We start from the raw sequence: 144,179 nt of genomic DNA, 5'->3' as shown, positions 1-144,179 counted from the left end.
ATCACCACAAACTGAAAAGAAGGTTGATTCTTAGTGATGTTGATCATTTTTTCATATGTTTCTTGGCCATTTGTATGTTTTCTTTTGAGAAATGTCTGTTCAGATCATTGGCATATTTTTAATTGGATTTATTTATTTAGTTATTTATTTATTTTTGCTGTTGAGACTATTGAGCACTTTGTATATTCTGGAAATTAATCCCTTGTTGGATGAATAGTTCGCAAATATTTTCTTCCATTCTATAGGTTGTCTTTTTACTCTATTATTTCCTTTGCTATGCATAAGATTTTTAGTTTGTATATAATCCCTTTGCCCTTATTTTTGCTTTTGTTTTCTAGGCTCTTAAGGTCCTATTCATAACATTTTTTTCCCAGACCAATGTCCTGAAGCATTTCCCCTGTTTTCTTCTGGTAGTGTTATAGCTTCAGGTTCAAAGACAATTAGGTCTTTGATCCAGTCTGAGTTGATTTTCATATGGGGGGGGGGGGGGCTCTAGTTTCATTCTTCTGCATATGGATATTCAAGTCTCCCAGCACCATTTACTGAAGAGACTGTCTGTCCCCCAATGAGTGTTCTTGGCACCTTTGTCAAAAATCAGTTGGTTGCTGATGTGTGGATTAATTTCTGCGTTCTCCTTTCTTTTCCATTGGTCTATGTGTCTGTTTTTATGCCAGTATCATGCTGTTTTAGTTACTACAACTTTACAGTATATTTTGGAATCTGGTAGTGTGATTCCTTCAGTTTTATTTATTTATTTATTTTTTTCTTGCTCAGTGTGACTTTGGCTATTCAGGTCTTTAGTGTTTTCATATAAATTTTAGGATTTTTTTTCTATTTTTGTGAAGAATGTCATTAGTATTTTGATAGGGATTATATTGAATCTGTAGTTCACTTTGGGTAGTAGCAAGAGATTTTTATGTTCACTTTTTAGGTATAGCATGTGAGGAAAATATGTGATAGAAAACATTGTCTTTTATATTAACATTGATACAATCGCATCTCAAAAAGAGTTGTGTCTCTATTTGCAGATTTATATTAACATTCACATAAACAATTTTGTTTGTTGCTAAATCTCTTGCCACTTGAAGATATGAATAAATGTGTGCCTGTTGGTTCCTTGTAAACACTAAGCAGCACTAAATAATGTTTGTTAAATCCAATAGATTACAAATCTACTGATAGGAATTACACATATATGTTTGGAAAGCAAAACTAAATTTTATATATCTGTGTTTTCTGACACAAAACCAATTTTTTCTAAAGAATAGTATCTTTGAAACCATTTTTCTTCTACATAAACTCCATTAATAGAGTTCTACTTAGATTTAAATTACTTTCTAACTTCATTACTTGTCCTGCATACACTCTCAAAAAAATCTGCTAATTCAAAGGAAGCACTCAAGCATCACTTTGTGTCTCAAGGATCAGGAAATCTTATGAGAAACAATAAGTGGCTTTGTCAGGTAGTGAATGAGGAAGAAATTTCTGCAGTAAGGAATAAACTATGTTTAATTTTAACATTTAAAAGAACATTTCTTTAACTTGCACATGATTCAAAGTCCAATCACAAGAATGAAGATCTTTAAAATTGAGATGTCTTTTTTAGAAAACAATCAGTATCCCAGAAGGTAGCGACACTGGTAGCATTTGATCTTTCAACCCCAAAAAATTCAAATTAAAACAAACAAGACAAAAAGAATCCACTACTTCTTTTTGTGTAGGTTCCACATAAAGCCTTTAACCCAGTTTTAAAAATTCAACACTATCAACATTTTGGGTTGGATAATTCTTTGTTGTGGCCATCTGTCCTGCACATTTCAGGATGTTTAGCAGTATCCCTGGGCTCTACCCACTAGATGCCACGAGCACCTCTCCCACCCCCACACTCATTTTGACGGTCAATGTTTCCATTGTCAAATGTCCCCTGGAAGGCAACCTTCCCAACCTTCTCCTGAGAACCACAGCTTTAACCTCATTCCCTTTCTAGCTAGCTTCTCAATGGCATTTGTTTCATACAGTCATTTATTGAGCAAGAAAGGATTTGACTTTTAACATTTTTAAAAATAAAAAAGTGCAAAGGCTGAACAATGTGTTTATATTGGTATTTGTAACTCAGGAATGTGTCAAATCCAGCGTCATGAATGTTATTTGTATTTCTTCCCATCTAGACAGAGTGCAATTTAGTGATGAAAGGAATGCCTGTGCTTTCAGGTCAGGCAACCAGAATTCAAATTTCATTTTTAACATTTAGAAGCTGTCTAATTGTGATTCGAGTTACTTAAATCCCTGACACTTCTAATCTTCATATTAAAAAGGCAGATAATAATAATATATCCACTTTACATTATTGTAGGAATTAAATGGGATAACATCCCTAAAGGGCATGCCATATATTAGATAACCAATCTATTATCTTATGCTTATAATCATAAAAGTATGAAAATATCATCCATTATACGTGTTCTGTTTTTTCTTTAAAATAGCATATTTATTCTTCCAGTGTTTCAATAATTAAACTAGGACTATATCATTTGGAATATCCTCCATTTCCCTAAAAAGTGAAATTTAAATTAATTTCAGCTTGCCTTTATGATAGAACAAGGCAGTAGGGTAAATATAATTTTATCAGTTATTTCATCTTTCATCTGTAAGAATCTGGCTGTAGTTTTTTTAAGGGAGAAAACACACTTTATTTCTTTTTCTGTTGATGAACTTCTTTAACCTTACTAAAGAATTAATTGGGCTACCATTTGTTATAAAACCATCCTGAAAGCCATTCCTCCTAAGCAGCTGTATGATACCCAGCAACTCATGAACCCCATCAATCATACCACATTTCCACGTGACTAACCTAGGAAAAAGCAAATGAGGGTATGGTCCATTCCTCAGCCAGACTGAGATACTGCTAAATAATATCCCCAATAAGAGATCTCAAATGTTACCTCTGCAGGAAACTCTTCCCTGACCTTGCCAACCAGACTAAGTTAGTTCCTTTTGCAGTAATCTCCATTTCACTTTACAGTTTTCTGGCATGCACTTCTCACAAATGAAATATAATACTTGATGTTTAGAAAAATTAGCTATGGCCAATTTATGGGTAAGCATTCCCAGGTGTAGGATTATAAACTCTTCATTTATTCTGCAGTTTAGCCAGGCTACTGACCACATTTAGACTGCTCTCCGCTGTTCTGGTTTAAGGAGCTACACTTGCCAATTGCATGTAACTAACAGATTACTGAGACATCAGATCACTTATGAATAAACCTAAACTCTAGCAAGTAGGAAAAATGAAAGAGTAGTCTTTTATGTACTAGATCTATTGAATTTGGAAACCTTCCTATTGTATAATCAAAAGATGAAATTTACATTTATTTCAGCTCACGTTTAAGTTAAATTCCATGAAAAGAACAAAAGATAATTCTACTGAATTTTCCTGTGTTTCCCTTAATCTTCAAGACTTCTATAATCTCAAGTTTAATTAATTATCAGTAGCAAACCAAAACATGGTTTCTTATTTAGTAAGTCGTGTCAAGAACTTCATCTACTTTCCTAAATCATTCTCAGTTAATAAACCTTTTTGGAGAATCTAAATATGAGGAAGAACCTGCACTAGGTGCTGGGGATAAAGAGTATAGTGAAAAAAACAAACACATCACAAATAATTTTAATAATATAAACACAGTGTAGAGAAAAGAGGTATCTGTAGCCCAATCTGGAGTTCAGTGAAGGATTCCTTGGAAAGATGAACATGGAGTAAGCCTTAAAAGATGAGTAAGAATTTTTTTTCAGCATATTATGAGGGTACTAATGTTTTGATTACATATATTGCCTTTGCCCTGCCCGAGTCAGAGCTTCAAGTGTGTCCATCCCCCAGATGGTGCCCACTGCACCCATTAGGTGTGAATTTATCCATCTCCTCCTCCCTCCTCCCACCTGCCCAACACTCAATGAATGCTACCACTATATGTTCACATAAGTGTTGGTCAGTTAATACCAATTTGTTGGTGAGTATATGTGGTACTTGTTTTTTAGAAGAAAGAGGTAAGACGAATTTTTAGACATAACATGGGCAGCACAATGTTTGACTACAACTGAAAACAATTTAGGAATTAGGAGAGCCTAAGTATGAGGAGTAAGAATCCCAGAACAGAGAGGTTTGTAGGACACTCACAGACCCGATCATTAAAACATCAAAGCACTGGGTAGATGCCCAGTAGTGGGATTGCTGGATCAACTCTGACTTGGGTGGTGCAAAGGCAATATATGTAACCAAAATGTTTGTACCCCCATAATAATATTCTGAAATTAAAAAATAAATAAATGCAATTAAACACCAAAAAAAAAATCAAAGCATTGTGGCTTTCAGATATACATGTATCACTTCGAGAAATAACTTTTTCAATTAAGCCATGAAATGGCCAGACAGATTTCAGCAAGAAAGAGAATGAAATGGCTATTCTTTGTTAATTCCATTTGGTTCATAATGTTAGTCCTGTGTAATATTTTGGGAAATATCACATTACACAAAATACAATGAAAATCCTGTAGTTATAATATTTCATATCAGTTCTTACAGAACAGCAAGTAGATGCTGCAATTATTTACTCATGTGAAAACTATTATTCACTTCATTAGATCAATGCTTCTTGTTCCAGTATTTTCCTATGGTTTTGCTTTCCAGTCTTTGCTTCTTGTTTACAGAGGAATAATTTGCCTGATTTTCCTAGATTAATAAAATATTTTCCCAAATTACTCAAAGCAAAGAGATCTCTGGGCCCAGAGACATACATATATATACTATCATATGCGTGCACAGATACAAAGCCATTGCAACTTTAGATTCTGATTTTTCAACCATTAGCCCAGCTGTAAGAGCTGTATTTTTAACAGTACCCAGGGGAATAGGTAGGCTTGATGTTTAATGCAAACCAGCTTGTGGAAAAATATGTTCACTTCCTATTATATTACAAAGCAATGAAATAAAAAAAAAGAGTCCTCTGGGAGATACTTAATGTATATTGATAGAGTTGATCTCATCGGAGATTATATACTTAGTAAGTGGAATATAGTATGAGAAAATTCGAGGCCTGGTATTTCCATCAAAATTATATAGAAAATAAAATATACATTTGAGTATAACTTGAATACATATCATTAAAATTAGGCTGCAAAGAAGAACAAAATCCATAGCCTGCTTAAATTTTTCTATGTACACTTTTGAAAAGTTTTATATCTAGGTCCTTATGATAATATAACTGTATTGACATTTAATTAATAATAAACATATGTAAGTGATGTACAAAATTTTAAGTGAGAGTAGTAAGCTTTTTGTAGATTCAGAATGCATCACAAGATTTTATAGGCCTTGGGCTCAGCTGTGACCTGCACAGATCTTTTTTGCAAATGTAAGCTTGAAATAAGGAAGACATCAAGTATTTGTGAAATTAGAGCAAATGAATTAAATACATCAGTTTGTACCTGATCTAACCAGGTTGAAAAGTTCAAAATAATCTAACCAAAAAATTTTGTTTACTTTTCCAAGTGACTCAGTTTTTCATGGAACTGTCAGTTGATATGATATCATATATAGGTCAGCAGTTATTCAACCATGCTGATCACCAGAGACTGTTTTTGAAGAAGAATCTCTAAATCCTTCACCACACTTTTACAATCATCCTATTAAGTAGGTTTTTAATGTCTCAATTTTATAGAGAAATAAACTGAAATACAAGGAATTCAAGAACCCTGTTCTTAGTTATACAGATAGTGACTGGAGATAAGTCTAGAACTCAATTCTAGCTACATATAACAAAAGGTAAATCTCTAGCTTTAATACAGATCTTTTGTATCAAGACTGGAGATTTATGTTTTGTTATAAGATATGGGTCATAATTTTATAATAGTTATGGAAGGATTATCAGGTAATAGAGAAATAAGCCACTCCTCCAGCGAAGAATGGAAGAGGATATACGAATTTGAACAAGGTCTGCTTTGTGCTAGAAATTGAGCTTTTAACTGTCTCACTGTGTAAATAACAATGTTAACATATACTGGTTTGGTGGACATGGGAATCCTTTGAATCATGGCACTTGAAATACTGAAGGGGAGAAGAATGAAAAACATGAGACGTTAACTATGTGATTGGAAACTAGCTCTAGGGGTTTCTGCCCAATTCGAGCTGAAATTCTAATAAAACTCTCGAACCTGATCTGTGATCTTCTTTACCCTCCATACCACATTTTAGTCTTCATAAAGAACAAAGAAAAGCACCTAACATGTAGATTCCTATAGATTTTTATGTCTTAATTGCCTTAGGAACCAATGCAAATACATAAATTCTGAGGAGTAAGAAACATCTAAGACATAATTACTACGTCAATTTTTTTCCATCAAATATTAACTAAAACATATTCCAAAATTGGGGTAAGGAATATGAAAGGCTTTAAAGAGATATAAAATTAGTATCTGACACTCAAATAATTTTTATTTATCTATTTGTTTTAATTTTTAAATTTTAAATTATGGGTATATAATTGTATATCTTTATAGGATACATGTAATGTTTTGATATAGGCATACAATGTGAATTAATCAAATCAGGGTAATTGGGGTATCCATTAGCTCAATATTTAACATTTCTTTGTGTCAAATAATTTTTAATTTTAATGTATATGAGGAAATCAGTCTTAAATATATGGAACAACTAGAGCATAAATCTCCAGTTCTCTGATAAAAGTGTTAAGCTAGAAGTCACTAGTAAAGATAAAATGGTGCTGCAAATATTCACAAGAGGAGAAGATAACTATTTCTTAAAGCTGCATTTTTATTGGGCGCCTCATGGCAGACCTATATCACTGTTTTCCGCAGTGGGCTAAGAGCATCTATAGTTCTGTCCAGAGTGAAGCGCAAGGGAGATAAAAACCCTAGTTCTGTACATCAAATGCCTAAATGCCTTGCTTGTTAGTTAAAATCAGGTCCTTTAAAATCACATAAATACAGATTTCTGTATTTCAGTTCCTTAAGAAAATGGATGACGCTAACAACAATCGTTTTGTCCTAATGGTTTTCTTCTTGATGTGTTCCTCGAGACACCGTGCACAGTTCAGTAGGAATGAGGCTGCAGGTGTTCTCATCTTAATTGTTATAGTGGCTGCTTTTATATAGTTTTGCATGTCTCATTCTTATGGTGCTTATAGACTAAGGAAAATAATACAATCAATATCTGTGCTATAAATTTTCCAAGAACCATGGGTATTGTGTGAAACTTCATTTTTTTTTAAACTCATATATTAGGCTGGTATACCAAACTATACATAATTCTGAATCTTGGTGAAATAATAATGCAATTTCCCCCTACTGTCTGCTTATAGGATTACTCTGAAAACTTCTTTGAACATGTTTATAAGGATAATAATTAACATTTGTTGAAAGCGAGGGTATACTAGATGCTGTTTTAGATGCTTTTTATATATATATAAACACACACATATATATATGCACATATATATACTACTTTATTTAACACTTTTAATAATCCTATGAGTTAAAGGTTAAACATCTTACTCAGGGTCACACAGCTAAAAAGTAGCAGATCTTGGATGTGAAACTAGGTAATGTGGCTTTAGCACTCATACTGCACTATTATGTTTACCCAAATTATCTTGGCAGCATAATTACAACAATAATCTTATCATCTATAATTGCATAGCAGTCAAATTTCTCTTGATCTGGGACTGTGAATGTATTTTTCTACTCTTATAGCTATCCATGGGTGCCTTTCCCATAGTATATACCAAATCAAACTTCCAATTTGTAGATTTGTGGGGAAGGGTTCAATATTTTTAAGTAAGCTTTAAAAAATGCCCAGAGGGAATGATGTAGCTAAGATCTGTACAACATTTATAACATTTAAGCAGATGAGAATTAAGAACTATAAGACTTTAAAATTCATACTGGCAGGAAGCCTCAAGCAGTGATGATAAAAGAAAACAAAAGGATGCAAATTTAAGTGGATTAAATAGAGACAAAAATCAGTGGGGGGCGGGGAATCTTTAATCAAGTCAAAGTGCTGAAGACAATAGAGGTTGATGATGTGGAAATGGTTAATAGTTTTATATCTATTGAGATCAGCCCTGTTCAGGTGATTCTTTTCAGTTCTTCTAGTTCTTGATAACTTACTCTGGTAAGCCAAGAATATGTAGAGAGAGGTATAGGACTGAAATGAACTCCGCAAGCAGAAAGAATTTTATTTAAATAGGCTAAAAATTTGAGAGCTAAAAAGAAGCTTAGATATCATCCTGCCCCAGCAGGAAAAAAGTGAGACTGAAAGAGGTTAATTAAGCTTACTGGAGGTCACCCTAAAGTTGATTAACAAAAGCTTGAGTAAGGTAGTTATGTAGTGGCAGAGTTTAGAGTGAAATACAAAAATCTAACATATAGTGTTCCACAAGAGAAAGAACTGCAGAAAAAGAAATGTTTTTAAAAAATATTTCCCTTAAATTCTTTTTAAAACCAACAAGAGATTATAAAAGACAGCAAATTATAACAATCACTAAAATACTTTTACATAAAAGCGGTCCTTATATATTTTATAAACCTCTGATGATCTCTGCACATTCTCATTAGATGTGGAGATAAAACCAAGTACAAAGATTCTCTTTTCAGTTCCTCACACCCTGGGTAAAACATCAAATATAAAACATGGACAATTAGAATTTTAAGTTTTTAAATACTACTTTGACTCCTAACAAAAAATACTGAAATATTTTCTCAGGCTTTTACTGAAGGCAAACAGGATGTACTTGGTACTGTGTATTATGGGAAAATGAAATAGAAAGCAATTCTTTTTATCTTGAGGAAACCTATAACTTACTTGAGTAAAAGGGCATGTGACATACAAACATGATGAAGATGAAACTATGTAAAAAGCAAAAGATATTAAATTTAAGATTAGCAAAGTCCTTAAGTGCTAGAAAAATTAAAATGCAAAGATATGAACAGTGTTAGATGAAAGGAAATAAGACACCCTGAATGAGTTTGCAGGTCAGATTGTTGACCGAAGCTGAAAGTCTAAGGTGAGAAGGAATGGAAAATCTGGTTGTGACGTAGGAAAGAAACAGTCAGGCAATGAATGTGCACAAGGTCTTGCAGATCAGGTAGAAAAGATGGATTCAATACACATGATAAAGGGAACCGCTGAATGTAAGTGACATGATGTAAACATTATTTGTGAAATGCAGCAACCTGACCTTAAATAGATTACTGAAGTTAGGCTAAAGTATGGGAGATTACGTAGTGGGGCAAAAAACAGTGCTTCAACCAGGTGTTCCTCAGTTACAGAGAAGGTGACTGGTTTGCAGTAAATGATTCAGAATTTGATAAAAGTATTCTATTCCAACCATTCAGCCAATTTGTAGGAAAAAAATATTTTCAGATTTTCTGTCTTTGATGGAAAAATCAATGTTTAGAGATTATATCTGTATGCAACTCAGTTTCCCTATTATCATATAGACAGTTCTACAATAATTTTTATTTTTCTCACATATAATTTCTTTTACTTAAACATTCATATGATTTGATATAAACATATATCAAATAATTATATAAACATATATCAAAGAATTTATATATCATATAAATATATGAATAAACTAGAATCTATCACTAAAGGAAGAGCCTTGTTGTCATATCTTAATTTTTGCAGGTATGACATCAAGTGGTTTCATGTGCCTGTTTTAATAATCTTCCTAATTTATAGCCTTGGGTTACTCCTTTGGTCTGGTGGATTATAAGGTGGTCTCAATACTTTAGCATATAAAATTTTTAGACCTTGCAATGCTTTACTTAGGCCTGACTTAAAATAAATTTAATGTCTATTTCACATTCAATTTGTTAGCCTTTCTATTTTGAGTTTTAGTCAATCATAGTAATGCGCTATACTAATGTCCAATTTAAAAACATTTAAAATATAATGGGCTATTAAGATGTTATGACTTACATTTAAAAATGTGTGCACTTAGAAGAAATTATAAATGTTTACCTGATAATATAGATGGTTTATGGGCATAGTGTTTTGTATCTCATTTAATTCTTTAAATCCCTCCACTGGGTAGATAGTGTATGTTTTTTATATTCCTTAGGTAAATGCACTGAATAACTGCAACAGTTCAGCGTATAGTATGTGCAGGCAATATGCTGAGCACTTTATCAGTGTCCTGTGACGTGATTGTCACAAAAACCCCGAGTAGGCTATATCTTTGTCCTGGTTTCACTGAGGTGAAGAGAAGTTAAGTAATGTGCATAGTCAATAAGTGACAGGTCCTGACTCAGAGAAGTGTCTTTCTAAATATACAACAAAGCTTAGATTTTGAAAGATGTCTGCTGATTTAGAGGCTTTGCTCTTAACCACTATAGCAATTATCACCTAATCTGACTCCTGACTCTAGATGGACAATTTTCTCACTGCCCAGAACAGAGTAAAGCTTCGTTATTAATTTTGACAAGAGGTGGTATAAGTTGCTATGACTATTTTCCAATTATATCAAAATGACTGCAGTCAGAGTTTATACCCCACCACAAACACACAGGCTGGTTTTTTTCCAGTTACAATTTAATATTCCAAAGCAGTTTTCTTTCATTATTAGAGACCCGTAACTTCTTTCTCTCTGTTACCAAAACTTTTACTTCAGTTAAAGAATCTAAAATAGATAATGTTTAGAAGAGCTGAAGGCAATAGCAATATTTTAATAAATTTCTCAAAACAAGATTACTAGCATACTTTTCTAAGACATGGTGTCCTTATTAATTTGTCCAGTCTGCAAACATTCTGTGAGAGTTTACAAAGTATATTTTAAATGCCGGTTAGTATGCTGAATATCAAAGATATAAATATGGCCTCTGAACTTAAGAAAATCAGTATTACAATGGAGGAAGACAGGTATACTAATGTATACACACACAAGTATACATAATACAGTATGTGGATGTACATAGCATGCTGGTTAAGCATCAAGACTCTGAAAGCAAATCCTTGGATTTGAATGATTGCTCTGCTACTTTATTAGCTGGAAAAACTGGGCACTTACATAAAATCTGTGTACTTCAGATTTCTCATGCATAAAATGAGGATAATAGTATTTACTGCATAAGGTGATCTTGAGAATTAACCAAGATAATGCTAGTGCTTGACAATCAGTAACTAGATAATATGTCTTTTTTATTTTCATTAATGTGCTAATGAATAAAGACTTATGTGAATCCAGACAAATGGCCAATATCCATTCTTTCTAGGGGAGAGAGGCAGGCAGCTTGTGGCAGGGAACTCTTTGCAGTGCTCCGAAACAGTCATGTGCCTTGATTTGGCTATACGGAGAAGGAAGAAGAAATGTATTCTAGGGAGAGGGAATCATGTAATAAGGACATGGTGACTGGAAATGTATGATTTATTGGTGAAGTAGTAGTGTTCCAATGTGGTAAAACACACGGTTGTGGATGACAATGGCAGGGTTTAAAAAAAGTGAGTCAAAGTAGTGGTAAGAGATAGATTATAGAAACACTGAACAAACAGAAGAAAGAAGATAACAATGTCTGCCAGCAGGGATTCTCACATGTCAAATGCATAACTAAATTCTAAACTACTTCTAGAGAGACTACAACTTTCAGGTCCACTCACAGTACCCATACTACTTTGCTCAGTAGAATTGTGTCTTGCTCAAATTAAATGTTCAGTAAATGCCTACTGAGTAGAATTATAAAATAAAGCAAAATAAGACAAACACCAAACAATATAACTTGTTATGTAGCTCCTGCTGAATCTAGTCTGCAAGCAGTAATGGAATTATATAATATCCTGCCTTTATCTGATTAATTTTGACACTGACTCCACAATTCTACATTAAGTACATGAAATAACACTTCCATTAGAACAACATAGAGAATATCATGGACATTTTTCCAAATAAAAGCAATCTACATTCCTGCTAAAATTCAAAATAAAAAGCACATCATTTATTTCAAAATAAAAACAATATATGCTGTCCTAAATCAACTCTTCCCTCAGTGTTAGCAATCAATAGCAACAAAAGTAATTTATATACATATGTATGGCCCATTTTGAAGAAGTAGGCTACAATTATGCACCACAATTAATTTAATCAATCATGGTGCACATTATCATTTAAGTTAAAAGTAACCCGAGTGTTCAATTTCAAAAGAAATTAGTCCTGAAATAAATTATCATATAATTTATATAATAAATTATTATATAATTATGATATATATGTATATACATAAACTATACATATATCTGTGGACATATATATGTTTGTGAAATGTCTGAACTCTCTCCCACCTCAAATGGATAATATTTGGAAAAATATCCATGACATACTCTATGTTAATCTAATGGACAGGATCAAATAAAGATAGAATACTATCACCCAACTGTTGCTTAGGAGTGTATTTAGAAGGAGCTATGTGACAAGTTAGATGGCTGGTGCTTGTCTTATTTGCTTTATTTTATAATTCTATTCAATAAGCATTTACAGAGCATTTAATTTGAACAAGCCACAATTCTACCAAGCAAATTAATGTGAGTACTGTGAGTGGGCCTGGGATTCTTGGTGTTTCCTCACTAGTTGTCAATGGTGATTGACTTTGTTTTATTCTCAGTCAAAATCATTATATATAGTTAAAATCAACCATTTTCACCATGTTTTATACAGCATTTCTTGAGAAAGTAGAGTATATTATTTGAAAGATTAAAGTATTTGCAAAAGGTATCTACAGCAACACTTACCATTATTATGCTAAGATAAAGTCATGTGAAAATAAAGTTTTCTATGCTAATATATAAAACAGACAAATAGTATATTCAGGTACTTAAGCATAAATTTTATAAACTCAAGAATATAATACATGAGAGTCCAGAATTTATTTCAGCATATAAATCCTAATAGATGCTTCTTTAAAACAAACCAATGGTGATAAATAATATATTGTGTGCAAATAAACTCAACATTTTGTATAGTCAATCAATACATCAATATTGTTTTCTTCCTATGGATTCTGGTTAATTCATTAAACCCACTAAGTATTTGAGGGATTTATGTTTTGGCCAGCTTCCATTACTTGCTACATAAAGCAGTGGTACTAGAGATGACTGTATTGAGCAGGTGAGGGCTAAATGATTTTTTTAGGAACAATGAAAAAACTTTCTGAGTAAGTAAACCAGTAAGTGTGTGAATTAACAAGTGACTTATAAAGATACTTCTAAAATCTATGTCAATTTTCCATTTCCTCACATTGAGCTATTTGCCAATGTTTTAAATTGTTATTTTTATAGCAGAGACATCTGAAAACTGTCTTCTGCAAACATTTTTGTGTCATACAGACCTTTGGCAATTTTATGTTACTTAACTGCTATATTAAAACTGCTTTTAAGGTTGTGTGACTCTAATATACACTGCTTATTCTGAAGGAAATCCCAAAAGTAAAAATGAGAAAGCCTGTAGTCTACTCTCTAATAATTGTGATAAATACTTAAGGTATACAGTTTTGGATTCTAGTGAGATATGACAGTTAAATGTATTTCTTTGCAATAAAATCTTCAGAGTGTTAACTAACACTGTCAGCTGTGTATGCTGTCAGAATATAGCTAAAACATTTTCCCTCAAAGGAAGTATGCTAACTTGTTTAAGATAGTCAAAGTAAATATGGTATACAGGATGTTTATGTGCAACTCTTTCCCTACTATTACATAAGCAATTATATTTTCTTTTTTTTCCCTCTCTTTTTTTTTTAATAGACTTTATTTTTGAAAGCAGGTTTAGGTTCACAGCAGAATTGAACAAAAAGTACAGAATTCCCACATAGCCACTGACGCACCCCCTCCCGCCCCCCGGGCACATGTATCTACCATTATAAGATCATACAGAATAGTTTCACTGCCTTAAAAATCCTGTGTCCCACCCATCCACTCTCCCTCCCCTCACCTCTTGGAAACCACTGACCTTTTTCTGTCTCCATGATTTTTCCTTTTCTCAAAATTCATATATTTGAAATCATACAGTATGTAGCCCTTTTAGATTGGCTTTGTTCACTTAGTAATATGTATTTAAGTTTTTTCCATGTTGTTTCATGGTTGGCCAGCTCATTTCTTAGAACTGGTTCTAGCTTGAATTTGGGATTAGAATAGGAAGGACTGAGTCAAAGACTTTGATAAACATTAAAAGACTGATTTGAAATCTATGTATATGAATGTTAATTAAAATTTTTTATAAAGGAGTATTTAAAAAGGGAATGTATTGATGAAAGAACCATTGCTAAATATAAATTTTATACAATGAAAATTTAGGGAAATTTGGAACTTAGAGAAAAGTAAAACCACCATTATCATCCTCTACCAATAATATTTCCATTTATAGTATTTACTGATACTATTTTAATATTTTAAAAAAATGATGACAATAATAACAATGACAAATGTGGGGAGTTAGCTACACTCCCCACAAAGTGGTTTTTTTTTTTTCTCTTTGTTCCTATTAGATCTCCAAGTTGACTATGCCAGTTTGCAGGGAGTTAGCTATGCTCCCTGCAAAGAGGTTTTTTCTCTTCCGGATCAGGTCTCTCAGGCAGGGTTCATCGCAAAAGATGAAAAATATAGTAGGAGACAGAAATAAAAAATAAAGTAATGGCAATAATAATAATACACAGAGCCAAAGATATAGTTTATAAAGTAAAGGTTTATAAAAATAGATAAAGGAGGGTATCCGGATGGATATATTTCTACCCGCATAAAATATATCCCCGACTGAAACTCCACACAAGTATTATATAGGTAGATAATGGCTCCAGGGTAGATACAGGCTCCAGTTGCCAAGAGCAATGGGATTTTCATACTAACAGGCAGTTTGCTTTAGGGTCAAAGTCTCCTAAAAGGCTACTACAGATCCTTTAACTAACTCTAACTAGGGGAACAATGAGTTATAAAATCGTCTTGGGGCAAACTTCTAAGTTTTATGATAAGGCTATTACTTTAGCAACAAACAGAGACATCTTGGCTCCGGTGATTGTGTTCTTGGAGACAGAGATGATCCCAGAAGTCAACATGGACTGTGCTTTGTTTTAATTACTTTAACCGCATGGTTCCCTCTGGGCCCGGCTTGGGCATTAGCATATCTATAACATCAGCTCTCATCTCCAGGGGTCCTTGCCTGTCAGCTCCTTTGGTTCTAAGGGAAAGGCCTGCCTTGTCTTTCAAAACAGGTGAGAACCAAAAACCCAGTTTACAGCTGTCTCTTTGAAGTGCAGCTTCTACTGACCAGGGACGCCCTCCTGAGACGAGGCAGCTTTTGAACTAACACATTTATTTTTTTCTTTAAGGCAAAGCCTTATTTGACTTCTGAAATCAAATCTTGTCTCCAGAAATACAGGGGGCATTTCTATAACTCAGTATTCTTAGGCTCAACAGACAAAGACAAGCTAACATTAATTAAACATTATTCTGCACCAAGCACTCTACTAGAAGTTTTGCATAGATTAGTCAAAATTTGAAACAGCCCTATAAATAAGTTCTGTAAATATCCTATTTTATGTATATACTAATATTCAGTGATATTAAGTAATTTGCCCAAAGTTGCAAAAACTAGTAATTTAAAAAGGAAAATTAAATTTGAATTATAATTCAAAATCACTCAAATGTATAAATATATATATACACACACTTCTTTTTGGATATAAGGTCTCATAAAAAGGTATATTAATAGTCTAGGGTGATTTTATGAGGAATAAAAATAGTAACCAGTCTAATTTTTCCCAAATATATTTTTTCACATTTAAAAGACTTTAGGTGGGAATCTAAAGTTGATATATATGAAAGGCATAATAACGATTTATTAAAATAACACATGCTAAATATAAATCCTGTGTAATGTTACTTGCATAAATACCCATTGTACTGCTTATTAATGTGGACTGTATATTTGGGGTCTTTTTGTGTGTGTGTGCGTGTGTGTGCGTGTGTGTGTGTGTAAATTTCTCAGTGTCTAGGTCAATTGGATTGATGTCCATTTGTAAAATCCTGTTTAGACACAAAGATCATACAGAAAATCTAATTAAGAGGCTGGCTTACAGAAAGATTTCATTTGAAATTTAGGTTCCAAAGACTTGTGACAATGGTGCCTTAAACTTGGAAGAATACTAATAAAGTTCTTATTTTTTATATCTGCCATCTGCTGAAACCAAGTATTTTGAGCAGGTGTATAACTATTTTATTTTTCTAAATGTTTTAAGTCCTAATAAAAGAAATTTTTATTCCAAATTTATATTTCTCAATGAATGAATAATAAAAGGAGTCTACAGGAAAAAAATGAAACAAACAAAAGTCCTAGGATTCATCAATTTCAATTGCATACAAGTATATATTAGGAAACAATTATCACATCCTTTGTGTGTGCAAAATTTATGTAAAAGGGCCTGTCTACATTTAAATGAGTCTGAAATTAAAGAAAACTGTCCACTTATGATAATACCTTGTAATGTTAAGTACCTGGAAAAAAGGATCTAGTAAATAACTCATATGATAATAGCACTTTGATTTTTATTGATGTTTAGAATAAGAATACAGCAGAAAGACCACTAATGTCAGAGTTGGGGACTAATCCTTCAGATCCAGACCATGCTGTTAATTTATAGTCCAAAATTCACTATTTGGGTGATGGGCACACTTATAGCTGTGACTCAAGCACTACAAAAGTGATCCATGTAACCAAAAATATTGTACCCCCTTAATATTTTGAAATTAAAAAAAAGGCCGGGCGCGGTGGCTCACGCCTGTAATCCTAGCACTCTGGGAGGCCGAGGTGGGCGGATCGTTTGAGCTCAGGAGTTCGAGACCAGCCTGAGCAAGAGCGAGACCCCACCTCTACTAAAAATAGAAAGAAATTATATGGACAGCTAAAAATATATATAGAAAAAAAAAATTAGCCGGGCATGGTGGCGCATGCCTGTAGTCCCAGCTACTCGGGAGGCTGAGACAGGAGGATCGCTTGAGCTCAGGAGTTTGAGGTTGCTGTGAGCTAGGCTGACGCCACGGCACTCACTCTAGCCTGGGCAACAGAGTGAGACTCTGTCTCAAAAAAAAAAAAAAAAAAAAAAAAAGAAATTAAAAAAAAGATTTGAAATTATTCCTCACACACACACACACACACACACACACACGCAAATTCAGCTCAGGTTTCCCTTCCCATCTCTTACTACTCATGGCCATGGTTTCTGCTGTGCCACCCTTGTGTCAAGTGTCAAACCACAGCTTATTTGCCTTTTTCTTTAATTTTCTAAAGCATCTTTTCCATATCTTTATCCATGCTTCATGTTTGTTTTATTTCTCTCTCTCCGTTAAGGCTAGGGGCTGAACTGAATTTGCCTCTGTGCTCTAATTGCCTAGCTGCAATCCTAACACAGCTAACCAAGACATTGAAGAGGTCAGAGTTTTAATTTAATGATCATTGTTAAGGATATTTAACATAATAAATAATCCACATGTGATCCAACCAGTAAGTCATTCAACATTTTTTGGTCTCCTTTTCCTCATCTTATAAAAGGACATGTTTTAACTGGATTGTCTATTCTGGCCCTAAAAAGAATATTTCCTTAGCTATGCAGGATCTTATTAATTTAATCAAGTTCCATTTATTAATATTTTTGTTATTACTGTGACTGCCATTAGGGTTTTCTTAACAAATTCTTTGCCTAGGCTGATATCTAGAAGAGTTTTTCCAGCATTTTCTTCTAGCATTCTTATGGTTTTATGTCTTGCATTTAAGTCTTTTATCCATCTTGAATTAATTTTTGTGGGTGGTGAGAGATATGGATCATGTTTCATTCTTCTGTATGTGGCTATCCAATTCTCCCAGAACCATTTATTGAATAAGTTTTCTTTTCCCCATATTATATTGTTGTCTGCTTTGTCAAACATCAGTTGGCTGTATGTCAGTAGTTTCATATCTGGATTCTATGTTCTATTCCATTTGTCTATGTCTCTATTTTTGTGCTCAAACCAGGCTGTTTCGGTTACTAGAGCAAATAGACAACCCACTGAAAGGGAGAAAATATAAGCAAGCTACACATCTGATAAAGGCCTAATAACCAGAGTCTACAAAGAACTCAAGCAAATCAGCAAGAAAAGAAACAAATAACCCCATTAAAAAGTGGGTAAAAGACATGAACAGAGCATTTTCAAAAGAAGAAATGTCTAAATGGCCAATAAACATATGAAAAAATGTTCAATCAGGGAAATGCAAGTTAAAACTACAATGAGATATCACCTTACCCCAGTTAGAATGGCTTTTATTAAAAAGTGCAAAATCAGTAAATGCTGATATGGATGCAGAGAGAAAGGAATGCTTGTACACTGTTGGTGGGACTGAAAATTACTGCAATCTCTATGGAAAACAGTATGGAGAATCCTCAAAGAACTCAAAGTAGACCTACCATTCAATCCAGCAATCCCATTACTGGGTATTTATCCAAAGGGAAAGAGATCATTTATCAAAAATACACCTGCACTCAAATGTTTATTTCAGCACAATTCACAATTGCAAAGATGTGGAATCAACCCAAGTGCCCATCAATTCATGAATGGATTAACAAAATGGAGTAAATGTATATTATGGAATACTGGTCAGTTATGAAGAAGGATGAATTAAGGCCTTTTGCAATAATTTTGATGTAACTGAAGACCATTCTCCTAAGTGAAGTATCTAAAGAATGGAAAAACAAACAACACATGTACTTGCTATTAAATTGGAATTAACTGATGGACTCACATGTACACAGAGGAAGTAAAACTCAGTGGAAATCAAGCATCGGGTATAGGAGAGAAAAGGATGGGCGAAAACCTATCTAACAGGTAGAATGAACATTATCTGGGTAACAGGCATACTGATAGCCCTGACTCAGGCATAACAAAAGGGATCCATGTAACCAAAAACATTTGTATACCTGTAATATTTTGAAATTAAAAAACAGTCTATGGTGTCACATTGCAAGTTAGCCTTGAAAATTCAGAATTTTAATTTTTAGTATATTCAAAAACCATCATAGTATATTTAACAATTTATATTATGACTCTCATAAAATTCAACTCAATTTTAATATGTTTTACTGAAAGTAATAAGCAAGTGTTTTTCTTCTTTCCATAAGTTCTGTTTCAAAATGTATTTGAGAAAGAAAATAGCATTTGTGACTAATTACCAAGTTCTATACATAAGGACTATATTTAGATACTCTAAAGAGAACACCATTCAATTTTAGTAAAGAGGAGAAACAAAACATGTTATGTAAAAATGAATGCACATTTTATGTAAAACTTGAATGAAATATGAAAGTTTTCATAAACTAGTAACATAACCTTATTTCAAAATGTCTTGGTTGATTCCACCAATTACACATAAAGGAGACTGATCTCATTACCAAACAGAAACACTGTATCTTATATTTTCTGCAGTTATTTTGGTAACTAAAGTAAGTTCCTTAGTCATGAAGGGTTCCTTGTGTCAGATAAAAATCTTTGAAACAGAAATGCCAAGTAAAAACTACATATAGGGAAGTCAATATACAATATAAATCTTTTAATATCAGGCTAAATGGTTCTTTTATCAGACTAAGACATTTATTTTTATGTTACTTATAGCTTCATATAGCAATGAATAAATAAATCTTTGAAACCAACTGCCCTGAAATTCAGTTTTATTACTATGGTGGTATTTATACCAATGTAGGCAAGTTGGCTTATCATCAGAAACTTTGTCTGCAAGGCCTCCTGATTTCTCTGAAGTTTCTGATAACATGATATGGTATTAGATACAATGCTAAAAATTTAACATACCGTGATGATTGTTTGAAAACTTTTTTTATCATTTATAGACATACAGGAAGAAGGGACAGGATATAAAAAGTCTCCTATAAGGACCTAGAAAATATGTTTTTGCTAGTAGCTGTGTGTGTTTGTGTGCCAGTTAGATTCAATCAAGGAAGGCCATTAAGTTAAAATGCTAATTATCCTGAGTTTATTTTCTTCCTTTTGGTTTCTTTCTTTTTTAATTGAGGAATTTAGTTGTTATAATGTTTTCTGGTCTACTATAAACTCAAGGGAAGTGATTTTATAGTTATTGGGAGATTATTGCAAGCATCAGTCTGTCTGTACATTATAAATGGGAAATTGATAAAAATAAATATCTAAGACACACAAAGAAGATTTAGTCAAATGAAAGATTGAATGAACTTGTGGCATTCACATTTTTAAAAATATCACTGATCATCAGAACTATTTAAGTAAGAAAACAATGAAAAATGTAACTCAAGTATATTTAGACTGAAAGATCTAGAAGAAATTATAAGAGAATAACCCAATTGCAACCTTATAGGAACAAGATAGCTTTTCATGTAAGATCTTGAGGAACTAAGCAAATACCTCTGGCAAATCTTGCAGTATCTTCCACTTGCAGGAGTTGAACCCCAAGGAGAGATGGGAAAATGTATCATTCTAGGTTGACTCAGATAAAATGATCAGTGTAGGATGCCACCCCGGAAGTCTGACTCTCAGAAGACTGCCAGACTAGACCTCCTATCCCAGCTTTCCTATCAGATGGATTCCCATGGGCAATTAATCTATATTTCACATTTCCTTAATCCTTTGATGCCCAACCTTCCTTTTTGCTCTAGGTCTATAATCCAGTTCCTCCCACCATTTCTGAGGACAAAGTTTTCCCATTTTGTTCATCTAAATATAATTTTTCCACTACCTTTAATTTTGCTTTGAGTATTTTCCTTTCCTTTCAGAGACACAAAAAAGGCCAGGTTTCCTGTGTCTCGGGAGACTGTTACTGTAGGGTAAATTATGCTTTTGCTAATACTCCCTAGTACTACACGCTTAGCAAAGTAAATGGCATGCCCAGAAGAAGGAGTTTTAAACTGACACAGCCTGTTATCTGTTTACATGCCAACTTAGTGGAATTGCTAAAGAGAAAGAGGAAAAAAACGAGGATAGTTACAAGTCAGTAAACCTTATTTTGCTTCAGCTAAATGAAAAACTAGAATATTATTAATTCTTCAAGTGATCACCTTATCATTGAAACCTATAAATACTTTCAGAGTTAGAATTTATCCTTCTTTCTCTGACACACACACACGAACACACAGACACATGCACAGAAGAGGTATAAAAGAAACTGTAATTTATACTTTAATATGAAGGACAGAAGAGAATTCAAAATAAAAAACAAACAAACATTTTTGTTAGTGATTTCAACCCCACACTGAAGAATCTTTCACCAATACCACTAAGTTTCTGAGTTAAGAGTAGCTAGAGGCAGTAAATTAGGAGAAAAATGAGAAGATGGATATAAAAACATTGACAAAAGTAAAATGCATGTATGAAAAATAGAATAATCATTGAAATGATTTAAAGATTCAAAAAGCTACTGGCTGTGTAGGTGTGTGTGGATATGCATGCTTACACACAAGTTGTCCTAATACATTCTGGCAATACAGGAGGCTCCTGTTCTACAGCACAAAACAGTAACTGATGCTCAGAATGATGGCCTTGAACTATTAAGAAAAAGTTCAAGATGTCTCTTGTCTCTTCTATGTTTCATTTAACAAGGCAGATGATAATCACTGTTATTTGGAACTTATCGAGTACCTCTTGTGGCAAGTGCTTCATACACATTCATTTAATAAATAATTATGTTTTCCTACTAAACACTTATTTTATGTAATCTTTGCATGTTATAACTAAGATAAAGTTTATAATCTTTCATTTATGATGAAGAAAACCAGAAGTAAGGGAGTGTAAAACTTACATGAAGTCACAAAGCTGGTAGGCAGGACAGCCAGATGTGACAATAGATTTGTGCTCTTACAGGGATTTTCAAGGGTTAAGCCTAAAAGCCGAAGGCTCAGTTTTCTTGACCACTAACTCATGTGAACTATCTCGCATACAAAACAAGTCCACATAAGTAAGGTTTTAATGCATTTAAAAAAATTTTATAAAGGAAGAATTCTGCTATTTCTGTGTTATAAATGTCAGCTCGAGTCAGTGATCCATTTTTCCCCTTGAGATGTTCCATCTGAAGCAGATGGTTGGATAGGGTAGATTACTTTCCTCCTCTTGACTTCCTCTTGTCTTTTGTTTAGTAATCTGCTCATAAACAGCCTAGCAAGACAGAGAACTTCAATCCAGTAATTATCTATGCCTTTGAAACAAACAAATGAAGAGGGCCCTTGGGGAATGTCAATCACCTCAACTCTCTCTTCTCTTCCTCTCAAGCCAATCATCTTATCACTTCTCTTAATTGCAACACTATTTCCAGCTCAGATAGTTGACATCCTGCCTCAACTTTAACACTTTTTCTCCTGGGAATCTTTCTCACTATTACTACTGAATCTTCCTTCTCTTCCTATCTCCTCAGTTATAAATTCTTTCAGAATGGATTATTTCTAACCAACACTATGAGCAATAGATTCAAGAAATATATTTTCCTTTCTAATGTTTGCGGATAGCCAGTGCTGGTAGTTACAGAGACTGCCCCTCTGTAACTTCACCAGGCAGCTTAAATGTTAATCTCACATAAATTCTATCTCTGTTTCATATAAAATAGATTGCCTCTCTTTCTGCTTTTATTTTTTACCTATATGAATGAACATAGAAACACAAAAGAGTGCATATGCATTCCATATGCCAAGAGTATAAGTTTTAAAGTGCCATACTTAGCAAAGTATTATAGAAGCAATGAATGACACATCATTGAGCCACAGAATTCTCAGTAGGATGGCTTGAATGATAGCAAATCTTAAAATGTATCTTAAAATTACAACAAAAAATAATAACGCCTATTTCAATAACAGGTTTCAGAGCTTTCTGAAAATTTAATAAAATCAATTTAACTCATTAATGTAAATTAACTTATCATGTTTATATGGACAGACTTAAAAATAATACTAATAAATGTTACAAAAAAAGAAATAACAAGTAGTTGCCTTTTTATGGCATATATAGTTGCATGAAAATCTACCCAAGTTTTCAACAGCAAGTCTATATGGGTCATATAATTCTCCTGTGACTTTGGTTTTATTTATTTTTTAAATTAATTATTTGCTGCTGAGAGAGATTATCTAGAGGTTTTCTAGTAGATTTATATCCTTGAGGACAATAACAGTAGGTTTTCTCTGACATCGCTACATTATTAACACTGACAATTAACACACGTTTCAATTTAACCCAAGATATTAATATTTAAAATAATATCCATTGAGAACTAATTGCTGTGCTCTAGTTACATCATCAATACTAGCAAGTACCTTCCATTCTTCATCATTCAACAAATATATATATATACATATATATATACACACATATATATATGTATGTTATATACCAGGCATAGTGCAAGGCATAGGAACAAAAACGTTAAGAATAAATAGGCTTTCTTCTCAAGCGGTTCAAATTTCATGGGGCATGGAGGAAAGTGATGAAGTAGTTACCATACACTATGCAAAGAGCTATAATAAGGAATATTTGTTCAGTGTGGGTTCACAGTAAAAGGCAAAATAAATCAGAAATGCCAGGTCCATGGACTACCAAGAGGATGTGACTTCTAAGCTGAAAGCTAAACAAAAAGGAATAAGAGTTTGGTGAAGTAAGGAGAAAGAATGTTTCAGGACAAAAAAAAAAAAAAAAAATGAGCATATGCAAAGGCAAGAACTTAGTGTATTTAGGTGCTAAAAGTGTCTCAGTATGCCTGGATCAAGAGAAGCACACTTGGCACTGAAGTTGATAAAAGTTCAGCTTCTGGGCCCCTCACTTGCATAGCACTTCCAAGGCCCTGGTAGAAATTCTAGCAATGGGTTCAACTGTTTATATGTATATAGAAAAGAGTTAACCTAGTAAACCTGAAATCTATCCTCGTAAGGCCCGATTGCAAGGTTGGCCTATGGTAAGCATCCAGCAACTTGAATTTCATGAGGTACTTCACCATTCCCAAAATGATAAAACTGGCTCACTGGCCTAAGCTGTTTGTACAATCAAAATAATTTATGCTGAACCCCTGCTTTCCTCCTGGGAGTTTGAAATTTTGGTATACTCTAGGCAGAGGGTGCTTAGGTGACCAGCTCCTAATAAAATACCTGGACACTGAGTCTCTAACGATCTTTCCTGATGGGCAACATTTCATACCTGCCACAGTATGTTGCATGAAGAATTAAGCACATCCTGTGCGACTCCACTGCAAGAAGATTCTTGAAAGCTGGTGCTTGGTTTCATCTGGACTTCAGCTCATGAACCATTTACTTTTGCTGATTTTGCCATATATAATTTTATTATAATATATCATAGCCGTGAAATACAACCTAATGCTGAATGGTATGTCCTCCTAGCATATTCTCAAGCCTGAGGTTCTTGGAGACCAACAATGCAATATGCTTCACCAAATGTTCAAGAGGAAGACAGTTTTGGACTCCTTTTCTTTAAGAAAGGACCCCAAATTATTTAATTTTTTAGCCCCACAAATTCTGGAGAGCAAAGAAGACCATGATACTACTGGTGTGTATCATCAGACATTAAGTTGGGGAGACAAATAACAGGATGGCTATTGTAAAGATCAAAGCATAAAAAATTGTATTTTTTTTTTAAATATGTCTGCAGATTCATGATTTTGATCATAGGTTAGAAATTAAAGGACAGTTGTTATTATACGGTAAATGTTATTTTGATAACACAATGAAGTGACTGTAATCAACGATAAGTTAGAGTATACTTTAAAATAAGTAAAACAGTGGAATTGGAATGTTCCTAAGAAAAAGAAATTATAAATGCCTGAAGTTATAGCATTTATCCCCCATTAGCCTGATTTGATTAATATGCATTATATGCCTGTATCAAAACAACATATGTACTCTATAAAGACATACTACTATTATGTACCCATAGTAATTAAAAAATATTTTTAAAAAATTTTAAATGATAAGGACTGGGGCAAGATAGCTGACTATCTTGGTTATCAGATCAACTCAGAATGAAGGAAAAGTTTAGATTAAAAAAACATAGTCTAAGTATGATTTTGAGGGAAATGTGCCAGAACTTACTGGAGATTTCATAGGAAGAAGTTGCAGAGCAAAATAAGATAGAACAAAATTTCAGCAGAGATTGACCCCCAAGGAATTTAGAGCCCCCATGGAAAGGATAGGTGGGGGTGTTTGTTTTTCCTCCCATTACAACTCTGGCAGACTACAGGCTCCTGAACTGTTGAAGAGCTTCTCTACCCTCTCAAGCCTAAACACTGCTGCCACCAAAGAACTGGGAGGTTCTTGAGAATAGAGCACTGGACTGCCAGCAACCTCAGGGTTGCTCTTCTTCACCACGGACCTCATTTGAGACAGCAGATATCATGCTTCTTTTCCACCCATTGTGTGCCTTTGTCCTCTCCAGGGAGCTACAGCCCTTCAGTTTTCTTATCTTTGGACCCCGCACAAATATTTCTTAACCCCTGCCTAGACAGCAGTGGCCCCAGGAAGCCACTGAATCATGGGGGAACTGTGTGATCTAAGAGTTTGGCCATTCAAAGTAGGCTGCCTTCAGGGAAGAGAGTGCAGCAAGTTGGGAGAACCCCTCTGGACAAAGAGGACTAGAGTGCCAGCTCTCTGTCATTCAGACTCTTCTCTCCTCCTGCCCTCCCCTACCAACAGCTGTTGACATAGCCATGGAAGCTCCCACATGGGTCAGGTAGGGCTCTCAGGAGCACCTGTTTCCTTCTGTCAGCAATCCCACCACACTCAAGCTTCCACAGAGAGGGATTCTTATGCCCTTCCTCTTACAGACTTGCAGTGGACCAAGGGGTGCCCAGACTGCGAGCTCCCTGCCCGTGGGCCCTCCCTGGTAACTGCCAGCCAAGAATTTTGTATCTTGCAAAACTAAATTTCATAAATGAAGGAGAAATAAACCTTTTCTCAGAGAAGCAAACGCTAAAGGAATTTGTCACCACTCTACCTGCCCTACAAGAAATGCTTAAAAGTGGAACAGAACAATCAATACCCACCAGGGTAAAAAGAGCCAAAATATAAAACTCATAGCTCTTATAAAACAGTAACACAGTCCAGGTGTGGTGGCTCACTCCTGTAATCCTAGCACTTTGGGAGGCCAAGGCAGGGGAATCACTTGAGGTCAGGAGTTCAAAAGCACCCTGAGCAAGAGCAAGACTCCATCTCCACAAAAATTAGAAAAATTAGCTGAGTGCAGTGGGTTGTTCCTATAGTCCCAGCTACTTGGGAAGCTGAGACAGAAGTATTGTTGAAGCCCAGGAGTATGAAGTTGCAGTGACGCCATTCCACTCTATCCCGGGCTACAGAGTGAGACCCTGTCACCAACAAACAAACAAACAACAACAACAGTAATGCAAAGGAAAGAACAAAGCAACAAAACAACTAAGTAACAATCAAAATAATAACCAGAACATAATGACCAAATATCAATACTAACATTGAAAGTGAAGGCTCTTAGTGCCCCTTTAAAAGATGTAGATTTGCTGAATGGATTAAAAAATATACAACCCAAACTCAAATATACGCTATCTTCAAGAAACTCATTTAACTTGTGAAGATTCCCATGGACTCAAGGTAGAGGGGTGGAAAAAAAAATATCCCATGCAAATGGAAACCAACAGCAATCAGCAGTAGCTATTCTCATATCAGATAAAATAGACATTAAACCAATAATGGTAAAAAAAAGACACTAATGATCATTATATAATGATAAAGGGATAAATTCAACAAGAAGATATAACAATCCTCCATATATATATGCAGCTAATATAGGAGCTCCTAGATTCATCAAACAAATTCTATCAGATCAAAGGAAAGAAAAAAAAATAACAACATCATAATAGCCAGGGATTTCAACACTCCACTGACAGAACTAAACAAGTGAAGGCAGAAGATCAACAAAGACACCCTGTACTTAAACATGACTCTAGAACAGTTGGACCTAACAGACATTTACAGAACATTCTACTCCCAAACTGCATAATATGCATTCTTCTCATCAGCACATAGGACATTTTTCAAGACAGATCATATGTTAGGCCACAAAACAAGTCATAGAAATTTGGAAAAATCAAATTCATACTATGTATCTTCTCAGACCACAGTGGAATAAAACTAGAAATCAATTCCAAGAACTCTCAAAACTACACAAATACATGGAAATTAAACAACCTGCTGCTGAATGATCCTTGGGTTAATGATGAAATCAAAATTGAAATCAGAAACTTTTGAATTGAGCAATGAAGGCAACAGAAGCTTCCAAAATCTATGAGATACAGTGAAAGAAGTGGTAAGGGGGGAGTCCATAGCCTTAACTGCTTACAACAAAAAGAAAGATCACAAATTAACAACTTAAAGTCACACCTCAAGAAACTAGACAAAGAAGAATAAACCAAACCCAAAACCAGTAGGAGAAAAGAAATAACAAATCTCAGATCAAAACTAAACCAAATGGAAACAAACAAACAAAAAACAATACAAAGGATTAATGAAACAAAAGATTGGTTCTTTGAAAAGATAAAAAAAATCAACAACCACTACCTGGATTAACCAGAAATAGAAGACAAAGGACTCAAATAAGCTCAATCACAAATGAAAAAGGAGACATTACAAATGACACCACAGAAATACAAAATATCTGTGACTACCATGAAAACCTCTATGTACACAAACTAGAAAACCTAGAGGGAAATGGATAAATATTTGGAAACATACAACCTCCCAAGCCTGATTCAGGAAGAAATAGAAATCCTGAATAACAAGTAGTGAGATTAAAACAGTAATTAAAAATCTCCTGACAGGAGTCTAAACAAGATGGATTTACAGCCAAATTCTACCAGCCCTACAAAGAAGAACTGCCACCTATTCTAATGAAACTGTTCCATCACATCAAGAAGCAGGTAAACCTCCTTAACTTCTTCTAAGAAGTCAGTATTGCCTTGATACCAAAGCCAGGTAAAGACACAAGAAAAAAAGAAAAACAGTCCATTATTCCTTATGAATACAGATACAAAATTTTTCAACAATATATTAGCAAACTAAATTTAAAAGCAAATCAAAAAGATGATCTACCATAATCAAGTGGGTCTCATCCCAGAGCTGCAAGGATGGTTCAACATATGCAAATCAATAAATGTGATTCACCACATAAACAGAAGTGAAAACAAAGATCTTATGATAATCTCAACAGATGGAGAAAAAGTATTTGATAAAATTCAACATCCCTTCATGATAAAAACATTCATCAAACTGAGCATAGGAGGAATATACCCCAAGATAATAAAAGCCATATATGACAAACCCATACCCAACATCATACTGAATGAGGAAAAGTTGAAAGTATCCCCCCTAAGAACTGGAAAAGACAAGGGTGCCCACTGTCACCACTTCTATTCAACATATTACTGGAAGTCCTAGCCAGAGCAATCAGGTAAGAGAAAGAAATACAGGGAATCCAAATCAGTAAGAGGAGGCCAAACTATCCCTGTATGCTGACTATATGATCTTGTTTCTAGAAAACTCTAGAGAATCTACCAAAAGACTCCTGGAATTAATAAATAAATTCAACAAAGTCTGTTACAAGGTCAATGCACACAAATCAGTAGCATTTCCATATACTAATAGGAGTCAAAACATCTAGAAATATACTTAAGCAAGAGACAAAAGATCTCTACAAGGAGAACTACAAAACACTGATGAAAGATATCACAGATGAGACAAACAAATGGAAAAACATCCCCAGCTCATGGATTGGCAGAATCAACATTGTTAAAATGTCCATACTGCCCAAAGTGAATTACAGATTCAATACAATCCCCACCAAAATAACAGTGTCATATTTCAAAGATCTAGAAAAAAATTATCCTGAACTTCAAGGAACCAAAAAAGAGCTTGAATAACCAAAGTGATCTTAAGAAAAATGAACAAATCTGGAGGTACCACATTAACCGATCTTAAATTATACTAAAAAGATATAGTAACAAAAACAGCATGGTACTGGTATAAAGGTAAAGACATAGATCAATAGAACAGAATATAGAATCCAGAAATGAAACCACATAGCCATGACCAGCTGATTTTTGACAAAGCAGACAAAAACATACGCTGGGGCATGGACATCCTATTCAATATATGGTGCTGGGAAAATTGGATAGCCACGTGTAGAAGAATGAAATAGGATCCCTATATATCACTATATGTAAAAATTCACTGAGGATGGATTAAATACTTAAATGTAAGACCAGAAACTATAAAAATTATAGAAGAAAATGTTGGAAAAACTCTTCTAGACATTACCCCAGGCAAAGAATTTATTATTAAGACTCCAAAGGCAAATACAGCAACAACACATATTAATAAATGGGCTTAATTAAGCTAAAAGGTTTCTGCACAGCAAAGGAAATAATCAACAGAATAAATAGACGACCTACAGAATAGGAGAAAATATTTGCCAATACATCCAACAAAGGATCCAGAATCTACAATGAACTCAAACAAATAAGCAAGAAAAAAACAAATAACCCCATTAAAAAGTGGGCAAAAGACATTAATATAATTTTTTCAAAAGAAGACAGACCAATGGTCACAAACAAATGAAAAAAAATGCTCAACATCACTAATCATCAGGGAAATGCAAATTAAAACCACAATGAGGACAGGAGTGGTGGCTCATGCCTATAATTGTAGCACTTTGGGAGGCTGAGGTGGGAAGATCACTTGAGGCCAGGAGTTCGAGACCAGCCTGAACAAGAGTGCTACCCCATCTGTACAAAATATAGAAAAATTATCTGGGTGTGGTGACACACGTCTGTGGTCCCAGCTACTTGGGAGGCAGAGGTAAGAGGATCGTTTGAGCCCAGAAGTTTAAGATTGTAGTGAGCTGGGATGATGCCACTGCATTCTAGCCCAGGTAACAGAGTGAGATCCTGTCTCAAAAATTTAAAAAATTTCAAAAAATCAAAACACATTGATATATTGACTTACCCCTGTCAGAATGGCCATTATTAAAAACTAAAAAACAACAGATACCAGGGTGGATGCAGTGAAAAAGGAACACTTATACACTGTTGGTGGGACTGTAAATTATTAAAACCTCTATGGAAAACAATATGGAGATTTCTCATACAACTAAAAGTAGACCTACCATTTGATCTGGCAGTCTCACTACTGGGCATCTACCCCAAGGAAAAGAAGTCATTATATCAAAAAGACACCTGTATCCAAATGTTTATCACAGCATATTGTGAAGATATGGAGTCAACCTAAGTACCCATCGATTGATGAGTGGATAAAGAAAATGTGGGCTGTACCCCCTTAATGTTTTTTTTTTTTTTTTTTTTTTTTTTTGAGACAGAGTCTCACTCTGTTGCCCAGGCTAGAGTGAGTGCCGTGGCGTCAGCCTAGCTCACAGCAACCTCAAACTCCTGAGCTCAAGCGATCCTCCTGTCTCAGCCTCCCGAGTAGCTGGGACTACAGGCATGCACCACCATGCCCGGCTAATTTTTTCTATATATATTTTGTCCATATAATTTCTTTCTATTTTTAGTAGAGATGGGGTCTCGCTCTTGCTCAGGCTAGTCTCGAACTCCTGAGCTCAAACGATCCGCCCACCTCGGCCTCCCAGAGTGCTAGGATTACAGGCGTGAGCCACCGCAGCCGGCCCCCCTTAATGTTTTGAAATAAAAATAAAAAAAAAGAAATGTAAAGAAATGTGTGACTATAAAGGAGATACATATGCAAGATAATAGATATACTTTGGATTTGCAACTGAAAAGATGGGGATAAATTTATTTTTATTTTTTATTATAGGTTACATTTATATATTTATATATATAAAACATTACATTTACCATTTTAACTGAAAAAAAAAAAAACAATGATAGAGTGCTTCCCATAGGAAAATAAGTGTTGGAGAGATGCAAAGGCAGAACACGAGGTCTTGTGTGGCCTCTATAGGTTATGGCCAAACTTGTGTTCATGAAGTTTATTTCAAAAGTGTTAGAACTCCTAGAGCCATAAAGTTCCAGGGCATTTGTCTTTTTAATCCACATTATATCAGCAACCTTAAGAATAACTGATAATGGCAGAAACTTATGAATATAAAGTGTTGTAGGTAATATTAATGATTGTAATTTATAAATGCAGGTGTTGAAATACTTATCGTGGAAAAGTTAAAGTCTAAAAGTTTTCTGACCACAGCACTCAGTGGGGAGGGAAGTCTGGTGCTCTTCATAGAACCCAAACCTAGTGTCACTCTAAGAAATATAATTATAGCTCAGGAAATTGTGCCTAGCCCTAATTAGGTACATTAATAAATTGTACAATATTTTAGATATCCAAGTTCTAAGACATTTATGAATCACTTTATATATAGTTTAGCAAAACTTTACTGAGCTTTGACCATGTATAATGCTCTGTGTTAGTACAGCAAATGCAACTCTGGGCTGTGCCAGCCTCCTTTCAGGACTGAGACACACATTCCTCCAGATACCGTGAGCGTTGGCTACTGACAGGTAACAGCTGAGTCCTTCTTGAGTATCAGGCCAAAGAGAGCTGTTTTCCTTACAACTCCGTCCTGGGTGCCTGCTATATCCAACGACTAGTTAAGATAGGAGTAGAAAAGCACAGCTCTCTTTGCCTTGGTTTGGGGAACAAGAAGCATCATCCAAGCTCCAGAGCTCCATGTGGGATTGGCTTCAAAGTTCATTACTGTTTTACTTCTCCTTCTGTCAGTCCTGCTTCCCTCACTTCTTTATAACAGTTGTTTCCAACAGGACTAGTCAATAATCTACCTGCAGGCAAATCTCTTTTTCAGAGCCTATTTCCTGAGGAAAATGACTTACGAGAGTCAGTAAAAATGGACCAAAAATGAATACACAGTGTCACTTCTTGAGGAACCTATAATTCAACTGGGGATCAAAGTAAGGCAAGGACATATGTTACATGAAAGCAGAGATCAATGAAAATATGAAAATATAAGGTATACTACGGTGAGGGTAACAACAGGAGTACACAGGTCAAAGGAAGAGGACATAAAACTTGAGTGAATAAAAAGATGTTTCACAGAGAAGGTAAATTTTAAAATATTTCTTAGAAATCTAGAAATTTTGGGCATTTGGCATTTTTATAGAGCAAATCTCTGTCATTCAGGCAGGAACTTATGAATTTAAGTGTTGCGGGGAACAAAGTGAGTGGCCTAGAGGTCAGGTATATGGGGCAGATAAAGAAAAGAAGTGGTATGTGTGGCTGGGAAGAAAGTTAATTGCCAAATGTAGAGCCTAGTGAATGCTAAGGGAAAATGAATTTTCTTACGGGCAATAGGAGTCATTCAAAGGTGTTTGAACATAGGTGTGATAGGTTCAGATTAGTCTAGAGAAATGTACAAAGCTAGAAACCAAACCCCAGCCATATAGCTGCAGAACCTTCTCTATTTCCAATCCATGCCAGGACAGCCTTTCAGGATAGGAAGCCAAGAGCTAAATGCCAACGGTTCTTAGTATTGCCAATGCCAGGCTAGGTGGCAATGTCACTGTCAAAGTACACCCAGATCCAGAATGAAGAAGCATATTTAGGTATGAGAAGTATAAAGCAGAAGTAAAAACAAGTTCAAGGAGCTTAAGGTAGGTTGGAAGTCAATACGTTATATAAAGGATTTATACACAGCCTGTGCCTCGTGGTCAGAGGTTGAGTACAGCCAGAATAGAGGTGATAGGCTGGGAGAATTCGAAAGGAATGAGGGCCTGGAAGTCATGCTCTGGACAAAAACAGGTTCATTAGTTGTCTAAAATGTGTACAAAATCAATAGAACAAAAGCTCACATACGGCCTAGCTGAAGACAAGCAGGGAATATAGTGGCTGCTACAGGTGAGACGGGTAAAGGAGAATGGCTTTCAGCTGCAAAGGAAAGACATGCACTGACAATGGTATGGCTGAAGGTAAGTAGAGACTGATTTATTAGATTAAAATAATAAATTGATAATAGTGCTCCTGTTTTCTAAACCAGGGCTCGATGCCTGTCTATACCCTGGAATCGACAACCTTCAGTTCATACAAAACATCATAAATGGCAGGCATAATCATGACTGGTCACAGGTTACCCTGGCATGGGAACTGAGGTCAGCATTCATAAGAGACCATCTGGAATTTGGTATGAGTTCCAGAAGGAGAAGGATGCCTCTGGGCTGGCTGCTAAACTCCAGCTGTCATCAGAGATGCCATTGGTTGAGGCAGGTGGCACCTGCTAGCAAGGACTCAGAGAGTAAAAATAGCAACATCACCTCTACACATGGCCCTCATTCCTTCATCCACACTTGAGCCATATCTCCACAGGAATGATGGGCCTGAGCAAGCCACAAACCCAGTCTGGAAGTGCTGTAGGTCATCTGTCTAATTAGACACCAGAGCTGCTTTTCTGTGCCACAACCTGTCTTCCCCAGTGTTCCTCTGCACTACACGATTGAAAATTCACACCCAATTTTAAAAACAGAATGGGGTTGCTTTCCCAAATGACTTGTATCCAGGTTTATTTTGCATACTCTCACTTGGAGTGACTGCAGCAGCCAGACTAACTGGCCAGCTGCCCCAAGCAGATGAACCTCAGAACTGAGGCAGCCAACAGCCAGCCTCTTACTCAGAATTCTCCAGGACTCAGAGATTTTTAACTGACAATTCTAATGAAGATATGTTCACATTAGAACTTCTGATAGGCCACTGCTCCATAGAATTGAGTTGACTGTGAACAATTTCTAAGAAACAAATGTCAAAAAGGTACGAAAATTTAGTAGAACCCCAGTGATAAAGATGAAATGCCATTTGCAGTAAAACACAGACACATGATGTGGTGGTCAACTGTGTTTGCAGAATGTTTACTTATAGTTACTGAAATGAAAGAAACAGATAACCCAGGATACTTTGCAAATGTAGTGTTCCCTGTACCTAACAGAATTTAGAATGGAAAAAAAAAAGTGTGATATCAGTTCATTAGGAGCTAAAAGGATTTTGAGTAGTCATTGCAAGAGCAAGATATGATCAACCAACTAATGATTTTACACTAAGGTATTCCAAGGCCAATGGGAACAGATGACCTGAATTTGAGAGTCCACCATCTATCCCTCATTTTTTAGAAGGCCCCTTCCTTGAAAAAGATTCTTCTTTTCTTTCCCCCGGACTACCAAACATGTTGCCCCTCAGAAGACAACAAATGGCTTGGTTATCATCTTCCCCCATTTTAAAATTAAATTTAATTATCCTTCAAAATAAATTCAAAAGCTCAGCAGGCAATATTTTTCTCAGGCTGAAAAATGTTCTGTAACACTGCCCACATCTGCCAACTAATTGCCTTGCTAGCCACAGCTAGGCTCTCCTGTAGCTCCCTAGAATACAACGAAAGATAGAACATGCATGTACCTGGAGTACATTAATGAAATATGTAATTTAACCACTAATACAATGAAAAGTAGGAAAGTCAAGCTCATCAAAAAGTCTTTTATAATCATTGGCTGAAATAGAGTTGCCTAAATTATTTTAGGTCTTTCACTGACATATAAAATGTTGTATGTAATCTCAACCTTAAGCTACCAAAACAGTAAAAGAGATGGACACCTATGGAATGACTACTGTGTACCCTGTACATTTTATCATCTTCCCTAACTCAATGCTGCCATAACAAATTTCTTCTCTTTTATCTTCTCATTCATTTTGTTCTAGTATAATTAGAATTAATAGAGTGGTTAAGAGGTTGGATGGTAGAGCCAGGCTGCGTAGGTTTTTATCCTAGATCTTCCATTTACTAATGATATAACCTTAAGTCACTAAAACTCTATATGCCTCAGTTTCATACATAAATTAAGAATAATAGTGCTTATTTCATAAAGTTGTATTGTGGATTACATGAGTTGATACCTGTGAAGCTTTTAGAACAGTGCCAGGTCACACTACTGTCATTCTCTCTTTCTATGCCCATTTCCTGAACTAGATTTTGGTTTTTATCTCATTGTTACCTCTAGCACTTATATGCTTGCCACAAAAATAGGTGCCCAATAAATATTTGCTAAATGGATGGATTTAATTTAATCCCCAAACTAGCTCTGTGAGGTTATTTCTCCTTGGATTAAAACTGGGCAATTTATATCTTCAAGACAAAATCCAGCTAGTCAGTAGCATAATGGAGATTTAAAACTAACAGTAGTGAACCATCACATTGATGCTTTCCCACCGCACCGCACAGAGAAATTGAGTACAACATAGGGACTTGCTATTTAAAAACAATGAAATGAAAGCTTCACTGGGGGAGGGAAATGCACAACAAACACAGTTCAGTACAAAGTGTTTTTATGTTCTGTTTCATTCGAAAGATTCCTATTGTAATTTTGTAATAAGGTATTTTATCTTCAGACTTCTATTTCTAGCATTTGTTCTGTTGCCATAATAAGTACATCCAAGTGAAGTGCAATGAGCATCGGGGTTTCTCATAATGGAATGTGGTCATAAAAAGGAAAGATTGTGGAGTGAAAAGGAAGGGAAGACACAAAAGAAGAAATTAATATGGACAGACACAGGGAAAATGGTCTCCATAAAGTGATGAAATATCACGCTGCCCACAGTAATGTTTTTCTTAGAGAGGGCAGAGTACAAGAGAAATATGCGATCAAAAATAATGTTATCTGTGCTGGGTCTGTTCTAGGAAGAATGCCCAGCTGTCACACTAATGTCCCACCTGCTCTGTAGGCTTGCCTCAGACTCCAGAGAGAAGAACTTGGAAGAGGCTGAAAGGAGCTGAGTAGCTGACAAGAAAACAGATTAAAAATATAGGGAGAAACCCGCCATGTGATGCTCTTGGAAAATGCCCATTATAAGATGCCTCTGTCACATTTCACACATCAGCTGAAGAGAGGATATTCTCTCCTGGCCTAAGAAAGCTGCCTTAGATTGACAAATAAAGGCTGCATTTAAGACAGTCTCAGGCAGGGTATTCGAGTATTTGCTGCTTTTAACACACACACACACACACACACAAACACACACACAGTGCAATTGAAATATACTTTCAAGTTCCATCAATGTGTTTTGAGATAGCATCCTTACAATATGCTCTGCACTAAAAGGATTATATGCATTCTTGCTCATTAAAGTGGTGACAGAAGCAAAAGGGAGCCTATTCTTAATAACAAGCTTTTTACATATAAACACATATGGCTAAATCATATGTTATAATTTTATTTTTATAGTTAAGCCCTGCTGTTTCTAGTTCTCAAATTTATAATGGTCTCAGGACCTGTTTATTACTGAGGGGTCATTAGCATACTATTTATAAAGACTCAATTCCAATTCTAATATGCATATGCATATATGAGCTATGAATCAAGATCCATAACTCCTTTCTAATAACTCTATAGTGCCTGCTGGAAGTGCACTCTAGGTAAGCACACTTTACTGCTCTGCCGAAGCAATTAATTAGCTAAAGCTGTGCATATTCCTGCCAGTGCACAGGAGCCACAACCAGCCAGGGAGTGGAGATGCAGCAACAGCAGAGGAGAACAAAAAGGGTGAAACAGAAAGATAAGTATAATTATCTCTAGGCTCAAATCTACCTATAAGTTGAGGAAAAACATTCTAATAAAGTGATAGGGACAGACTGTGGTCACATCTTTACACATAGTTCTCAATGGGGCAAATATTTTATATATCTGGGTATCAAGACCGGGAGATGGTAGTCAAAAAGTTGAGATAGTGCAGAAGTGCTAATTGTACAAAGGTAAGCGATCAGTAGCTTTATTTATGTTCTTCCCAACTTCCTACTCTCTATTCCTCCCATCTAGATATTCATGCCCACTTGAGAAATGCAGCTACATATATACAGATATATATATATATATGTCTATGTTATATACACACATATGCATGCACACAAGTACTTTATCATTTTAATGGAGATTATGAAAGTTGTTTTAATTATGCATTTTGTGTTTAAGAACTTAAAGTGTGAGACTTTCAAATGAATGAATATGCAACTGTGTATAACATGACATCTGAGTAAGACAGAAGAGAAATAATGTGTACGTAGTGGAAGAGGCAGGCCATCTCAGTCTGTTTGTGCCACTATAACAAAATACCTGAGGCTGGGTAATTTATAAACAACAGAAATTTGTTTCTTACAGTTCTGGAGGCCAGGGAGGCCAAGATCTAGGCACCGGCAGCATTTGGTGTTTGGAGAGGGCCTTATTGTTATATCCTCACATGGTGGAAGGTGAAAACGGCTCCCTCACACCCCTTCTTTTGTAAGGGCACTAATCCCATTCATGAAGGCTCTGTCCACATGAGTTAATCACTTTCTGAAGGTCCACCTCTCACTACTGTCATTGACAACTAAGTTTCAATATATGAATTTTGCAGGACACATTCAGACCATAGCGCAGGCTTAGCAACTAGCAGGCCTGTGTAAGGGGGAGCTGAAGTACATGCATTTTGCATTTTGTATGTGGAAAGTGAGCTCATACTTTCAGTAAATCAAGTGAAGTCACTGGAGCTTTTACGTTTGTTGAGTGTCAAGTGTGCGTGCATGTGTGTGTGTGTGTGTGTGTGAGCATCTCATAGGAATGAAGACAAGAGATAAAGAAAAGGAAAAACAGGTAGGTTAAAAGATTAGAAAGTTAAAGGAAATAATGTGAAGATTTTTACTTTTGCCAAATAATGAGAAGACTGTACTTTGTACAAGATTGTGAATAAAATTGCTTGAGGGATGACAGAAGATAAGTACTCATAAAAGTAAGTCTGTGGGATTTTCATGGTTCACTTTTCAGGACCAGAGACTACTATGCATTTAATATATGGCTAAACCTTCATATTAAAGCCCAGAGATATACAGCTAATTGGTCAAGGGCAGACAGATAATCTAAAAGAACAACCCAAGTCACAGGTGTAACACCCATGAATACCATCTTATAAAACTAGAGACAAAGAGAAGAGAGAAAACCAGTAATGCAGATAAAAGAGAGTGTTTCCTTTCTAGGATGTTAACACTGGAAACTATTATAAGATCTTGGTGAGTAATAGCTAAAACAATAATAATTCTAACGACAAACATTTAGTGTTTATTCTGGGAGTGGCACTCTTCTAAGCATTCTTAAATATAGTAACTTCTTGAATGTTAAACTCATAGCAACCTTATAAAGTACGAATCATTATAATTGCCATTTTACAGGTGAGAAAAAATGAAGCAGAGAGACCACCCAGGCAGTCTGGCTCCACGCTCTGTGCCTATAGCAACAACCACAATGGTTGAACATTTAACATGCACTAGAACATGATCTAAACAATCTATTATAATTTAAATTTAGTATTTTTTGCAGCCACATGAGGAAGATATCATTACCTCCATTTTTGCATATATGAAAATTGAGGTTTAAGACTTGCCAAGGTTACACATCTAAATAAATGGTAGAGCCATTTAGACTAATAATTGGGTCTGTGAAATGCCCAAGGGCCACAGGGCAAAAGAAGTCCTCCACCCTTTAATGATGTGCATCAGTATGCCTCCTCCATAGTTTGATATAGACTATGGACATCTTTTTTTAAATTGATATATAACAGTTGTACATATTTAGGGGTACATGTGATATTCTGATACATGTATACAATGCGTAATGATTAGATCGGGTAATTGACATATCCATCACCTGAAGCATTTATCTTTCCTTTGTGTTGGGAACATTACGATCCTACCTATTTTGAAATATGTAATAAATTATTGTTAACTATAATTTCCTTACCAAACTATCGAATATTAGAATTTATACCTTCCGTCTGACTGCATTTTTGTACCCTTTAACTAACTCCTCTTCATCTCTCCCTTCCCTTCCCAGTCTCTGGTAACCACCATTCTACTCCTCCTAACCTCCATAAGATCCACATTTTAGTACCCACATATGAGTGGAAATATATAATATTTGTTTTTCTATTCCTGACTTATTTCACTTAACATACTGACCTCCAGTTAATATTGTTAAGATGCCTATATTATCCAATGCAATCTGCAGATTCAATGCAATCCCTATCAAAATGCTGAAGACATTCTTCATAGAAATGGAAAAAAAATACTAAAATGTGTATGGAACCACAAGAGACCTGGAATAGCTAAAGCAATCCTGTGCAAAAAGAATAAAGCTGAAGGCCTCACAGTCCCTGATTTCAAATTATACTACAAAGTTACACTAAATAAAATATCATGGTACTAGCATAAAAACACACACATAGACAAATGGAACACAATAGAGAACCCAGAAATAAATCTACATACTTACAGCCAACTCATTTTCAACAAAGGCATCAAAAACACATTAGGGAAAGGACAATCTCTTTAATAAATATAGCTGGGAAAACTGGATATCCATATGCAGAAGAATGAAACGATCTTCATCTTTCACCATATACAAAAATCAACTCAAAATGGGTTAAAAACTTAAACATAAGACATGAAACTACTAGAAGAAAACATTGACAAAATGCTACAGGACATTAGTTGAGGCAAATACTTTTTGGGTAAGACTTCAAAAGCACAGGCAATGAAAGCAAACATAGACAAATGAGATTATATGAAGCATGAATTATTGAGATCTTAACCTCATTTAAAGCATTTGGCCCCATCCTGGGCTCCCAAACTATTTAAACCTTCTGCCACCCCAACCATATACACATTAAAGCTTACAAAATAAGTTATAGATATGAAGCAGATGAATGACATACAAATGATTCTCAATAAACCTCATAGGTTTAAACACTACACATTTCTCCCATAGACTCTGTTATTTATTGGTATTTATTTATATCTAAAATTCTTATCTCTGAATTGGCATTCTCACTTGGTCTAGAGGTCAAATGTTACCTCATAGAGATAACTTGAGAAAAGGCCAGATTTCTTAAAGTCTAGCATACTTTGACATCTTTCAGTTTATTGAAGCCTGAAAAAGTACATTTGGATATTTTGCTTTCTGGTTTTAATTAATCCCACCCTAAAAAAATGGCCTAAAATATTTCTGGGAAAAAAAACCCCACAGATTGAAAGTAAAATAAATAAATGAAAGCAAATAACAAAAAAGAAACAGAGCTAGTAGAAGTTACTTGTCAGCCAGAATACAAGGTAATAATTATGACTATCTATATGGCTGTTCTTAAAATATATATTATATATTTTTTGTTTGTTTTTTGGCAAAATCACAAATATTTTTGTAACATTTCAAATAAGAAAATAATTATTTAAAATATTATTTCATATATAAATGATCCATAAGTAAATTTTACATGCTTTATAAGTATATGTTAGTACACTATAAATAACTATACATATATTTGCACTGTGTTCTAAAAATATAGTTTTGTTGCCAGGGATGAGAGATCAAAAAAGTTTATACTACTACTCTGTTCCATTTCAGAAATTACATTTAGCTATATGTTAGTTTATCATACTTTCAAGAGCAATTATATATCAAAAAAATATACTGAACTAGGACTGATTTCCTTTATAATTAGAAAAAGAGTGATATAACATAAAAAATACTAAGCTATATATATGGTTCTAGATTTTGTTTTAATACTCTCAATAACTAGTTAAAAATAAAAATATTAAAAGCTACCATTCATTGAATAGCTATGACCATGCTTGACACTGTGGTAGTTCTTTACATATGTTAATTCTACTCCTCACAACAACTCCAAGAGATAACTAGCTAATCCAGTAGAAAAAAAAGTATGGGAAAAGAAAAGAGAGGAAGGGAGAGAGAAAGGAAGCAAGCAAGCAAGCTAGGTGTCTCATCAGTTATCAAATAAATGATATTTAAACAACACAGAGCTATTATTTGGCCATTAGCTTTACAAAAAATAAAATATATTTTGTCTAGTACTAAGGGAGACATGGAAACTAGTATTCTTATTACTATTTGTTAATTGTGTGTCCTTGGGCAAGTTACTTCTTGTTTTTGGGGATCAATTTCTTCAAATTCAAGTCTTCAATTAATTTTCTATAATAAGAACAATAATACCAGATATCTTAAAGATTATTATGAGAATTAAATGTGCTAATTCACATAAAAGTTCATTCACAAGAGTGCCCACCACATAAGAAGGACCCAGTAAGTGTTTACTATCATACATCACTGATGATAAAATTATTTAGGGCTAAAAATTGTAATTATGTATCAAAAGCCACAGAGTGGGGTCATTGACAATCATCCACTCCTGGAGCTGTAGCCTAGGGAAATGTACAATACCTTGGAGAAATACACAAATACACAGACACACAGAAGCACAAAGCTACTCATTGTCACGATATTTATAACAGCAATAAAATGTCCTACACTAGAAAGATTACATAACCATAAATGGCATTTTCCTCATTAGAAAGATAGGCTAAAACTAATGGTGATCTTGATCTTGAAGTATTGATCTTAAAGACTATGTTAAATATGGAAAATGATTTAAGCCATAACCCTAAAGAAAAAAAATAGGTTAGCAAATTGTGAATGTTTATGCTTAGGCTTTTATTTATATTTACACATCAGTGTGATGAACAGGCTACTTTGGGTAACAGATTGGAAGGAACTGTTTTAAACTATAATGTTGGTTTTATTTGGTTAGTAAAAATGTGTTCATTTCCATTGCCAAAGATGTCCCAGTTTCTGCACTATGTTTGTGTGGAAACACAGGTAGTCAAACTTTTTCTCTGTTATTTTCTCCACCCCTCTTATTTCTAGCCCTACTTTAGTCATCTTAATGATGATAAATCATTGAAGAACATTTTTTTGAAAGGGCTAGGATTAACTACAGACGTCATTTCTAACTCTTCCTAACTGAATGAGTAGTATTTATAAAAGCTCTGGATATTACTTTTTTTTTGCTATGTATTTGTGAACGAACTTCTGAGATTTTTATAATAGATCTCTTCCTTGGTAGCTTTTATTTTCTATAGTTGCTGGGTAGTGTGAACATTATGAAAATAGATAGTGCTTGGATATAGTACATTCTCCAATATATAAATCATCATTTTTTAATTATTAAAATATGAAAGGATCAAAAGAGTAGGGAGGGAAGGGATATTTGAACAATTCTCCATTTACTCTCTTTAACTACCAAGACCTCTTTCCTTTTCACACAAAACCACTAATAGTCTAAGAAGGTTTATGACACTTAAATTACATCTCAGTTAATGAAATCCCTACTACAGAATCATGTGTATAATCTAATATTTGACAAACAGAGGAAAAGAGAGAAAGATTGAAGACTTTCTGAGAAAGTTGTGAAAAGATGCCTTGTTTTCACCTTTCCCATAAAATAGTTGTGAAGGTTAAAAAAATGATTATGTACTAATATTCTAAACTCTTTAGGAGTTAATCATCACCTATGAGAATGGCATTACCATTGAGAATATTTTTCCCTATCTCTGGCATATATATGGTAGTGGATTCCCACTTATCTTTAAGATGCATGTGCTATTCAGATTTGCTTTTACAATACCTAAAATATGCTGCAATTTATGAGCAATCTTAGCCAATCAGAGAAATAAATATTTAAAGCAATTTCCTAAATGCTGTATTGTTTACTATCTCTCAAAGATTGGAGCTCTTTGATCAAATCACATGAGCACTTATTTTCAACATGTTATACATGCTGAAAGCTTTCTCGTAAACTGCATGTACTTAAAATAAAAAGCCACATTTTTATTAACCATTATAGCAATGCTCTTTTTTGTCCATAATTTTTTTCAGCTTTGTAGTATTTTTCCATTGTTGGATGACATTTTTAAGGGATGAATATTTTTATGCCAAAGCATTTGACAATATCACAGAAAAAACACTGTGTTACAAATTTTCTAATTTTTCTATGTTTATGCTCCATATTTTTAAATGCTCTACTTTGAAAAGTTCTATAATTAAACATTGAAGATGAAATTTAAGTTTTACCTACATTGTCTGATAAACTTGACTACACAAGTAAGCAAGAAAATGAGGGTAAAAGTTATTCTTTCATGCAATAAATATTCTCTATTGTCCTAGACACCAGATTTATAGCAAATAATATGTTAAACAAGTTAGACACACTTCCCCTCATGTAACATATTCTGGTGAATGGTGCCCCAGTTCATTTTTTGGAAGCTCTGAAGTTAACTTCTAAATGTGTACAAAACGGAGCCAGGCTTTCTGGCCCTGCTAAGGTTGGAGGAGATGCCACTGCTCTAACCTACACTTCGTTCTGCTTTTCCCATCTTTTCTATGTAGCTCCAGTCTTGGCAGGGCTAGGGAAAGGGTGCATAGAAGAAACTTTTTTTTCTTTTTCGAACTCTGCAGTCGATTCCTAACAACTGCATTAGAGGCTCATTTGATTCAGGCTGGCTTCCATGTGTTCTCAGATTGCAAATCAGTCAACAGCCTATGAAAATGCAAATAAGATAAACCTGTGACTGGCATAAGACACAGGAATGACAGGCTCCAAGGGAGTCTCTGAAAACCAAATGATTTTAATATTATCAGCCAGTAATGTCTTTCCTGATGCTTAATCCATCAGAGAGCAATGGAGAGTTAACCATACTCTTCCTTCAGGTATATTCCTTGAGCAAGTTTCTTTGCCTACTCCAATGTTAAGCTGAGTACAAAGAAATCCAGTTTAAAAGATACTGCCTATATGTAGTTCACACCCTAACCTTGGAAACTCTAGTAAACTAAAAACATGAAAACAATGCAGCATAAGCTAAAAGGAAACTACTTGTTTTCCAAGTTGCCATGCCCCTCTGTTCTATGAGCGATATTAATGATGTACACCATGATGGAAAAGGACTGAGACACAAAAAAGCACAAGTAATACAAGCAAAATATGAAAAAAAAAATGAGAGGAACAAAATAATCTAAGAGATACTCTATACCCAGAGAGGCTACCTAGAGCAGAGACCAAGACTAAAACTTTTGTGAATGCCAAACTGCCAATCTAGAGCCAAAGACCCATTGGAAGCTTAGGACAAGAAGACTGGTAGGTGGAACTATTTAAACACTCAACACAGAAAATGTGGCAACAATGCAATAGAGACAGGAGCGTGCATTCACATACACTGAGCACCCACTCTGTGCCAGGAATTGTGGTAGACGTTGGAGCTACATAAAAGTAAGGAAGACAGAAAAAAATCCCTGCTACTGGGGAGCTTAAGTTCTAGGTTTTTGATAGTGGCAGTCCTAAAGAGAAAATACGATGGAATAATGCAATGGAGGATGATGCCATGTGTGTCAGATAAGGTCAAGGGCTGGGAAAGAGCATTACAGGCAGAAAGCATTGCTAAGGCCCTAAGACAGTGACCATCTTGAGATGTTATTGGAACAGAAAAGTGAGTATGACTATAACACAAGTGAACAAAGGAGAACGCTGTTAGAGCAGATGGCCAGAGGTAGGTAAGGACGGGATTACATAGGGGCTTGTATATTTGAGTTTGGATATTATGCTACTTATTGTTGGAATGGCTGGGGCATTTAACACAAGGAGAGAAAAGGTAAGATTTACGCTTTAGTAAATTACTGCAATTGCAATCATTTGCATAAAATGCTCCCTTTTTTATCAGTTTTTTTCACTACTCAAATTTCTAATATGTTTATTTCTTCTTGTGTACAATATATTGAGGTTGATCAAACTTGCTGGCTTGCCCAAGGTATTCTAAGCTTATGCCTGTTGTCATAACTTATTATTAATAGTGCCTTCATTCACCCTCAAATGTGTCCTGGTTTAGATTAGGAGTTGCCAACCATTTTCTGTAAAAGGCCAGAGAGCATGTATTTTAGCCTTTGCAGGCCAGACAACAACGAAACTCTGCCACTGTAGCAAGGAGGCAGCCATAGACAACATGCAAACAAATGGGTATGGCTGTGTTCCAATAAAACTTATTTGTAAATACCGAACTTGAATTTCATATAATTTTAAGTTGTCACATATTACTTTTCTCTTAATTTTCTTCCTTTCATTTAAAAAGTAAAAACCCATTCTTAGCTCAAGGGCCACATGAAAAAACAGGTGGCTGGGTTTGCCCCTTGGGATGTAGCTTTCTGATCTCCCATTTAGACCATGAATTACATGATGACCTTTATAACTAACATATATTGAGGCCTTACTATGTAGCTGGCAATCCTTACAACAAGCCTATAAGGTACATACTAATTGGATGTGTGTTTTGTAATAAAGATACAGAGGCATAAAGAATCTAAGAACTGGCTCAATGTCTCCAAGCTGATAAACAGCAGAAAACCTGGCTTTAGAGCCCACATTTTTAACTTCATTGCTAAATAAACTCAGAGTGCACTTTCATTCCCACCCTCCTCATGTGCATTCTTCCTTCACATCTTGTTCTCTAAGTCTTGCATATTTTTAGTCTCCCTTTCGTTCCTCATTACTCCCTCTTGCATTTTTAATGCCATCTTTTCCCTATACTCTATAAAAATTATAAGTTATATACTTAAAACTAGAAAAAGAAAACACAAAAATTAAATGGCACAGAACACAATACCAATATTTTAAACTTCTACAATTACTAAACATTTCCAGAAGTTTTCTTTAAAATTCCTAAACATAACTATTCCCTTCACATTCCTCAAATGAAGCCTATTTTCCCTCTAACTACTGGCTTTCTAAGTAGAAATATACCTATTATTGATATCTAATTTTGCTGTGTTCCTCTTTTAACAATCAGTATTATAACAGTTTTCTTTGTATGTCTTGTGAGCAAATACCCAATTCTCTCACTTCCCTTATATCTATAACAAATGGTGTTGAGTTAAGCAAGAACTAGGTAAGTTAGTTACTCCACAATCTTAAATCTCTGATACTCTATAGTCCTAGTGCATTAAACTGGGAATTTTACCACCATTTTGAGGATTTTAGGTTCTATATTTCAAACAACTCTCTTTACAAATGAAGTCTTAGAACACTGGTTGTTTTTAATTTGGGGGCTTTCAGCATACTCTGCCACAACCCTTCATGGTTTTAAAGCATTTGACTAGTGTTTACCTAACAGTGGCTGTCTATTTTGATAGTACAGATGGATAAAAAAAGAGGAGGGCATTTAACTCCAGGAACACTTCCACTGCTGACGCTTCTTGCCAGCAACAAGGCAGCAGTAAAGCTCAAATAGTCTATAATGTCAGCAAAATCTTACGAACAAATTACTGCCTGAGTCATTTTTTCAGTGTCTTTTATTTGGAAAAAATATATACTTTTTAATGGAGAAGTAGAAAAAGATGCTATTTGATTGTTGATATACACTACCATTTTACACTAAATTGTTAACAAATTTTAAAAAATCAAGTTGAAGCTGTTGATTTAAGTTGCTCATTCCATACCAATTTCTGAAAATGTTAGAGTAGCATTAAAATCAAAGATAAATTTAAGGAGAAACATACACTTAGTTGGAGGGATGAATGAGAACAACCTGTTTGGTTCATATTAAGCTTGCAGATTTATCAACCTAGGCACGCAAGAGAAAGACAGAGTGAGAGTTTATGAGCTCTCCAAAAAGATTGATTTTTACAACTTCCTGATTTAGCTAGAAGAGGTGCCTATATATTTACTTAGCAAAAGGGTTAATGGATTCAACCTTTTGAAAAATGCACTTCTTTACATGCATATAACATGATGGATAGTAAACTGAATGCACATGGGTAAACATATAGGTGAAAACAAATTAATTGGAAGGTATAGAGTTTATTGTTTATTTTTTCTTGATAGATGGATCTCATTATTTTCCTTGGGCAGACAAAGCCATAACAGTTTCCAGAGAAAGGAGAAGTGACAGCTCAGGAAACTGCTTACAGATGGACAGCCAGCAGGCTAAAAATATTACTTGTGTCCACCTCATCAATAAGCTGGCTCCATGAAGAGTGGCAATTATTCTTTTCCTGCTTGTGCTGCCGTTTGAGAGGCATGAAGATGATTATTGATAACTTGGTATGTAGAACAAAATATATACAGTAACACAAACTCATTTACTATAGCAAATCCATATCAGAGAGCACCATTGCCTTTCATGCCATTATTTAAAGTGGCAACGTGTACCCATCAATGTCTTAGAGGATTATGCTGATACTGTGTTTTGTTACAATCCTATTAATTATTAATGATGCACATTTATTATTCACCTATATTTAGAGAGTCTGTATTATGCACTGCAAAGGGGGGAAGATACATCACTGAGTTGAAGGAGGTAGGTTCTCAATCTTGCATGCATATAAATGCCACAAGAACTGGCCTTTTATCTTTTTTTTTTGTAGTAATAAAATAAATGAATAACAATAATGCTTTATATAAATCCAACACTACCAATGTTTGATAAGAGTCAAGAAGATATACAGGTTTATTATTTTTTTAATATGAGGAAAAAAATTGTAGTACCAATTACTGCACTGAATTAAAAAAAAATCTGCTCAATTAAAGTGCTACAAAATAAATGACAGTTTCCAGGCATCAGCACAAAGCTAAAGGGATTTCAATGGCCTCATTACTTTTATTACCCTGCATTGCTCAGCCAAATCTACTGCAAGATTGTGTTTAGGCACAGGATTTGTCCTGGTATTTGCAGAAATGTGGGCGATGGATCAGCTCACCTGGAATTAAGAGCGCAGGCATGCAAAATCAGAACATAGCAAATGCTATGCTTAGATAGTTATTCTGCCTTATGAAGACAGGAGAAAAAGGTATTGACCAGGAAAAGAATTAGTACAAAATGAATGATAAATTCAACCGTAATAGTCAAATCTTGCCACATCAGATCATGTAGTTTAAGGTATTTGAGACCATTCCCATTGGAGTATTCCCTTTTTGAATATCCCATTTCCTGGCATTTAGATCCTAAAATAGATAAAAATTATGCCCATTTTTGTTAATTTTAACAAATGATAGACTAGCAAAGTGGTTTTTAAAAAGTCAGTCTAAATGAGAGAACGCGCTCCACATTCTGCTAAAATATTTTTCTGCACTTGAAGGTCATAGTGATTAACTGCTGTGTTATTCTGGAGTTGCACACTTATCCAATAATCAAGGATTCCACCCAGATTTGCCATGACATAACTAAGGGGGCCCTTGTTCCCAGTTTTCCTAAATGTCTAGTCTCTGAGGACAAAAGAGAGGAGTTCATTTAAAGATAAACTGTCTTGCTGAGTTAAAAAAAAATAAGTGGATAATTAGAAAAAACAAGGAACTAAATATCCTCCATCTAATTCTCAAATCACCTGGCCCCTTTTTAATTTCAGTCTTTTAAAACTAATATCAACCTATGATAAAATTATTGTTTTTCTTATGTAAAAGATTCCCAGAGCACTAGTATATAAAAAGAAAATATTACTTATGCAATAGTGTCATAGTGTTATTATATTTTAAATTATGTATTCTTTTTATGCTACCTTTTGTAATTTCATAAGAAAGCAACTAAGCGCAGTGGCGGTATTCATTTAGCAGGAAAGAGCTACTAAAATCTTTGTGGAATTTAGAATGCAAATTGTTTCTCTAACTTCCCTGTGATGGGAAAAAATACCGTAATTTGTATAAGACAATCTCAGTGAAATAATATTTGAAATACATTTTACCTGCATTTAAGACAAATTTGTAAATTATAAGTTCTAACTTAAAACAAATATGCAATGGAAAATTAATAAAGATTATTTACCTTTGAATTGTATTAAAATATTCCCTCCAAAAATTCTTTGGTCATTATACTAGTTGGGGCACATTTAATCACAAGTGGTAGAAACTTTGGGAAGTGTTGATTCCTTTAACCAAGCCACAGGAAGGACAGTGATAGAGGTGAACCACTGAACCAGGAACCTGAACTGCAGTAAGGACCCCTTCCCCTCATCCCCCATACCGCTGCTGACTGCCTGAAAAGAAAGCCTGGTGTGTGTGTGTGTGTGTGTGTGTGCCCACTGTGGTTAAGAAGCCCATTCCTGTTTAAGATTCAAGTAGACCTGCCATTTGATCCAGCAATCCCATTACTGGGGATATACCCAAAGGAAAAAAGGTCATTCTTTAACAAAGACACATGTACCCGAATGTTTATAGCAGCACAATTCACAATAGCAAAGATGTGGAAGCAACCCAAATGCCCATCAATACATGATTGGATTAGTAAGCTGTGGTATATGTATACCATGGAATATTACTCAGCTATAAGGAATGATGAAGATACGACATCTCTATGGTTCTCCTGGAGAGAATTGGAACCCATTATATTAAGTGAAGTATCCCAAGAATGGAAAAACAAGCATCACATGTACTCACCAGAAAACTGGTTTCCCTGAACATCACCTAAATACACATCTGGGAACGACACCAATTGGATGTCAGACTGAGGTGGGGGGTGGGGGAGGGGATGGGGGTATGCCTACACAATGAGTGCATTGTGCACCGTTTGGGGAGTGGTAACACTTGAAGGTGCTGACTCGGGAAGGGGGGGTGGGGAAGGGAGGGATATATACCTACATGATGGGTGCAATGCGCACGACCTGGGGAACAGACACATCTGGAGCTCTGGCTTGGGGGGAAAGGCGGAACAGGAGCAACGTATGTAACCTGAAATTCTGTATCCCCCATAACAAGATGAAATAAAAAAAAAAAAAAAAGAAGCCCATTCCTTCCTGCGGTGATCTGTGACCAGGAAATCAGCATCATGCTGAGAGTTAAAATCTCCCATTCTGACCCTACAGTTAGAGTGAGGGAGAAGGAAGAAGTTGCTTAACACTATAGAAGTGCTATTCCTTCAGCAGGATCATTTCTTCCAATAACATTATTAACATGATTACAAGGTCCCAGTAATATTCTTGCAATGTAGTCACCAATTTTTAATAAGTGCTGCCCAAGTAAAAGTTGTAAAATTTGTTTGCTTGGGCAGGTGCCTCCTCTACTCAAAGTTCTCTTGGTCTAATTTGCAATGCTGTGTCTCAATATCTGCTGTTTTCATAGACTTAGGCATAAAAACTATCATTTCTAGCCACTTATTTTCATCTAGCTTTGTCCTATTTCACACCACTAGCGTCCTCTGTCAGTGTGCCAGGCCAATGACATGGCAGAAACTCCTTACTTGTTCTCCCACCTTTTTCTTCTTTCAGTTACTTTCTTACGAGGTAATGTGAAGTGACAGAAAACACAAGGCTTTGAATCAGAAGACCTGAGTCTGAAACCTATCTTCCCACCTATACCTGATATGATTTTACCCAAATTTCAGTGACTTTCTCAGTATGACTTCTCTTTTGAGTACTGTTTTGAAGACAACATAAATAGACCTAAAATGCTTTACCAGATAGATATAAATATTAGTTGTTTCTATTCATGCCATCAATTTATTATATTACTTTCTTCCCTTCCTTATAATCATAGACTGTATCATCTTCCAAAACTCTTAAATTTTTAATCATCAATCTTAACTGTTGTTCTCTCAACTCTCAGGGACTTTGAAATTTGAGTGGGTAAGAATTCTAATACAATAAACCCATCACTCCTAGAAACTCATAACTGTTAGAGTAATCCAGATTCAAAATTACATGATTCTTGAATATTATTTTTTCTCCTAAAGCCCTTTAAAACACTCTAGTATTCTCATACCTGCACCCATTTCAAAACTCACCACAGAAAGGAGACCATTTCTAGAAGGAAAGATAATTTAATAATTCAGTGGACCAAATCCATTCATGAAGAAACCAGTCTTTATAGTGCATTAGAAACCCAAGAAGGATTAATCAGGGAGCATTGTTTAAACAAGATAACAATGCTGCCTCTCCTTAGGGATTGCCAGGATCATAAATTGTCTTTGACAAGGACTGAAGGAACTTAATAATGTAATGATTCTGCCTGCATCTATCAAGCGGTAGCAAACAGCCTGCTGCTAAGGTCTAGGACAGGTGGTGTTTAATGACCAAGGAAATGCTGACGTCAGAGACAGAAGAGAAGTGGCATGACTAACAATGTATTAAGTCTTTTGCCTTCAACCATTTTTCTACCTCATATCTTGAGCTGCCAGTTTTCTCCTCTAGTTTGGCATTTTCACCGGCTATTGTTTGTCATAACCATGCCGGCCAGCTCCTCAGATGTTCAATCTAAGGAGTTAATCATTTTTGCCTCTGCCCCCAACTCATCCACTTAACTTTTGCCTTCCTCCTTCCTTCCTCATCTCCACCTCTCCCTCTTCCCTCTTCTCTCACCTTTTCTCCATCTCTCACCCCTCCCTCCCTTTTCAATTGGCCTCCATTCTAATTTCTGAGTCTTCACCTGCATGTCCTTTTCTGTTTCCCACATTTAGATCACTGGAGTTAGAGATGAACCAAGAGAGGTAAATCCCACAGATGAAGTTCTCACACTAGCCCTCTATCGTAAGACCTTTTGTTCTGACTTTCCTCATCTCCATGTTAACTTAAAATGACCTTTATCATTCTTTGAATATCTCTAAGTACTTTTTTTTTTGTTAAGATAACTTAGGGCACTTACCATACTCTGTCATCTCTTCTAGTTCCTCATACAAACACTTTCTCCTTTTGTATCGCTTATTTTGTAAAGCTTATACTTTTGTACCTGTGGTCAAAAGTGTTTTATCATTATTTTTATTGTATTAATTTTTATAACTTCTGTATTACACATTTTTATCAATAATTTTAATTTCTTTTGGTTAATCTCTTAATAAAAATACTATATAAATTTAGTTCCTGCTCCCCAGGAATTTTGTATTAAAAAGACATTCAAGTAAAATGCTTAGAAATATATATATGTGTGTACACATAAAACTGTGCTCCTGAACATTGTTTTCCTAGTAGGGCATGCTTTTTCACATCTGTGTAATATTTACACAAGGGCCTGGATTTATATCATCTGACCAGAGGCAGCATGAATAAAGTACCTTTTTTTGCTTAGGCACAGAGTGGTAACATGTAATTCTAGCTCTTTCATCTAACTGAGATCACTATATCCATAGCTGTGACGTTATGGTTAAGAACTGTTTTTTTTTTAAAGGCTATGATGAAAATATTTATCCATGTTGCTTTTAGTATGGTTACATAGACTTAGCCTTACTATTTCTTTCACATTTTTTTATATATGCTTTTTTGTGTATGCTTTATGAATGTCTTTGAAACTAAAGAGTTTGGTAGTGTATGTATTTCTTATGTAATTTGGTATTTTTATTAAAAATGACTTACATAACATCCATGCACATTGATAAAATACGGATGATATCAATTGCTTTTAGCCCCTGCAACTTATTTTATTATTTTATTTTATAATTTTACATGTCTTACCAATGTATTCACACACTGATGGGCAAGGAGGGTAGACATTTCACTGCTACAAACAATACTGAAGCAAGCACCCATGGCACAGGTTTCTTTGTGTATATCTTTTTCTTTATGAAATTTTGTTCAGTTTTCCTTTTTGAACATGATTTTATTTGTATGGGTCATTTTTCTTATAACACTTCATGCTCTATAGAACAAAATGCTCTTCAAACAAATTAAACTATGAACATGAGAATATACTGCCTTGTTTTACCTATTATAAATATACACCTGGTGTTTAAAAAGATTTAGCATCTGAAAATACATAAGTAAAAACTATATTTTTTATTATTAAGAAGGGATTGTAAGCATGATAGTGACTTCAAAGAGAATCTGACTGTATCTTCTATCTAGTGAAGGTATGTAAATCTGTTGGACATGTGACAAATGTAATTATGTAACTCCTGTAACAGTATCTTCTTCAAGATAACATAACACAATAAAATTATAACTTTTTTAATATGAATGAGTTGTAGAATACAACAGGGTACTACTGAGTCGGTATGTTTCAAAGGGAGTTGAAACATGCAACTCTTGGAAAGTAAAGCTTTCTTGTAAACTTGCAAACTCAAGGCTTGGTTAGTACTGTCAAGAAGAGGTTAGTGAAAATAAAATAAATATAAACACGTTAGATTCAACTACGTAGTTCCACAGACCTACATTACTTACTTACTCTAGCTTACCTGAGGGGGAGCTACCACCCTGTAATTGTTTATTGGAATGAGCACACAACTGGAATTAGAAAAGCTGCATTCCAGTCTCTCCTGTGTCCCTTACAAATTTTGTATCTCTGCAAAGATCAGGAAATCATCTGAGTCTTAAATTCTTCATCTTTAAAAATGGGTATAATAGTATCTACCTCACAGAGTTATCCTAAGGATCAAATAATATGTTTGTGAAAGTTCTGTAAAATGTAAAGTGCTACACAAAGAAAACCATTATTAAAGGTATTGTTGTTATTGACATGTTTTCAATATACCAGAGAGAGATGGACTATAACCTACCACCTAGTCTGGTATTCTCTTCTCTGTCCCTGCTAGGCAGTCAGTAGGGCTGATGACGATCAATTGTCATGTGCCATTTTTGACTGCTTTAAGTTTCTTCCTTTAGTGACATCACATATACCTACCTGCCCCCATCTCTTAACCTCTAAGAAGCTAAAATCCATAACCTTTATCTGCTTTTGTCTCTTTATTGGGTACCACTAACCCGATGCTTATGGGGAGGACAAAGCTACAGTCACCCCCTTAAATGAACTTAACCAATACAATGAAAACATTTTGGTCCCATTCATTGCATCTCATTTTGTACCTTGGTACCACAAACTCCTACTTTCTTCCTCATGATAATCTAATGTAAAAAGGAAAGAAGTGAATTGGCTTGTTAACAGATAAATGACCATTTGTAATATCTTATAATGCTATTTCTCAATAGCATTTATGAGTCACTATTAAAAAAATTGTTCTTTCTGAACTCTCATATAGCTGTCTTTGAAGTCAGTAATAATCATTTTAACACAATGCTTCATTCCCTTTCTCCAAAAAGCTTTAAGCACCTGGGAGACATTATCTAATTAATCCTAATGCATGCAGAGAGGCTCTGAGAGGGAGTTTAGCAAGACAAAAAATGTCTATAAAGTTCACTGTGACTATCATTAAAATATTATCTGTTCAAATGCATGTACAAAACACAAGCCTTTAGCCACAGGAATTCACTTAAAATAATTTAAATAGCTTGTAAAATAAAATGGATTTTTATTCACAACTATCGTATGCTATAAATTGAACCTGTTGAAACAGATTACTTCAAAACTGTATCTTTGATATTTAAGTTATTTTGATTCATATGTATTTCTCTCTCTTCTTACAAAGCAAAAGGACAAAAGAATAAGCATTTAAGGATCTTAATCATCTGCAAAATTCCTAAAACTATTCAATTCAATAAATACAATTGATTCTACACAGTGCTGGTCCTCATTTTTAGAGTTTTTGTCGTTTGAAACTCTCAAGTTTTTGAAAAATAGAAAAAATTAAAATGGTTTTGACTGGATTATACTTAAACAGTGTTAGATTTAAGTAAATTAATAGTCTTACCTAAACTAATGATGATTGGAAAAAATAAATTTAGCTTGTCTTCTTTGTGCTGAGGGCAAGGGCACAAATTGACCATAGTTCAGCTTAGTTAACCACATAGAATGAGAAAGTCAGGATACAGAACACAAAATGAACTTCATTTGCCAATCTGTATGCTAGAGTTTTCCAAAGAAGCCCATGACACCCAAAGCCAGGCTGAAGGGACCCTGTTGTCCCAGCCTTCTTAGTATGTAGCGAATATATTAAGACTTGGGAAGAGCAATGCAGGTACTAAGCCTGTATATTAATGCAACTGAAGGATGTGACCCAGGTTATTCTCTTTATTCTCATTGAATGCAACATTACATATTTTACTTCTTTTGTAGACACCTCATCCAGTGCCCTGACCAGTTAGGCTGTGTGAAATCTCCTTGTTATGTATTCCATTAGTAAAATACTACCATTCATTTTTTTCTTTGGCAAGACTCATCAGCCTTATAACTAGTGCCTCAATGTATGAATGCCCCACAAAACTGTAAACTTCATGGAGTCAAGGATAACATCTCACTATTCAGTTCCCCATTGGCACATTATTTGGCACAGTATTTACAGTAGGTTGCCCCTTATCTGTGGTGCATACGCTGCAAGACCAGCAGTGGATGCCTGAAATCACAAGTACTAACAAACCTTATGTATACTATGCACAAAATGCACAAATTTCTCTTCCTTCTTCACAATTTCTGGATATATTTGTTCTTACTGTAGAGCATAGCAAACTTGGCATAGTTTTTTTTTTTTTTTGTCTGTTTTTATTTTTATTTTTTACTCCTTAAGTTGAGAACTGAACTTTTCACTTAAAGGAAGCACTCTATGGCCCCTCTTTGGTATATACAAATTGCCAGCACCCATATTCTTGCATTTGGGGACCATTAAGTCAAATAAGGGTTCCTTGAACACCAGTACTACAATACCATGATAATTACTCATCAAGACAGCTACTAAGTGACTAATGAGTGGGTAGCATATCTGCAACATAGAAAGGCTAGACAAGAGGAAGATTCACGTCCCAGGTGGCATGGAGCAGGATGACGTGAGATTTCATCACACTACTCAGAATGGTACACTATTTAAAACATAAATTGTTTATTTCTAGAATTTTCCATTTACTATATTTAGATTGTGGTTGAACACAGGTAACTGAAACCATGGAAAGCAATGTCACAGATAAGAGAGGATAACTGTAATTTGTTCTGACTGAGAGATGGATGAAGGCTTTGATAGATAGATAGATAGATAGTAGATAGATAGATAGATAAAGTAGCTACATTTGTTGATTTTGCCTTCAGGTTCTCTTCATAAGCTCAGAAGTACTCTAAATGTCTGGAAGAAATATGGACAATATAGAAGGAGAGAGTCACCAGAGCTTCCAGAGCCTCCATTGCATCTTAGGGTATATATTTGGGGACATATTCACATATTATTTTCAGCTGAGAATGCTAAAGGCCTACTTCATTTAATATTTTTTGTCACTTATATGCTAAAAATAATGCTAGGCCATGTGTGAACAAGCATATGACTTAAAAAGAGCTATGTATAAAAGTCCTTCCTTGTAATTTTAAATATTGGAATTTCTACAATAAAGAAAATATAGATAACTGACTCAATTTCCTAGGATATGACAACTTAGAAACCAATATTGACTATAATAAAATGAGCTTTAAAAATTATGTGATATTATAAATAATAGAACTAGAGTCTAAGCAATAAGCACAATAAAAAATATCTGTTTTCAAACCAATCATAGATACGCTCTTTAAGAACGTTTGATAAATTCATACCATGTCATGTTAAATTTATTAAGTTTTCTGGCTTTAATAATCAATAGAGTCCAGAATACAGACCTAATATGATTGAGACATGCACTTAGGAAAATTACTGTAACAGCATTAAGCAGTTTTGCTGTGGGTCTCCAAAAACTACTGCATTTTTTCTTTGCTTACTTTCCTGTTGACAGCTGAGCTTTCCAATAATTCTTTATTTCACAATAAAAATTGTTTTCAATCAATTGATAAGCATCACAGAAATATCTCCAAAAATTTAGAGCCCAAAAGGCATTTTAGTCGCTTGCACATTTTCAAAATAAATGTCAGTCTTGAGTAGATACTGGCATATTCTCCACCATTAGAAGGAAAGATTGATCAGCCAGAAAGGAATATTAATACCGTCTGAAGAGAGTAAGTGCAGAAAATTCTTTTTGAAATAGTTCAATCTTTCTCTTTCTCTTCGTATCAGGTACATGGAATCCTATTTATTTGTGCACAAAGTCTGATCTTCAGGGCTCTGTCTTACATCTCTTCTTATTTAGTGCATTCATGAAATGATCTCAGCCACTATAATAGATTCTTCCATTATCTATATAATGATTACTTTCAATGCTGTAACTCTAACCCAGATCTCTTACCCTTCCCTATATAATTCTATCAGAGTAATTTTTCCCAAACAAATCTGATCATATATTTTCCCTATTCAAAATCTTTCACGGACTCCCCACTGAATACTGGAGAACTCCAAACCCCACATGATGTCACACAAAAGCGTTTGTAATCTGAGCTTATATTTTTTTCTGACATAACTACTCTGCTACTTTGCATTTCCAACTGTAAGCATTCTAATTGCTTCCATTTTTGTATGTCATTGTACTGCTTTTCTCTCTGTGCTTTCTTCATGACATTTTCTCTGCCTGGAATGTCCTTTCTCACCTCAGCCAACTGGCAGCCACACACTCATCTTTAAGAGTCACTTCCTCTACTAAGAAGAAGAGTCTCCTTCCCATACTCCTAACAAGATAGTATCAGTAATTTGCAGATACATCCTCAACTATACTATTTTCTCCCTTTGCGGCTATATATTTTCCACATCCTTTCTATACTTCTCAATGAATTTTAAAATGCCATGAAGTAAAAAGGCTTGAAGACAAAGTTGTGATGAAAGTTGGACCCATTAAAATTCAAAATATGAAGTGTAAAGAAAGATGATAGGATCATTCCATTTCTTACCAAAAACTCCAGTCCTCAATCAAATTATAGATAATTTTCTCTTCATATAAGTATTTTGAATGACTATTCCAATATATTTTCCTAGATTTAGAAATCTCATTCTGGCATAAATATATTAGAAAAATCATATTTCCTTGTGACTTGTATTCTTCAGTTTCAGAAGTGTATTTGGAATACTTCTCAAGTTTCTTTTTTTTTATCCTTCTTTCCAGGCTTTCCTAAGTTTTAGACACTTAAGTTTTTGTGTTCTTATTACTACCTAAATACAGTTTATTCTCCTTTTACTTGCTCTTGTTCTTCATGATCTAATAAGGATCTATTAATTTTGTCAGGAATTCAATTTATTAGTGGACATTTATATTTAATTGTATATACTTAGTTGCTTCTGTTTTTTTTCTGCTAAGTAACAGTGAATTATTCAAGTACCACAGGTCTAGACTGTCCTTTTTTTCTTGCCTGTATCAATCAGTGCAAAGAATTATTCTGTAAATCTTCCTTGAAATATCTCAGATATTTTCTCAAAACCTTAGACATTATTTTCAATTAAAATCGCTTCATTTTCTGGAATTGCAAAATTTAGAAAATGTACTTAACTTTTTTAAGAAAACAACTTGTATCATTATTATTCAATATTTATCTTTGAAATACTTATAATTCAAGCTATTATCAAACATGCACAGATCCACAAAATGCCTTGAACACTGCTTATAATTTATGATCAGATGAGATTGGAATGGTTTCACACCCAAATTTTACCAGGCCTACAAAGAAGAACTGGTACCTATCCTGCAAAAATTATTCCATCACATCAAGAAGGAAGGAATCCTCCCCAACATGTTTTACAAAGCCAACATTACCTTGATACCAAAGCCAGGAAAGGACTCAACAAAGAAAGAAAACTCAGACCAATATCCCTTATGAATATAGATGCAAAAATTCTCAATAAAATCCTAGCAAACTGAATTCAGCTGCTCACTAAAAAAATAATCCAGTATGACCAAGTGTGGTTCATCCCAGAGGTGCAAGGATGGTTCAACATATACAAACCTATAAATGTAATTCACCACATAAATAGAAGTAAAAAAAAAAAAAATCACATGATCCTCTCAATAGATGTAGAAAATGCATTTGACAAAATTCAGCACCCTTTTATGATAAGAATGCTTAACAAAATAGGCATAGATGGGACCTACCTCAAAATGATAAAAGTAATATACGACAAACCCACAACCAACATCATACTGAGTGGGGAAAAATGAAACCATTCCAACTTAGAACTGGAACCAGAAAAGGTTGCCCTCTATCACCACTTCTATTCAATACAGTGCTAGAAGTCCTAGACAGAGCAATCAGGCAAGAGAAGGAAATCAAGGGTATCCAAACGGAGAAAGAAGAGGTCAAACAATCACTCTTTTCTGATGATATGCTCTTATATTTAGGAAAACCCAAAGATTCTGCCAAGAGACTCCTGGAATTTATAAATAAATTCAACAAAGTCTCAGGTTACAAAATCAATGCATAAAAATCAATAGTATTCATATATGCCAGCAACAGTCAAGCTGAAAATCAAATCAAAGACTCAATATCTTTCAATAGCAAAAAAGAAAATAAAATACCTAGGAATATATTTAACTAAGCAGATGAAGGATCTCTATAGGGAGAGCTCTGAAACACTGAGGAAGGAAATGCCAGAAGACATAAACAGATGGAAAACCATACCCTGCTCATGGATCGGCAAAGTCAACACTGTTAAAATGTCTATATTACCCAGGTGATCTACAGATTCAATGCAATCCCCATTAAAATACCAACATAATTTTTCACAGACCTAGAAAAAAATGATTCTATGTTTCGTATGGAACCAAAGAAGACCCCATATAGCCAAAGCAATCTTAAGCAAAAAGCACAAATTGTAAGACATCAATTTACCATACTTCATGCTATACTACAAGGTTGTAGTGAACAAAACAGCACAGTACTAGCACAAGAACAGACACATAGATCATGGATCAGAACAGAGAACCCAGATATGAAACCATCCTCATATTGCCATCTGATCTTCAAGAAACCAGACAAAAACATACACTGGGGAAAAGAATCCCTATTGAATAAATGATGCTGGGAAAATTGGATAGCCACATGTAGAGAACTGAAATAGGATATGCACCTCTCCCCATTCACAAAAATTAGCTCATGGTGGACAACATACTTAAACTGAAGGCATGGAACCATAAAATTCTAGAAGAAAATGTTGTAAAGATATTTATAGACATCAGCCTAGGCAAAGAATTTATCAAGAAGATTCCAAAAGCAATCATAGCAACAACAAAAATAAATAAATGGGACCTGATCAAATTAAAAACCTGCATAATCAAGGAAACAATCATTACAGTGATTATACAGCCTACAGAATGGGAAAAAATATTTGGATGCTATAAATCTGATAAAAAGCTGATAACTAAAATCTATAAAGAACTCAAGAAAATCAGCCAGAAAAAAATCAAATGACCCCATTAAAAAATGGGCAAAAGATATGAACAGACACTTTTCAAAAGAAGATAGACTAATGGTCAAAACACATGAAAAAATGCTCAAAATCTCAAATCATCAGGGAAACGCAAATCAAAATCACAATGAGATATCACTTAAATCCAGTGAGAATTGCTTATATCAAAAAGTCCCAAAACAACAAATGTTGGTGTGGATGTGGAGAGATAGGAACACTCATATATTGCTGGTGGGACTGCAAACTAATACAACCTCTATGAAAAGTAGTATGGAGATACCTCAAAGAACTAAAAGTAGAACTACCATTTGGTCCAGCAATCCCACTACTGGGTATCAACCCAAAGGAAAAAAAGACATTCTATAAAAAAGACACCTGCACTTGAATGTTTATAGCAGCACATTTCACAATTGCAAAGATTATGGAAACAACCCAAGTGCCCATCAATACATGAGTGGATTCATGTACTCACCATCAAATTGGTTTCCCTGATCATCACCTAAGTGCACATTTGGGAATAACACTAATTGGGTGTCGGGCAGATGTTGGGGGCGATGGGTGTATACCTATATAAGGAGTGCGATGCGTACTGTCTGGGGAATGGGCACACTTGAAGCTCTGACTCGGGGGAGGGGGGAAGGACAACATACATAGCCTAAACTTTTGTAGCCCTATAATATGCTGAAATAAAAAAAAATACATGAGTGGTTTAATAAAATATGCTATATGTATATCGTGGAGTACTACACAGCCATGAAAAATAGTGAAATAATATCTTTTGTATTTACCTGGATGGAGCTGGAGCCCATTCTTCTAACTGAGGTTTCACAAAAATGGAAAAAGAAATACCACATGTACTTACCATTAAATTGGAACTAATTGATCAACACTTATGTGCACATATGGAAATAACATTCATCAGAAATCAAGCAGGTTGGAGAGCGGAGGAGAGGATGAGTAAAATTACACCTAACAGGTACAATGCACACTATATTTGGGATTGGCATGGTACAAAAGCAATTTATGTAACCAAAACATTTGTACCCCTGTGACATTCTGAAATAAAAAGAAAGTAGAGTTGTTCTTTGAGGAATGAGAACTTGGAAAAATTATTGTCATTGTTGTGTTATCTTTTCTAAATCTTGGAAAAAAGTCCATTTTTGATCAGTGTGTATGTTCTATTTGTTAATTATTGATTAACAAAATATTTCATTAAAAGGAATTTATGAACATGACATGCCTGTAATTTTACATAATGATATTGTTTAGTTATCAATTATACCATTTAAATATGCTACTTAATATAACTTACATACCAACTATAATTTGATAGTTTGAAAAGAAAGACTATTAACACAAATATTAGTAAATAAAATCTAATCTTTGGTGATTCACTAGGTTCTTTAGGATCACACAGCACCTCAGAGATTGTTAAGAGTACCAATAAACACTGAAATACATCCACATGGTAGAGATGATGGAAACATTAAAAATCTATTTGCCAAGATATTTTAATATGTAAGAAAAATGTGATTCATAATATTAAGGAAAACAAGTAGCATACCAATCTAAATATCATATCCAAGCATGTAAAGTGTATGAGTTGTACACAGAAAAAAAGATAGAAAAACAATCCCAGATAGTTGTAATCTCTGTACAATGAAAGTGAAGTCTATAAAAGAAATTTTCTTTAAGTCTACAAAAGAAGTAATTTAAACATCAAGTTTATTTATTTTTTTAAAAGGGAAAAAGTAAGAATTTTGTATAAGACACAAAAATAGTTTGATTCATACTTCTAGGGTGTAGCTGAATACTCTTTTGACCTTGGGAAAGGGGATACCTATTCAGGAGCAACAAGAAGAAAACATCCATAGAGGGATGGTGTGGAAGTGCTCTGTTGGGAGTAAGAGGGTCAGGAAGTCTGATGTTTAATCCTAGAGATATAAATGATGCCAGAGACTGCAGTAGTATACTTGATAACTGATATCCATGTCCATATGTCTCTGAAAGTGCTCAAATGCATCTGAAGCACAAAGTTAAGTCCAGCTGGACCTGGTTAGAATTGGATTCATAGATCTGAGATCCTGGGGGAGGTTTTCTCAGGTCTGCCAAAATGAGAAATAACACACCTTCCTAGGCAAGCCACCGTTTTGATTATTTATACAGCAATAAGACGAATACTGCTGGATGCCAAGAGTGAGATTGATGAAAGGTCTTCACTCTCTCTTTATCACTGTTAAATCCAGCGCCAAGAATTAGCCCAGTATTACACATACTGCTCCTGCCCTCTGCTTAAAGAAGGAATCCGTCACTATCCAAAATATCTTGGGCGCCAGAGTTGGTATTGCTCACTGAGTCTTTGAAGGTGGGTGAGAAATGGGTTGCCTGAATTTACAGCAGACCCTCTGAAAGGCACAGCCCAGCAGTCAGAGGAGACGTTCTGTCTTCCACATTGCTTTCATGGTGTGATGCTGTGGGGTCCATGACAACATTCTCACCTCATTAAGATTATGCAGTTTGTTCTTTGCACATTTATAAAGTAAATTTCCCCCACTTCTTTATTCTACTGAATAGTTTACTGTCCCTGCATTTTTATAGATACATGAAAAGCAAACTTATATTGACTTTCTACAAAGGGCCCAGTGCATGGAATTTGCAGATGACATACATGGTTGTTCCAAATGCAGCTTGATTTTAGGAAAGGGTTGAGATATGAGAGGCTCCAGATTGAGCAGTACAGTCATAGTCCATTAACACCATGTCATGTGGCAAAGCCAAAGAACTCCCACATTACAAATTGGACTCATCTGAGGGTCCAGTACATCAGTAATCAGATTGGAAAGGGTTAATAAGAAAGTCTATCATGAGAAAATGGAAGCAGTACAGGTATTGTCCTTTTGCTCCAAACCTAAGATTGGTCATATGAGCTCTGGTCTGACATGCAGAACAAGCTTTTTACAAAGCAGGGACGGCATTTTTGATAGCTTATTACACCCTCTGACAGACACCATGGAACTCCTACTCTACTCCTTGGCATGTTTTCAGCAAGCACTTCAGAGATCAGGTTTAGAAACTGCTCATCATATGAAGAAGATGTGAGTGCTCAAAGCCTGTATTCCCCTCCTGTTTAATCTGAGGAAGATTTGCTAAGAGTCTGACTCCCTAAAAGGTCTGAGTAAAAACATTTACCATATATTATCCCAGAGGGGTGTTATCCTGAGGCTTATCTGCAAACAAGACCACCTTACCAGCCAGGATTCCTTTCTCTTTCCCACACCCTGGCTACCAAAAAAAAAAAAAAAAAAAAAACCCACGCAAAAAAAACCTTGCTTCATCATTATCCAAGCCCCTCCGTTTCTTAAAAGAAAGCCCCTGTACCTCACTGGAGAGAGGATGGCAGTACTTGTTTTATTAAGAGTAGCTCAGGTAGCAGAATCTTCTTTCATAGTGTTACATCTGTAGACCAATAGTTTCCAAAATTTAGCAACCATCAGCAGAACCTGGACTACGTATTAAAACTCAGTTGCTGTCCACAACTCCTAGCACTTCTGATTGAGTAGGTTTTTGCATTTTTAACAAGATCTCAAGTGATTCGCATGACGCTAGTTCAGGGATCACATCTTCAGAAGCATTGCTCATACAGGGCTTTGAAATTTATAACCTGGTTCAGTAACTGCCTGACCTATGTATTATCTTTTCCTTCATTTCTCCCTCCAGCTTTTCCTTTTTCTGTTTTCTCTCCCTCTTTCCATAAAATATTTTTTTATTTGGAAGCTGTGCTCATGGGCACAAAGTTAAACCGAAAAAAAAAAAAAAAAACACAACACAAAAAAACAAAACAAACCTTTCTTATCTTTGAAGAACTCTTTTTTTCTACCAAATGTGTAGGAAAAAACAAACTAAGCAAATGTACAAGATCAAATCTTTACTGTTTAATTCAAACTCTGCTCCTCTGAAACCTACTGTATTAAGAAATGTTAAAAAGGCTGATACAGAATCAAGAAGGTCAAGTGGTAAAGAGAGTTTAGGAAACTATGGGTTAAGCAAAGTTAAATAAGTTTCCTTACTTAAGAATTTCTTAGCATGTTAAATGAGAGAGCATTGCAACTCTCCAAGAAGTAACAATACATTTACAGAACTTTTGTCATTATGGAATTCTTTTCAGTAGGACATTAGTGTTCTGGGAATACAATATGTGAAATAGTATCATTTGCCCCAAGGGCTCAGATAACTGAATGACTTAAAATAGATATGATCAGTTTTCTTTTAAATCATTTCAAAAGGAAAGGTATTATTTGTACAGTAGGATACTTATTATATGTGTAAAAAAGATTGATTAGTTTTTAAAATAATAACTTCACTTCGATAGATTTAAGCTGACAACTGAAGTCAGATTTCATTAAACCTACTATTGAATCCAAATTCCTAAAAACCTACAGGAAAAAAAAATGTTAAATACATTGTTCTTTTCCCTCTTTTGAACTGGGTAGTTATTATTAGAATGCCTGATAATTAGTTAATCTATTCTGTACTTGATAGCTAAGCCAGAGGCTTGCAAAAGACTTACAAGTTTCAATTTTGAGACAGACTCAATTCTTAAGTCAAATTTGTGAATTTCATAATTATTTCAATTTAAACGTGCACATGCCCCTGTGGTAATATATCAAAAGATTATTAAGTTATTAAGTTAAACATTGGATATTTACTGAAAGGGCCAGAGATTGATAAAGAGTGCTGTTAGTAACCTTTTAAAACCATAATATATCAATTTCAAGTTACAGAAAATTGTTTAAATGTCATTTATACATTAGAATAAACTGAAACACATAATCACCATCTCCATGAATCACCACTTAGCCTCATTTCTAATGCCCCAATGCAGACAAAGGTTACTAGGCTGCAGACCTTGTTTTCTATTTGACGAGCATTAAGTGCTTAATTTTGAGGATTTCACTGATCTCTTATACAAGGGCAGACATAAATTGTTTTCTAAACAAGAGAGTAAAAACTGTATATTTATAATCACATCTATAAAAATTTCCTCTATGATTGCGTTTAATATTAATTGGAAGTGTAAAGCAGAGCAGTTTTTATCTCTTTGTATGGCAATACATCACTTCCATAAAAGCTTTCCATTTTCCCATAGCAAGGGGACATGCATTCTTTCATTCATAACTCCAATGATATGAAAGAGATGATACCAGACTGGAGGAAAAAAATGAATCAGAAACATACATTAGAATATATATGAGACATATATATTCTAGTAGGAACATTTTGACATACAAAGAAAATAACTCTACATAAAGGTGAATGGTGGCATAAACAAGAGAGCTTTGTTAAGAAAGAGACAGCTTTTTGATGAGCTCACAAAGTCATCTCAGCTGGATAATTCCAGGCAAAAGGCGAAGCTTCTACTCTTCTAAAAAATCAGAAAACTTAGTTTAGAGTGCCTGTGGAATCAAGGTGTGGTCAAAAGTGAAAGACTTACTTTTTTCCTTATAGGAATTATGTATACTCAAACTTCAGCTCACTGATTAAACAGAATTTTTCTTTTGATTTCATTTCTCTATTGCAGGTTAAAAAAAAATCCCACCCTTAACATCTTTCAATGATAATTTGAGGATGTTGTGGAAAATACTGATAACTGATCAGCACTCAGAAGAAAGGTTAGTATTCTGCCAAAGCAATTGACCTGCAGAGTAGAAAGTCAGAAATACCATTTAAATTCCATTTGGAGAATGGCCCTGCTTAATGCACAGGGAATGTTGACAGAGCACTGCGAGAGCCCTCCAGGGGCCTGAGGTCCCAACAGTGTGTGCTGAATCACAACAGACTGCATCAGATACACCCATGAGATGAACAGGTCCAATCCTCAGTAGGAACTTCCAGTCTTTGGGACTGATCACTCTGTTCTGTACTCAAAGAAATGCGCATAGCCCAGTAGCAGCAGTTACTGAGGGGAGAACTAGTTCACAGGGCAGTCCCTGATCACCCTGAAGTAAACTAGACATTTTCTGAGATGGGAGAGTGATGAGAGTATAGTTCAGAATCACATCAACCTGATGTCTGTGGAAACTGTTTCTAAAGTTTTTATATTTGGTGGATTTTACTGACCTCTTTGCAGAAAGCTTAGAACTTTACTTAGGATTGAAAATTATTACCTTTGTTTTGGTTCTAAAACTAATTTTATCATTAATGGTGATCACTTGAAATACTTGGACCATCCTGGAAAAGCCTACTAGGTAATAACAAGGAGTTGCAACCCCACTGGTTAATGCAATTATAAATTAAAGAAAGAACAGAAAAAGAACCTGAAGGTTTTACCAGGTGCCCTAGGGATTATTAACCTCTTTCTTTGCAATGTAAAATAATTAAATATTGAGAATTTAGCTAAAGACTACAGGTAGCTGGTAAAGGATTGAAAGCAGGGTCTCTTGACTGCCAATTCAAGTATCTTTCTACCATAACATGCTGACTCACCCAAGGAACTGCTGTATGTCTAGAATACTTGTCTAGATAATAGTGAACAGAGAATTAATATATATTTCCTATCTTTTGTGGTACATTATAGGCTGCCTTTCTTTCCATTCACCAGAGAAGCCAGTGTTTAATAACATGTCTCGTCCATAGTTGGGCAATATCCTAAATGCACAGTGTCTTCAAGTGAAGAGCATCTCATTCCCCCTTAGTCGTCAGTGCCTGCCACAGAGTCCGGTACATCCTACATATTCAAAGATTTGTCTGAAAGTTGAGCATTCTAGAAATGTAAGACAATCTGCTAAAAATCCTCTTCAAACTCCAATATCTTTAAAAGCCATAATTCTAAAAACATATGATCTCAGCTACCATCTGGTTGTTTGGTCTGACAGGTGTTTTAGCAAGTTCTGTTTTAAGAAGTATTATTTTAAATATTCTCAAAATGCATCTTGACTGCCAAAAGGCTACAGAACACCTTGTTTATTGTGCGTTTATATGCAAAGTTGGATTTTTTTTAATTTTTAAGAGGCTTTTGATATCTATAGAAGATAAAACTTTTAGACTAGTTGCTTGCATATAGGGTAGGACTTTTAGATGGTAGACAGTTGGGGAAAGGTTTAGCACCTTTTCAAATAAATATCCGTAATCTGTCCAATATTTATTTAGTAAGAATAAGAGAGAAACAGATTTTTCTATTAAAATATTGTTTACTTCATCAAAATAAGGGCATTATTACACATGCTAAATATGTCAAAGCAAGTTATTCTATTTGGAATTAACTTCATTCACCGGCTTTTTTCTCTTCATCCTAGCACAATATGAGAAATTCCTCTGAAAAAAGGAAAACCTAATTTACGTGAATATAAATATAAAAATATTTTTCTATCTTTTTAGTTTTCACTGGCACACCATAGGTATTTCATCTCATTAAAATTCATTCTGATTTTCAATAGTTTCTTAGAAGTTTAAAAATTTAAAAACTAATTTACGTGAAAACCTAATTTACGTGAATATAAATATAAAAATATTTTTCTATCTTTTTAGTTTTCACTGGCACACCATAGGTATTTCATCTCTTAAAATTCATTCTGATTTTCAATAGTTTCTTAGAAGTTTAAAAATTTAAAAAATTGAGCATATTTATTCCTGTTAACAGAGCCCTATGTCATGTATTCGTTTACTGTCAAGATTTCTGGGGGTTAAATCTGCCAATTTCACCTGCCTACAAGCCTTCAGGCCTTAGAATTATTAATAGTTCAAGGCCTGTATTTGTACCACAGAATCTGCAGGTATGGGCAGGCAGTAAATATACTCTTCAGAGATTGGTTTGTGGATATTTTTTCCACATGAGTGAAGTGAACATTGAAACTAATTTGAAATTTCCAAAATTCTAAGGAATAGAATGAGGAAATCTGAGTTAATTAACATTATATTTTCTAATTAACCTAGTGATGTTTTGAAGCCCTTGGTGGGTACGGCCTGGGCCAACCCATTAATGTGGTTCTGTTCTATGCTCTAGAGCTTTAGAAACCATTTGTCCAGCCAGGAGAGGTATTAATATCACTGCCAAGTGTCATATTTATAAGTTTCTCTGAACATGCTTCTTTCTATTCTGGCTTGAAACACCATGGCAACAACCAGGTGGGTAGTGACTCACTGTGCTATGAAGCACATAAGCAGAGGCACAAGAATAGTTTGAGGCACAGGTAAAGTTCCATTTTGTTACATTTAACAAAAACACTGGCCCACTATCATTAATTAAGCTACAATTTGAATCCAGACTTTTCTTTCCAATGGTAAGCCCAATGTAACCAAAATCAGTCCCTTCTATATTACTGTGGGATTATCAACATTATTCAGAGGGTGAAACAAAGGAATTATTTCATGTATTCCATTGTTTAGAGATAAGAAGTATTAAGGATACATTTTGTTTTTCAGTTTGTTCAAGTAAGGAAAGGCACAAACACCTTGTTTCTTCTTGCAAATGATTTAACCAACTAAAAAAACCAATATTCAGAAAGCAAATTTCATCAGGGGAATTGTAAGTATGTGTAACTATTGATTATGTTAAAATTTAGTTTCATCAAATAATTTTAAAAGGCACTACAATTCAATGATTTAATATTCATCTCAAGTTGAAAGATTGTGAAAGTAATGAATGCATTCATAAATTGTTTTCTTTCCCTTTTTATTCATTCTCTCTGCATAGATCTGAAAGTCAACATTTCTACTTTATTAATAGCAACAAAAATGTTATTTTATATTGTCCAGCATAAATATTTTACAGAAAAACAGTGGTAAAATGAATAAACTGAAGCTACAGATATAGGAATTTTCAACCTATGATTATAATAAAATCTTAGTTTTAGCTGGTAATGTTTATATTTCAAAGCAGGAAAGCAGTGCTTAAATGGTGAATAATAACAAATCCAAAAAATGTCAATAGGATAAAATTAACAAAATGTAAGTATTTGCATTTAGTCTGAGCAAAGTCAATGTTTTCAGAATTTCTGCTTATCCAACACAGTTTTAAAAGACAGAAATTTCCTTTACTGTTTCAGTTACAATAGCCATAAGGCAGCAATGTCCTTGCAATTGTATGAGATGATATGCAGATAATTATCATTAAAATCATACTCCATACAGTTGATAATATTTACAGGAGTGCTGTTTACACTTATGAATCAAAGGCTAAAGAAAGCTCAATAGACATTGCAATAACCGCAAAGAAGATGATCCTATAACAATAGCACAATCAAAAGTATATTCATAGGAATTCCTAAAATGTGGCCTTATTAACACACAATTACAAATTCACCTGCCAATTTGTGAACTCTCCAAATGAATAAAAGAGCAACTGGGGATGAGTCTACCAACAGTAGTATAACAGAGTGTGAGACCTTCAACATTGGAGTCAGGCTCTGTTCCTCTTTGCCACTCATTTTATGCTATGAACTTGGGCAGATATGTTGTCTTCATCATCATCATCATCATGGCTAATACTTTCTGTGGTAATTACTTGCTTGTAGTATGTAATTTAATTTTCATGTCATTAAAATAAATACCATTCTCATCCCCTTTTTATAGATAAGACACAGATTAGAGATACTAAGTAACTTGTTCATGGCAACATAGCTTTAAGGATTTGAACCCAAGAAGTCTTATCCTAGAAAACCACGTGCTTGTAAAGGGAGTCCCAGAGTTCCTACCTGAAAACATCTACATCATAGTTGTCATTGAATGGTGTTCATTCAATGATATTCAAGCAAAGGCTTAGCGAAGAATTTGGTGTTTGGTAAATATTTAGTAAATACATGCTAATAATAATAATTACTGATTGATAAATCAGGAACCAATAAAAGCAATAACAACAAAAATTAAAATGTCTACAAAATAATTACCTCTGAGATAATTCTAGGAAAGAGGAAATCAAGGAACCACTACAATCTAAAAGCCTATAAGATAAAACTAAAGCAGTATACAGAAGAAAATTGATAGCCTTAAAAAAAATTTACTAAATAAATAAGAGTGAAAATAACTGTATAATACATTCAGCTTGGAAATTTTAAAAAGAACCACAGAATGAAATCTAAGGAAAGCAGAAGAAATATGCAATAAAGATTAAAGCTGAGAGTAAAGAATTAAGAAAACTAAAATAAAATTACACTTATGAATATTAATGAAATTCATAATTAAAATATTAACAAATACAAATGCACAGCATATTAAAAATAATAAAATGTGATCAAGTGAAGCTCATTTTAAAAATGTAAGGCTGATTTCACATTAGGAAATCTGCTAGTGAATGACATGTATTAATAGGTTAACCCCCAGCTACGTCCTGAAAAGGAAAATAAACAAACCTCTCGTAATATAGACACAGCCTTTGGATATTTGATCCAGATCATAAGCACACGTGCTACATGTGTAAGTGTTCGGGGGAAGGGAGAGAATGGGGGTGTATATATATTATCTCAAAACAAAAGCCAGAGTCATGCCTTGTGAATAACAAGAAGCATTCTTGTTAAGGTAAGGATGTCCACTATTATTACAGTTATTTTGGAAGTAATAGTCATTGTAACTAGTCAATAGAAGGAAATGTAAGATAAAGATAATAAAAAGAGAAAGACAAAATAAACATAAAGCCTAAGAGAAACAATCAAAACCTATTTTTAAACTAATATAATTTCAGCAAAGGGAAAGCTTTATAATTAATATGTAAAAATCAATCACTTCTCTAAACTAAAACCAAGAATCTCCACTTGTCTACAATTAGATGCCCAACGTCTGAAAGGCACTCAATAAATATTAACTGAACAAATGAATAAGTGAATGATTAAATATAAGCAAAATCAAAAAACATGTCAATTAATGAGAATAACTCAAAACATAAAACATGTAGGATTAATCTACTAAGAAATTCATCTAGTCTATATGAATAAGTACAAGAATAATCACCAAATTCAATATTATATATACAATATAAATATATACATATATGCATGTGTAATATATATTAATATAGAATGTATTCCCAATAAATAAACAGAAATTGTTTGTTTTATAATTCCAAGAATACTTGAAATCAGCCTTGATAATTGAAAAAAGATTGCTGAGGGCTACATGCCCTGTCATATATTAACTTATATTATAAAGCCACAGTAATTAAAACAGTGTGATTCTGTGCTGCAATGGAAGCTATGTATTGGCCTATCTGTAGTGTTATTACTAAGTGCTGGTATTTCAGATTATTAGTTTTTTAATTTTTATTGGTAATATTTAGCAAGCTTGTTTTTATTTTTAAAATAAGCATGTATCAAGTAAATACTATAAAACTTTTTAAAACATGTTAAAAAGATCTTATGAAAGAATGTCCTTTTGATATGAGAAAAACAGTATACATATGAGAATCAAAAGGCTCCTATTATCTATGACCATGGGAACTTGTCTGAAAGAAGATTTTGATTTAAAATTTTCAGAGTTGTAAGAGACCTCCTGAAGGAGAGCCAGAAGACACTGCTGCTTAAACACTCTTGGTTCCAAGTATAGGAATTTATAAAGGATTGAACTCTTCTATTAATTTGCTTTTGATGAAAGTAAAAGGCATCAGTGTATATACACAGTCCTAACAAAGGTGTCAAGTTCTTATGTACATACCTATTAAAATGAAACTTCTTGGGAGCATTTCATTAATGTTATATATCACAGAAATTGCTTTCAAATCTAGTTTTGTCTGAGTCAGTTATAGTCTAGGAATTATAAACTAAATTCATAGTAGGTGACTGTAATTAAATATGCCAATACTTATATGCAGTCTTTCCTGGGTCTCATATTTCCTTTTGAGAGTATGCAATTTAAATGTCCTGTTCAGTTTCAGGTAGAAGCTGACGTCTACAATAATCAGTAACCAAGTAAAAATGAAACTGTTCACACCTTGTGAGCCATTTCACTCAATGACCCACCATATTTTAACCTCCTTTCAATTAATGTGAAATTGGTAATCAGCTTAATTAATTTCAAAATCATAATGAGAAAGAATTTTTGAAAACCCCATTTTCACTGTTCTCAATTCAAACAATTCATTATCCCCTTCAGGGGACACACTTGTCCAAGGCTCAGGCCTTGCCAGGCAACCCTAGGAAATCGTATGACCCTGGCTTCAACAAGGTAGCTTTACTTTAAAGTTCATCCATTTGATTTTGCCCTTCTGACTTCTGCTCAATCATGGACCTTTCATTTAGTGCTAAGCTCGCCGAACACAGGTTCACGCTTGGTGTTTACATATCTTGTGCTACAATTCTGCTTTTAGCGCTTTTAAGTTCACTGTTGCTCCCATCACTCTATAGAAATTTACTTGCTTTATTACATACAATCCAGGAAAATTCTAGAATTCCAAAGGCCAGTGGCTATTCTAGTCTTTGGATAAATGTTGGCTTAACATGACACCCAGGGATCATCAAAGCCTCCAAATACGATTATATCATTTACAAATCTGCCTCAAAATGCTATTTGGTGCATTTGGGAGTTAATACTGGTTTAATCTGATTTAATTCTTTGATAAAATTTAATTTGTTAGAATTTTCTTAAAAGGAGACAACTTATTAAAAATCTTTAAATTTCGCATTTTTATGAGCCAATATCTGAAAACTCAGAGGAAAAATGACATCTTATGACATAGTATAAAAGTCAATTTCACTGGTGCTAATTTATGACATTCAGAAAGAGAAAGGCTATTGATATAAAATCATCACTAGAATCATTAGTATCCAAGTCTTTCTATATCAGACGTCATTAAGGGACCAAAAAATAAAGCTTCCTTCCTTAGGCAATATCACAGTATGGCAAAAGTTTTCTAAATCTTCTGAATTTTGTGATTCTACTTTTCTCATATTATATCTCTTCCTGCTGGTAATTTCTGTGTGACTTTCTGTCATTGTATTAGGAAATGAATGAAGCTGCTCCTTTGCTTTTTGGAAGTGAGCACTTCCTCCCTTATCACCACATTGTGAGCATTCACCTCCCTGCATGGCAGTAGGAGAGAGAGTTAACCGGGGCAGGTGTGCAGACCTGAGGTAGGGAGGTAGGGAAGGGAACACATGCTAGTTTGAAAGTAGTAGACAGAGGCTTGTCAATTCTGACCTGACTGGAGTTCTCTCAGGAATACTGAGTTGCAAGATAAGAATGAAGCTTTGATAGTCCAAATGCACTTTGATAGAACATCAACTGAATTTAGTACCGAAGAGCAACAGTTTTTAAGGTTCTAAATTTTAGCTGGAGGCAGAGGGAATACCAGAAGGAAAATAAATGAAAGCTGCTTGCCACTTCAAAAGCTAATCTTTGTAATGCTTTCATTAGCAGTTTAAAAAAACCACATACACACTTTTGAAGTAGAAAAGAAATGATTTTGATGACTGATTGCTATAGGGTGTAGTTTAACTTCCCAGTCTTTCAAAAATAGGCAAGGTCAGGAATTTCTTTTACTGCTGTTGGAATTGTAAAATATTTTGTTTTTAAAGGAAACAAAATAGACATATAAGAGAAAGATTAGCTGATGAACTGTTCATTTAGTTCCCTCAATAAAAGATAAGTATCTGTTATATTCAGAGTGAAAGAGGAGATGAAAGGGTCTTCTTTCTAAATAAACTATCCCCTTAGGCTGGATGTAAAGGCACTTTTTTTTACTTTTAAACAAACACAACATAAAAATACTTAGACTTGACCATAAAGAAGTTACAATGGAAATGGCAACTAGGAGAACCTACAGTCTCTTTTAAACTTCAGCAAGGGTGTTAGGGTATAAAAACAAGTGACAAATACTGTTAGCTGAGTCTAACAAAGAAAAACATCTGTATTTCAAACCAAAATATATAACCCAAATGCCATACAAGTTTGTAAACAGCAAAATAGGTAAAAGGCAAGTTCATGTCCCCAACAACCAGAAGATCTGGCTTTGAGAACAGTCCTGCCTGCCAGATACAATGTGGGTTTTGTGGCTATCAAATCAATGATATTATGGATATAACATGTGGGCTGAGGTATAATAGAGAATTCCTAATTACACGGTATCCTCATGATATCAATCTTAAGGAAGAAACAACATGCATTATTTATTCTTTTAATAACAAGTGATTCTAAATTGTGTTTATGTTATCACAACATGCTTTTCAAAACAGATTTCTAATATCATTCTTGTTATTTTCCCTCCAATACTGTCATCAAATAAGCCTGGTTGAAGAGTTCCAGTGGGACACTTGGTCTGCCCTTCCTGCTAGCACAGAGAAACTCCACATTTATTCTCAATTCACAAGCAGTACTAAGATATAGTGACAATGTCTTGAATTTCTTGCATACCAAAAATGTTAAAAAAAATGTTTTAGTAATAGTTAAAAACATGGCAGGGTTTAAATGGTAGCAAGAAGGATGTGGGACGTTTGGGGCAGAAACAGCAGAAATTAATCACATAGTTGAGAATGATGACAAATATAATGGCTAGACTTTACAAGCACTTTTGTGTATGAGCCACTATTTCTTAGATCAAGTCATGCACAGGATCACATTTCAAGTGTTATATCTGAGAAAAGCACAGTGTATCTGTGTATGTGAAGAAGTAAAGCAACTAGAAACTACTAAAGAGTAGCTGGGAGTGATTTGGGGGGAAGCTGATTCAGGGTCCTGAATGGTAGGGTAAGATGAGAATAATATTTTTATTCTACAAGTATTAAGGAAACATTGGAGGTTCTGCTTAAGCAGGCTGAGGAAAAAGGTATTCCTCAGGATAAATTTTCCATATCCACAAAATGTGCTATAATTCAATGTCCAGGCTTTCTTAGTTTATATGCAACACTGTTAGATCCTTAACTTAAACATTTAACTATTTATGGTCAAATGATTGGTTTTGTTTTGGAAAAATCAAACTCTAATTTATGGACAACCATTTTATAGCCTTCTCCCTTTTAGGATTTCTTACCATCTCTTGAGAGGGATGCCCAAATTCTTTATTTTCATCTATTTCTGTAGATTTTAATTATTATAAATATTTATAATCAAAGCATACTAAATGTTGTTTTCCTGTATTTGTGCTTACTATTTGAGGTCCAGTCATGCTATTAGAAAATCAGGTTTTTTCAGAGAAAATATGTTGGAAATAGACTCTCCCAGATCTCTTTCAAAACAGCAGTGATTAGAAAAAGCAGTCATTAAGAATGTGAATGTTGGGCCAGGCACAGTGGCTCACACCTATAATCCTAACACTCTTGGAGGCCAAGGCAGGAGGATCGCTTAAGCTTAGGCGTTCGAGACCAACCTGAGCAAGAGCGAGACCCCTGTCTCTACTAAAAATATAAAAATTAGCTGGGCGTCATGGTGTGTGCCTGTAGTCCCAGCTACTCAGGAGGCTGAGGCAGAAGGATCACCTGAGTCCAGGAGTTTGAGGTTGCTGTGAGCTAGGCTAACACCACAGCACTCTACTCGGGGCAACAGAGTGAGACTCTGTCTCAGAAAAAAAAAAAAAAAAGAATGTGAGTGTGAATGTGGCTGGCTTTAACACAGACTCTCAAAACTGCTACTAGAAAAGTTAATTGTAATATGATAATGGGTCAATAACACCATTATCAAGAATGAATGACATCTACTTTTAGTTATCAAAGGACAAATTTCAAACTTTAGTTGTGAAAAGATATTTTCCTTTTGGATTATAAGCATAATATTCTATACCTACAGAAAATATTTTACTATTATTGTACCAACACAGAGATATATGTAATTAAACTACAAAATATGTTCCTCTCCATTAATGTTACTATTAGATATTCCAGATCAGCCATTAGAAAATCAAAAGTAACAATGTTGAAACGATTTTGTAGGAAGACCATGCATTCAGTTGCTTTATTCCTGTTTCCCTGACAACCTGCCAGCATTCATGACCCAACCAAATTCCCAACAGTGTTGCAGAACAGGCTTTTAATAAAGCAAAGTCCTTTCTTTCTTTTAGTGGGATGATGTTTTCCTAGTGAGAATGCAATCGCCCATCAACAATCTGGTCATCGGTTTTCCTTTCAATATCCCAAATGTGATTTAACTTTTGTTAACTAATTCTCAGATTATTTTGTACTGGATGCTACTCAGAAAGTACATTTATAACTGAGTAAGTATAACTGATATCCAAGGATTCTGAATAAACCATTTAAAACATAATGGTTAACTTTCTTCCCCCTACTGATATGTCACTAATTATTTTAAATAGTACGTTTTAAGTGGTATAACTAGTAAGAAGAGGGAAAAATAATCATTACTAAGGTATTTTCTAACAGGTATTTAAATACTGGTTTTTATATAACCATCCAAGTTATTTTAAGGCATTGATGCAACACATTTAACTCTACATAATAGAACACTAATATTCACCTTTTTTCAAGTCTCTGAGGACCAGACAATATGCTATACCTGCATATTTGTAAATGGCTAATTTATCATATGATCTTTTATTTTAGCTTTTTATATTATAAATCATTTGCCTCTCTTTTCTGTACACTTTTTGCTAAAATAAAGAGAAGCCTGCTTGCTGTCCTCTGGCTCAGCATTTTATATTAAAGAGTGTCTATCATACCAGCAATAGGCAAAGTGGTTCAGTTTACTAAAACATGTAGGCCGGGTGTTGTTAATCAATGGGACTTTATTGATTTTTTTTTCCCAGAGAATAAGATCACACTAAGTATTATACATAAAGATAGGATACTAGGCAAACAAACATTACCTTCATTGGTTTGTAGCCACAATAATACAACGAAGGAATAGCTAAAGAGATATATTTGTATTTCAGAAAATAAAAGCTTGCTTTTGAATGTTCTATGTAGTACTTTTTAAATTGGGAAAAATTAAATGTTGTTTAAAAATGTCATTCTATTATTCCACGAAAATGGCAATCTTGATTATTTTCACATTGCTTTGTAGTCCCTGCCCTTGAATTTAAGAGTGCCGTTCCCCTTAGGTGTTTAATGAATGTTCCAATATGAATGAGTTATCTATCTGCTGACTTACTTTTATGAAATGATGGTAAAAATGACAAGAAAAGCAAACTGAACAATACATAGAAAGATATTACTTTCACCACATGAAGTTCGATTCCACAAGCAGATAATCATTACTATCTTTTTAAAGACCTTTAAAAAGATGAGATTATTACTATACTTGGTGACAGATTAGTGAAGATCATAGTAGAATGATTACTACTATCTCGTTATACTAAAACATAATACATCAACATAATAAAATTCATTATCTAGAATCCTAAATATTGGACATTATATTTATGCTCTATCAGTCTTTCTTACTTTTTTTTATTTAATTAAACCCTACCACTACCACCTCTACATCCATTTCAGCTTCATCTTTTGGTTTTTCTTCCTTTCACAAAATGACGTAAAAAGAGCTGCTGCTTTTCATGCTAGCCCTCTTCCAGCTCTGTCTCCACACACACCAGAGGACCTGGTTGGTTCCTCTTGAGAGATAAGAGCCACAAGCACAAGAAAATATGTGTGATTAGCAATCTAAAAGAGAGCAGGTGGCTCTTCTCCATTTCAGACACTAGTAGTGTTGGCCTCCAGCTTAGTTCAATTCAACAAAGATTTATAAGATTTATTGAGCACTTAATTCATTGCAGACACTAAACTGGGCTCTGAGGATATGGAATTACATAAGCATATGTTCATGCAATCCAGGGGTGTCCCATGTGATAGAGAAGTTATCTGTAAAGCTAGTTTTGACAGCTATCACAGAGTTACATCCTAATTGGTATCCCATATTAAGTAAGATTAGCATTTAAAGCAAGCACATTTGGCACATAGAGACAATACTGTCTTTGGAAATAACCTTAAATCATCCATGAAATCCAGTATATAACACCAGGCACACCATCACTGTCCTAATGATTTTACATTCAACGTTACTCACTGAGTAGAAATAATCAAAACCAAAGTTTTGTGGAAATGACTGGACAGTCTACATTTTCTGTTCATAGTTATTAAACTGTTAAATGAACGAGGAGGCAGGAGAGCATCCTAAAGAATGAGTAAATAAAGAAAAGTGGTATATCTATACCATGGAGTACTATTCAGTCTTAAAAAGGAATGAAATAATGTCGTTTGTAGCAACTTGGCTAGAACTGGAGACCATTACCCTAAATTAAGTATCTTAGGAATGGAAAAACAGATACCACATGTTTTCACTTATAAGTGGGAGCTAAATGAGGGAAATATATGGTCATTAAGGGGTATAAAGGACATTGAAAACTGAAAAAAGGGAAGGCTGGAAGAGAAGTGAGGGATAAAAATCTACCTGTCAGGTACAATGTACACTATTCTGGTGACCGGTACACTGAAAGCGCTGACTTCAGCATGATACAGTTCAGCCATGCAACAAAAAAAACATTGTACTCCCTAAAGCTATTAAAATAAACAAAAAGATAGAACAAAACAAAACAATCCCTGAGTGCAGACTGTATACTCTATTTTAACGCTAAAAATCACTTCTCTAAAATAAACAAGATTGATTTTATTTTTGTTAGGTTTAAAACTAACAAACTTAACAGCCCGGAAAAAATTAAATGATGTTTAATTCCAGTAGGTACAGTAAGTATCAATAAATGTTTGATGGATTTAATCTAAGCCTTTATCAAATCTATAACTTTGAGAAGTATAGAGAACTGCTTCCTAGTCTTTTCAAACTGATGTCACTTACTATGGCCCTACGTAATAGCCAGCATGCTCAGATCTCGAACACTGGATGCAATGGGTCAAGTCCTATTTTACTCTTCATTGGGAGCTAGATTCTAAAACCAGAACCTTAAATTAAATGTGAATATGATGCAACCCACTGATGCAAAAAAAAATGTTATTTGGGGGTTCAAAGAATAAGATTTTAAGCTAGACTGAGATCTTTGTGAAGGTTTTATAGAGTGGATGGGGCATATATAGAGTTATAAAGGATGTGTAAGAGTTAGACTAGAAAAAAAACGGAAATGGTAATGTAGGTAGTATAAGGGTAAAGATGTATAGTCATGAAACACCACAGTTTGGGCAGAAAACATCTTCCAGTACCATCATAGTCTGAGATCCAAAGACAGGTAAGATTTGGATCCTGGAGGACTATTTATTGTGTGCTAAGGAAACTGGCCTCTATTCTATAGGTATTAGACGTTTAAAGGTTTTGATTAGGTGAATGGCACGGTCATATTTTCATTTAAGATATATTTTGTCTTTACCTGCAGTGCAAAGAATGGATATAAGGACAATAGAATGAGAAGTTAAAACATTAGTTAAAAGATTATAAGCTTTGAGTTACGGTAGTGGTGACAAAGAATGGGTGTGGGGGATAAAAAATCAATAACTATTTGGAGTTAAACTTGGCAATGGATTCACGAGCACTGAAGGAGATGGGTCAAACGGTGATGGACAATGCATGTGTGTCCAGCAAACTTGGCTTGACTGGCTGATGATGGTATCCCCTGACAGGGAGGCTACAGAAGGTATTAATGATCCATATGAGTATGCTGTAGGTTACCGAGAAGATAGGGCCACCAGGAATTTTGATATACAAGACTAAATAAGTATCAGAGAAGAGACTAAGACAGGGGATATAGACTCGGGAGTCTTCAAACTAAAAGTGATAATTAAACTCCTTAAAGTGACAGAGATTGACAAAGAACATCCCAGGGAAAGTAACTGTTAAGGAGTAGGCAGCTCATGAATTGTCAGAGGACAGGCAAGAAGAAACAGAAGAGATAGTAGGAGGGAGCTTAGGGAAGAGAGAACGTAACGCACAAATGCAGCGTCTGGAAGAGCTAAACAGCAGTGCAGCCTCGGGATTACCTGAGGCTTCTCCACATGGTTTTAAACGGAGCAGTAGACACAGAAGCTAGCCCAGGAAGTGGGAAAGCTAGTGTAGACCCTCTTGCAAAGCATGTATCTCAGGAAAGGAGACACTAAAAAACAATGACTGAAGTACAACATGGAATCAGGGTTTGGTGTTGTTTTAAGATGAGAATGTTTGAATGTTTATAGAAAAAGAATATCAAACAAGTTTTATTTTGTGTTAACACTGATTGATCAGTAGTGGATGTTTGAACACAAGGTGAAGAGCAACTGTGATGCCTGTATAGTTCAGTGGGAAAAAGAAAGCAAATAATTGATGATGAGTGCCTGCTACAAGCAGGAGAGGGCGGTGGTGGCATGATGTCCCAGATTTGCCATTCCTTTCTACGCTTACTCCAAACATCTAGGGTTATTCACAGATGAGATGCTCATTGGGCATGCTAGCAAATATTATAGCTGATTGATTATGAAAGGAAAGGAGAATTGAAGAACAAGATAAACTGCATAAGGAGTTACTGTGAACAATCAACTAAGCTACAATGGAAATAGAATTCACTAAGTTGATTAAGAGAATATTAGCAGAACATAAATATGAATACTATGACGGGAAAAGTAATATCTTTTCTTCACCCATCACAAGAGTCGTGGCTCACAAGACCCATAACAAAAGACAGATCAACAAGAAAAAAGCATAATAAATTATTTTAATAAAATATTTACATGGCATAAGAATGTTCAGAAGTGAAGACCAAAGACCCCGGGAAAACTGTATTTTTATGCTAACTCTGAGGAAAGAAATGGAGTTTCTTTCAGTTGCATAGAAATATGATTGGATAAAAAGGGGTATGATCTAACGGTGATAAACTAGGTGGAACTTCAGCAAGGCCTGATTGTTCACATTCTTTCTTGTGTCTCTGCATGACATCCCATCTACCCAGGTACAGGACGGGACCCCTTGAGAATGAGGGTGTTATGACCTATTTTCAGACAGATAGGTTAGAGAATCCCCTTATGACCATACTTCAGGGGAGAAAAGCAGGAGAAGATCAGAGAAACTTGCTTCTGTGGTTAATTGCCAAGGGGCCATATTTTGGGGCTTCATGTTCTAACTCTCAATAATGCCATGACATTATTTTCCTTTTTCTATTTACAGTGTACAATGTGACTTTTTGATACATATATATATATACATTATAAATGATTCAATCAAGCTACTTAACATATCCATCATCTCACGTACTTTTTCTTGTGGTGAGAACATTTAAGAGCTAATTTCTTAGAAAATTTCAAGTACACATTATTATTAACTATAATTGCTATAATGCACAATAGATCTCCAGAACTTATTCATTCTGTCTAACTGAAATGTTGTAGCCTTTGACCAATTAACACCACATTTGAAGAAATGGCCATAAAAGAAAGAATATACTCCCAGTCTTTTGGGTTTTTCTTTTCATTTATTCCTTCATATCTAGATTTTGGTGCCAAGAAAACGGGAGGTTCTTTATCCTGTTGTTCTATCACCATTTCTGTAGAGTTGAGGTATATTGGGATATGCTAAGAACAGAACTTTAGGTATCATGGATCCGACCTCCTACTGCATGTCTCACTCAATACACACTATTTGTGAGTTGAGTACTAGAAAAACTAATGGCTACCTTAAGTCCTTAACTTTATCGGCAAAGAGAGGCAATAGATGGGTATACATTAATGACTTTGGTACAATAACCCTACCAAAAACCTGGCCTTGGATTAAAGCAAAAGGGATTTCCCTGTACTCTAGGTCTACTATAAACATAGTCACAAAGTAGCTCATGATTAGCATGGGCCATACAGAAAATGGATGTATACTTGTAATGAATTCTGTAAAATATACCTGAGTAATTCAGTTAGGAAAAGCACTTTGATGTACTTGATGTGGCCAAGTTGTGAGTTTTCTTTTTAGTTCTTATGATTCTTGTCTGATAATCATGTATTATATCACAAAAAAACTGATATTCTTAAATCCTGCTTTATCTAAAATTGATAATTTAAGTACCGAAAGTAAATGAGGCTAAGTGTGCATTAAACAGATACATGTTAGTCCATATATATCCTTGTGTTCATTTATTAACTATTTATTTTGTGAATTTTTCCCCTTTATTTTTTAAAAATATGAAAGGACTTGTTCTGACTATGCAACTTAGCAGTGAGAAATATCCACGTTCAGCAGGTGTACTGTTCTATTATACAATCCATTCTTTAGGCATTCTAATTCCTTACAAATTCTTTTCTAAAGGCCTCTCAATAATGTTAAAATATAAATGATCCAGGTGTATGAAAGATTAGATCCAGTAATCTTTTTGAGGGTTAACCTGCTGGCTCAATTTAATATACATATTAAATGATGTGTTTATCACATCCTGAACAGGAGAAGATAATCTATTGACTGAAACAAATGATATTATCAATGTTAAAAATCAGCAAACTTGAAACTATTTACTTCTTCTTCTATGGATATATCCCAAGTCATCTGAACACTTAACAGTTTCTCCATTGACAATCATCACTATTCCATTTCTTAAATTGCACCCCCTTCCTATTTTTTATTTTATTATCTGAAACATATTTTAATTGTTTAACAATTTTTAAGCATGTTATACTTTGTTCTATTGCTTCCCTAAACATTAATCTCAGATGGTTTTTCTGTATTAATCTTCTCCGTTCCTTACCTTGTCCGGTTCACTATAATTTCACAGAGGTTGCCTTTAAGCTCTAGAGGCTACCTTGGTTAATTTTCTTGGTAATGCCTATCCAAAAAATCCCTCAACTATTTAGTTCCACATCCTATAGCTTTTCAATTATAAAAATGTAATATGACTATATAAGTATCCTTGTTGAAAAACAGTGTTTAAAGAAATATCTATCTGTATTTTATCACAGGTATTGAGAAAATCAATGTAAAGTTAATCTATCCTGCAATAATGGAAATTTCTCTAAAATCTTATAAATTATTTAAATGCATTTTCACTGATAACACTGACATTTCTTAAACAACAGGATGTTGTTTATAAACATCAATGAGTCAAAATTTCAGAAGTATATATGTTGAAATAAAAACAAACAAAGGTATACTTTCAAGAAAGTTTTAAGGCACAGAACAGGAGGATTTAGTATTTGAAAAGTGGAAAGGGATTACTAAATTAGAAGATAAAAGAAACAAAAGCTTTGAAAAATAAAGGAGACTGGGCAATATGAAAACAAACTCTCTCGGGAAAGTGTGACTTGAAGGAGTGTTAGGAAAAGGTGAGCCGGAGAAGTTAGAAAGGAAGTCGAGCAATCAGAGTATCATTTGGAGAACGAGTATGATGTGTATATGTGTGTATATACACATACATATCATATAATACATACTGTATAATACACATGCATATATAATACATACACATGTGTATGTGTGTGTGTGTATATATATCTTTGTTTTTAACTGAAAGATTTAGAACTTTTTTTTTCAGTTTTTTTTTATTCTTATTTCAGCATATTGTGGGGGTACAAAAGTTTAGGTTAAGTATATTGCCCTTGCCCCCTTACCCCCCAGACTTGGGCTGTGCTGGTGCTAATACATGCTGCCAGACAGCAGAGCCCAGTAGAGCTGGAGCAAGTGTAATAAAATGTGACTGTGTTTGTTTTTCTTGCAAACTTGCCTGCCCCACAAACCTCCCCACTGCTCCCAGGAATTCATACAAGGCAGTCACACTCTGAAGCCTGTGGGAGGGCAAGGGAAAGAAAGGATGGGCAAATTAGCTATAATTGGATCTTATTAACTCAGTCATTTAAATTGCTAATCTGTTTCCAAGTAGGCTCATTTGTAGATAACTCATCTTTAGCTGACTGAACTTGGCTTTTCTAACCCTTCTTGTAATTGGGAGAGAACTGAATGTTACCAATTATTTTTCTTATATTACATTTTACAAAATAAATGGTTAAAAATGTCTAGACGCATTAGAATTGGATCTCAATTTTATATCCACCTAGGCAAAGAGTATGATCATCAAATGACAAGATTTTACATGGGCTCAATTAACTTCCAAAGAAATCTCCTACAAACCTAGTTAATATTATTAAAGGCAGTAAAATGTGGGGAGGGGATCAAATTTCTTAATAAAATTCCCAAAGGCATATGAAATAGATATAGATGTATATCTATATATATACATATGTATATGTATACACATATATTTATAAGCCTGTAAAGCAAAAGTGAAAAATTGCATTTTCTTTTTAAACTAAACCTTTACATACTTCAAAGATCCATAATAACGGGAGGTAAAAGAGTATAAAACTTGTCTTTTTCTGGCCACTTTTAGAAAGGGAAATTTTTGGTGATTAGAGAACACTATTCACAATAACATAATATTAAAATATTAAAAGATGTAATATGATAAATATGCATTATTCGCATTAAAATGACTTAATATAGGTAATAATTATTACCAGACTTTAAGCCTATGAGATATTTTATCATTTTTGTTTTGTTTTTAATGATTCTCTATCTATTTTTGGACTTAAAATGGTATTCAGAATATAGTATTTGCTCAACAAGTGTTTGCTGAAGGAATACTCTTAATCCATTAATTCATGCAGAAATCAATATAAATGTCTTTATGTTGGTTTTTATCTTCCTTCAAAAAATTAAATATTGATTTTCCTTACATAAAAAATTAAAAGTATATAATACTGTTTTATACATACACATATACATATTATGTATAGGGATATATGCTTACTAATCAAATGTTTAATGTATTTTTTTAAGTCATGATATAATGCTTCCCTATATTGAAAAATTTTATGTTCTATAATGTCACTGTTACCTGGGTTAGATGATTTCATTAAAAAAATACAATTAGGCAGGCAAAGAATGGTCTTTTACTTAATTTTACTTAAAATACACAGTATTCAGGGAATATTTGTGAGAATAAATGAGTAAGGAGTGATGGTCTATATTCCATGGACTCGTTTCGCTTTAAAAAAAATGTCCAAATTTAAATAATGAACTGGCAACTCTGAAAAACTATTTCTAGTTCTTCAGTTATAATAAATAAATCTAAATGTCTTGATCATTTCTTTATATCTCCTCTAAGTTTCCTGGGAGAAGATTTTTTATTTTTCTTCAATTGCACATGTTTTAATGATGCAAATGACAATTTATAAAAACAGTTTTAGAATAATAAAAAAAAAAACTAAATTCACTGTCTCAAGTTTCTTCATATCTAGTATCTGAGTCCTAAGAGAGGTACAATAGGACTCTAGAACTGTAAAGGAAAAATAGATTTTCAGATAAAAATTTCTTAATTTTATGTTTCTTTATTTCAGCATCAAACATATTTTGCCTTATGTGATTTAAATCTACTTTAAATCTTCATTTTTTTAAATTCATTTTCTTTTTTATTGGTTGCAATAAGAATCTCCTTCCTAAAGTATATAGAAGTTGAAGTGGGGAACTCAGATTTTTTGTTACTTCTGTTGTAGCCTAAAAATATGCTGAAGGTACAAACACAAAAGTTAGAACACCAAGTAGTGTTATCCCTGGTTTTCACTTTGGGGTCAACACCTACGGAGAAATGATGCAAAGGGAATGGATCCAATAAAAAAGTCTCAAAACTATGTTCTAATATTAAGAAAAGGACACTTATCAATGATATGAGGTGATATCCATTAGTTTTGGCAGGAAGAATATTACTCCCTTACCAAGAAGAGAATGACCCATTTTCACACTGGCTTTTGGAAATACAAAGAGCAAGCATAGACGGTATAGGTACAGACATACGCTTTACAGGGTCTCAGGGAAAAAAGATGTCTGCTTCCTGCTGTCTTCTCTGTTAGAATATTATGAAGAGGGAAAGAGAGATCACTCAAAGTGATATTTCAGGCTGAAAAGAACAATGGTATTAAAGAAAATGAATAAGCAATAAGATACCTATCTTCCACAGCGCCTAGACTATTCAAGTTTACTAATAAGAATAGCCACTGATAAATTATATTTTAATAGCTTGCATTGAACACTGTTTTTCATTAGAATGAATTTCTAGTTATAACATCTTTCATATAAAAATAAGTCTGTTTAGTTATAATGGGAAAGAGTGGTTATTCCCAGTGAGGGTGGGCATGGTGGTTGATTTTTTAGTGTGATCATGTCAAGAATTTATTGCAGTTTCAGATATTAATATATTAATTTATCTCAGTGCAGATGACAAAACAATTAAATTTCCATAATTGAGAGGCACAGTTCCCTGCAAATAGACACCTTTATATTGAAATTGATCTAAAATCTTTATCCTTTCTAGAATATAATCCATGATATTTACTAAGTTTTTACTAAGATACCCTTTTTGTTCTACAAAAAGGAGGGTATTAGAAACAGGTGACCAAGAAGACTTATTACTTAGGAAAATAAAATCCTGAAGGTTTAGAAAAAAATCTTGTTTTTTCAAACATGACTTGATTTATATTAAATGCAAGATTGAAAACAAGAAGATTTCATGTTTTTATATTTTTGATTCAAATTCCAAAATCGCAAATCTTTTTTGACTCCCACATTAAGGAAAGCAGGAAATTATACTCTGAAAAAAAATCAAGGCAATCTCACTTTAAATTAATATAATATTTTAAAAGCTACATATTAGGGCAGTAATGTTAAGAAAAATACTCGTCACTAATTTATTACATTTTCTAGGAAGAAACTTTACCAGAATAGGTACAGTTTTGATAGGCATGAATTAAAAGGCTCTTGACAGTTTGGGTTGTCATCTAACACAAATATTGGGCATCTGAAGCAACACAAACCTGGATTCAAATATGGGCTCCAACATATATCTGAGGCAGACAAATTAATTAAATTTCTAGGCTTTGGATATATTTTTTAAATTTACAAAATATAAATAATAAAACAACCAACCTTGCACAGCTGCTTTAAGAGCTATAAGAGAAAATGTATGTCAAGGATTTAAAATTGTGCCTGGAACAAAATCACCTGTCCCTATAGATGAAGGCTGGTTGTTGCTATTGTTTTTAGGGTGGCTAATTTATGTATATAAAAGAGGCCTGTGGTCCAGGGAAACAGACTCAGAGAAAGTGAAATTACTGGAGGGAAGAATGCTGATAAAAGATTTTTTGTTTCAAAGCCAACTTAAAAGTATAACTTCGGCTTCTTCATACTGACTAGCATTGTGGACTATGGCATGAATTCAAATGGCAGTTTGATCTATTTTGAGCAAAAATTGATCTCTGTTTTTGGAGAAAGCATGTACTAAACTTCCAAGTTAATCAAGGTACAACAAGTATTGTACATGAATTCATTTTTTAAGAAAAACAGCAATTCAAATTATAGTATTTATGATTAACTAGTTTTGAGCAGTACAATTGCTTGAGGCTTTAACAAATTTCTTCAAGTGTTTTCATTTTGAAAACTTTATAATAAAACCTGCCTGCAGTTTTCTGCCCTTTCATTAATAGTTAATTATAAAGGTATATTTAGTTTACTTTGCACATGTAACCTTTGCCAAGAGAGGTCTGATACTGGCAGTTTTTATTCCATTTATTAAATGGAAGTACTATTCCCCAAATCTATTGCCTCATAAAGCTTAAATGGTATAAAAATCGGAAATTTGCTGAATATTTTCATGGATATATATTCTTTTTAATTTGCAGCTTGTTTTATAAACTGATCCCTCAATCTGCAGATCAGGGCACAGCAATGTAGACTGACTGTACATCCAGGGAGAGGGGAGGGGGGATGCAGGGTGTATCCAGGAGAGAAATTCAGATACCCCATCAATCCATAGTGCTGGTCACTGTAGAGTGTGGAACACCCTCCAGGGATCTTAGAAAGATAATTAAATACACCTGGAATGGTACTTCCTCAAGGGAAGAGGGAAAAACTACTAGAACAGCTCACAAATACTGACTCTTATATGAGATGCCTAGAGCAAAATTAATGGAACCTCCCTGGACTGATATGCATATGTATCAATGGAGATATTATCATTACTAATGAGTCAGTCACAGCTTATGATTTTATGGCTAACCAGAGGCCTGAGTAGTTATGTTAAACTTATAGAAGAGCTTTGCAACACCTCATGGTGTTTTTATTCTCAGCTGAACTATTTAGAATGTGCTTCTTTTAATGAACGATGAAATGATCCAATAAAATACTTTCAAGCATGAGGCATGCTGTGTGGCTTCATGGTGGTGGGATTTAAGAAGCCAGGGCTCAATTTGGAAATTTAAGAGAATGAAAAATTAATACTCAAAAACCCTACAGAACTATCAGAAATCTTAATAAATACAATTTGGTGGAGGGAAAGAGGAGTTCACTACATCTCTTTTTTAAAGATAAAAAAACTTTTTAAAAAGGTTTTGGCTGGAACTGGGTTATGGTCCCATCTCTAAAAGGTTCAATGAAAAAAAGAAGGTAATTAACCACAGTTGGCTTATACCAATCAGAATTTACCACCAAGATAGGGTAAGCATCCCTTTCCTTGAATCGTGGAAGTATGTATATAATAAGCATTTTATAGGCAAAGAACAAGGGAGATCTGGTACTTGGATGGGCAAGCAGCATATGCTCTTCATACTCTGTTGGTTCTGATCTAAATTAAAATTTCCTTGAAGACAATTTGGTAATGTGAGTCTAAGTCCTTCAAATTACATATTCCTTTGGAATAGGAAACCCATATTTATATGGTTGAATAATATGTAACCTTTCAAAACAATGACTTGTAAGAGTACTGATGATAGCTTGTTAAAAAAAAATCATACTAAAACATTTTATGTAAATATGTACTAAAACAAAAATCTCAAAATGTTTGATAGTAAGATGTTTTAACAACACTTAGAGGTAACCATGATTTTCTTATTTATACTTATTTTTATTTTCAAAGGTATTTTAATAAATATATATTTTTAACTAAAAAATACTATATAAAAAGGCATGAAAGGCGTGAAGGAAGGAAGGCATTCTGAAAGAGAAAAATAGACGGACTTCTATATATTAAAAGCAATAAATTTATATATTCTTATAATAGCAGAATATATTGAAAACATGAATACATTGGAAACAATGTCAATGTCCAATATTAGAGGTCTTGTTGAAGCTTGTTGAAGCTGAAGAGGTCAAGATACAGCTGGCAAAATTACCTGGTAGAAGTGTATTCATTGACATAGAAAGATGGTCACAACACATTGAGTGTAAAGTGCAGATTATAATACTATATTTTTGGTGTATTGCCATTTTTGTTGAAAATAACAACAAAAGCCCAAGTAGACATCATCTCTAGCTGGTAGGATATCCACAGGATCTATTTTATCATGAAAGGTTTCATCTTTGTTCTCTGATTTTCATACAATGAATATTCATTGTAAAACTTTGTTATTGACAAAAAACTTGCTAAATGAAAGAAGTAGAAGTGTTTTTTGTTTCTGTAAGGGAAGGAACAACAATTAAAAAGGCAGATATACAAATTATATTAGTTTTCTGTTGCTCTGTAGCAAATTTTTACAAATTTAGTGATAAATTTATCATTTTAGAGTTCTATAGATCACAAGTTTGATAAGGACTCCTAAGACTAAAATCTAGGTGATAGTAGGGCTGCATTTCTTTCAGGAGACTCTAGGGGAGAATCTCTTTCCTTTTCCAGCTTCTAGAAACCATAAGCATTCATTGGCTCGTGGCTCTTTCTCCATCTTCCAAGCCAGCAAGGTCTCATCTCCCTTTTTTCCATGATTGCATTTCTCTCTGACCTTCACTGGGAAAGATTCTCTGAACTTATTAACTAGTGATCAGGCTGGGCCACCTGAATAATCTTTCTACCTCATCTTCCGGAAACTTAATCATATCTGCAAAGTCTCTTTTGCCACGTAAGGTAACATATACACAGATTCTGGGGATTAGGGTATAGACATATTTGGGGGACTATTATTCTGCCCACCATACAAATTATCATGGATGCCTATTTTAAATACAGTTGTTATTAAGAAATTTCAATTTACAAGGAAAACAACTCATTCTCTAACTCCTCATGTCACCCCACCTAAGATTTCATATCTTGATATGAAAAATTATGTACATATCTATGTAAATCTTAAAACTATAAAACTTCTAGATGATAACATTAGATAAAACCTTTGTGACTTTCAATTAGGCAAAGATTTCTTGAATAGTAAAATAAAAACACAATCTATTAATGAAAAGATTGATAAATTATACTTCAAATTAAATACTTCTCTTTTTCATAAACACTATTCAAAGAATAAAAAGATAGACTTGAAGATAAATATTCACAAACATTTGATAAATAACTTGCATCCAGAATATTTAAAAAATTCAAAATTCTAGAGTAAAACAAAATGTCCATTTAAAAATGTGACAAATTATTTGAATGAATCATTCACCAGGAAAGGTATAAAGCAAATAAAACATAAAAGATGTTCACCATCCTTAGCAGTTAGGAAAAGGCAAATTAAACCACAATAAGATAGCACCACACCCCTATTTAAATGGCTACAATTAAGAATATTGAACACATCAAGTGTTGGGGAGGAGGCAGGGTAACTGGAACTCTCATGCCACTGGTGGGAATGCAAATGTTACAACCATTTTGAAAAACAGTCTGGTAGTTTCTTAAAAAGTAAACTATACATCTATATGATCTGGCCTTCCACTCCGAGGTATTTACTTAAAAGAAAGGAAAGCAACATCCATAAAAAGAGTTCTATGCAAATATCCACGGTAGCTTATTTTGTAAAAATCCCCAAACTGGAAACAACCCAAATGTCCATTAGCAGGTAAAGGGATAAACAAATAGTGATATATTAATAAAATGGAATACTATTTAGCCATAAAAAGGAGTGAACCATTAATGTAGGTAACAAGAATACCTCTCAAAACCATGCTGAGTGAAAGAAGTCAGACCAAAAGAACAAGAGTGCATACTATATAATTCCATTTATATAAAATTTTAGGAAATGAAACCTAATCTATAGTGGCAGAAAGCAGATCTGTCATTATCTGGAGGTGTGGACTGTAGAGATGAGAGGGTAGGAAAACAAAGCGGCACAAAGAAACTTTTGGAGGTGTTGAGTATGTTTCTTATCTTGATTATAATGATTTCATGCCTGTATACATGTTTCAAAACTCATCAAATGGTATACTTTAAATGTATTTTATTTCAATTAATCCTCAATAAACAAAAAAAAAAACAAACAAGGGAATTACCTATCGGAATAGCAAGAAAGAAAAGGTGATGAAGCAGGACAGGTAAATCAGAGCTCAGATTATCCTACAACTTATTACAGGTTTGAATTATGTCCTATGTGTCATGGGAAGCCAGCTGAGATTGACAGCCCTGGGGTTGACCTGATCAGAATACTAAGGAATATAATAAGCAAGTAGTATGGATTATGAACTTGAATGGCAAGAGTCTAGTGGCAAGAATGGACAAATTAGAAAGGTGTGAGAGTTCTTTAATTAAAATTTGATGAAGGCCTAAGCAAAGCAGGGCCAATTAAAAAAAAAAAAAAAAAAACGAGGAGACTGATTGGAGATATAGCCACAAAGCCTAAAATGTCATTCTATAAGAATCAATGACTTTTTAAACGCAAAGGTATTTGGAGAATGTTGGATGAAAGATGAACCAAGTTTCAGAGGCTTAGTACACGGCAATGCCATTAACTGAGAGACTGAGGTATAAAAGAAACACTGACTATAAAAGAAGGTTTAGGAAGGAAGATAATGATTTCAGTTATGGACATGTTGACTATGAGGTACATAATGATATTCAGATGAAGACTACTAATAGTTTGTTGGAAATGTGCATCTAAAGCTAAAAAAAAATAAGTTGTTATAGGAACTGTTGATTAGAAAGTAAGCACTTTAAGACAGCATCTATCTTTTTATTTGGAACTATCACTCAGGTAGAGTATATAAAACAGGAATGAAAGATGATTTCGGTTGGGCCTCTAGAAAACATCATTAAGGGAGGAGAATAGGGTGTGAGTAGAGAAAAAGATTCCATCCAACACTAAAAGGACTCAGAGAGAAAGAGTAGGAGAACCAAAGAAGGAAGAGATTACCAATAGTGGCTAGAGGGACATCAAACAGTTGTGAACCAAGGTCAAAATAGTTTTGGATTTAGCAATAGGTGGATATTAACAAATTTAGCAAGAGTAGTAGCCATAGAGCCTTATAAGCAGAATCTGATCAAGAAGAGTTTAGTGAATTAGAGTTAAAGAAAAAAAAAGTGGAGATAGTAATTAGGGGCTACTCCTTTAAAATTTATCAGTAGCCAGAGCAATAAAAATCATACGAGGGTAAAGAGAAATTATAATATCTATCATCCCCCCAAATTAAAAACTGTAACAAAATAGAAATCAACAAAACCGCAGTCTCAGCTATTTTCCTTTAAAAAGAAAACCCACAATTTCTAAATACATTAAGAATCATCATAAAATAGTAAGTATTGCAACCATAGCAATAACTGTACTAACTAATTTGACTGACCCCTGATTATGTTTAGTCACTAAGTACATAAACACAATTTAATCTTCACAAAGCCCACATTGTGTACAAACTATTATCATCTATGTTTTACAAGTGAGGGAATTTCGGTAAAGAAAGGTTACTTACCCATGGTTAGTAAGCCAGTGTTTGCGTCTAGATCTAGCTAGACAATACAGTATACATATATACATATGACTCTAAAGAGATCTGGTATGACACACCCAACTTTCTCAATGATTTGTCCCTGGGATTCTCTTTTAAATTTGCAACGAGAGCATATGAAATTATTGTGTTACCTACAACATCAAACTATCCAGGAAAAAAAAGATGTAAAAATTCACCAGGTTCATAGCTATGAACTACTGAAGTGATGATCATGCAGTTACTATTACACACTTTCCTTTACTTTAACTGACCACCAGTATGAGGAGTAGGGTAGACCCCTGTCAGTTAAAAAGTGCCCAGGGTCCACTTTGATCTGTGCTCAGGGGAGAGTGAAGTCTTATTACAAAGTCCCTTTGATTTCTTCAATTCTCAGACAGCAACCTCTCAATTAGAAGTGGGAGTGGTCCATCCCAGTTCAGAGGGATATATCGGTCTCTCACCAAAGAAATTGCTCTTTCTTAAAATTTTAAAGGAATAGATTTAGTAGTTTGGGCCCTGTAAGAGGCTCAAACAAAACTAAGGTATATTCATTTCAAAGCAAGATCATGGTTATTTTAAGTACCCATCTTGTCTCTCTGATGGACTCTGACTTCAGAATGAAAGGAAAGAAATAGCCTAAAAGGCTGGGACTTTAGCTTGGATGAAGGAGAATTGGTTTGAAGACATTTCAAATAGACAATGACAAAGATGTTTCTTTCCATAGAGAATTACCTTAACTTTGTATATTTCAGTTAAATCAACTTTATTTATTTGCTGATTTTGTAACTTCCATTCTAATCTTTACAATTCTATATGTCATAAAAATCAATTAATTTAGGATATATTAGACTAGCTGTTCTTAAAATTATTTGGTCTCAGAACTCCTTTAGAGTATAAAATTACTGAGGATCCAAAGAAGTTTATATAACTTATATAGAGTCATCCCTCAATACCCATGGAAGATTGGTTCCAGGACTCCCTCGGATACCAAAATTCATGAATGCTCAAGGCCATTATAGAAAATGGTGTAGTATTTGCATGTAACCTGTGCACATCCTCCCATATACTTTAAGTCATCTATAGATTACTTAGAATACCTTCTACAATGTAAATGCAATGTAAATAGTCCTTATAGTATATTGTTTAGGGAATAATGGTAGGAAAAAAGTCTGTACATGTTCAGTACAGACGCAACCATTCATTTTTATAAATATTTTTTGATCCGCAGTTGGTTGAATCTGTGGATACAGAACCCATGGATGTGAAGGGCTGACTGTATATTGATATTTATCACACTGGAAATTAGAAAAATTTTCACCTGCACTCGAATGTTTATAGTAGCACAATTCACAATTGCAAAGATGTGGCAACAACACAAGTGCCCATCAATATACATGAGTGGATTAATAAAATGTGGTATATGTTTACCATGGAGTACTACTCAGCTATAAGAAATAATGGTGATATAGCACCTCTTGTATTTTCCTGGACAGAGCTGGAACCCATTCTACTAAATGAAATATCCCAAGAATGGAAAAATAAGCACCACATGTACTCACCATCAAATTGGTTTCACTGATCATCACCTAAGAGCACATTTAGGAATAACATTAATTGGGTATCTGGCAGATGTCGGGGGGGAAGGGGATGGGTGTATACATACATAATGAGTACAATGCACACCGTCTAGGGGATGGACATGCTTGCAGCTCTAATTTGGGGGCAGGGGGGCAAGGACAATATACGTAGCGTAAACTTTTGTACCCCCATAATATGCTGAAATAAAAAAATTAGAAAATTTTAAATATGCTTATTTTAAAATAAAAATGAGCCCATTATGTACTAAAATACATTTATGAAAAGTAACTATATTTTCCAAAAGAAAAAAGTGAGGAAAGTGTTATTGTTTATAATATTTTTCACATTTTTAAATAGCAAGCTTTCATGAAAGAAAGTTGGATTGAAATATTTGCTTCTCCATTTAATGCTCCATTTTGGTTGAATTATAGGTAGAAAATCCAATTTCACACAGATATGTAGCTAGGAAGGGAGGGGTATTTTAATAGTCTTTTAATATTCTTTGATACTACACCAAAGTTGAAAATGTTAGCCTTGTAGCATTAAGATCTATTGATGTACCTTACACCGTAAATGGCTCTTTTGACCATGAATAATTTTGTAATATCAAATACATCGGTAAATTGAAAATAACAGTTTGCCGAAATATGCACATCTTCTAAACATTGGCCCATTTTATTAAACAATATTTAAAAGTTGCATTTATTAATATCAATCTCATCAGAAAAGTCTTCAAGTATTGGGAAGCTATCAATCTCACAATGGCAGATACAAATTTTCCAAAACCGCAAAACTGAAAACACAGTTTCATCATTGGCAAATATTGTCAGTTATCTTCCTTGAAGTGATAAACTCACTCTGTTCATTTTCAAGAAAACGTCTAAAAATACCCAGTCTATATAATCATTTGTAAATTGTTTTTTCAAGTAAAAATGGTGTTCCATGGGAAGAAAAAAAGTCACTAGTTGAGCTGACAACTCAAACAACTGCACAAGCACTTTTCTTCTAAACAACCTGCAGTACACAGCAAAAGTGCTTTATGACTATTTCCCATTCTGCCACACAGAATATTAAATAGATGTTTACACAAGGGTTAAGATTTAACAAATTAATAATTTTTACTGCTTCATTAAGGGTTTTTTAATTTCAAAAAATTTGGGAGTACAGTGTTTTTTTTTTGTTACATGGATAAATTGTACGATGCTGAAGTCAGGGCTTTCAGTGTACTCGTCACCAGAACAATGTACACTGTACTCAATAGATAGATTTTTATCCCTCACCCCTCTCCCACCCTCCTAGTTTCCAATGTTTATTACTGTTCTTTATGACCATATATATCTTTTGTTTAGCAATCATCAAGGATTTTAAGTGAAACTTGTTTTTTTTTTTCTCTTTTGCACTGTGAGTGCATAGTGGTAAAGAACACAATGTACGACTGTACAGTTTGCTGCCACCTCCTTAATTCATGCTAAGGTGACATAACATCATTACTTTTTTTTTTTTCTTTGCACCATCAGTGCAAATGTCAATGAGATGAATAAGGTAAATAATGTCTTGTGTTATTAGGAAAGTAATTTTGACCTTCCAGACTCCCCTGAGAGGTCCAAAAGTCACATTTTGAGAACCACCTTTAGACAATAATAAGGCAAATGAATACATATTTATATATTTCTACTAATACTATGAGTCTGACCTTAAAATCTTGAATATTGAGATGAGACATAAAGGCACAACCCCCATTCCTTTAAATTATACATGGGTATTAGTTAGAACATATTAACTGTTGTTTAAGCAAACAGAGTGAAAGATTTATAGATGTGTGTGTGTGGGTGTGTGTGGGTGTGTGTGTGGGGGGGGTGTGTGTCCACAGGTGGAAAAATGGACACCTTTTAAAAGCCATTGAGAAAAGCTGTTAAAGTCTACTCAGCACCACACACTACCCAGATTCACTCACAATGTTCCTATTACCTTTTTTTTATAAAGAATAAAACAATTAAATTTAGAATTAGAAAAGTCTTCACATAAAGTAACTACACCTAACCAGAAGCTAATTTCTGTTTTCAGAGGCATGAAGGCAAGTGTGCGAGTATAAGCAGAGAATGTCAAAATTACCCACTAGTACACGAACACTCGGCAGGATTCAGTGCTGAGGGCAAGGGATGGGACATTGCAAGGTGTGAAGTGGCAGGAGCAGATGGCCCTCTTAAGTTGTCATCCAGCATTATTTCAGTGCATTTGTGAAGGGAATTTCAGGTATTTTGTAGCGCAAGCAATAAAGCAGACTCGTCGAGACTAAGAATCTTTCTTAGAAAGCAATAAATCAGCTCTGATGACTGCTTACCATTCATGTTTACAAAACATAGGTTCACAGATTCAGTTGAAAATATGAGACAGCTAGATAGCTAAATAACTAAACTGGACAGTCTTTGTCTTCAGAGAGGGGAGAGAGGGACAAATATACACAGATAGATGAAATGAGAGGTGGAACAAAAGACCTCTTAGAGCATGAGGAATAGGCACCTCAAATTACAGCAAGAAGGGAAAGAATAAAGCTTTGTATTTCAGAATTACAGTTGTTCAGTGTAAATTTGTGATGACCAGTAATAATCTTGATATCAATAGAGTCCAGTCATCTATTTCATTTCACTTTACTTTTAATATAAAATTTACTATCATATACAAAAATACGGAAAACCATCTGAAAGCACAAACCCAAGGCCCATGAGGTTTATCACCTTTTCTCCAAGAATAGCCACAGCTATTGGCAACGTGCAATTGTACTGTTTATTAGCAGTTACATACATTGGTTTAGGCTCTCAAAGGGTCCATCTAAGGAACAACTATGCTATTATCTACCTGGGCTGCATTAGCAAGTTTATCTGATATGACTAGTGAAGTGTCAGTTTTAACCTGTTGTCTGTTGCCAAGATAAGCGTCACTTATCAGGATGACAAACAAGAGAGTTAGAGCTTGACCCATTTTCTAGTTAATGAACATCTCCTTTAGAAGCAAGGAGGTCAGCATGGGTTTTCATAAACATGCATCCAGGCAAACACACATTGCCTGCTAGTCACCACTAATTTTAACCTCCTGACTTAAGATTGGTCTTCTCTGAGGCCTCATAAAGGGATTTGTTCTGATTCTTTGGAACTGCTTCACACATGCCATTTCATTCCTACCCAAGGGTACTCTAGTAAGACCAAGTTCTTTAGAGAATAAAAGATGCCTTTCACATCCACACACTTACTGAACTAATGATCCTCAAGTATTTTACATAGAGTTGTACATAACAGAGAGCTCTGCTTTTACAAAAAAAGTCATAACCTATGATTATCTAGTTCCCCTTGAACAAAATGCTTACATTTCTTTCGTTTGGTTTGTAAAACAGCTGTACTCTTTCATTGTTAGGAAAAAAAAAACTGACTAACCCCTGTAAACATACTCTTCCCTGGCAGGCGGTGAGAATGCAGAGTGGAGGAAAGACAAGAACACATGAGATGAAAGGTCACATTCCCCTTTTTGACACCACTGAGAGCATCTGACCAAATCAGAGCTATTGGAGAGCTCAAGTTTAAACAGAAAACAAAACAAAACCAAGCATTCTTCATTCTGGCCATGCACTCCACTCTGGCCTGATCCTAGGCCATCAGTGTGTCAGCATGACCAGCAGGAGACAGGCTGAGGCTCAAAACAGAACAAGGTCCTGTGCCATTATCTATTTGCTCTTTGCTGAATTATCACCTGCATAACTCACTCTCAATTTTTTATCTCCCTGCTCCTTTCTTTGCCTTTTTGCCTGTGATCTCAAAACTCAAAGCCCCAGAGAGCCATGAGGACCCAGAACTGGCAGCATCAAATGCAGCTCAGTGGAACATGAACGTTTCTGAGCAGGAATAAACCCTAGAGTAGTAAACTAAGGACTTCAAAAATTAAAGTCTACAGCAGAGTCTAATGGATGCAAAAAATCATATTTCATGGGTTAAATAAGTGGTGTTCTATATAACTAGTTAGTTAGAATGATCTGGAAAATTCCCACATAATGACATTATTGCAGTGTTGAGGTCTAGTGCTCCATTGTTCCTTAGTCCCTCTATTTCAAGAATAACTTTGTCACCTGACTCAACTAGAAGGTTCCTAATCCTGCCTAAAGAATGCCATTACATCAGCTTTAGAGCAAACCTTCAATGTAAGACATTGGCCCGCAGAGAACACAGTTTCTGAGCTAGGAGAAGGGACTACACGGCAGTTTTGTGATGGCTTGACAGCAAATATTTATACTTCAGCAGAATTTAATATGGGCTTTGTTTTCACTGTATACGCTCACTTGTTGTAATCCCAACATTGTAGAGATGGGGGCATAAAATCTACTTATCTCCAAACAATGGAGGCTACATAATATACCACAAGAATCTAACTACAGTCACATGCCACGTAACATTTTGGTCAACACCAGACCATATATACCACAGTGGTTCCATGAGATTATAATATTGTATTTTTAATTGTATCATTTATAAATTTAGATACGTTCAGATGTATAAATACATACCATTGTGTTGTACTTGCCTACAGTATTCAGCAGAGTAACATGCTGTACAGGTTTGTACCCTAGGAGCAATAGGCCATACCATATAGCCGAGGTGTGTATCAGGCTCTACCATCTGGGTTTGTGTAAGTATAGTCTATGATATTCGCACAATGGCGAAATCGCCTAAGGATGAAGTTCTCAGAAGGTATCCCCATCCTTAGGCGATGTATGACTATTACTAAATGGTTGAATTTTCTTAGGTCAGTTAACAAAAGTATTTTACCCACAGCATTCTGCTGAGAACTCTAAAATCAATTCCGTTAACTTCATCAGCCCATATTGCTCTCCTGATAACAGACCTTTTCCTTTCAGGGAGCCCAGAGCAGCTCTCCTCTTAGTCCATTTGGTTGAGATGTCCCTGACCCCAATCCCAGGAGCAGGTTTGTGCATACAACCACTACAGTGCAACATTCAGCCAGGTCCAATCAGAGCTAATTCCAGGACTTTTGTTAGAACAATTTGAAACTAGTGCTGGATTTGTAAGCACTAAGGGTACAACTCCACTGGGTCACAGAGAAAAGAACAGTAGAGAAATGGAGAAAGGGACAGTTTAATTTCTAATGTTCTCGGGTAGCCATTTTAACTTACCACAACCTAATGTCAATGATACCCTTAAACATTTCAGTCACATGAGCCATGGAAGTTAAATTTCAGTTGTGTTTCTATCACTGGAAACTGAAAGAGTACTAAGGCATCCCTCCTTCATCCTGACTCCTAACATTTGCAAAATGAAATTCCAATTTGGCATAACAGCCCTTTCCCTGTAAAATATACATTAGAGCCACTCAACAACTTTATCTCCCACAAATGCTGGGACCTCAATCTCAGTTTGCTCACCATTGCTTGAAAAGCCATGAGTGTCAAAACCTCGCTCATGATATTGCTTTTCCCTGTAATGTGATCTTGTGTAAATTCTACTGGTTCTAAAAAAAACTGCAGAAAGTGCATATCCTTTTTAAAAATCTTCTCAACCATCTTTCCCCTCCTGAGAGCTTCAATTTCCCCACCAAACACTGTGAGGCTTTTATGATATAAAGACTAAGTATTATTTAAAGTAAATTCTACACAAGTAACATAATGGTAGTATTTTGACCAGATTAACCTTGTTGTAGTGTAAGGATGAATAAGCCGGGAAAGAAAAAGAGGCGGAGGACTGGTTAGGAGTCTGTCACAGGAATCCTGCAGTGAGATGACAAGGGCTTGTCTCAAAGAGTGACAGTAGAAATGAAAAGAATAGGTAAGAGAGGCAGGGGGGATCGATGAGATTGGTGACAGATTGTCCAAGTGTTTGAGAGGGCTTAAAAAAGATATAATACCAAAAACCAGGTCTCCTGAATCTTGTTCCATTGTCACCCTGGTGTAACCATACCAGAATATCAGAAATAAAATTTCATTTCATATGTAAATGAACACTAAATTACAAAATTCCTTCAAGGAAACAAATGGTTGGAATTAGCAATAGAAATATAAAGGTCTATGATTTTATTATGTTAATAATTTTGTTATCACCAAATAAGTAGGCACTTTACATGAATTAGCGCAAAAATATTAGTAATAGATGAAAGGGAAATGATATTTGAGATAGAAACATGCATGGTAATGATTTCAAACCTAGGGGATGTGCCATATTACATGACCATAACATGACATATAACATTACATGATATACATATATGCTGTATTTAAACAGGGAAATGTGTTAACTGGTTCTAAGAAGAATTTATAGTAGTATGTTTAAAATGTTTGCAAACATTTGCAAGAGTCATTACAAACATTTTTTGCAAATATATTAACAAAAAAGTTTTAGGGAATAATTTATTTGTCTAAATTAGATAAGAATTGGAATAGGAAGATTTTCTTCTTTTACTTAAAATTCTTTCAGTCTTCAAGTTCACTTTTGAAACAAAGCGGGTGATACATTTCAGTTCTTTCATGTCCTGTTTCCTTTCCTGTCTGCCTTCCCTCTTCCTTCCTCTCCCTCCCTTTTTTCTTCTTCTGAACTTCTCTCCTCCTCAGCATTTCATGGCTAGCCAGCAGTTACTCTGGTAAGTTCTGTTCTTTCTCATAAATATATATCTGAGTGATTGGGGACTGCATTTCCCTTCACTGAAGATCAATCTTATAACCAAATACTTTAGAATAAAAGGATCTGACTCTGCCTGGTTGTTCATCCAACTGAACAGTACCACAGCTATATTATCTAGATGGCTACAATAACCCCTTGAGATGGAAACAGCATTCAGAAACATTTTCCTCAAGATATTGAAAGTGGTGCATGTCCCCAGTTTGAAAAATCATTTATCCAACAAAATTAGTGACTAGGAAAAGAATTATCACTTGCTTTGGATTTAGCTCAGTATTTTAGTCCAGACAAATTATGGAACATGTGTACAAAAATCCACATATTCTCTTTGTATAGTTTTAGCTATAGTCAGTATTATAAATTGTTACCCCTATTTCTAGTCTAATGACTGCATTCTGTCTTTGAAGTCTGGAGATCTGGCCAGAGCCTGATGGTGCTCACTTGCCACAGTGATACCTAAGCAGCTACTCTGTATTTCCCATTGCTGAGCTCCATCCCCCTGCAGGGATCCCTGCTGCACACCGTCCGCCGCCCCCGCCCTTGAGCCCCTGCAGCTGTGTTGCTGCTCTGAGAATGCTGCATCCTTTGTTCACTCTCCTAGTCACCTCTCTGTAGCTCTGATGTCAACTGAACGGTGGCTACTGGCAATAGCTCTGTCCCCCTAACACCAAATCAGCTTGGCCCTACAGGGCATATTTGGGGTCATTTTCACTCACTTTGCTATCCTTGCCCTGCATTTATCTGTATAAAATCCCTTGTCTTATCAGTGCCCCCAGAAAATAATATCCAGTTACTAAAACAGTATCAGACACATATTAAGTACTCCATAAAAAAAAAAAAAAAACATTTGGTGAACAATTGCATTCCATCAGAAAGCTCTGAACAAATTTGGCATTAGAACACTGAATGGTAGGGGTGATGGTACTATCAAAGGTGAAATGTTGAGTATATATTAAATGATCTGCATGCATATATAACCATGGCAAGTGTATGATATCTAATTTTAGAATATATAAGATGGCCCCACATTACCATGAATGCTTTTTAGAAAAACATTACACATATTAAGCATCCAAGCTAAGTCATCAATGTGTAAGTCTATGAATATGTGATTCTGGATTTCTAGCCCTGATATTATCACTTTCTCATAGATGACTAACAATAAAATGGATATTTTGTCTCATTCTGTTCTTCTAAATAAAACATTTCCATAAAGAAGAACCATTGCATTGTTTGCTTTGGGTAAGAAGGGATATCAGAATTATCCTTTGAGGGGCTGGGCGCGGTGGCTCACGCCTGTAATCCTAGCACTCTGGGAGGCCGAGGTGGGCGGATCGTTCGAGCTCAGGAGTTCGAGACCAGCCTGAGCAAGAGCGAGACCCCATCTCTACTAAAAATAGAAAGAAATTATATAGACAGCTAAAAATATATATAGAAAAAATTAGCCGGGCATGGTGGTGCATGCCTGTAGTCCCAGCTACTCGGGAGGCTGAGACAGGAGGATTGCTTGAGTTCAGGAGTTTGAGGTTGCTGTGAGCTAGGCTGACGCCACGGCACTCACTCTAGCCTGGGCAACAGAGTGAGACTCTGTCTCAAAAAAAAAAAAAAAAAAAAAAAGAATTATCCTTTGAGGAATGAAAGGGATGGCATGGGGTAGGGGGCAGTCTAACCATCAATTTATTTTACCTACTTGGCTAACACAATGCTCCAAATGGAGCTAGTACATCCTCGTGTTTTTATAATTCACATTAGAGCTTAAGTTGGTTCAGCATGCCAGCAGAGCTTTGCTCAAAGCTCAGAACACAGTGTGGGCAGTTCAAAGCTTGCCAAAGTCTATTTATAAACCACACGAAGCACATTCTCATCCTCAGCTTTTGTGAATTCAAGTACAGTACAATACTGCAAAGGTTGGCAGCTCTTTCTCACTAACTTATTTTTTCAAGATTACACTTCTCTCTAATTCTTTTTTACAATAAGTAGAAAAGAAACTTAGCACTTTCTTCTATATGGAGCAAAGTTAAATGAGGATGAGTACCACAGCCAGGCCAGGTTTCTAACTAGCTTAAATACCAGAGTAAAACAGGTGGAGCTCATACTCTATGGACAAAGCAAGTCTACGGGCAACTCATTTGTAATAATACATATGCAGGGTAGATTATTGGTCAGGATAATGGTCAAGGAGATTTCTGAAATAATTCAGGAACAAATGAAAGGAATCTGAAGTAGGTGATTGGTAAGGGAAAAGAAAAATCAGTTTCGAGAATAAATTTAAAAGCAAAAAATGAGGAGGATTTGGTTCCTTGTAATTTCTTCAATGGTCCAGCAGCCAGAAAAAAGTTTTCTTCTCTACTTTAGTCATTAACCAATCATTTGACACTTAACATATGTTCCCTTATATTGTTATTACCATTTTTAAGTGTTTGTCCTCTATCCGCAGCCATACATCAATCTGGGAATGTCTGATAATATCTAGGAATTAGATACACCTGGAGCAGCCAACTCAGAGGGGGCCTGAAAAATGAATTTTTTTGTTGTTGGGGGGGGAATGTAGCAGAAGTATCAGTAGAACTTGGTTATTACTGTAATATATTAGCATTTTTATTGAAAGCCAAATATGAATATATTATCTTCTTCAACTAGAATCTCTTTCAGGATATGAATATGTCTCTGTACCGCTGTTGTGTAGCATTCTGATGCATTCTTGGGATTCAATAAATGTTTGTTGAATGAATAAATTACATACAATTGTATTCAAACTAACAATGATTATGATTCAGTGTAGAAATATCAACATGATCATAATTAACGAATGGCAAATAATATTCTCTTTTGTGTAACCCTTATTTGCAAAGTATATTTATGTTCGTATATATAGCATATTCACAAATAAGAGAATATCTTACTCTTTCTGTTTAGAAATATAAATCCTGGATAGCAATTCATTCCATATAGAAGCCACTTGATTTTTATCAAGCATGGCTCATTATTCACCTTTTTAAATAAAAAATTCCTTTAAAAAAATCTGTCAATTTGGCACCTAAATCAATTCGTATTCACTTCCTAAGAGTAGTCACTTCTACTCATATATTCACATATGTTTATTTAGTTGTAACATTAGTGGAGTATTTTAGGACATATATTATGATTTTTTAAAAGATATATGTCTATATAAATGAAAAACCAGTACATGACATTCTACTTTATAGGCAGATGCCAACTTTTTAAACAAAAATATTAGCTTTCCCTCTTTGCTATTTTTGAAAGTATTTATATGAAAATGAGGAGTTAAATCAATTATCTTTGTAGTTCTGGATAACTGAACTTTTCTGTAATTGACTTTACTAGCCCACATCTACAAAATTGCTCATCTCTTTTAACTTCCTCTATGTAAACATAACTTCAGTAAGTTATCAGTTTTCAGAGCTGAATACTTCCTTAATCTCATTTCTAATCTAAAATTCAAAAGCTATTCCCTTTAAGTGAAAAGAAAAAAAAAAATGTTTGCAAACCAGTTACTCCAAAAGCAACAAAACCCAGATAATGGCAGTCTTTCAGCATCATTAGATGGCACCCCAAATTTGGTAGTCTACTCTAGATCCTTCCAAAGAAATGTTTCACATTCTAACTCTATTGAAATCAAGTCATATGATAGTTTAATATTTTGATCGTTGACCATGTGCCAAGCTTTGTGTTACATGCTGGTGATTTACTATTCACTTCAGTGATGAACAAAATATTACCCTTATATTGCTTTTACAGAACAGTGCAGCACAAAGATGATTAATCAAGGAATAACACTATGATGAGATAAAAGACATCTTATGCCAATGACATTAACAATAATTGTACTGCCTTTTGCTTTTTTTGGTGCAATTTTGAACTTCCTTCCTAATGAAAAACAGCAAATAACAGGATTTCGTTTACCAATGTGGAAGATAACTGTTAGCAATTCAGGGATGTTTGCACATCACCTAGTGAGAATAACATGCTCTCTAGCTACCTTTATATTTAAAAGCTATAAATCCTACATAGTATTTTTTTTGTGGAGACAGTTTAAGAACCCATATTCCTAGATATATAGAGGGGGAAAAATATCCATAGAGTAGAAATAAAAGGGAGAAGCAATGCCAAGGCTGTGTTCTTTCTTCATCTGGTTTTCTGGAATTTATATGGTTCCACTAAACACTAAAATCCGAAGTATTTATGGAGTGTATTTGTTAGTTCTCAAATTCCTGGAATATTTTTCTTTTTATATTTACTCCTGAGGCCTCTGTTATGGTGAAGGAAAAGCTGATGAGTTCCAAGGTAAATAAATACAAGACAGATATTCTATCCTGGAACCTCAGCTGATTATTCTCACTTTTGGCTCATTTGCATTTATTAACATTCAAGTTCTGGGCACTACATTTTGTCTGTGGACTTTTTGCTTTAATTAACAATAGATGTATGTTTGGCAAGGATTGAAATTCTGAGGCTCTCAGGGATATAGGAAATATTCTTTGTTATTATATCCTCATTGAATCAGTTGTCATCTTGATGTTGCCAAGCAAGCATCTTTTTGAAAGAGGGTGAGATGTTAAAGAGATCAGGGTTTAGAGTTGTTTTGTTTAATGACCCTATTTCTAGAAATACGTCTTATTGTGGCACTCTACAAGAAATGATTTCACTGTTTCTTTACTTTAAATAAATTTATAATTCAAGAATACTATATCAGTAAAATAATAATGAGTACATGAGACACTGCTGAAGTGTTCTTACATCTATTTGTACACACTGAAACTCACTGGCAACAGTTAAATATAGGAAGACATAGATACAGAGGCAGAAATCCTAAACACTCTACCAGGTTAAGTCCAATATTCTTAACATTAGACATTTTTTGTAACATTTCTTGTTCTAATGTACTAAAGGGAGAGATATAGTCTCTGACCTCTCATTCCTCACCGGAAATATCTGTGTCTACCTCAAACACTCCTCTAGAAATAATGTTTAAGCTTTACCTTCAAGCTAGTAGCACTCTTAATAAAAGCAGTACAATAGTTTAACAACTAAGGTGGCTTTTTATTTTTATTTTTTACATTTTAACATTAAAATTGGGATGCAATTTTAGTTTGTAAAAAGTTATACTTTCTTTGGAAGTACTTTTCTTAGTGGTGAAATGAACACAATGCATCTTTTAATTGATGACACCTAGAATGGATGAAATATAATTGCGCTCAATATGTAGGGATTTCAGTTAAGTAGCAATAAACATTAGAAATTTAGTAGGCCAAGTGAAAGCCCTGTGGATTTTGTCTGACCAAACCCACAGCAGAATAGTTTCTCTGCCCACATTTCAGGCCAACCCCAGACACACACTGACCTTATAGTGCACCTTGCACAAATAGGTAGCTCTATCTTCTATAACATCACCTTAGAATATAAATGCCAGATCTCATTTTCATGAATAATGCAGGCACTAGGGCTATTTTACCTTGATTGCTTATTCTCCATTCTCCAAAGCTTATGGCTTATACCCAAATGATGTAACCTTACCATTTGCATTAATTCATGGATTTGAAACCGACCCTCTACAAGTTCCCTGGGGTAGTTTAGTTTCATTTGTATGCATGTAAATAGCACCGAGACTGACATAAAAATTAATGAACTATTTACTTTAGTAGCCTATGCCTTGCTCCTAAAAGCAAGCAAATGCTTATATAATTAAGTTTATTAATATAAAATTAAAGCTTTATAGTCTTAAATGAAAACTGTAAAAAAATAGGTGGTATTTAATTTTGAAAAATGTAATTTAAAAGGAAACCTAAACTAATAGTTGTGGAGCATTCATTTTATCTTTTTGATACTATCTTCCCACCCGCATCTCGACCAAAATATAGTCTGATTTTGGTACCATCCTGGAGTACAGGACGCATCCTAGTGTCAATTCATGCCAGAAACACTACTAGTCCAAAGGATCTTGGATTCAGGCCAGGGATAACCAAACTTTTAAAAACTGCCATTAATTAGAGACAATCCCTGTTGCCATTTCATAGCCCCCATTATAAATTGCCTTGTAGTATAAATATTTTTACATGTTTTAACTATAAGTTTCTTAAATGCAGGAGCCATCTAATTTTACTCTTGCTCTCTAAAATACTTGTACCTGTCATTGACAATGCTCAATAAGAATTAGTCCTGAACAAGCCAATCTTACCAATGATATTTCTTGGAACTTCCCACTTTGCTCCTTCTTTAAAGATTGAATTGAATTCCAATTCATTCTCTCCTCCCTCTCAACCTCAGTTTGTTTATCTGCATTTTTTAAAAAATGCATTCTATATATTTATAGTATACAACGTGTCATGGTATACGTAGATAGTAAAATAGTTACTATAATGAAGCTACATGACATACCCATCATCTCACATAGGTACCTGTTTTTTTTTATTTTTTTGTGGCAAAAGCAGCTAAAATCTACTCACTTAGTGGGAATCCCAAATACAAGACAATTTTATTACCTAGTCCTCATGTTGTACATTAGATCTCTAGAATTGTTCATCCTATATATCTGCTACTTTGTGTCCTCTGACCTATATCTCCCCGTTTCCTCCCTGCCTCCCCACCCCAGGAACCATTCTTTTGTTGTCTATATCTGTACATTTAATTTTTTTTAAGATTCTACACATGAGATCATGCAATGTTTTTCTTTTTGTGTCTCGCTAATTTCACTTAGCATAATGTCCTCCAGCCTTATCCATGAAGTGACAAATGGCAAGATATTCTTTTTTAGAGCTGAATATTCCATCATGTGTATATAGTCCCATGTTCATTGCAGCATTGTTCATAAAAGTGAACTTATTCCTATCTTGTTGGATGCTGATCTCAGCAAATTATGTCTTGATTACAGGGTCCAGATTTGCCCTTGATTTTGAAGTTGATGACAGATTTCTATTTTTCAGATTTTTCATTTAAACCATACGAAACATCATAGCTTTATCTAGTTCTAGTTGTCAGGAAACCAAATTGTCATGAGCTAAGTTTCTCCATAAGAAAAAGAGGACAGATATTTTTTATTGTTTAGTTTGACATTGCCTATACATGCATATTAATTACTTAATACAGTACATAGAGATTCTCAATAGGACTATATGGTTTTAAGTATATAGTTTTTGATCAGTACTATTAGATACCAATTTTTCCTTTGGGGTTTTCTTTTAAGTAAAATATATACTTCAGAAATTCAGTATTAAATAACTCTGTTTATGCCAATGAAGTTTCTTAATTATTTTTTGATAGGTTGCTTCCCCTCCATCTGTCTTTTTTATATCAAAGAACCAAGGGCAAACTAATGGGAGTTATTATTTAAAGAGTAAAACCCACAATTCTAATTAACATAAAATGCACTTGACACCCCTGTAACCAAAAAAAAAAATTAACTGAGGCATGGAGTGTGGAAGGAACTGAGAAGGAGAAGCACTAGGAAGCCAACACACAACTGTTTTCATAATTCCATTTGAAAATACATAGAGACACCAAAAAGCAAACATTCTTTCATCAAAGAACAATAGATTCCTGCTAGGGACACTGCCGGTTCACAGATAGAAAACTTGAAAAATAACCACTTTGCAAAAATCCTTTCTTGTTCCACATAGGACTATTGACTGCCTCAGTGATTTCCTAAGTGTTGCTGGTTGAAAGGACCATTGTGAATTGGCAATAGGCCAAGACAGTTGGCTATGCCTGTCACCTGGAGGCCACTTGAATGTCATAAGAACAGCAGACCTGATGTTTCTGGATTCCTACCACATGGTGCAGCCATAAATAGGTAGCAATGAATTAAATGAAATATGTTTTATAGGCTAGCTCCATTTGGCCATGTTTATAGAGAACAGTCACAGGGATACTGCATGAGAAAATGCTTGAAACAGATTGTATTTAATGCATGATATCTATGAAGCTAGAGCTGTTAAAAACACATCAGCCTAAAATAAATAAAAGTTTATTCAAATATCATAATACCTTTATCTTCTGATCACACTTTATATTAGATTTACTGACAAAGTAGACAAAATAGTTGCTGTGTGCTGAAAGTTGCTCCATACAATTATATCAAATTGCCAATATTCTTTAAAGAACAAAATCTAGAATTCGGAACAACATACAAGTCAGTATTTCTAAATAACTCTTTCAAATGATGGTATCAAATTCTATTCACAATTAAAATGTTCTTTTTCTATTCATGACAAGGTTCAATTGTATCTTACTATTCTATTAAGGTAAAATCTGTCAAATTAAGTAAACATATGCTTAAACAAAGTCCAAAGTTTCTCTTAGAGAATCAGTTCCTTCTTTTAAGAACAGTTTCAAAGACTGGACAAGATATACATTCTAAAAAACATTTCTCATGTGCTAATTTCAACAAATAATCAAGGAATTTAGATTTAAAGAGAAATAATCCATAATGTAAACAAGAGAAAGCATTTTCAGATGTTCCAAATACAAACAAGGCAAAGACGTTTATCATTGAAATACGGTAAAGATTATATTTAAGTGTTTTTACTAGCTAGTAATTTGAAATTCTTTAAGAAAATGTTCCTTAATGTTAAGAAAATGTTAACTTTTTGTAGTTTTTAATACTAATATGACATATTAAAAGCTTGTTAGCTAGCTTTCAATTTCTAGCTATCAAGGAAACCATTTTCTTAATTGAAAAATAACCTAATTAATTAGGAGTATGATAACATAATATTTATAGTATTCAACAATTCTTGAGTACTGAGGGGCAATATGGCTGACTAGAGACATCAGTCACCAGATCATCTCAGAAAGTAGGAAAAGTTCTAGATGAAAAAAAAAAAACACAGAAAAACACATAGCTCATGGGTTATTCAGAGGGAAAACTGTCAGAATCTACCAGAAATTCCACAGGAAGAAGTTGTGGAGCAGAAGAAGGAGCAATATTTCGGCAGAGATCAACCCCTCAGAAACTTGGAGTCCGTTGGAAAGGGGTGTTGCTGTCTCTTACCCACAAGCATCATGTGATTTAGAGATTAAACTGGGCATCCCAATATAATTCACACTTTTAAGAAGACCATAGGACTGGGCAAAGAAAATGGATTTCAAAGAACTCTATCTTCCTTTGTGAAAACAAAAGAGGAAATTTGCCCATGCACATAGTACACCACTGCTACGGCCTACTAATAACTAGTAACTGAGAAAGCCACAACACTAAGGATATCTGTAATGAAGATATCCATCAAGAACCTAGATCCCCATCAAAGTACCCAGAAGCAAAGACAAAGGTCCTTACCCAACACATGCTACAGACATACCTTTAAGAGTGGCAAGGGGAAAAAAAGCCCTCAACTAGAGAAACGAAAATCCAAAAAACAAGAAGCAACAGCTGCTTTAGATGAGAAGGAATCACTGCAAGAACTTTGGAAGTATGAAAAATCAGAGTGAAAGGACACCTCAAAAGGGGTACAGAAGCTCTTTATCAATGGATCTCAGCCAAAATGAAAATACTGAAATGAAAGTATTGCAAATATGGATTGTAAGGAAGCTCAATGAAATCCATGAGAATGGGAAATCAACTCAAAGAAACCAGAAAAACAATTTAGAGAATGAATGAAAAAATGTTTTTAATATATCTGTCTCTTTAGTAAAAACCAAACAGAACTTCTGGAAATAAAAAATCCATTTAAGGAAATGTAAAACACAGTGGAAAGTTTTAAGAATAGATTAGACCAAGCAGGAGAAAAAAATTTCAGAGCTTGAAGACAACTCTTTTGAATTAACCCAGTTAGTCAAAAATAAAGAAGAAGAAACAAGAGGAATGAACCAAGTCTACAAGAAATAGGGGATTATGTAAAAAGGTCCAATGTATAATAAGAATCATAGGCATCCCTGAGGGTAAAAAGGAAAAATCAGAAGGCCTGGAAAACCTATTTGAGGGAATAATTGAGGAACACTTCCCTGGTCTTGCTAGAGATTTAGATATCCAGATACAAAAATTTCAACTAACATGTGGGAAATTCATTGCAAAAAGGAAATCACTAAGACATATAGTGATCAGATCAGCCAAAGTCAATATGAAGAAGGAACTCCTATAAGCCATGAGGCAAAAACATCAAATAACCTAGAAAGCAAAACCCATCAGACTAACAGGAGACTTCTCAAGGGAAACCTTCAAGCCAGAAAGAAATGGTGTCCTATCTTTAGTCTCCTTAAGTAGAATAACTGCCAACAAAAAGTTTTGTATCCTGCTAAAACTAAGTTTCATAAATGAAGGAGAAATAAAGTTTTTCCCAGTCAAGCAAATAATAAGAGCATTTGTCACTACAAGACCTTCCCTACAGGAAATGCTCAAAAGTTCATTATACATACAACAGCACAATAGATACCAACCAATGTAAAAAAAAAAAAAAAAAAACCCAAAAGTTATAGCTCACAGCACATATAAAACAATAGCACAAGAGGGAAAACAAAATAACAAGGTATCATTCAACATACTGAATAAAACAGCATCCCACATATCAATACTAACACTCAACATTAATGGTCTATATGCCCCACTCAAAAGACATATTGGCTGAATGGATGAAAAAAAAAAAAAAACACCCAAGCATTTGCTGTATTCAAGACACACCTAAACCATCATACACACTTAAGTTATTGGAATGGAAAAACATATTCCATGCAAATGGAAACCAAATGTGAGCAGGTGCAGCAATTCTCATATCAGATGAATTAGACTTTAATAATGGTAAGAAAGTAAAAGATGGTAATTATATAATGGTATATGGAACAATTCAACAAGAAGACATAAAAATCCTAAATTGAACCTAGCACAGGAGATCCCAGTTTTATAAAGCAAATTCTTCTAGATCTGAGCAAAGAAATAAACAGCAGAATCTTAACAGTCAAGGACTTCAACACTCCACTAACAGAACTGGACAGATAATTGAAGCAGAAATGAATACAGAAACATTGGACTTAAACAGGATTCTAGAACAAATGGACCTAACAAACATTTACAGAACATTCTACCTCCAAACTACAGAATATCCAATTTTCTCATCAGTTCATGGGACATTTTCCAAAACTGATCATATCTTAGATCACACAAATCTCAGCAAATTCAAAAAAATAATCAAAATCTCCCATACTATGTATCTTCTCAGAACACAGTGGAATAAAACTAGAAATCAATTCCAAGGGAAACACTCAAATCTACACTAAGTCATGGAATTTTACAAGCTGATGCTGAATGACACTTGGTTCAATGGTGAACTTTAGATGAAAATCAAATGATTCCTCAAACTGAACGACAAAGGGGACACAGGTTTTCAACAATCTACGGGACTCAGCAAAAGCATCCCTAAGGGAAAAATTCACAGCCTTAAATGCCTACATCAAAAAGACAGAAAGATCACAAATTAACAACCCAATGTCACATCTCAAGGAACTAGAAAAAGAAGAATAAACAAAAGTCAAAGCCACAGAAGAAACAAAATAACAAAGCTCAGAGCAGAACTAAATGAAATGGAAACCAAAATAATAATATAAAGGATCAAAGAAATAATAAGTTGTTTCTTTGAAAAGAAACAAAATGGATAGACCACTAGTCAGATTAACCATAAACAAGAAAGAACTCAAATAATCTCAATCAGAAATGAAAAAGGAGATATTACAACCGATACCACAGAAACACAAAGTATCATCCATGGCTACTATCAACACCTCTATGCAAACAAACTAGAAATCCTAGGAAATGGATAATTCTTGGAAACACAAACTTCCAAACCTGAATCAGGAAGAAATAGAAAGCCTGAATAGACCAATAATGAGCAGCAAGATTGAACCAGTAATAAAATAAATCTCCTGACAAACACAAAAAGCCCCAGACCAGATAGATTCACAGCTGTATTCTACCAGACCTACAAAGAAGAGTTGGTACCGAACCTACAGTAACCATTCCATAACATCAAGTGGGAGGGAATTCTATCTAACTGGTTCTATGAAGCCAGTATCACTTTGATACCAAAGTCAGGAAAGGACACAACAAAAAAAGAAACTTACAGTCCAATATCTTCATGAACATAAATGTAAAAATTCTCAAGAAAATACTAGCAAACTGAATTCAACAGCATATCAAAAAGATAATCCACCATGATCAAGTGAGTTCTATCCCATGGATGCAAGGATGGCTTAACATACACAAATCAATAAACATGATTCACCACATAAACAGAAATACACAAAAAGACCACATGATCATCTCATTAAATGCATAAAAAGCATTTGATAAAATCCAGCACCCTTTCATGATAAAGACTATCAACAAATAAGCCATAGAAGGAACATACATAAAAAGTATAAAAACCATATATGACAAATCCACAGCCAACATCATACTAAATGGGGAAAAATTGAAAGAATCCCCCCTAAGAACTGGAAGAAGACAATGGCGCCCACTGTTACCACTTCCATCAACATAGTCTTGGAAGTCCTAGCCAGAGCAATCAGGTGAGAAAAAGAAAAAGGGAATCCACAGTGGGAAAGACACGGTCAAATTATCCCTGTTTGCTGAAGATATAATCTTATATCTAGGAAACCCTAAAGAACCCACCAAAGACTCCTGGAATTGATAAATAAATTCATCAAAGTCTTAGGTTACAAAATCAATGTACACAAATCAATAGCATTTCTACATACTAATAATAGTCAAGCAGAGAGTCAAATCAAGGACTCAATACCATTCACAATAGCTATAAAAACTAAAATAAAATACCTAGGAATATATTTATGAACAAAGGAGGTGAAAGACCTCTACAAGGAGAACTATAAAACACTGATGAAAGAAACTGCAGATGACACAGAAAAAATGGAAAAATATCTCCTGCTCATGGATTGGTAGAATCAACATCATTAAAATGTCCATACTGCCCAAAGCGGTTTATAGATTCAATATAATTCCCATCAAAATACCAGCATTGTATTTCACAGATCTACAAAAAATAATCCTAAGCTTTATTTAGAATCAAAAGTAGCCCCCAAATCCAAAGCAATCTTAAGCAAAAAGAACAAATCAGGAGGCATCATATTACCTGACTTCAAGTTATGTAATACTACATGGCTATGGTAACCAAAACAGTATGGTACTGGTATAAAAGTAGAGATATAGACCAATGGAACAGAACAGACAATCCAGAAATAAAACCATCTACCTACAACTATCTGATCTTTGGCAAAGTAGACAACAACTTACAGTGGAGAAAGGAAGCCCTTATTCAACAAATGGTGCTGGGAAAACTGGATAGCCATAGGAATAAGAATGAAAGAGGACCCATACCTCCCATGAGTCACAAAAATTAATTTAAGATGGATTAAAGACTTAAATGTAAGGCATGAAACCTTAAAAATTCTTGAATGTAGGGAAAACTTTTTTAAACATCGGCTTAAGCAAAGAATTTATGACTAAGATCCCAAAGACAAATATAGCAATAACAAAAATAAATAAATGAGTCTTAATTAAATTAAAGAGCTGTTGCACAGCAATGGAAATAATCAACAGAATGAACAGAAAACATACAGAATGGGAGAAAATATTCACAAATTATATATCCAACAAGGACTGATAGCTAGAATCTACAAAGATCTCAAAGAAATCAATGAGAAAAAAACAAACCATCAAAAAGTGGGGCAAATGACATGAAGATAAGTTTTTTAAGGAAAGATAGACAAATGACCAATAAACATATGAAAAAATGCTTAATATCACTAATCATCAGGGAAATGAAAATTAAAACTACAATGAGATACCACCTTACCCCTATCAGAATGGCCATTATTAAAAAGCCAAATACAAATAGATACTGGCATGGATGCAGAGAGAAAATAATATGTATGCACTGTTGGTTGGACTGTAAATTATTAAATAATACAACCTCTATGGCAAACAGTATGGAGATTTCTCAAATAAATGTAGAACTACCTTTTGATCCAGCAATGCCACTGCTGGGTACCTACTCAAAGGAAGACACTTGCACTGGAATGTTTATTGCAGCACAATTCACAATTGCAAAGATGGGGAATCAACCCTAAGTGCCCTTCAATTCATGAGTGGATAAAAAAAATGTGGTGTGTATATATACCATAGAGTACTACTAAGCCATAAAAAGGAACAAAATAATGTCATTTGCACCAACGTGGAGTGAACTGGAGACCATTATCCTAAGCGAAGTATCTCAGGAATGGAAAACCAAACAGTATATGTTCTCACTAATATGTGGGAGCTAATAAGTGGGTACACATGGGCACAAAGCGATATAAAGGACATGAGAAACTAAGGAAGGGGGAGGTGGGGAGGTTGGGAGGGTGAGTTTAGAACAAAAATTTACCTATTAGGTACCATGAACACTATTCTGGTGATGGGCATACCATAAGCCCTAACTTAAGCATTATATAAGATATCCATGTAACAAAAACACTTGTACCCCCTTAGTTAATATTTTGAAATAAAAAAAAAATAAAACTAATACTCAAAAAAATTTTTTTTTGAGCACCTAAAAACAGCTTTGTTTACTATTTCTTTACTATTTACCATTATTAATAGACCTGAGATTTATTCCATCCTTCAGTAGAAAGAAGGAAGCCAATGTAGGGAAAAAAAGGAGAACAAAGGAAGGAAGGGTTAAAAATAACTGAACATTTAATGAAAAGCATCTATATATCAACATTGTTTTCCTTTCTCAAATACCCCTCCTTTGCTTTAAATACTGTCAAGATATAAGCTTTTGGAGTTTATGCCTAGATCTCACTGTGACTCATGAAGATTGTAATCAAATGTGAAACCTTCCTATCAAGATTGCAAACTAATTTGTTGAAAAATCAAAATAAATTTATTTGAGTATGTTTGGTACTTGACTTCAACCATAAATATTACTAGTGCTTTGTTAAAATAACAACAATGGCAACAATAATAATATGAATGATAGAGATATAACGTGTACTCAGCCAATTCATTGTGTTGGAGACTTTCAATTTCTCTTTTATAATTAACCTGTAGAGTATTCAGCAACTATTAAAGCATCTAGACAAAAAAATCTTCAAGAGATTTATAAATAAAAATCTCTCTAGAAATTTATAAAAGAGGTAACAATGTTTCAATGCCTTTATTGCAAAGAAAGTTATTTTGGACTTTTATTTGCTGGATGTGACTTCATCAAAAAAGAGCCAATTCATCTGACTACTCCTCCCTCATTTCTCATCACATTTAAATTATATCATCTTTAAAATAGCGAGCTCTCTAGTAAGAGGCCAGTGTGAGAGTATGAAACAGAATTTATTTTTTTGGAGCAACTTCATGTAAATGAGCTTGGTGCCTTAGAAAAATTATTCTGCGTATCCCTCCAGAAACCCCTTAGGTAGGCAAGAATTATTAGCTCTTATTTTTCCTTACCAGGAAACTTTGGCTAACAATTCAGTCACTGAAAAGGGATTTGTCTGCCTGCAAAGGCCAGGTACTCTGTTACTTTCTTATTTCCAGATATTTTGCCTGGGACCGCCTTGTCACCAGGAAGGCTCACCCTCATTCTAAAGGTCTATGATGCCTATTTCTGTCCCATCATTTATCAAAATTTTTTGGATTCATCCCTTTCAGGACACTGTGAGGTCCTGAGGATGGGATTCTTGTCTTTCTCTCCTTGCACATATACCTGGCATGCGGAAAACGTTCACATAATTATCAGCAGAACTAACCAAATTCCCTTTCCCCATCATCTTTTTGTGCTTTTTCTTTAGAGAGCTAAAAAATAAATAAATAAAATCAGATTTGGACTTGCTTTACCAAGTTGGCCCTTCATTATGTTTGATTTTCATCTGAAAAAGTGGGCATAAGATTGAGCTCTCCACAAAAGTAAAATCTCTAATAACCTTCATTAGGAACATGAAAGGAGAAATCACAACCGATGCCACAGAGATACAAGATATCATCTATGAATTCTACAAAAATCTTTATGCACACAAACTGGAGAATGCGGAGGAAATGTACAAATTTTTAGATACACATAGCCTTCCCAGGCTCAACTAGGAAGAAATGGAGCACCTGAACAGACCAATATCAAGAACTGAAATTGAAACAGCAATAAAAAAACCTTCCCAAAAAGAAAAGCCCTGGTCCAGATGGGTTCACACCTGAATTTTACCATACATACAAAGAAGAACTGGTGCCCATCCTACATAAACTATTCTCCAATATTGAGAAGGATGGAATTCTCCCCAACACGTTCTACCAAGCCAATATAACATTGATACCAAAACCAGGAAAGGATGCAACAAAAATAGAGAACTACAGACCAACTTCTCTCATGAATATAGATGCAAAAATTCTCAATAAAATACTAGCAAATCGAATCCAAGTGCTTATCAAAAAAATAATCCGCCACGACCAAGTGGGCTTCATCCCAGAGATGCAGGGGTGGTTCAACATACGTAAATCTATAAATGTAATTCACCACATAAATAGAAGCAAAAACAAAAACCATATGATCCTCTCATTAGATGCAGAAAAAGCATTTGACAAAATTCAACACCCTTTCATGATAAGAACGCTTAACAAAATAGACATAGATGGAACCTATCTAAAAATGATACAAGCCATATATGACAAACCCACAGCCAACATCATTCTGAATGGGGAAAAATTGAAAGCATTCCCACTTAGAACTGGAACCAGACAGGGCTGCCCACTGTCCCCATTACTTTTCAACATAGTATTGGAAGTCCTTGCGAGAGCTATCAGGCAAGAGAGCAGAATCAAGGGAATCCAAATAGGGAAAGAAGAGATTAAACTCTCACTTTTTGCTGATGATATGATGTTATATCTGTAAAACCCCCAGGATTCAACCATGGGACTCCTGGAATTGATTAACGAATATAGCAAAGTCTCAGGCTACAAAATTAATATACACAAATCAGAGGCATTTATATATGCCAATAACAGTCAATCGGAAAACCAAATTAAAGACTCAATACCCTTCAAAATAGCAACAAAGAAAATAAAATATCTAGGAATATACCTAACTAAAGAGGTAAAGGACCTCTATAAGGAAAACTATGAAACAATGAGAAAAGAAATAGCAGAACTTGCAAATAGGTGGAAAACTATACCATGATCGTGGATCAGAAGAATCAACATTGTTAAAATGTCTATACTACCCAAAGTGATCTACAGATTCAATGCAATCCCTATTAAACTACCAACATCATTCTTCACAGACGTAGAGAAAATAATTATACACTTTGTAGGGAATCAGAGAAGACCTGTATAGCAAAAGCAATTTTAAGCAACAAAAACAAAATGGGAGGTATTAATTTGCCAGACTTCAAACTATACTACAAGGCTGTGGTTCTTAAAACAGCCTGGTACTGGCACAAGTGCAGGGACACAGACCACTGGAACACAACAGAAAATCCAAATATAAAACCATCCTTATATAGACACCTAATTTTTGACAAAGCAGGAAAGAACATACTCTGGGGACAAGAATCCCTATTCAATAAATGGTGCTGGGAAAATTGGTTAGCCACATGTAGAAGACTGAAACAGGACCCACAGCTTTCACCTCTCACAAAAATCAAATCACGGTGGATAACAGACTTAAACCTTAGGTGTGAAATGATTAGAATTCTAGAAGAAAATGTAGGAAAGACTCTTACAGACATTGGCCTAGGCAAAGAATTTATGAAGAAGACCCCCAAGGCAATCACAGCAGCAACAAAAATAAATGAATGGGACATGATTAAATTAAAAAGCTTCTGCACAGCCAAAGAAGCAGTCACGAGAATAAACAGACCACCTACAGAATGGGAAACAAATTTTGCATACTACACATCAGATAAAGGACTGATAACAAGAATCTATTTAGAACTCAGGAAAATCAGCAAGAAAAAAAATCAAACAACCCTATCAAAAAGTGGGCAAATGACATAAATAGAAATTTCTCAAAAGAAGATATAAGAATGGCTAACAAACATATGAAAAAATGCTCAACATCCCTAATCATCAGGGAAATGCAAATCGAAACCACAATGAGATATCACTTAACCCCAATGAGAATGGCCTTTATCAAAAAAAACCCAAAACAACACATGTTGGCGTGGGTGTGGAGAGACAGGAACACTCATACACTGCTGGTGGGACTGCAAACTAGTGCAACCCCTGTGGAAAGCATTATGGAGGTATTTTAAACAGATTCAAGTAGACCTACCATTTGACCCAGCAATCCCATTACTGGGCATATACTCAAAGGAAAAAAGGTCATTCTGTAACAAAGACACATGTACCCGAATGTTTATAGCAGCACAATTCACAATCGCAAAGATGTGGAAACAACCCAAATGCCCATCAATACATGATTGGATTAGTAAGCTGTGGTATATGTATACCATGGAATATTACTCAGCTATAAGGAATAATGAAGATACGACATCTCTATGGTTCTCCTGGAGAGAGCTGGAACCCATTATATTAAGTGAAGTATCCCAAGAATGGAAAAACAAGCATCACATGTACTCACCAGAAAATTGGTTTCCCTGAACATCACCTAAATACACATCTGGGAATGACACCAATCGGGTATCAGACTGAGGTGGGGGGTGGGAGAGGGGATGGGTGTATGCCTACATAATGAGTGCATTGCGCACCGTTTGGGAAATGGTCACGCTTGAAGGTGCTGACTCGGGGAGGGGGCGTGGGGAAGGAAGGGATATATACCTACATGATGGGTGCAACGCGCACTGTCTGGGGAACGGACACGCCTGGAGCTTTGACTTGGGGGGACAGGCGGTACATGGGCAACGTATGTAACCTGAAATTCTGTATCCCCCATAATAAGATGAAATAAAAAAAAATAATAAGATTGAGCTCTCACTCGAATATGCCATAATACAAAATAATGGCAGAGTGTAAAGTTTCTTGGGACCTTGTTAGGATGCCAAAGAGGACTAATGTAATTCACTGGTTTTAAATTATTTCTACAATAACAAATGACATGGGGATACATATAGGTCTGAAAAGGTGTGAATCTATAATATATGGAGGGAGATTACATTTAATAGTAAATCAAGTTTAATGCTTAAAAAATTACCTGCTGTTTTAATTTGGGGAGACAATATGAGGAATAGGAAAGACATCTGGAGCTTATTGTTTAAGGTAGGGTAGAGAAGGGTGTGTGAGGGCAAGAGTTAGTGTGACTGGATTATGTTTTTCTCCCATGCATAAAGGGAAAGGTTTCTAACTCCCAGGAAAAATGCCCTGAGAGCCTTACTATTTGCTTACAGAGCAGCTGCACACGACCTACAATAAAGTGGTAAATGATCAGATCAGACTTTCTAATCCTATTCCCCTTTTCGGGCTAGACAGAATATGGAAATATTTCCTCTCCAAGGCAGAATTGAGAGGGGAAAAAATTATTTCCTTCTACCCACAGCAGTAAATATTTGAGGAACTTTGAGAGTAAATTGATTTTTAAAACAAAAACAAAACAGCCTTTCTATGCACTGCTAGGGATCCCCAGAGGTACACTGTACAGGTTGGTGGATGCTATCACAGAATCTGAAAGGAAAAAAAAAAGGAATCTTAGTTTCTTTGCCTTTCTCCAAACGAAGATTTATGTCAGGAAGCCCTGTGGGTAGAACCACCAAATTCAGAGCCACTATTGCCCAAGGACAAGCATATTCTAGTCTCAGTAGAAAACTTCCCAACAATATGAATTCTCTTTAGGGAAGTAGCAGTGGTGACTGTGAGCAATCTGGCTTTATACCTGAAATTTCCACTTGGCCAAGACAAAGTGAGTTTCATAAGCCATTGCAAAGCGATGGAAGTCACCCAAATTATATTTTTACTACAATTAGCTTACTGCACAGCCACAATATATTTTAGTTGCTGCACAGTTCTATTGGAAAAGAAATGAAATGCTTTCATAATTCAGAAATATCATAAACACTACTTTCAATATGATTCTTAATACAAAATGGACAGTTAGTACAACTGAGGGTGGGCACATGGACATAAAGGATGTCCTTTGGAAAAATATTGGAACATAAAATTTTATATGAACCATAAATAAAATTTATAAGGAATATAACTCTGGAGAGAATGCACATGGGTATGGATCACCCTAGAAATACTGATGTCAAAATAACTGTTTGGCTCCTATTGAATCCATGGTATTGATATAATCAATAGTAAGAGTCAACTTCGAAGTGTTTTATTTCAAGAATCGTAAGGAAGCAAATGGGATGTCAATGAAAGATATATTTTATGGTTTATGCCCACACAAATCTTGAAGCCTGAAAAGAAAGTACCCTTTCCAATATGTTAAAACACAAAAAATTAAATGTGTTAACATGTTTGTAAGATTTTAAAATTTATAGACTATGATGATCACCTAATGCTGATCAGACTGCTGAACTGAATAGCTGTTACCATTTTGATTGCCTTATAAAGTAACAAAATGAGCTTTCATACCCCAGCTATACTACCACTTATTAATTATAATGAAATGAATTAGATTAATTGGCACATTATAACAACTACAGAAAAAAGATATAGACAGAGATAGGTGAATACCCGTGTGCCTTAAGAATTCTATTAAGAAAGTTAATAACATGTTACAACTATAGAGTGGGTTTTTGTATGCCATAGAGAGTGCTAAGCTTGTTATATAGTTTAGCCTATTTAATCCTCACGGCACTTATGAGATGGGGGGAAAAAGGCTTAGAAATTTTATGCAATTTGTCCAGGCTCTCGGAGCTAATAAGTAAAACTGGACTTCAAACTCTGTTAGTATGACTGAGATTATGGCTCTTAATAGTTTTGATATATTAGAGGCAAACACAAGTAAAAGGCCTTTATTAGGTAACACAAGGAATCAACACAGAAACAAAGGACAGTGAATGTATCTGGACTCCACTTAACTCCCACTAATAATGGTCATCTTCACTGGCCATTGAATTATTCTAATGGATCACTCAAGCTTTGATTCCTCCAGTCCCAGCTTTGCCAGCTATTAAATGTTTCCTATTCAACCAGCTTTAAGTGACTTCTGTTCAGGGAATCAGTCGATGTGTTTTGTCACATACCCTTTCATAGGTTTATATTTTGTCCCCTCAAAATCATTACATGCAATACTGTCTTAAACTCAGTAAATATTTATTGTTTTGATTTCACTGGATATTTGTATATGCCTGCATATTAGTTTACTTTCTCCTCTAAGAGGACTCACTTTAATATTTTGAATATTTTAATATTTTCACCCATTCAGTCCAGCAAGCTTGCCATATTCCCTAATCAATTCATCCTCCCACTCTGCACATTTTTTTTTCCTTTCAAAATTATCTACTGTCTTTAACTTCTAACATTGTGGACCATAACCCCTACCTTCATTTTCAGCAGACTTCCCTTTATACTTAATTAGAAAACAGAGCAAACTTATAGCCACACAATACACCTTTATCCATTCCTTCCTCCATTCTCAGTTATATGTAAGTGCCATCCCTTTGCCTACAGAAGGTATGTTTTCCTTTTTCTGTCATGTACATCATTCTCTCTCTTGGGAGAAGAGAGAGGAAACCCAAGGATGTAAGGTCAGTGGGGGGGAGCTTGGCCTCTCCCCACTCCCCTACTTCCCTGTCTCTACCTCCTCTACCGAGTCCCCACTCCTCACCCAGAGAGAGGCTGCTCTGACCAGATACCATTAAAAAAAAGATTTTTTTCTATGGCTTTTTCACTAGAAATATGACAAAAAAACAAAACTAACTATAGAAGATCACTCCATACTTTAAAAAACAAATAAAAATCTATCCAACCTATAGGAGAAAATAAGGCTTTTTCCTCTGGAGTGTTTTTTATGTCCCTGGAAATATGTTTAAAAAATTCCAGTGGGAATTTTCAATTCTTCACTTTACTTAATTGCTAAGTATTACACGGCACAGTCTCTTCCTGTTGCTTTGGAATCCCCACATGCTCCAGGCTTTCTTCTCCAATTGCCCTTCTCAGGATTCTTTCAAGCTTCTCTTCCCCTCCCTGCCTCTGTTATTTGTCACAGTACCCTCTCTGCCTACTCTATCTCATTCCTGCCCATGGCTTCAAATGCCATCTCTATGTCACTGACTGTCATGGGCAGGACAAGTTCTAAAGCACAGAACCTTTCAGGAGGCAAAGAAATCAAGTATTTAGGTACTCATTAGGTATCTGTTACTAGAAATTGTAACTGTAGAGTTTTAAACTGCATTAAATAAATCAACATTTGTCAGAAAAAAATTGGCTCAAAGTAATCTTTTATTTCTTTAAGAAGAAACTTTGCTTTATTTCTTTACTACTGTTAATTGTGCCAACTATTTTTACTTTATATTAATAATTAAAATATACAATATGTACATGTACATGGAAGCAAAGCATTTGAGATCTCTACTATCATTACCTTAAGTTTATGACTATAAAAGGTATTTACATTTAATAAAACATAATTTTTCTATTTGAAATCCAATTGGTTAATCATTTCATTGACACCAACTGTGACATTCCATTAACAATGCACGAAGAGTTTGTCTACACTGTAGCCAAAATCCATATGACTAAAACTTTGGTGACAAACTGGTCACACTGGAGAATACTGGGCATCACTACCACCGCCACACACACATAAAATGTCAAATATTTAGGATGATGAATGAGGCCACAGGAGGAGGTGAGTGAAGTAGCTCGGAGGAAAGTGAGCTACTGTCAATGTCAGAGCCAGGTGGACCCTTAGCATCTACACAAAACCCCTTATTGCAGCAAGGGAAAAGCCAACACTTGCCTGGATAGTCCTTTCCACAATAGCAGTAGTCTTCAAACTTCATGGAACCTCCTAAACTAATTTTATAGAACTACATACCCCTCAAACATTTTGAGGTTGACAGTTAATTTGTTTCATAAGTTTAAATAGCAAAGGATATAAGTTGTAGCATAACTAAAAATATTAATATTTTACAATAAAACTTACATAATTATTTCAATGGATCCAAACTAATCTAAATACTAGAGAAAACCACATGAACAAGATCTTATTTACAGCTGAAAATTTTACGTCAGTCATGTGTCTTTTTGAACTCATATTTCTATCCCCATTTTTATCCTAATGTAATAGGATAAGTCTTTGTAAAGTCTTTGAAAGTCTTTGTATTGATGTTTCTCAGCAACGATTTGTTTCTAAAAATTATTTTTTTAAATATTCCCTGTGACCATATATAATTCTAAGTTTAAAAAAATACTTCTCAGGGCTGAATTAAAATTAGAAGAGCACAGTTATCAAAACAAACATGTAAAATTTTGATAAATAATTATTAAGCAAAGATTATAATCATCAGAAATGAATCTCTTAATGAGATGGATAGACTTGGCTTTTTCCCATTTATTTCATGTATTTTATGGATGACTATAACTTATTGATAAAAGGAGACAGGTTCAGCATCAATTCTGGTTTTTTTAATTGCTGTAACTGTGGAGATTCTTTGCTCACATAAATAAATGGATAGAAATGGAAGAAACTCTTTCCATTATAGCAACGCCACTCAAGTCCTTGAACTCCTTCTCAGTGATATGCCAAAAGTCAGTGATCTTTCATCAAAAATTATTTTAATTACATACTGGCTGACAAGTCAATTAGGCCACTCTGCAATTTCCCTTAAAGTAGAGAATTGTAAACCACCTGACTTGACAATGGATTGGTTACCTAGTTATCAGAGCCATTTCATTTGTCAATACTACAACCAAACAAATTGTCTCTCTCTCTCTCTCTCTCTGGTTTTTTTTTTTTTTTTTTGGGGGGGGGGGAAGGGTGTGTATCTCAAAGCTCTCTGAGTTAATACGCCAGTGGAAAATCCTCACATGACATCAGAGATACACAGTCTCCAGTTTAAAATCCACTATAATAGCACAATGACAATTTTATATTACATGTATTTAGTTCTCCAAGAAGTATGCTAATACATATAACTGATCAGAGTAGACCAGAATTAAACAGCTTTAAATGAAAGATCTTTTCCCAAGGATCTTCCTATCATCAGCAGCAAATAAACACACACACACAAACACACACACTCCTTTATGGTTCACATATCGATAGCAACTAATTCACTTTTAATGCAAACTAGGCAGAGACCTTCCAAAGAATGCTATGATTTGTTTTATTTTCTCAGCAAGATAGTATTAGCCAAACAAGGAATTCCATTATTAGTATTAACCATGAATCTATTCATTTATAACTTTTGGAAAACAAGTAGAAGATTGATTTCCTTAGTTGGGTTCTGAGAAATAGAAAATTGGCTCAAACCTTAGCAATGTTTCCTGGCTATGAACACTATCATGTCTTCAGGAGTTACAGAAAATTATTAAAACTGTGGCCAAGTACTGGAAGCCAGTGCTGAGCAGTTTTACAGCTTTAGGAGGCTGCAAACCAAGGCTTTCCTTGTTCTGTGGCAAATGGTTGAAACTGACAGAAGCAGCTACACTCACTGCATCTGAAGAGTACCAATAAGCTGCTGTTGGGCCTCCTACATCAAACAACAAAACCCACTCTTCCATCCCACCTCTCATCAAAAAAAAAAAAAAAGACAATAAATGTATGCCAATTTTTATTTGTGAGATGTAGCTTCTTTATGAAGGCTTATGTTTATTTTATGCTTTTAGCATATATTTGTTATGAGATTAAATTGTATAACAATTTTACTTATTAAGAAGGAAGAAAAATAAGAAATAAAAGAGTACAGTGTCTTTCCTGGGCACTAAAATCATATGTAAAAAGTTTACATTTTTAGTTTATGAACTGATGTCTTTCTAGGCTTTTTTTCTATATTCCTTGTAGGAAATAAATCAAATCTCAACTCTCATCTCCAATCAGTACCTTTATACATCATACCAAATGAAAAGCAATACGTATAAAAAGTAAGGTAGTGATATTCTCCTCATTCCTTGCTTTAAAACTCACCTTAACATGTGACACAGTCCATTCAGCATTCTTATATGATGGGGATACAGAATTTTAAGATAATTCCCCTTACCTTTGTATAATCGTCTCCTTCTTGGATGTGAGAGGCACTATGACCATCGACGGCTACCACCCCTGTGATGAGGTTATATGGTACAGCTGGCTCTAAGAAAGCATGATTACCTTCAGTTGGCCTTATCCAATCATGAGAGAGAGAGGAAGAGGGAGGGGGCTGGATAGATTGATTCAAGGTGAGGGAAATTCTCTGTTACTGGCAATGAAGATTGAGGGGCTACAGGGTAAGGAATTCAGGTTGTTTCTGAAAGCTAAGATCAGCCTCAGCTAACAGCCAGAAAGGAAATGAGCCTTACAAGTAAAGCCTTAGCCCTACAATTGCAAGGAACTGAATTCTACCGCAATAACATGACCTTGGAAGAGGACCGTGAGTTCCAGATGATAATGTAGCCCAGCAGACACCTTGATTTTAGCCTTGTGAGACACTGACCAGAGAAGTACCCACATCAGCCCAGACTTCTTACCTATAGAACTGTGAGCTAACAAACAGGCATTTTAAGATACTAAGTGTGTGGTAGCTTGTTATATGACAACAGAAAACTAATAGGTTAGCACTCAACAAACGGATCATTAGGCAAATTCTAACACCTTCAAAAAGTCTGAAAGGGTGCTATCCTTCTACCTGTCCAAAAATATGTACATTTTCTATTTATTGTTTTTGGCTTTATACTGTAAATGAAGCCCACTAAAATAAAAATAAACTGACTTGGTGGAAACCAAACCTGAAGCTATAATACATTTGACAAATTAGATATGAAAGAGACTGATATTCTATTTCTCTATTTCTTATTTATTGAGCCTTTGAACTATAATATAAGTACACTATGCACTTTGCTTACATAAACATTACCTCATTTATCTGCCACAACTTCTTGATGTGGTAATTACATTCTCATTTCACAGATGAGAAAACTGAGTCCTATGAATTTATCTTTTATGTATTTAGTATCTTAACCTTATATCCCTCCTGTATGTAACTAAATTGTCTCTCCACCAAGGATTCCATCTTCACTCAGCACATAACACTTTTCAAATACCCTAGACAACCTCATCATCAAACCAGTCAACGAATGAGGCCTCTCATTCTTAGTTCTTGACTCAGTTCTTCGGAATTATCCATGAATGAAGGTGTCCCTCATTTTTCTGCTAGGCAACTTGGTTTACACATTGAAAGGGCTAATAGGCTAAAACTTCCTAGAGCAGTTATGTTTTTCAGTCTCAGTTACACATGGGAATCACCTGAGAGTGTTAAAATATTTAACACCTACAACCTAAAGCCAGCAATAATGATTTAATTGGCCTGAAATGGGACCTGAGAATCAATTTTCTTTTTTATTCTTTCCAGGTGATTCTAACATGGAGCCAAGGTTGTGAGCCACTGATTTAGAGTTAGTCACACCTTTGGAAGGATTACAGGAATCAATCAATCAATGGGAAAGAGAAACACTAACAGTAGATTAGGGAGTCTTACTTTTGCCTCAATATACCTACCAGGGCAGCTGAGGCCAAAAAGGAACAGCTGAAAAGTAGGTCTGTTAAATGTTTCACAGCTGTGTTGGTACAAATATTCCTGTGGGCTCTTCCATTAATATAATAGGAGCCTAATTTTAAAAGATTTGCACTGTTGCTTTATTTAATGTTTCTTAAATAGTCTGTTTAAAAGAAATATATTCATTTTCTAAAATCACTGTTTGTACTCTTCTCTTTCAATTTAGCTTAATATATAATGTTATTCTTATGTTTTAGGATTCAGCCTGATTATTCCTGACTTCTTTTGTCTTTTCTCATTATTTTTCTGTAGACTATTTAAAGTGTTTCCTTATTTTTTACTTAGTTTGTGATAACTTTAGCTAGTTTCTTAATTACTTCCGTGTTAATGGGAATATCTTCATTAACAAAAACAAGAAATTTATAAAATTGAAAGTAAATTTGCATGTATAATCCCATCCCCATCACCCTCTCTTACACTCTAATCCATTCATAACTAAATTTTTCAGTTCTTGAATACATTAAATCTCCTTCCTGCCTCTAGACTTTCTTAGATGCTATTGTCTCTATGTTAAATAATTTTCCCCTGGTTAATTCATTTCCTCTCTGCTTTCAGCTAAAACATCAATTTTTTAGAAATGTTTTCCCAGATTGCTAAACTCGAATTTTCCCACCCATATGCAACCTTTGCAAAACTCAGTGAAAATCAAACATACCACAAGCCATCACAATACATTTTTATTGTTTAATGGGTCCCTTCTGCCACTATGTTGTGTGCTTAGTGCATAATTGGGACTCACTAAATACTTACTGGATGAAAGAATGCTAATAGTGTGATGTGCATTTGTGAATCTTTTCAGACTTTGAATACAAATATTTATAAATGGGATTGCACCACATAAATTGTGTTTATTTTCACTCAACATTATGTTGTGTGTCTTTCCAGATCAGTACATGTAGACATATCTTGTTCTTTACCTTTATAGAATTCCCTATTTTTGTTCATACTCTACTATATTAAAGAATTATCTTGATACAATTTTTTACTAGTGGAACTTATATTACAATGGAGATCCTTTTATGTACATATTTGCTCACCTGTACATTTATTTGCTTAGAGTCCTTCAAGTTGGATCATGGAGTCAAAAGATTTATAATTTTAATTTTGACACATTTTGACAGATTTTTCTGCAAAAAACTTTTTCCAATTTATACTTCCGTTTATAGTGTTTTTTTAATTTTTATCTTTTTATTTTACTTATTAGCTGTTAATTGTTATATTATTTTTATGTACTATTATGAAAAGTCATTTGTATTTATCTTAATCAATACATGTATCAGCTGCTGTGACTCAGTCCATAATGACTAAAGTGACCACATTTTACAAAACTGTGAAAATTGAATAGTTTGAATAGTTTCCTGGGTCAAACTTTTAAATCTTAATTCACGTACCGAATTCATGAAAGATAACTGAATGGTAGTAACAGCTTTACTGAGGGTTTACCTTGCTTAACCAGAACCTAATACAGTGAAAAAAACCCATACGATCTAAGATCAGATTTCATATGGAGGAGGTAAACAGTCTTAGAAGGACACGTACAAATGAAAAATAACAAGGTAGGTCCAATATCATTTTTTTCTTTTCAATATTACAATGTAGGTTGGTGTTACATTTTAGAATCATCTATAAAATGTAAGTTGTATTTATACATGTGTTGAAGTTATAAATAGCATTCCATTTCACATATTTCCCTAAACCTTGGATGTCCATAGACTTATATGCAAAAATTGAATGTAATTACTATTAAAAAAGCAGGAATTAAAAAATTAATAGGAGTAACAACAATAGCAATGGCATTAGTAACAATAAAAATGCACCGGAGCCTTCACTTTAAAGAATGAAATATCTCTGATATAATATTGGTTGGTCCTTATTTCTTACCAGTGGCAAATTTACAAAAAAAAAGAAAACAAATTACGAAGAAAGACTACTAAAAATTTCCAGAGTATAATTTATAAGAGAATATATTATCATTTATAATATGACTAGAAAATATATCTTCACCTATTTACCCTAACTTGCTTGAGAACAGGAAATATCAAATGATATTTAGGCTGCAGCAAATACCATGAATATTTGATAATTAGACAAGAGGTGGGTGGGTAGGAGAGAAACAGGGATATTCAACAATCCTTAGTAGTCCAGCATCTTCACTTTAGAGATTAAGGAGCTAAGGATGGTGACATGGAAAATGTTAACAGATATATTTAAGATATTGGATGTGGTCACAGACAAAAAAAGAAGAGGCTGCCCATCTCCGTCTTCCCCTCCCACCCTCCAGCTTCCTTTCCCTTCCCTCCTCCCCAGATATCTGCAGGCATAGAATCATATGGTTGGAAGGACACTGTATCCCGTTTGAGTCAAGAGCACTAATAATCCCTCATCAGAGTTCCATCTAACACATCTGACCCAAAGCCATCTGACCAAGTCACGTCCCCTCCTAGTGATAGGAGTTCACTGCTCACCAGGCAGCCCATTTGTTCCAGACACAGCTGTGGTCAATGTCAGAGAGCTCTTTCAGCTCTTCTCTGGACATCTCAATAAGAAAGTCCCATAGGCATTTCCAAATCAATTTGTCCAAATTCAAAGTCATTTTATTCCTTGCAGCAAAACTGTTCCTTTTCCTAAAATGTTCCATGTCATAGTTAATAGCCCTTCTACTCTGCCAAGCTAGACCTGGCATTATCTTTGATCCACTTTCTTGCCCACTCTCACAGGCTGGCACATAACAGACACAAAATAACATGTCTAAAGAAAAAAGGGGGAAAATGGAAAGGATACGGGAAAGGAAGGAGAGAAGGAATGTGAGGGAGCGAGAAGGGAAGAATGGGAAGGAGGGCATTTCTTTCGATTGTATGGTTAAATTGAGGCCCAAATTCATTATATCTTATGCATCTCATATTGATAACCCTTGGTCAGGCACTTCTATTTTTTTATTGGATTATTGCAATAGCCTTTTAACTTGCCCTCTGCCACCCGTCCAACACTCTCTTTTCTCTCAAAACTATTGTGTTGCTATCACATTTATCTTTCTTGCACAGTATCTTAGTTTTGCAGTAACAGTCACCTCTGCTTTAAAAATATATTTAATGCATTCCACTATTTATAAATTATGTTCAAATTCCTTAGCTGACCCTGAGCCTTTAAAATCCTATTCTTGCTATGATTTTGTTTCCAGCTTCTGGCACCCCCAAACCTCATCCTTTCCTACTCCCATGTGCACTAAAGTCACACAGAGACACTAGTAAAATGGAATGGGCATCCTTGCCACCTTTCTTCATTCTGAAGAATGAATTTCAATTCATGAATTGAAATATCATAACCTGATTCCTTCTCATCTAAACACTATGCAATTAAATCTCTACTTAATATCCAACCTAAAGTCTAAAAGTCATCTTCTATATAAATCCTCCTCTGACACTTTCGGAATTGAGAAATCTCACCCTCTGTGTGTGTCTATAGAGTTTTGTTAAGTCTATTACAATATTCATTTTAGTCTGAAAGTGATAAATAGAATATTAATACAAACACATAATTTTATAATCAAGAAATCCTTAGGGTGTTTGCTCCTCTGAATGTAGACAAAGGTCTGCCTCTTATGCATCACTGCATCTCCGGCACACAGAAAACAGCAAAAAACAAAATCTGCAAATGTCGGGCTACTTGGTAGACAGTAAACTGGACATTTTTTCTAAGAAAAAAGAATTAGATTACTTGGCATTAACATTTTTGCTAGACTTAACCTAAAGAAAGTGTTCCAACTTATCAAAAGGTTACATAGTTTTAAATTGACCCTGGATATAATATTGCAATGCTCCTCAGCATTATTATTCAGTGATTTTATCAATCATTCTGATACTGACCCACTTCCTTAAATAGTGACCCAGCAAGAGCTGGAGCCCCTAAACCTCCCCTCCCCACCTTCTGTTCCCTCTGCCTGCTCCCCCCTCCCTCCTACTCTCTCACATACTCACATCTTGGGAAAATCATGGTGTTTTGGACTTGATCCTCCTCATTTAGCTCATTACTCTCTCAACACCTAGTGTTCTCTTACCAATAAATCAGATTTGGATGTTATTTTACCCTCCTGTGACTTTCATTCTGCCAGTTGAAGAAACGTGGGCCAAATCCTCTAAGAGAAGTGTATTATGAGCTGAAACTCCACAGGCAGTGTACTCTTGGTCTTGCTCTCTCTTTCCTGAGGACCTTAAGCTTGATCTCCATATTTTATGGCACCAAAGAGCAGCTAACACAAAGGTTTACATTCACTGAGGACCTATGCTAAGCCAGACTTCAGCACTGGGGGGCATGCAGATTATAAGAGGTCCCTGGAAAATGTTTTGTTTTCCTGGTCAGAAAGGTTCTCCAAGTGATCACAACTAGTCTGGTGTAGGTATGATGCTTTTTAAAGCACTGGTTAAAATATCTACATAATTTAAAGCATTTGCATACACATTTATCAGACTCATGGAAAAGGTTTCTTCACCCCTAAAGACAGTAGTACCCTTTTCATAGAGCATCTGCCACTTGTATGAACAGAGATATGAAGAGAAAGATAAGCAGACCAAAAAGATAACTGAAAGAAAGCACAAACACACACACTCCACTTAATCCCAGTGGAGTGGGATCCCTCTTTTATTCCATTCTTCTTGGCTCCCAATACAGCATTATGAAAGTCAGTTAAGGGATCAGAATTCTTACAGAAAATAAGTATCCACTAAGTATTGCTTAAATAATTAAACAGACCTGACTTGATCATTTAAAAGCCTTTGCTTCTCAAAGATAAGATGTTCATTTTAGTATTCAAATCTTGTTTGGAAGTTAACTCTGCTGCCTGAATCACAGAATGCCTTCTGTTTTGTAATTCTAACGTGGCATTACTCTTGGGCGTTAGTGACACGGTATAAACTGCTGGCATTTACAGAGTACTTAGCAGTGATACCAGTAAATCAAGCCGACGTTTCAGCAACACTTAGGTTTTAAACCTCTACCTCACTAACCCCATGTCCTAGCCATTAGTAATGTATAATTGAAATCTTAATTCTCACTGACTTAGGCAGAGTCAAGCTACTTCAGGAAACAATAATGCTATCTGACATGCATGACCTTTTTGATTAAAATAACTTGTCACTTTTACAAAATGCCCCTTCCATATCTCATTAGCAGCTTCAGAGCCTCCACTCTTCACAAGAGACATTTATTTCAGGAGATGCCTAGAAAATCTGCTTTACTCTGGAAGTGTTACTACAATAATAAAGTATTTATCTACATGTCATTATTAGCAAGAAGAACTCTGGCTTCTATAAAGAAACATATTGAACACTTAACAGCAATTATAAAAGCACCCTCATGGTTAACAAAAAGTCTATATGAAGATCAAATTCAAATATATTCCCAATTTATTAAGAAATATCTGGATATTCAAATGTTCACAAACTAATTAGACCAATCTCTGTCTAATACCTGTATCATAATGTTGACTAACAATTCTGTAAGTATTTTCAGGACATAATTGGATGACATTTAAGTCTACAGAAATAGAAAAAAACACTAGACACAAACATAGACACAAATAAGAGCTATTTCCTTTACTCAGGTTTTATTGTCTTGTCCTCATTACCTATTCAAACCAGAGTTGAGCTCAGAAGGTTTTGAAGGAGACACAGAGGACTAAAACCTCATTCTATAAAGCAACTCTTTAAATTAACTGAACTTTCTAAAAGGCATGGGGCAATTAGAACCATAAACTCAACCCACAGTACAGAGGAAGAACAAAACAATGCTGTGCAGAATGTCACTGGTATTTGGATAGTAATTGCACTGAATCTGTCTATTGATTTGGACAGTATGGCCATTTTAACAATATTAAATCTTCTGATCCATGAGCATGGGATGTTTTTACATTTGTTTGTATCCACTTCAATTTTTTTTCATCAGTGTTTTATAGTTTTCCTTGTAAAGTTCTTTCACCTTTTTGGTTAAATTTAGTCCTAGACTTTTTTTTTTTTTTTTTTTTTGGTAACTATTGTAAATGGGATTGCCTTCTTGATTTCTGTTTCAACTAGTTCATCTTTGAATACAGAAACACTACTGACTTTTGTTTGTTGGTTTTATACCCTATAACTTTATTGAATTAAGTGATCAGTTTTTTGGTACATTCCTTAATCTTAAAATTTGTCTGAAACCACAAAAGACCTCAAATAGCTAAAGTAATCCTGAACAAAAAGAATAAAGCTGGAGACATCACACTACCAAATTCAAAATATACTCTAAAGCTGTAGTAACCAAAACAGGATGGTACTGACATAAAAACAGACATATAGACTAGTGAAACAAAATAGAGAACCCCCAAATCTATATATCTATAGTCCAATGATTTTTAACAGAAGTTCCAAGACCCTATGTTGGAGAAAGGACAGTCTCTTCAATAAATGAGGATGGGAAAACTGGATATCAAATTCAGAAGAATGAAACCAGACCCCCACCTCTCATCATATACAAAAATCAACTCAAAGTATATGAAAGACCTAAATGTAAGACCTGAAACTATAAAAATACTTGAAAAAACATAAGAGAAACACTTTAGGACATTGCTCTTGGAAAATATTTTATGTATAAGACCTAAAAAACACAGACAACTAAAGCAAAAATAAACAAATAGGATTTTATCAAACTAAAAAGCTTCTGTATAGTAAAGAAAACAATCAGCAGAATTAGAAGACGACCTATAGAATGGGAGAAAATATTTGCAAACTATTCATCTGACAAGGGATTATAATAATATCCAGAAGATACAAAGTACTCAAACGTCTCAAAAGCAAAATCACAATCTGCTTAAAAAATGTGCAAATGATCTGAACAGACATTTCTCAAAAGAAGACATACAAATAGCCAAAAAATATATGAAAAAATGCTCAACACCACTACTTATCAGGGAAATCCAAATCAATACTACAATGAGGTATTATCTCATCCCAATTATGATGGTTATTATCAAAATGACAAAAATAACAAATGCTGGTAAGGATGAAGAGAAAAGGGAACTCTTATAAACTGTTAGTGGGAATGTAAACTAATAGTTTACATTCACTATGGAGAACACCATGGGGGTTCATCAAAGAACTACAAATGGAACTGCCATATGATCTAGCTATCCTACTATGGGGTGTTTATCCAAAGCAAAGGAAATCAGTATATTGAAGAGACATCTGAACCCCCATGTTTATAGCAACACTATTCACAATAACCAAGATATGGAATCAACCCAGGTATCTAACAACAGATGAATGAATAATGAAAACATGGTATATGTAAATGATGGAATACTATTAGACATAAAAAAGAATCATTCCATTCATGGCAACATGGATAAATATGGAGAACATTATGTTAAGTGAAATAAGCCAGGAACATAAAGTTAAACAATACATGTTTTCACTGGTATGTATAAACTAAAAAAAACATTGTTGATCTCATAGAAGTAAAAAGGAGGACATACTAAACATAAAAGTAGAGGCTGGGAAGGGTAGGGGGAAGGAGAGATGGGAGACATTTATTAAAGGATACAAAGTTATAGCTAGATAAAAGCAATGGGTTCTAGTGTTCTACAGTGCTGTAGGATAACTATAGTTAGTGATAATATATAGTTTCAAATAGTTACAAGGAGGATATTGAATGTTCCCAACACAAAGAAGTGATAAATGTTTGAGATAATAGATATGTTAATCACCCTGATCTAATCATTATATATGTATCACAACATTGCTATGTACCCATAAATATGTGCATTTATTATGTGTCAATTAAACATTTTTAAAACTTTGTATTTGGTCCTAGTTAAATGCTAGCCTTCTTAAATAGAAATCAAATAACTGACTACAGAGATGGTTCTCTGGGATGACATAAACTGCTGCATTTATGGAGGATTTGGGCCCTGACATCATTTTGTGTGTAATAGTATTAACGATTTGCAATGCTCAGAATTCTGGTGAAGCCCAAGAACCAGTCCTGTAGTGCGGATGACAAGTAGGCCACAAATATACGATGTTTGTGTGTATACATACACTCATACCCTACACACCCACTATCCTGTGAGACTGGAGCACAATCATTTAATAATAAATGTTATCACCTTGCTAGCACATATAAAACAAAATGTAAAATTATTTTTCTAATTACAAGGTTTTGAATTGGTATCAAAAATATATTTTTTAATTACATAAGCTTTTTTGAGAGATAGGCATTACCCAGATCAAATCAAAATTGATTTCTGGTCCTTCTTGAAAAAATAAAAAAAGAAAGGATGAATATGAAAGAACTTCTTATATGGTAATATGAGGCAACAGTCACAAACATAGTTGCTCAGAATTTATGTTGGAAGTGATAACTATTTTTTTTTTTCATCTGAGTATATCTCTGGGAAAGGGCAGGGTTCAGATCATATTCAAATCCTTGCTTAAATGCAATGATTCCCAAAACTGTAGGATAATGTCCTAATTTGTTGTATACATATACTTTGTGATAAACTTTTAAAAATAAAAGTGTTATCTTTGATTTAGAAGGCAGCCACTCCACAACTATTTAACCATGAATCTAATTGGCCTAATAAATATCGAACCGTTGAATTTATTGACAATATACTCTGCCCTTTAGAAGCAAGTCAACCAGTTGAAAACAAGCCTTAATAATGTATATGTGTATGTCTAATATGTATGCATGTGTTTACTCACCCTTATACAAACAACCTACATGCATATAATTGCGAACTTCAGAAATTAAAAACAAACCAAATAAAAATCCCTCAATGTTACTTTTTTGTTTTGTTTTTAATTAAGTTGTTCATTAATGCATTAATTTTCTGGGAGACTATGATAAAGAGAAGGTGCATATTTGACACTATGTATCAATACAGGTGGTTAGGCCTAGCATTCACTATTTTGGTGTGTAAGTTTACATTGATAGCATATTAATAATTGTTAACAAGCTACACTCTATTTTCTGCCCCAAAGTATAAAGTTTAATTGACAACTGCAGAGTGATTTGAAGTTGCAAATTTCCATGCCTTTATAAATTCATAATTGAAGAGGGAAAGTGGTACATATACAAGTAATAAATTTAAAATATACTTTAACCATCTCTGAAAGATATATTCTTTGGAGTCCAGAAGTTCTCTGAGATTCTTCACTTTATTGATCTGAATATAACATGAGAAAACTAACAGAGCCCAATTGTAATTAAACAAGTAAATCGAAGATCTTATTTGGTAAGCATTTAATGAAAACAAAAAATAAATAATTCCTAAAAGTTAAGCTTTTTAAATGAATGTAAAGTGGAGATTTAAGTGAAGGGAAAGGGTGCTTCTTAAATATGCATAAAAATAAGTATTAAGTTAAAAGAAGAATTTTAATATTTTGAATTGATTTGCACCTTTTTGTATTTGTTCATCTAATATTGTACGTTCCTCTTCAAGAAGACATGAGCTACACTCTTTAAAAGTTCTCTACAACATGCTGTCTCTCTCTGAAATTTGAGGATTTTTTTCAAATCAATTCAAATATGAATACATGCTTTCATACAGGGAAGTTAAGAAAAAAGGAAAACAAATGAATCAAGTATTTGACAGAGAAATAGAAGTGATGCAATTTTTTTCCATGCAAGAAATATACATTCTGAATTTAGGAAACGTATTTGCACAATCCATTGTTAGTCCTGTTCTGACTGCCCAAGGGTGTCTGAAGTGCAAACATGACCAGGACTACAGAAATAAGGCTCTTTCTCTCATTCATTAAATTAACTGCCAGAGAAAGGGATCTGTATAGGACGTAGTTAATTAGTAAGGAAATCAGTCTTACCTGTTAGTTAACATTTTTCCTAAATGAGATATATCTCACAACTCTAGTACTGAGTTACAGTTCCTCTCAATAAAGAGAATTGTTTGATTAAATTGTAACTGTTACACATATAGTTCCTTATACATACACTTTTATTTCTTTTCAATTTTTAAATCACTAATAGAAAGCTGGATGTACTGCTTTAAAGTCAATATTCATGTTAATATTAAAATTCATTTATGCGTGGAATATTAATATCCCAGGTCCACATTTCTTTTTTGATTATTCTAAACTGGAGAAAGTTAGACCAGGATGATCAGGTGGATAGAAGACTGTGCTATCACCACTGCCCTTGACATTTTCTTATCTATTCCTCTAAATCTTCAGAGGAGGAAATATACTACTACTACTAGTACTTCTATCACTGAAATGATAGGAGAGGGAAGAATTCACAATTTTATATACTTTGTATGCTTTGATTTTCAACTTATTCTTTTGTGGAATATTCTGCTTCCAAGGCAATTGTATCTCAGAGTACTACATCCTAATTCTTGAACATTTGTGAATTTATGGTGTATGACAGTTAATTTTATGTGTCAACTTGGAGAGTTTTATAAAATAAGATTGCCATTTAAATCACTCAACTTTGGGTAAAGCGGATCGTCCTCCATTATGTGGGCCTCATCCAATCAGGTGAAGGCCAGAATGGAAAAAAAAAAAACACTGGCCTCTCAGACCAAGAGGAAAGTCTCTAGCAATCTGCACCCCTGGCACTCTTGGGTCTCTAGCCTGCCGCAGACACTGCAGATTTTGAACTCGCCAGCCCTCATAATCATGTGAGCCAATTCCTTATAATAAATCTAATCTCTAAATATACATATTTTATCAGTGCTTGCTATTGTCTGATTGTTTGTGTCCCCTGAAAATTAAATGTTGCAACCTAACCACTGATATGATAGTATTAGATGGTGAAGGCCTTTGATAAGTGATTAGGTTATGAGGGTGGAGCCCTCATGAGTGGGATTAGTATCTTTATAAAGAGCTGAAGAGACTCAGTTCTCTTCTTTTGCCATGTGAAGACACAGCAAGAAGGCACCACCCGTGAGAGGCAGCATGGAGAGGCAGTCCTCCCCAGACACCCAGTCTGCTGGTACCTTGATCTTGGGCTTCCCAGACTTGAGAATTGTGAGAAATAATTTTTGTTTGTTTTATCTGCCACCCAATTTATGGTCTTTTGTATAAGCAGCCCAAATGGATTAAGACAGTTCTGTTTCTCTGCAGAACTCCAACTGATACATGGTACACAGAACAATAATTTTTCTAAAAATTCTTTCTCTAAAAGGATTTTTTTACTCTATAAGTAATAGTGCTTCAGAAAGCTCTCCTTGTATATGAAAATATCTTTTAATTTTGGTGTGATTCACTTATATAGTTTCTTATTCTCCTGCAAATAAAAAAATTCTGTTTTCTTTTTCATATTTAGGTGAAAAAGGAAAAACGTAAATTGAGTAATGGATTCCCTGAATGTTTCCATTATCTATAAAAAAAAGTATTATAATATTTATAACATCAAAACCCAGCTTACTCAACACTTGCTACATCTTAGTAGAGGATTATTGTATTTTATTCTAGCTGTTTAACTTTATAGAAGGAATAGCTAAGGAGTAGTTCAGTGTTTTCTGTATTACTTAAAATGGGTTGTTGGCAAGACAGGTTAATAACTCTATTTCTCCCATTTTTAAAGTTTTCCTCTCCCTCCTTCCCTCTCAATAGTCAAACATACATTAAAATGAGGAAATAAATGGATTTATGTCCAGAAAATTAAATCTTTAATGAAGGGTAGCTGCAGAAGTCAAGTATGCTGACGTTTCATTATCATAAGCATTACAAGTGCTTTATCTTCTCTTACCTTCTGCAGGACACACTCTCTGTGGACCAAGACAAAATATTAATAAGAGGTGTGCAGGCAATAAACTTAGTCTGTTTCAAGTTCCATTAGGATTGTCTGTTAGAAAATAGAAGATAATGTCTGCCTTAATATCAATTCCCTTTTGAGGGTCCCCATTGACACGCTTGGTCTCAGTTGCATAATCTTACCTCTGTGTTACTTGACCTTTCTGTGGTAAGAACTTATTATTCTGAAAAGCAAATTCTTCAATTCGATGGCCAACCTTTTGCCTACACAAGCAGAAAATTTCTAAATCAATGTGCCAAAACAGTAAGGTCACATTTTGACACTGGGTTTTCATCTGCTGTTATTCACAGAATCTGATACTCATAGGTACAGAGGCTACAGTCTCCAGTGAAAACTTCATGGCCTCTAGTGATTTACCAAAAGAGCTTGCTTAGAGGAACCATGTTAATTTTTATTTTAACTGATATAGTCATTTCTCCCTGAATATATATAGTTTCAATCTATAGGAAAACAAAACACAGCGGGAACTGATAAAGCCTGCTGCTATTCTTACTTCAAAGTTTCATCCAAAAAAAAAGACCTTCTTTCTTGATTTTTCTCATCTTTGAGAGAAAATATACTTTCTAAAAGAATTATGGTTTCACTAATTTTGGAAGGTATAATGGCACACACCTCAGACAGCTGTAGATTCAAACTTTTTTTTGTGTATCCTGTAATGTTTCATAACCTACCTATTCAATTTCCTTTCTTTATTAGGATGTTCTCATTCTGATCTAATAACACTCTCTGTAGATGAATGAATAGGTATTACAGATTCATCTTCATCATGTATTTGAAAGCATTTCTACTTTAACTTTTCTTTCCTTATTCTTATTATAAAATGTAAAAGTTTCATATCTTTTAGCCATTATATCAGAAAGTCCCAGGGGATGCTTTTTCTTTCCTGACTTGGTTATTAGGATAATCCTCCTTTCATTAAAAATGCTTAATGCTGACCAGGCACAGTGACTCACACATTTAATCTCAGCGCTTTGAGAGGTCAAGGCAGGAAGATTGCTGGAGGCCAGGAGTTTCAGAACAGCCTTGGCAACATACCGAGACCCCCATCTCCACAAAAAACATTTTAAATATTATCCAGGCATGGTGATGTGTGCCTGTAGTCCCAGCTACTCAGGAGGCTGAGGTGGCAGTATTGCTTGAGCCCAGGAGTGGAGGTTGCAGTGAGCTATGATTGTACCACTGCACGCCAACCTGGGGAACAGAGTGAGACTTTGTCTCAATCAGTCAATCAATCAAGCAATAAAAATCCTTTATGTTTAAGGGGACTTCTCTATTCCAAATAGTTTTTCTTTATTTTTCAGAGCATGGATCAATCGCAACATTTAGCTATACAAGAAAAGTTCTAAGTTCTATCCTTTAGCAATTCTTCAAATCTTTTCTGGCCCAGAATCTAACAGAATAACTGGATCCATATTATGTGTTGAAACAACAAATAGTATTCCAGGGATGAGAACTGTGAATATAGATTTATGAATAAATAGGGAACCACAAAGCTGATTATGAGTCTTGCTATGGTAATAAACTCTGAATTTTACCCTTGAATATGAAACCTAGGAATTTTCAACTGAAACTATCCATTGGTAACTTGTAACTCTTTACTCTTTTATCTTTGACAGAACAGGACTCGATCCAGACACAAGTAAGATGTAGGCTATATAGAGTTCTATGCATTTCCATCCACTCTTTTTTCCTTGGAGACAGGATATCTCTCTGTCACACAGGGTCTCTCTCTGTCACATAGGCTGGAATGCAGTGGCATATCATAGTTCACTGCAGCCTCGAACTCCTGGGCTAAAGCAATGCTTCCGCTGCTGCCTTTCTAAGAGTTAGAACTACAGGTATTCTCCACCACACCTGGCTCATTTTAAAACTTTTTTTGTAGAGACAGCAACTTGCTATGTTGTTAAGACTGATCTGGAACTACTGGCCTTAAGCAATCCTCCTGCCTCGGCCTCCTAAAGAGCTGGGATTACAAGTGTGAGCTATCACACCTGGCCCCACCTACTCTTTGATCTTCCTTCTCTCCTGGTATCTTCCTCCATTTTTTTCCTCCCAAATTCACTTCATATATCCAAGTACTATCCTAGCTTTCATTCTTTTAGGAATATTTTATTTAATTTGCTGTCTTTAACTATCAATAATAAGCTGTTACCTTTCAGGGACATGTATAGTTTAAATATCTGCATGCTGATATAGAAAAAAAAAGTCCTAATGGTGACGTTAGACTTCCATGGTTCCCAGCAGGAATGATGTACTAGGCAGAGAATTAGCCTCTGCCCAAATGACACTAGGGTACAGAGAAGACTGCTTAGAACAAAAGCCAGAGCTTACCTGGGTCAATTTTGTAAATGTTAGGTTTTTCGTCAGACAGTATTTGTTTTGGTATTTGGGGAACAGAGAAATCTGGTAGCAAACATAAAAGTTACGAAACATATTGCTGTCTAATTTTGATACTATTAAGTCTCTGGTTTATTTGATAAAATTAACTTTATAGATAACGATGTGCTTACCATGTATCAGGCACTATTCTTAGAACAGTATGTGTACTCTATCATCTATGTAGACCTCACAACATTATATTACCCATGATAGGTTAAAATCTACAATCCTATGATCTCCAGAGAAGGGAAGGGAACCTATACGTAAAAGCCAAAGAGTTAATAATGTAGGGCTAAATGGCAGGACAAATAGTATAGACTTATATTAATAGAAATGTTTGTGGGTTTTAAAATTGATGTATTTTTTTTAAATTTCAGAATATTACGGGGTTACAAAGGTTTTGGTTACATAAACTGCTTTTTTACCGTTTGAGTCAAAGTTATAAATGTAGCTATCCCCCACATGGTGTGCACTGTACATGTTACGTGTGAATTTACCCATTCCCTCCTCCCACCAGCTTGATTTCCAATGAATGTTATTTCCATATGTACACATAAGGGTTGATCGATTAGTTCCAATTTAATGGTGAGTACATTTGGTGTTTGTTTTTCCATTCCTGTGATACTTCACTTAGAATAATGGTCTCCAGTTACACCCAGGATAATACAAGAGGTAGTTCAACATTTTTTTTTATGGCTGAGTAGAACTCCATGGTATACATATACCACATTTTATTAATTGACTCATGTATTGATGGACACCTGTGTTGTTTCCACATCTATGCAATTGTGAATTGTGCTGCTATAAACATTTGAGTGCAAGTATCTTTTTTATGGAATGTCTTTTTTCCTTTGGGTAAATACCCAGTAGTGGAATTGCTGGATCAAATGGTAGTTCTACTTTCAGTTCTTTAAGGTATCTCTATACTCCTTTCCATAGAGGTTGTACTAGTTTGCAGTCCCACCAGCAGGGTATGCGTGTTCCTCTTTCTCCACATCCATGCCAGCATTTGTTGCTTAGGGACTTTTTGATAGAAGCCATTTTCACCGGAGTTAAGTGATATCTCATTGTGGTTTTGATTTGTGTTTCCCTGTTGATTCGAGATCAACTCCGAATGGATAACAGACTTAAACCTAAGGCATGAAACTATAAGAATTCTAGAAGAAAATGTTGTAAAAATTCTCATAGACATTGGCCCAGGCAAAGAATTTATGAAGAAGACCCAAAAAGCAATCACAGCAACAACAAAAATAAATAAATGGGACCTGATAAAATTAAAAACCTTCTGCACAGCCAAGGAAACAATCATTAGAGCGAATAGATTACCTACAGAATGGGAGAAATATTAGCATGCTATACATCTGATAAAAGAATGATAACTAAAATCTATAAAGAACTCAAGCGAATCAGCAAAAAAAAAAAAAAAAATCAAACAACCCCATTAAAAAGTGGGCAAAAGACATAAACAGAAACTTTTCAAAAGAAGATAGACTAATGACCAAGAAACATATGATGGATATGTTTTCAATAGAAACAAGGTTTTGCCAACATTAATGAGGCAAGGGGGACTTATTCCAAGCTAACATCATGCTCCTATATATTATAAAGCTCTTTCTACAACATCCAAAGGGGCACACTGTACAATTACATATTTTTTTCTTTTAATCATTCAGTAAATCCATGTTTCAGACACTGGGCTAAGTGGCAGTATTCTCAGTTCCTAGGATGCTAAATCTTAGTTCCTATTCCAGTTTTCAAAGTAAATTAAGACCTTTTCATTTTGCAATTAATCTTCTGCTAGGTTATTTGTCACATGAACTCCTTGAGTTCTGTGATAACCTAAATTCAAAGACATATTAAAAATTCATGTTGATCAGATCTGGATAATAATGTACAGTTGACCCTTGAACAACATGAGTTTAGGGGTGCAGACTTGCCACACAGTAGAAAACCTATCTATCACTTTTGATTCTCCCAAAACTTTATTATTAGCCTACCATTGATTGGAAGCTTTACCAATAAAATAGTCAATTTGCACATATTTCATATATTGTATGTATTATATGATATATTCTTACAATAAAGTAAGCTAGAGAAAATAAAATGTCATTAAGGAAATCATAAGGAAGAGGAAAATATATTTACTATTCATTAAGTGGAAGTGGACCATCACAAAAGTCTTAAACCTCATCATCTTCATATTTTGTAGGCTGAAGAGGAAAAGGACGAGGAGCAGTTGTCCTTTCTGTTTCAAGGGAGGCAGAGGTGGAAAACTAATCCGAGTGTCAGTGAATTTGTGCAGCTCAAACCCATGTTCAATTGTCAACTGTCTCTTAGTTGTCCAGACTCTTCCAGAATAATATTAACTTTAAACACCTTTTAAAAATGATTTTAAAGCATTTTTAGGACTATATCAAATTTTATATTAATTTCTATAGACAAGAGCTAAACTTTCAAATGGAAAATGGACATATAACATGTCTGGGTGCTCATCAGATTTCATTCGACCGGAATCAGGAGACAACTGA

This window comes from Eulemur rufifrons, chromosome 15, assembly GCF_041146395.1.
Source record: "Eulemur rufifrons isolate Redbay chromosome 15, OSU_ERuf_1, whole genome shotgun sequence".
Taxonomy (NCBI): domain Eukaryota; kingdom Metazoa; phylum Chordata; class Mammalia; order Primates; family Lemuridae; genus Eulemur; species Eulemur rufifrons.
Note: the sequence above shows the minus strand (reverse complement) of the source record.